General features: G+C 54.0%; 1 protein-coding gene across 4 annotated transcripts; it reads left to right on the forward strand.

Moving 5' to 3' along the window:
- Positions 1-326: 326 nt before the first annotated feature.
- On the forward strand, positions 327-57,537 carry PTPRU (protein tyrosine phosphatase receptor type U). 4 transcript variants are annotated; one of them, XM_063177532.1, is made up of 32 exons: positions 327-413; positions 16,129-16,257; positions 21,672-21,943; positions 22,014-22,095; positions 22,761-22,876; positions 23,068-23,242; positions 24,179-24,472; positions 25,028-25,336; positions 28,785-28,894; positions 29,223-29,424; positions 30,259-30,361; positions 30,470-30,743; positions 32,339-32,375; positions 32,903-33,041; positions 34,653-34,682; positions 35,592-35,749; positions 38,121-38,311; positions 39,536-39,608; positions 39,725-39,801; positions 40,517-40,534; positions 41,308-41,344; positions 41,642-41,739; positions 41,837-41,953; positions 42,523-42,677; positions 43,963-44,098; positions 44,190-44,339; positions 44,442-44,615; positions 47,087-47,227; positions 48,895-49,020; positions 51,320-51,477; positions 52,566-52,701; positions 54,865-57,537. In XM_063177532.1, exons 1-32 carry the CDS (start codon positions 341-343, stop codon positions 54,925-54,927), a joined length of 4,353 nt encoding a protein of 1,450 aa, XP_063033602.1. In that variant the 5' UTR covers positions 327-340; the 3' UTR covers positions 54,928-57,537. The 4 variants fall into 4 exon arrangements, with proteins under 4 accessions (XP_063033602.1, XP_063033603.1, XP_063033604.1 ...); XM_063177533.1 differs by lacking the exon at positions 40,517-40,534; XM_063177534.1 differs by lacking the exon at positions 34,653-34,682.
- Positions 57,538-140,315: the final 82,778 nt, after the last annotated feature.

Raw genomic sequence — 140,315 nt, forward strand, 5'->3', positions numbered from 1 at the left:
AGCTCTGCTCTCCCCCGGTACCAGAGAACCCCCCAGTGCCCCCGTAGCTCCCGCCGCTGCTCCCAAACTTCCCCCGCAGCGCCACCGCTCGAGTCCGCCAGGGGGCGCCGCCGCCCCGCCCGCCGTTGCCGTTCCCGGTACCGGCGCCCCCCCCCCTCCCGCGCCCCCCCGCGGGCGGCGGTGACGTCACGGCGGGCGCGAGCCGCCGCCGCTGGTATTTGAGGCGCGGGGCGGGCACGGGGGCCCCGCTGCGCCCCCGCCGCGCCGGAACCGCGGGCGCGCAGCGGCGGCGGCGGGCACGGCCCCGCCGCCCCCCCTCGGTCCCGGCACCGGCCGCACCATGCGGAGCGCCCGGGCGCTGCTGCTCGCCCTCGCCCTGCGGGTCTACGCGCTGGACACCGAGACGCCCGCCGGTAGGAACGGAGCGCTGCGTGTGCGCCGGGGAGAGGGGTCCTGCTCGCTCGGTGCGGTTCCGGGGCTCCACCGACCCCGGTGCGCGGAGGGTCCCGCCCGGCCCACCGCCACCTGTTCCCAGCGGAGGGTGTCCGAACCGCCTCGGGACCCCTGTCCTCCGTGAAACCACCAGAATCCCGCCTCCGTCCCCTCCGGGCACCGGTATGGGGGCTCCTCTCGCCTGCGCCCCCCCCCCCCCCCGCCGCCACCGGGGGAAGTTTTCCCTGCCGGGAGTGCGGCGGCCGGGGGGTCTCGGCAGCGCCCCCCAGCCCCGGGATGCTCCGCCGAGAGCAGCCCCACGGTTCCCGCTCGCTGCCGGTGCCGGGGCCGCCTCCAAACCCCCCCCCCCCCCCTCCCGCCGCACTCCGGCAGGGAAAACTTCCCCCGGTGGCGGCGGGGGGAGCACGGCGAGAGGAGCCCCCCGGCCGGTGCCCGGCGGGATCCCGGTGCTTTCACTGGCGGCTCCGGCGGGAAGCTGGGGACCCTCCGGTAGGAACAGGTGGCGGCTCCGATCGCAACCTCCCGGCTCTCGTTTTGCTGGGGGGGTATTGGGGCAGTTGTACGGAGATACGATCGATCGATTAATTTGATTAATTTACGTATTTTTAATGTTCCACTCCTCCCCCGATCTACCCGTGCTGAGCCCTGCGCCCCCCGGGACCCCCGGGTAGGGGCTCGGGGAGAGCTGGTGCGGCGTGCGGGACACGACGAGTGGCTGGCTCCCAGTCCCTTCGGGAGGCTGGCAATGGGGTTGGACGCTGCGGAGAATGGGAATTTGGGGCTCCCGAGGTGCTACCGGGGGCTGCCAGCGCTTTTTCGGGGAAACGGAGCCACGGGAGTTGGTGCCTCACTCCAAGGGTTCCCTGGTGCTATTGCTCCCAGCTCCTGGGTGATGCTGATCACATTAAATACACATTAAAGTGTATTTTTGCCTAGTTCTTTGGTTTTTTACCTTTAAATCCAAGCTGTTCACCTGCACACAGTCCCTGTGGTGGTGCATTGATTTTGTTTTTTTGGGTAGTGGCATTTCTCCAAAGATTATAAATAGTGACACCCATCAGCAGAAAACAAGCGGCGGCTGACCCGTACATGGGGGATCGAGGGACGGTGGGTGGGGGGATGCGAAGCCGTTCAGGCTCCCCCGGCTCCTGCAGGGTGGGGGAGATGGGGAGGGAACGGGTTTGTATTTTGGGGGGAGAGGCTGTGTGCTTCTGCTCTGAGCTTCGGGGCCGAGCAGGGGGCAAAAGGGAAACTGAGGCATGGAGCTGATGGGGGCTGGTGGAGTAAGGGGCCTCTGCCCGCCCTGGTTTCAGAGGGGGATTTGGGGTTTGCTGCTGCCCAGCCCTGGTGCGTGGTGCTGTGCTGGCTCTCGGGGCTGAGCTGCTGGAGGGGCAGAGGTGGGGAAGCACCGGGGGCTGGGGTGGCTTTGTGGGGAGGGTCCCCTCCCAAGCAAACCCTTTTCCCTCGATGGGGTCCCTTCCCTGCAGAACGGCATCGGCGAAGGGCAGGATCGAGCCTGCTCCTGGAGTAAATCAGGAGTGCGTTTTCTCCGTTTCCCTGGCAGATGCAGAGCAGGCTCAGCTCCGCAGTGGAGCTGAAAGGACTGGATCCAGCTGGAGGTGAGGGGTCTGCTGCCAGCCCCCCTGCTCCACTGCAGGCTGCTTTTACCTGGATCTGCTGTTTGATCCTGATGGTGTGGCTTGGCCGGCTGCGGGGAGGTTGCCCAGCTCATCCCTGGGGCTGCACAGTGGGCAAGGGCTAGGAGAAATATATTGGAGCCATTTGCACGTGCTCTGGGCCTCTGGGGAGGACACACTGCTTGTCTCGGTGGATATTTTCAGAAGATGGGGTTTTTTTAGCTGTGCCTTTGTGAAGAAGGGGCGTAGGTGGTCCCTTCTACAGGTGGGGGAAGTGAGGCACAGGGAGAAAGCAGGATGCCCTGGTTACAGCCCACCACGGCCTTAGGGTGTTCTTTGCTCCTTCCTGCAGCCCTCCAACTTCTTGTAGTTCATGAAGGTTTCACAGTGACTGAGCTGTCATTGCCGGCCCGTTGTGCTTGTCACGGAGGGGACTTGGGTGAGGTTGGGAGGCACTGGCTGACCCCCCAAACTGAGGGGTGCAGGGGATCGTATGGTGTCGGCAGGCTGGGATGGGGACCTGTGCTTGGCACCAGCCTTTGGCAGCCCCATCGCTCCTCCTTGGGCACTTTGTGGCAGGAGCCTTTCCCTGCTGGAAGCCCGTGGCCAGGAGCCGCCGGGGGCAGGAGGTTGTGCAGGCTCCGGTATTTCCCTCCCTCTTGCCTTCCCTGCCAGGAAAGGTGGATGTGGCACCTGGGGACGTGCTGCGGGCATGGCTGGACTCAGTGCTGTTTCCCAACCCAAATGATTCCATGGTGAGGTGCACCTCTGCTTCTGTGTGCTGCACCCAAGAGCTCAGCGGTGAGCTGCTCAGCTGCCCGGGGGTCCCAGCCCGCGCTCCGGGGCTGTTTTCGGCGGCGGGGACACGCGATGGGGACACAGCCGCGCTGCTGCGTGGCCCTCCTGCCGGAATTATGCGGAAGCTGTTTGCGCTCGGCTCCGACTTCGTTTGCAGCAATTAAGCAAATAAAATATTTGGGTTTGCAGCCTCCACTTGGGAGGTTGGGACTGCCAGGGAGCGCTGGACTGGCGTTGGTGGCGGCTCCGGAGGCTCTCAGGCTGCTGCGGGAGGTGGCAGCCGGCTGCGGTGACCGGCTGGGGCCGGGCGGGGGGACGGGGCCCCCAGCGTCCCTGTCCCTGTCCCCCGCGACAGCGCTGGCAGGAGGTGGCACGGGTGACGCTGACCCGGCGCGGCGGGGCCGGCAGGAGGTGGCGCGGGTGACCCCGGCGGGGCCGGCAGGAGGTGGCGCGGGTGACCCCGGCGGGGCCGGCTCGCTCGGGTCAATGGCAGCAGCCGCCGAGCAGACGCCGCTCCCGGGGCGGGGATTGGGGTCGGCGGCGGGGCAGCCCCCGCCCGTTAACGGTCACGGGCAGGGGATGCGCGGGGGGTGCAGGAGCAGAGATGGCCCCGGCTGCTGCTGGGGGACAGGGTCAGTGCTCAGGTGCCTGATGCTGCCCTTCCAGCGCTTTTCCCGGCGTTTGCTTCCCTCCGCTTGGCTGGCTGTGTGCTCTCCGATGCCAAGGCATTTTTGTTCTCCCCAGCCCGCCTTCACCAAGTGCATAAAATGTGCGAGAACCTTACATTTTCCTTGTCAGCTTGTTTCAGGCTTCGTGGGGTTTTTTTGTTTGGGTTTTTTTTTTTTTTTCCTCTTGCCTGTTCTGTCGTGCCGGGGAGGAAGCTCTTTCTCTTGTTTGCTCCTACGTGTGTTTTTAATGCCCTGAGAATGCCATGCCCTTTCCCAGAGCACCCAGACAGTGCAAACACCCTTGAGGCTTCTGTGTCGAGATGCTCTGGAAAATCCTGTTGACATGCCCGAGTGTGCCCAGGGCAGAGGTTTCTGGCTCCTGAGCCCTCGGCTCTCCAGTGTGTGCAGAGGGACACTGGAGTGTGGTGGATTTTTACCGTCCATGAGGCAGAAGCAGAATTTAGGGAGGCTCAGAGTGATGCTGATGCTCCTGGATGGACCTGTCCCTCTGGCTTTGGATCTGCAGCTCCATGGTACAGCCTGGCAATGTCTGGGTTTTTTCCTTCCCTATCGAGACTTGCAGTTGCATTTGTTTCATTTTTACCGTCTTCTTGTTCTAGAGCTCCTGTTTTCTGTTTTTCCTCTGGGTGCCTGGACCTGCCCTGGCCCCGGGAACAGGGATGCTGGTGAATCACCTCCTGGCCCGAAATGCGCATTTTCCCCTTTGTTATCCAAACTAAGACAAACCAGCCCTATTCCAGCCTCCTTGGGAGCTTTCCCAGAATAAAGTCTATTGGGATCAGGGCTCTGGGGGAGGAGGGACACCCCCTGGAAAACCAAGGCAGGTGTTTGTTGGTGGCTTTAACCCTGTCCTGGCTGTGACCAACTCCTTGCTGCCTGTTGATGTTGGTTTTTCCCTTGACTGCACCTGAGATGAACTTTTCCATTACTTCATCACCCAGTCCTTGCTCTGCAGAGAGGCTGGGAGCTCTGAGCACCCCAAAATGCCCCATAAGAATCTTCTCCTGGCTGCAGTCCCTCTGCAGGGGTTTGCTGCTTTGCTTTGGGCAATCATGTGAGGGTTAAGGGCAGGGAGCTGGAGGCAGAGGAAGGCGAATCCCTGCTGCATCTCTGGGAGCTGGGAGGTAGCACAGGCTCTAGAAAGAGAGAGCCTTATCACCATGGCCCTACCATCTGCCTGCTTAAACCTCCATAAATAAGCTTTTTAATAATCTATTATTAACATGCACTATAATTGTCTTATTAGACATGTCTGCAAACCTTTGGTTACTGAGTGATTAAATGTCAAGATTCCCAAACCTCTTCTCTCCCATAGCAGCTTGGGATTTGCTTTGCAGCATTCTTTTGATCCTGCTCTCTCATTCCAGCCTGGAGATCCCTCCTTGTACTTGGTGAAACTGAGACTTTCCCCTCTGGACAAGAAGGATTCCCAACAGTTAATCCCCTGAAGCTAATCGCTTCCTCGTTGGCAGCCTCAAAATAAATAGGTCCTGGAGATGGAGCTTTTCCTTTCCACTGCAGGTGGCTTGGAGGAGCTGCTGCTGCTTTTCCCCCCTGTGCTGGGGTGGCTGTGGGTGGGTGATGGTGGGGAGGGGGTGTCTGCCTGCCTGGAGTGCTCCTGGGGATCTGCTCCTGTTTGCGGGGTGGAGGGCGGCTCTGGGGAGTGCCTGTGGAGCTGGCAGCTGTCACCGGCGCTTTCCTGGGTGTTCCTGGTCTGTTGCTTTCCTGGCCCTGGGAGCGGCAGGCTCTGCGCCCTCTGCCTGGATCAAAAGCCAAAGTCCAGCTCTTCCAGCTGCTGCAAGGCAAAGGCAGAGGAGCCCTTGCCTGTGGAGCAGCCCTTTGCCCCTCCCTGCTGCCAGCACCGGGGGCTCAAATGTCACTTGCCCTTTGCAGCTGTTATTTTATGTCTTTTTTTTTTTTAAGATCAGAAGTGTTGTTCCTGCTTGCTGGATGGTTGCTGGCTGCAGCTCATTCTCAGCTGCTTGTGTGCTGTTCCAAGTCCTGCCGGGGTGTCGCAGCCCAGCTCTGCAGCTCCTGCCTGGGCACTGCTGGGGGAATGTGCTTACTACGTGTTTAAGGGGCCCAGGCTTTGCACCCCAATTCCTCCCACCTGGAGAGGGAATCCAAGTGTGGACTGTGGCGAGTCAGCCTGGGGCTGTTCCTGTTTCCTGTCCCTGGCTGCCTCTGCCAGACCCCAAATCGGGGTGCTGGTTCTGTGCTGGCTGCAGGAGCAGACAGCAGAACAGCCCCTGTGCCATGGGGTGCTGAGGGCTGCAGGGGCTGTTCTGGGGGTGCTGCTGGCTCCCACAGGAGCCTGGGCTGCAGTGGGAATGCCACGAATGCAATGCTCCTGCAGTTTGGGGCCCAGTGGAGTCTCCGTGAGTCACCTTGACTCCGTGTGGCAGATTCACAGCTGGAAGAAGCCTCTTGACTGGCTTTGGCCATAAATTTATTTCCTGACCTTCCTGCCTCCCAAAGTGCTGACGATGTTGTGGAACAGGAGGGGGGCAAGGGAGGGTGCTTGGCCCCCTTTTGGCACTGGCTGACCCCAGTGTCCTGCAGCAGGGGTGGTGGGGGACTCTGGGCAGCCCTGTTGCTGAAGGCAGGGCAGGGATGTGCCTCCCCTGTTACCTGGGGACCCCACTGCCCACCCAGGGTGGGCCCTGGCTGGGGCTGGGAGAGCCCCTGTCCCTGACAGGGATGCAGTGGAGCAGAGCATTGCACTGCAGCTGGGGAGTGGGAGTATGCTGCAGCTGGAGCAACTTCCTGAGTATTTTTGTCGTATACAATTTTTTTATGCCGTTTTTTTTTTTTAAATTGTGCTTGAAAAATACTGTCAAATCACCCATGACAGGGTGGCTGTGCTGGCACAGCCCCCCCAGCTCCCTGCAGCCATCCTGGACTGCCAGAGGGTCCATCCCTGCTGATTCCAGGGCTGTCCTGGTGCTGGGGAGCCCTAAATTGACCAATAACTGCTTTGGCTCCCTGGACTCCCCGTGTGGGTCCAACCTTTCCTGACATCGTTAAGTTAATCAGGATTGTGGCTGGGATGGAGAGGCAGGAGATGCTGTGAGGATGAGGGACGGGGACATCAGTGACCTGATGAGTCTTAACGAGGCCACTGTCCCCACGGCCCTGCTCAGGATACCAGCCCTGGTGAGCCCTGGGCATCGGAGCTGTGTGCTGCTTTGTGCTGGAGGCCTTCAGCCTGATTAGCCCAGCTGGCCAAGCCAAGGAGCAGGAGTGGCTCGGGCCCCTCAGCTGCGGGGCACACCAGCTGGGGCAGGCTCCCCAGAGCAGGACGTCACCAGTCTAGAAGAGGAGATGAATCACTCACCATGGCCCAGCTGCTCCCCCAGAGCGTGAGGCTTGACTTTGGGGTGCTGCCCGAGGGGTCTTGCTGCTGTGTCCTGACAGGAGGTGTGGGAATGGCTTTTCTCTTGAGGGGATGGAACATTGTGGCCACTTGCTTAGGGAGGCGAGAGCAGGGAGAGGGATGGGCTACAGCAAACTGCATTCCTTGGCTTGGATGGATTTGGAGGTGTCTATGGAGCTTCTGTGGTTTTGGGGTGCTCTGTAGGGCTCCTCAGGGTGCAGCCCCTCTCTGTCCTGTGCTGTGTGACCCTGGAATCTTGGGTTCCTCCAACAGCTGTGATGGGAACAGCAGCAATTTTCAGGGCTGGTCAGGAAGTCCAGGCAGATCCATGCAAGGATGTGTCTTCTCCAAAGTCCTTCCCTGCTGCTGGCAGCCCCACACTCCCTTGGGTGCCAAGTCCTCATTCCCTGCCAGCACATCCTGCCTGTTAGCAGAGGTATGCTGACACCCTGGGTAATTATATAATAAATGCTCTTTCCTTAATTACCTGGTGCTTCAATGTGGTTTGTTGAATTAGCACAGGTGGGTGATCCTGGGCACCCCTGGCACCTCAAAGTTCTCACTGGGACATCTGGTTCTGTGGTTATGGTGTCAATGGGGCATCTGCCTCTTCCCCCTGTGGAGGTGGGTGCTGGAGCTTTCCAGGGTATTTTTGGGGAAGGAGCAGCTTGGGAGGGACTTTGGAAGCCTCTCAATGCCAGGGCAGCCTCTGAGCTCTTCCTGTGGTGCAGGTTCAGCCACTGCCCTTCTGGGGCTCTTCCCAAGGACTCTCTTACTTCTGTTATTATTTCTTCTTATTTTTACTGTCTTTTCATCTGTCTGCTGAGTGATAATATCCCATTGATTTTCTGCAGCCAGCAACCAGCCTGCTTTCTCTGGATTATAACAATATTAAGCTAAAGCACTGCATCTCCTCATTGGGTTATTTTTCTTTATATCAGCTGAACTTTTTATTTAGTCTCTCACCCAGGCTCCTGTCGGGGGACCTGCCGGCTCTGAATGACATTTCTCTGTCTGAGAGGCTGTGTCCTGCCTTCCTTCCCATGGGATGGTGGCTGGTTGGGGATGGGAGGTGGGCTCTGTCTGGGGCAGGAGGTGGAAGTGCTGGGTATTGGGGTTTCATGGTTCTCCCATGGGGTTGCAGGGTGTTGTGTGCACTTCTGACACTGCAGGGACTCTTCAGTTATTCCTGCACACTTAGTACAATCCCAGAGTTTTTGCTGGAATGAGTTGAGGGCTCTCCAGGTCAGCATAGGTGGATGCCCAAGCCAGCACTGACGGGGATGGCTGAGCCAAATTCACGGCCTGAAGGGTGCCTGGCGTGGTCCAGTGTGTCCCCAGAGCTGTGACAGACCTGCTGGGCACACGGCTCCTTGAGATTGCTCCCACGAGGGCTCCTGCCCTTAACCTGTGTGCCACAGCAGAGGTTCAGCCGAGTCCTGGCGCTGCTGATGGCTGTGCCCATGTCACACGGTGTCAGCCAGCCCACCCTGCTGCTCCTGGCTCTGAACAGGGAAGGAGGAGGAGGATGGTGGCCTGGATTTTGCATGGCACTGAGCCTTATTCCTCCTGTCCCCACCTGTATCCCTCCTAGGGCTGGCTGGGATGCTGTGGCCCTGTCCCTGCTGGGGCCAAGGGCTCCCCGGCTCCGTTCTCTGCCCTGCAATGCCATCAGTGATCCTTGGAGCTGCCTCCAAGGCCCTCCTAGCCCTGGCACAGGCTCCGTCCCGGGAGCTCCTGCATCCATCACCGCAGAGATGCGGGACCTGCTGTGGGAGGGGGGCTGAGGGGTGCCCCCTTCTTATCCCCTGCAGAATGGGCTTGGTTTGGGAAACTTGCTCTTTCTCATGATTTCTGCAGCTGATGTTGGAGTCCCCCAGGGCTTTGGCATGGTACTGATGTGTCCCAGGGCAGCTGCTTTTCCTGCCATGGGAGCATCTCTGTGTCCTCACTGAAAGCAGTGTGTGCCCCTTGGGGCTCACGGGCCTGGTCTCTCTGGGCTCCTGGCATGAGGAGTGGATGGTCCTCAGCAGACACCTGGGGGACCTGATAGTAATAAAGGAGCGAGGGGGAGAAATGAGCATTATTTCCCTTGCCTTTTCTGGTTTATTTTAACTTGTTCCCATTTTTTCCCCCGAGGTGTCGCACAGCTCTGCAGCCCGTGAGCTGTAATTGCACCGGGTGTGATCGATAATGGCAGGATGGATGTTTCCAAAGGTTTCCTGCCTTGTTTTTTTTCCCATGGAGTCCACCAGGCAGCGCTGATGATGTTAATTAAGTGATGGTTCATTATTAAAGCACTTGTGCAGTGGGTTAGTGGCCTCCTGGCTGTTCAGCTTGAGGGTGTTTTTGTGCTGCAGGACCTCTCTTGAGCAGGGTTCGAGTGACAGAGTGATGCTGATCCTTCCTTGGGAACAGCACTCGCTGGATCCAGGTGCTGGGCACCAGCAGCCTTTGGATGGGATGTTAAATCCTCACATCCCCTCTGGACACGGAGGTGAAGCCTCCTGGGCTGTGTCCCCAGCATCCCCAGAGCAGCCAGGGAGACATTGCTGGTGCTGCCTGCAGCAGGGGGATGCAGCACCCCGGCCCCAGGAGTGCTGATCTCTGTGGAGCTGCAGTTGGCAGCTGGGTTTGCCCCAAGGAATGATTCTGGCAAGATTAGTTATTCCCCCTTTGCTTTTGAATGCATTTTCACCATGCAGTGATGTATGGCACACTTGGTCCTTGCTCAAGCACAAGCCATCCCTGTGGCATTGCAAAGCCTTTGGAGTTGTATTTTCCCAGTCGTTTACTTCAAAATGCCTGTAATGAATCCAGATTTGCTAATTCTCCCCATCCCTGGGGTTCCTTGGAGGCTGCTGGGACTGAGTACTCACTGTGGGAAGTTTGACAACTCCTTGGGGACCTGCAGGTAAAAGCCATAAAGAGTCTTTACCAGTCAAGAATTAAAAAAAAAAAAAAAAAGGAAAAAAAAGGAGATTTGTCTTCTGCAGTTGCTGGCAGATGGATATTGTTCTCTAGTCCTGCGTGTTCCAAACACTGAGGTTATCAGGCATAAGTGACTTATTATGCAAATCCTCCGTCTTAATATCTGGCTGCTCTCTCCCTGGAATTGCATTGGCCAAACCCCACACGTTCCTGGAGCTGCTAATGTTTACACATTAGCTTCTCTGGCTAATATACAAGGCTTCAAGTTGCAAATTGATGTTTCTTACAGCTGAGCAAATTATTTTTCTATTAAATACAATATTTAAAATGATTTGGAGAACTAAAACAAACTACTGGTGAGAATTCTAATGGAGCTGCTTTCCATATTCTTCCAATCAGCTTTTATCAGGGCTGAGAAATCAGTGATATTTCTCCTAAAAGTGTCTCTTGGCAGAAGTGGGGAGCAGAGGAGCAGGGACGGGGTTTGTCATCATCTCCGGGGTGTGATGCACAGAAATACTTTCAATGTTTGCCAGTGCCCCAGGCCCTCTGCATGTGCCAAGTGCAGCTACAGAGGGATTCAGCTCCCCTCTGCTTGGGCTGGAAGAGGTTTTCCCAGTGAAATCCTGGGATGTTTGGGCTTGGCCATGGGGCTGTTGGTGTTCCAGTGTGGCAGGGTTCCCCATCAGTATGAGATGTTGGGGTGCTGGCACACAGGACCTCTCCCTGTCTGGATTTTCCCACTGAGCTGGATTCCTCAGTGCCAAAGAGCCCCTGTAGCATCCCACCACGGGGAATCTGAGCCCCCTGCAGATGGAAATGATCCTGGATCCCTTACCCTCGCCTGGGAGCCTGTGGGGTGCTGTGTACAGGATCTCACTGGCTGAGAAGTGCATCTGATTTTAGATGAGGTGCAGAATGTGCTCCCTGTGCCCCGTGCGTGCCGGCACCCGGAGGGAAGCAGCTCCCGTGGGAGTGTGCCAAGGAAAGCACCCTAAATAGCAGCTGGGGCAGGGAGGTGGCAGGCTGGCTCTGCTCGGGGTGCTGGGGAGGAATGGCACCCTGGTGGGATCTGCGGGAGCTGTGGTTCTGTATCACACCCAGCCCCCTGGGCCTGCTGCCATCCCTGGGGTGATCCCTGGCTGCCAGTCTGCTGGGACTGCACCACATCCCCTCTGTGCCTCGGTTTCCCCATTTACAGCAGCTCATTGACCATTTATCCTGTGTGAAGAGCTTCATCCTTTGGTGCAGACAAAGAGCATCTTACTCCTGTGCATTTAAGAGGAGAGGTCTTGGGCATGATAATTTGGGGGTGTGCAACTGCAAAGCCTCTGCCTCCATCCCTTCTCCTGGGAGGCAATGAAAACTCTGGATTTGATGGCAGGAGAGCTCTGTTCATCCCCTGCCACATCTTGCTACGGTCAGATGATGGTTTCACTCTGCACGGTGTTTGCACTTGACTGCCAGGGCAGCATGTCATGTGTCCTGTGGGTACCTGAGTCCTCCCCATTTCCTGCTGAGAATTATTTGGGGTGGAGGACTGGAGCTGCTGGATAATGCCAGGGATAAAAAATTTATTTTGACTCTGAAATATGACCAGCGTTATCTCCCCTGGCTGGTGCCTGTGCCATGGGGTGCTGTGGCTTGTGCTCCCAAGATGCTGCACCCCAGAGCTGACTGTGGGGCTGATCCAGTCCTGGCTAAGCCAGGGTAGGAGCAAAATGAGCTTTTTCCCATCAGGACTGGGTGTCCTGGCTGCGCTGTATTTTACTTGCTAAAGTTTTGGTATGAGCCCGTTTTTCACAAAGCCTGTCCCCGTTTTGGGACATTATTGGGGTTTTGTTTCCATCAGACGATACCCCAGAGGGTCTTGGGTGGGGGAGAGCACAATCCTGCTCTTCTGGATGGTACCAGGCTGCGGTCCCAATCCCGGATGGTGCTGGGCTGTGATCCTGATCCTGGATGGTGCCGGGCTGTGATCCCAATCCCGGATGGTGCCGGGCTGTGATCCCATCCCTGGATGGTGCTGGGCTGTGATCCCAATCCTGCTGTTCCGGATGGTGCCGGGCTGTGATCCCAATCCCGCATTGTGCCAGGCTGTGATCCCAGTCCCGGATGGTGCCAGGCTGTGATCCCAATCCCGGATGGTGCCAGGCTGTGATCCCAGTCCTGGATGGTGCCAGGCTGTGATCCCAGTCCTGGATGGTGCCAGGCTGTGATCCCAATCCCGGATGGTGCCGGGCTGTGATCCCAGTCCTGGATGGTGCCAGGCTGTGATCCCAATCCCGGATGGTGCCGGGCTGTGATCCCAGTCCTGGATGGTGCCGGGCTGTGATCCCATCCCTGGATGGTGCTGGGCTGTGATCCCAGTCCCGGATGGTGCCGGGCTGTGATCCCAATCCCGCATTGTGCCAGGCTGTGATCCCAATCCCGGATGGTGCCAGGCTGTGATCCCAGTCCTGGATGGTGCCGGGCTGTGATCTCAGTCCTGGATGGTGCCGGGCTGTGATCTCAGTCCTGGATGGTGCCGGGCTGTGATCTCAGTCCTGGATGGGGCTGGGCTGCCCTTTGGCACAGGAGCCTTCTCAAGGCTGCTCAGTAGAAGGGAAGAGAAGACACGGATTGTGTCCCATGGTGCAGGAGGTTAAACAGGAAGGGTATAAGTGTGTAATTAACTTGGAAGCGAGAGCAGTGCACACTCTGTGGATGAAAGAGCGCGGGGTGGGCTGTAGGCAGGCGGCCACGTTCCTCGGTGGCCACGGAGAATTAATTAGATGCTGTCCTTTGTACTTGGCTGTTTGGTCTTTCTTTTCCTCCCTTTTCTTTGTGAATCACTAGTCCCTCCCCTCCCCAGATTTCCTCCTCTTCATCCCTGAAGAGGGGGATGCTGGGTGGCAGTGGTTCCCAAGGGATGCTGAGTGGCAGTGGTGTCCTTCTCCCTGGTGAATCCATTAAGCCACCTCCTTTTCTTTCTTTTTAAGAATTTTTAATCCATCTGGTGTTTAACCCTCACGTTGGTGCCCATGCCTCTGCTCTCTCAGTGTGCCCTGGTGCTGCAGTGGTACCCAAGGGGATGCTGAGTTTATTACCAGACTCCTTGACAAACCCCTCCAGCCACCTTTTTTTGCTTTCTTTCAAGCAATTTTGCTTCATATGGTGTTTAACCTCTACACTGTGCCTGTCCCTCTGCTCCCTTCCACCTGGGCATGTGGTGGATCCCTGGAGGTGGCAGCAGTACCTGGAGGAGGCTGAGCAGCACTGGTCCCCATCTCCATAGCAAATCTCTCAAACCACCTCTTATCTCATTTTTAAAAATAATTCTGGTCCATCTGGTGTTAAGCCCCCGTGTTGGTGCTCATCCCTCTCTGCCCTCTGCCCAGGAACGTGTGATGCTCTGGGGTGTTTAGTGGGGCACGTCTCATCCTTGGCACAGGCTGCCTCTTGTGCCTGGGGCAGGCCGTGTGTTGGGGGTGATGTAGGCAGCTCTGGGGTGTTCAGGCTGTGTCTGGGACACGTCCCACCCCCGGTGGCAGACCCCAGCTCCCTGCAGTATTTTTAGCTGCTGTTGCATTGGGATCGCACCTCCCGCCTCGCTGCCTTCACCTCGCGCCCAGAGCTGCTGTCACCTGGCCTGGGGCCAGCTCAGGGGGCTCCTTGCTTCCTTTTTAGGATGCATCCATACCTGGAGCAGCCTCACCCGGCTCCCACAGTCCTTGAACTGCTGCCCTTGGGATGGAATAACCCTCCCACTGCTGCCGGTGGATATTTTGGGTTGCAGTCTCCCTGCCCTCCTTGCAAACGTTGTGATGGAACATTAATTTTTTGCAGGTTGCTCTGGGTTTCCCCTCTCTGACTTTCCACAGCTGCTGGAGCACCTCCAGTCACCCCCTCTGGAGTTGGGCTGTTGGCATTTAATTGCTCAGGTGTTAATTTTTATGCCCTTAATCTTGTGATGAGGAGGGAGAGTCTGCTGGAGGTCGAGCTTCTCGCAGCCCTGTCCTTGGCTGGGGAGAGAGATGGTGCCAGAAGCATCCCCTAACTCATGGAAACCAAGGTTCTGTGAAGCCCCTTTGGCTTTTTTCCCTGTGTGTACAAATCATGGACAAATTAGTCAGGGAAATGGAGTGGCCAGTGGAACTGCCTTGGTTTTGTGCCGTGGATGGGAGGGAAGGCTCGTGCCGGGAAAAGCCTTGGCAGTAAACCTGTCTGAGGAGGGAGATGGATCAGCTTGGCCAGCACATATCTGCTCTGTAATTGCATTTTAAACTTCTGGAGCCTGGGCATCATCTCGTGGGTGGCTGAGGATGCAGGTGTGGGGTGATGGCGAGTGGCTGTGCTGGGGATGGCAGCAGGATTTGGGTGGGGGGCTGCAGGCCAGGAGGAGGAGTAGGGTACATATCTCATTATGTTTTCAGTGGCTGGGAATAGTTTATTGGGGGTGAAGGAATCACTTTTCCCTGGGAAATGGGGCTCTGCCAGACTGAAACATTGTTTGACTCTGCTCTGGTTTATCAGGCCAAAAAAAATCCCCCAAGAACAAATTTCTGCCTCCCAGAATATCCTGCTCAGCAGATCTTGGAAAGAAACACTTGGGCCTTTTTTTCGTTTAAATCACTTGGCACTTAGTCTCTGACAGTGTTTTATTTTGAAATTTATTTTATTTCCCTTCCTTCCTGGAAAATTTTGACAGATTTGTGCTTTTTCTCCTGTTAGAAAGTGCAGCCAAGTTCCAGACTCTAGAATCCAACACGTCTCGTGGCGAGAGCTGAGGAGCAGGGGCTGCGGTGCGGGGGCACATCCGCACGTGGGCTGGGCAGACGCTCCATTTCGGGAAGGGCTTTAAGAAAGCTGTGATGTCTCAGTGCCTCCAGACATATGAATAGGAGAGAATTTGCTTACAGGTTTTTAAAAAGAAGTTTCTTAAGGCTCTGAGAGGAAAAAACAGTTGGTGACGGAGCTGGAATGTGCCCTTGTGCTTTAAAAAAATGAGTGCAAAGGGGCGAAAAAAGCCACAAATGCCTTCTTATATATGAAAGAGTTGGGAATTGAAATTTCCTGAGCATCTTATGGGCTTTTTTCCCAGTGTTTGGACTCGTGTTTGACTAAATGTTGCATCCAAGCATCCCTGAGCACAGGGAGGCACAACCCGTGCCAGCAGCGAGGCCATTAACTGCCAGATCCCCAGGTGGCGGGGGGAATTACTGATGTAATTTGGGATAAAATAGGAAGAAAACAGCAGAAATAATCCCTTGGCCCGGGTCTGTTTTCCTGCCGGTGCATTGGGGGATGTTTGCTGTTGTTCATTCTGCTTGCTCAGGGCTCCCCGGGGCCCCTGGTGAGCCCGGCCCCGTTAATTAGCGCTGTGCCCCGGTCCCTTAATCGTGGCTTTAATGGGACAATGGGGAAGTGTGAGCCACAGCCCCCGGTGGCCCCACGGCAAAGCCGACCTGAGCTCCAGGGTTGGCTGGATGGGGCTGGACTGGAATGTGGGATCGCGGGAGGGGCTGGATGTGGGGCAGGGGGGCTCTCTCTGTGTCACCTCCCGTGGGAACAAGCGGCCTTGTGGCATTTGCTGCACTTCTCCGTGCTCAGCTGAGCGTGCTGTACACCCTCAGACCCCCAAGAGATAAATCTGTAATAAAATGTGACTGCCAAAAGGGCTCAGCAGTGCCAAGGAGGGGCTCAGGGCTGCATTCAGGCTTGGGGGTCCTGGCTCAGAACTGCCACACTCACTTCACGCCATGGAGAGACCCCCGGGGGCCCAAGCCACAGGTGGAGTGTTGGGGTCAAAGCACAAATTTTGTGTGGCCACCACAGCCAAATGATATTTCTTGGGGGAAACCCCTTGTGCTACCAAGCCCTGAGAAGCCCATCTGGGAGCTGCATCCTGCTCCTGCTGTGAGGGCCTCCCTGGCACCTGCTGGCTTGTGTCACTGGTGAAGCTGCACAGGAGCTGTGGGGGCCTGGTGGCGCCCAGGGGCAGAGCCCTGCTCACAGTGCCCTTGGGGAGTCCCCTCCTGGTGGGGCATGCCAGGGCCATCACCCCCTCCTGGTGGGGCATGCCAGGGCCATCACCCCGTCCTGGTGGGGCATGCCAGGGCCATCACCCCGTCCTGGTGGGGCATGCCAGGGCCATCACCCCCTCCTGGTGGGGCATGCCAGGGCCATCACCCCCTCCTGGTGGGCTTTTGGGGAGAGAGCAGCCGCTCTGGGGGCTCAGGGGCTGACGGGTCTGTCCCCACAGCTGGCTGCACCTTCGAGGAGGACAGTGAGCCCAACCAATGTGAGTACAGCCAGGGTGAGGACGATGACTTCGACTGGGAGCTCCTGCGCAGTTACCTGATGCCTCACCTGGTGCCTGAGCTGCCTCACGGTGAGTGCCAGAGTCCCCCTGGACCCTTTGTCCCTACCCTGCCTTTGTGTCCTGTTCCCCCAGGGCTGGACTGTGTGATTCCTCCTGGTTTAATTCCTGCAGTGTTATAGACTTGGCTTTGGCCTGCTTATGTGGGAAATGGGGGAAAAACCTGTTTCTGGTGTTTTCAAGTGTGGGGAGGGGCCTGTTAGGTGGAGGCATCTCCAAAGTCTTGGGAATAGTAAGGAAGAAAATTAAAATGGACTTTAAAAAAAATCTCATTGGTTTAGAACTGTTCTGTGTTACTTTCTGGGTCCATGTCCTCTCTGCTGGCCAGGCTGGGGGAGAAGACCTGGCCAGGCAGCTGTGAGGAGCTCCCCTCTCCAGGAGGATGGGGTGGGTGCATTTGGGGACTTTGCTTGCTCCCTGCTCTGGACTCTCTCCTGCTGTGACCCCCCTGAGTTGTCTTTGAGCCCATTTGCTCAGTGAGGTTCACTGGACTTGGGATGCTCCTTGTTTTTGGGACTGCTGGCTCCAGCCTGATCCTGAACAGCCAGTCCTGTGCTAGGGATGGGCAGAAAAACAGGAGAGCTTGTTTAGAGTTCAACAGTAAAAATCACCTTTTCTGTTTGTTAAAATGTTACCTACTTTATAGGAAACTCTCTACTGTTCCATTAACCTGCTTCCAGCTGTTTATCTTGGGCTTTGTTCATGCCAGGGGTTAATTTGGCTTTTCCCCCTCCACTAACTCTGCCATTACCTTTCCCCATCACCTTCTCCTTCCATCCTGTCCCTCCTGGCATGTGCTGGGCAAGGGCAGGGATCTGCTGGCACATCCCTGATCCTCCCTGGATGATTTTTCCAAGTAATTGCTTTAAACTGAGCTACCCTAATTGATGTGTGTCCAGGGGGTTTCCTGGGGAAAGCAGAGCTGGGGCTTGAGGTGGCTCATGATGGAGTGTCTGAAACTTGTAATTAGCTGAGTTATCTGCTCAGTATTCAGCTGTAATTTAAAATCTGCTGTGAACTGCCTGAGTTTAAAGCCTGGGGGCTTGCAGGGGGCTGGAGGGTTGGGTGGAATGGGGCTTCTCTCCCTGCTTGAGGAAAAAACTGTGGCTCGGCAGGAGATGGGGCCTTAAAGGAACACAAAGTGTTTAAGGAATAAACTCCAGGATTGATGGGGAAGTGGATGTGACATGTCGGGTTGGAGGGTGTGAGCATTGCAGTGTCACCCCAGGAAGAGGATTCCTGTCCCTGGAGCTCCCCTCAGACCAGGTAATGCTGTTTGCTCATGATCATGGGGCACCAGAGGGGTGCAGGGACCCCGTTTTTGGGTGGTTTTACCCTGTTTTGGGTGGGGAGCTGTGCATGAGGCTCTTGCAGCCCCATCACCCCTTGGTCCTTGCAGCAGCTCAGGGGATCAGAAGGATTTCACAGTGCCAGGGCCTCTCCAGGGAGCACTTTCCAAAGGAGTCTCGTGGTCTCAGATTAAAATGAGTTTTTATTGGAGATCAGCCAGTTTCAAGGAGTGTAGGATTTATTGGAGTAGGTGCTGGCTGCTGGCCACCTGCTGCTACCTTGCCATCCTACTCTCTTCTTGCTTTCTTGTTTGGTTTGGGGCTTTCCCCCCCCCCTTCTCTTGACTTGTCTCTCTTTCACCTAAATATGATGGATGGGTCTCTCCCATGTTGCAATCGTGATTTTTTTTTTTTTGTCTCTTTATTGTTCCCTTTTTGAAGGAGCAGCTGCAGGAAGCTGGGTAAGGCAGGTGTGAGCTTGTAATCTCAGACTGGCTTGAGGTTGGAAGGGACCTTAAAACTCATCCAGTTCCACCCCCTGCTATGGGCAGGGACACCTTCCCCTGTCCCAGGGTGCTCCAAGCTCCATCCAGCCTGGCCTTGGGCACTGCCAGGGCTCCAGGGGCAGCCACAGCTGCTCTGGGCACCCTGTGCCAGCCCCTGCCCACCCTGCCAGGGAACAATTCCATCCCAAGATCCCATCCAGCCCTGCCCTCTGGCACTGGCAGCCATTCCCTGGCTCCTGTCCCTCCATCCTTGTCCCCAGTCCCTCTGCAGCCCTCCTCTTTTGGTACTGAAAGAGGCTCTAAGGTCCCTCACTCAAAATATTAAACCAACATATTTGTGGGTGGGTTTTTTTCCTCAAATGTGCTTTTTCCTAGATTTTCCTTCCAAATTCACTGACATTAGGAAACCCCCTGTGCATTGGAGTTTCTCAGTGCATGGAACTGCTGTGTCCCTGCACAACCCGATCCCTGTGCTGGGGGGACTGAGTTGTTGTCCCAACCCTGAAGAGCTCTGATGTCTCCCCATCCAAGGAGCTGCTCCTTCAGCTCTCGGCTCCAGCACTGCTTCTCAATCAGCTCCTGCTGCAATCCATAAAACCCTTGAACAGCGAAGCCTGATGGTTTGCTCCCTTGGGGATTGCTGCAGTTTGTCCAGGGACCCTGTGGTGGTGGGAGGTCAGCCCTTGGTGCTGGGGCTGCTTTGGGAGATGCTCAGCACAGAATGGGGAGTGAGTGGTTCCCTGGTTCCCGTGCTGGCTGTGACACAGAGCAGGATCCGGCACACGTCAGCTTTGTGTTCCAGCGGGAATTCCTGGAGGCAGATGCTGCAGAGCTCAGACCTGCTCCCCTGGCACCTCTTGTCTGACAGTGCCGCCCTCTCCCTGTCATCCTGCCTGCCTTCCCTGCCTTCTAATAGCTCTTGGAAGTTGGTTTTTTTTAATTTATTTTTATTTCTCAGTGATTTTGTAGGAGGAAAATCTTATCGAGACAGGGAAGTGGGGGCAGTGAGTTCTTCCCTCTGCTTCTTTCAGGGCTGCTTGGGTTTTTCCTGGAGTGGCAGGCAGAACCCTTGGGATGGGCAGCGTGATGGGAAGAGCTGCCCCTTCCCATGGGCAATCAGGGCTTCAGCTGGCCCTGGCAATGCCAGGGACCATGGGGCAGCCATGGCTGCTCTGGGCACCTGTGCCAGCCCCTCCCCACCCTCACAGGGAGCAATCCCTTCCCAATATCCTGTCCAACCCTGCCCTCTGGCAGTTTGAAGTACCTTTGCTTCTCTTATGTTTATAAAAGAAACCCAACCTACACCCTGGGCTTCAGGCTAATGTCAGATATTTACAGCAGAGGAGGATAAAATTAGCACAAAAGCGAGTGGTTGGAACCTGCTTTTTCCAATGCTGCAACACCAGGAAGAAAATTAAAAGGGGAAAATAGTGTGTGTGGGAAGCCCTGCCTGATGAGGGATGCTCAGGTGCCTCACTGCTCCCAGGTGACCTTATGGGCATTCTCTGTCTTTTAAAATAACTCATCAGTGGTTTAATTTTAGTCTTGGCCTCTTTATTTTGGTCCTATAGATTTTTGTTTGTAAAGGGAGGGCAGAGGAAGGGTCTGTGTTTGTTAACAAGAGCCCATTCATTAATGAGGTGGCTTTTGGGAGATGTCCCCTGGCATGGGGTGGGTCAATGGTCTCTCTCCACTCTGCTGTTGCCTGGACCAAATGGGGCTGATCTCATTAGAGCAGAAGTAATTTTGCTGGGGGAAATGAGAAGAGAAAAAAGAGAAGCATGGGCATAGTGCCTTCCCCTCGGTGGGTGAAACGAGCTGTGCTGGACTCCGAGGAAATAAATTGTCATCGTTTTATTTCACCCTGAGTAGCCACCCCAAGGGGCTGGCAGGGCCAGGCAGCCACACAGGTCAATGGTGTGGGGAACATTTCCCTTTCAGGGATTTCTCTCCCTTGCCCCAGCTCCCGTCCCTAAAGGGTGCACTGGGAGATGCATCTGGTTCTGTGTCACCCCAGCTGGTGCTGTGTCCTCCTGGGTGCTTTGGGGTCCCCGCAGGTGCAGGTCCCAAACTCTGGGGCAGTAGATGGGCCTCCCCTGTGATCCCAAATGCTGCATGGGCATGGATGGGTGCCCCCTTGCAACCCCAAGTGTTGTAGGGGGATGGGTGGGTGCCCCCTGCAATTCCCCTTCACCTTCCTTTGGCTTCTCTTGGAGCTGCTCAGCGGGAGTTGAGGAGAGGAAAGCGCCTGAGCTTAGAATTAATTGGTAATAAAGCACTGACTGTCAGGAAACAATGGTAGGCTTGAATAAATGGTCCAGCTTTGTTACTTACAGCTTCTGCTGGTATTAAAATGGAGATTAATAATCCCCTTGCCTTTGGTGAGGGGGAGGATTTGGTGTGGCAGCTTCTCATCCATCCTGTATCTCATCCATCCTGTATGGGATGTCCCCATGGCTATGATGGACATCTCTGGGAGCTGCCACGAGAGGCTGGGACTGCTGCATCCCCCTCCTGCCTCCAGACTGCCTGGCTTGGAGCGTGCAGGGCAGGGAATGATGCTGCCTTAGGGATCCCCTTTGGGATTGTCATCCTGCCTGCCCTATAAGTAGGGCTTCAAGGCTGTGCTGGTTTTGCTGCTGGTGATGTTGGGTGGTGGGAGGTGGGATCCCAGCAGCTGCTGCTGGTGGTGGGGCAGCTCTGGGAGTGACATCCCAGGCACCCCCGAGAGCTGGGATGCTGCTGCTGCTCCTTAAGCCAAGGAGGATTTCCCTCTGCGAGTGCCTGCTGAGCAAGTTGAAGTGTGGTGACAGCTGTGTGGTAAATGGTGCAGGAGCTGGGAATGGAGGGGAACAGCTGGGGCCCGGCTGGGGGTGGGACTGATGCAGCCAAAGCTGGGAGAGTTCAGGGAGGGCAACATTGGAGCCTTTCCTGACCCCGGGGCCCTGGGCAGGCAGCAGCTCTGATCCTCCCCTCCTCATCCTGCAGTCAGGTCCCACTGCACTGTCCTGCTGCTGCCCAGAGGATGTCTGCTCCTGACTCCATCCCAGTCCCTCCTGTCCTGCACATCCTCACTGGCTGTCATGGACCAGTGCCCTGGGGCACATGGGCATCTTTGTGGTCCCATATCCTCCACCTTCTCTATTCCCTGCTGGCAAAGCTCAGGAGAGGTGGAACAGAGAGATTAGAGTCATAGAATCTCCTTAGTTGGGAGGGACCCACAGGGATCATCCAGTCCAACCCTGGCCCTGCTCCTGCCCAGACCTCCCAATGACCCCATCTTGGGCATTCCTACAGCACTGTCCAAATGCTCCTGGAGCTCTGGCAGCCTCGGGGCTGTGCCCATTCCCTGGGCAGCCTGGGCAGTGCCAGCACCCTCTGGGGTAAGGACCTTGCCCTGATCTCCAGTCTGAGCTGCCCTGGCCCAGCCCCAGGCGTGCCCTGGCTGCTGTCCCTGCCCCAGAGCAGAGATGGGAGCTGCCCCTCGGGAGGAGCTGCAGATCCCTGAGCTCTGCCCTGCTCCAGCTGCACACACCAAGAGCCCTCAGGCACCCCCTGTATGGCCCCTCCAGACTCTTCACCATCCTTACAGTTAACTCCACTCTCTCCCCCTTCTCCCCCACTGCTGCAGGCTCCTACCTGATGGTGAACTCCTCTCAGCACACCCCAGGCCAGAAAGCTCAGCTGCTCTTCCAGGCACTGAGTGAGAATGACACGCACTGCCTTCAGTTCAGCTACTTCATGTTCAGCCGGGACGGGCACAGCCCCGGCACGCTCAGCGCCTACGTCTGGGTCACTGGGGGCCTGCTGGGCAGCGCCGTGTGGAACGCCTCGGGCTCGCACGGCCGCCAGTGGCACCAGGCAGAGCTGGCAGTCAGCCTCTTCTGGCCCAGCGAGTACCAGGTGAGGCCCAGCAGCCCCCCGGCCCCGTTGCGGCCCCCCGGCCACGGCTGACCCCTGTTTGGTGCCGCAGGTGCTCTTCGAGGCCGTGGTTTCCAGCGAGCGCAGGGGCTACCTGGGCCTGGATGACGTTTTGCTCCTGAATTATCCATGCTGTGAGTGCTGTGGGATGGGACCTGAGGGGGGCTGGGCTGGGCAGCAGGGCTTGGAGCTGGTGTCCATTGGGATGGTCCTGGGGAGAGTGGAGGGCCTAATGCCAGGGGGCAGCCTGTGGCACCTGGGTGTCCTGATGCTACCTGGACTGGTAGACCTCCATCTCCTGGGCGCCTCTAAGGCCTCTTTTGCATCTTCATCCCTATCCCCACCAGCTGCAACATTGCTTTTAGTTTTTATAAAACTTCGGAAAAGCACAGATTGAACGCAAGGCTGGAGTGTCCCCATCAGGAGGGGCCACCCGGGCTGGTGGGGGTCCAAAATCCCAGACTGTCCCAACACATTGGCTCTTGGGGTCATATCCTATTTCTTCCAGGCTGGGCAGGAGACCTGCCCCCTCTATCATCCCATACCCTGCATCTGGCGCCAGCACTGCAGGGTGCTGGAGAGAAAGGCTCATCCCTCCCTGGGCTGGTTCTGTGGGGACGGGAACACATGCCTCACTTGGAGCCAGGCTCTGAGGGTGGGCATCGGGCCTGTCCAGAGCTCGGCTCAGCTGTGACATCCTGGGTGGGTTTTTGGGCGGGGAGGGATTTTTGTGGCAGTGCTGCTGTGGGTCTCCTTGGACCTCAGGTCCTTCCTCACCTCTTGCTTTGTCCCTCGGCAGCGAAAGCGCCTCATTTCTCCCGCCTGGGTGATGTGGAGGTGAACGCGGGACAGAACGCCACCTTCCAGTGCGTGGCCGCTGGCAAGGCTGCCGAGGCCGAGCGCTTCCTCATGCAGGTGAGGAATGGTGGTGGTGAAACGGCCCCAGCCAGCCCCACACACGGCTTTCCTGTGGGACAAAACCCCGCTGGACACGGCGGGAGAAGGGCCATCCCCTTGCTTTTGAGCAGACATCATGTGGGGACACCCTGGGTGGCTCTGGCAGTGCCACCGTGCCCCCTGTGACGCCGTGCGTGTCCCGTGGGCAGAGGCAGAGCGGCGAGGTGGTCCCTGCCGCCTCGGTGAAGCACATGAGCCACCGGCGCTTCCTGGCCACGTTCCAGCTGGAGGCCGTGTCCAAGGCGGAGCAGGACCTGTACCGCTGCGTCACCCAGTCCGTCCGCGGCGCCGGCGTCTCCAACTTCGCCGAGCTCATCGTCAAAGGTGGGTGAGCTGCCCTTGCCCCCTGTGCCGTGGAGAGCCGCTCCTGCTCCGCTGTGTGCAGAGGAAGGTGGGATGCCTGGAACACTGGGATTGCAGTTTCTCACTGTGGAAGAGTTGCTAAACACAGACTGTGCAGCATAAAACCAGAAACTCCTTTCCTGGTGGCCTTAGATAATTTATTTTTGATTGCAGTAGGTGGGAATTAATTAATTATGGTGAAACTGTGCGGCACCATGCTGGGCTGTGTGACTTATGAAGACAATTAAGGTTTGATCACATGAAACCCTATTGCAGCTCTTGAAGCCTTCTGATAGTGATAGAGGGCACAGGCACAGACTGAAGTTTGAAGACTGGATGGTGTTGTCCGGTACTTGGGTGACTCCCATGTCCTCTGGGTGGGGAATCTGAATTTGTTCTGTGCTCTGCAGCACGAATCACAGAATGGTTTGGGTTGGAAGAGACCTTAAAGCTCATCCAGTGCCACCCCCTGCCATGGGCAGGGACACCTTCCACTCAACCAGGTTGCTCAGAGCCTGGCCTTGGACGCTTCCAGGGATGGGGCAGCCGCAGCTTCTCTGGGCAACCAGTGCCAGGGCTTCCTCACCCTCACAGGGAAGAATCTTTCCTTAATATCTAATCTAAACTACTCTCTGTCAGTGTGAGGCCATTTTCCCTTGTCCTGTCACTACATGCTCTTATAAAAAGTCCCTCTCCATCTCTTTTGTAGCCCCTTTCCCATACTGGAAGGCCACAGTTAGGTCACCCCAAAAGTTCCCTTCTCCAATCTGAGTGTGGTGGGTTGGTGTGGGAAGAGACACTGGAAATGTATTGACTGCAGCCTGTAAACAATAAAATAAAACCATGGTACTTGTGGTTGTGCCAGCACTGGCCTGGCTCTGGGGATGCTCCAGCTGCCCCTTCTGTGCTCTCTTGCAGAGCCCCCCACCCCCATTGCCCCCCCCCAGCTGCTCCGGGCCGGCTCCACCTACCTCATCATCCAGCTCAACACCAACTCCATCATCGGGGACGGCCCCATCGTGCGCAAGGAGATCGAGTACCGCATGACCTCGGGGCCCTGGTCCGAGGTCCACGCTGTCAACATGCAGACCTACAAGCTCTGGCACCTGGACCCCGACACGGAGTACGAGATCAGCGTCCTGCTCACCCGGCCCGGCGAGGGGGGCACCGGCAAACCGGGGCCGCCCCTCATCAGCCGCACCAAGTGCGCAGGTGGGCCCCATGGCGTCCCTGGGACGGCTCTCCTGGCACCCCAGCCCTCCTCCTTCCTGTGCTGAGGAGAGGAGCTAGCCCAAGGCACCTGTGTGTGTCTGCGTGTGTTCTGTTGGCAGAGGTGCCCCCTCGTTAACTTCTCCCATTCAGTCCAATTAGAGCTGATTAAACTCCCTCCTACCGATGGCACTTGGTCCCTCTTGTCTCAAGAGCCTGACTTGGGTGTGATGGCACCACAAGGGCCCTTGTGGTGCGGGCACCTTTCTGGGCAGCTGGGGCTGCTTGTGTGTCTGGTACCCTGCTTCACCCCCACAGGGAAGGATGAGCCTGGGGAGGCTGCATGGTTAGTGGCTGAGAGATGTCCCCAGCGGTGTCCCCAGCCCTCTGCAGGGCAGCAGCATTCTATGCTGGGGTGGTCCCAGTTTTGCAGTCAGGGTTGCTCTCTGCACTCATCTCTTTTGTCCCTATGGACAAAAGGGTTTTCCCTGATAAGACACATAAATCCATGAGAAGTTTGCCTCCTCGCTCACCTCTCCCTGTCTCTGTTCCCCACAGAGCCCATGCGAGCCCCCAAAGGCCTGGCTTTCTCTGAAATCCAGTCCAGACAGCTGACGTTGCAGTGGGAGCCGCTGGGCTACAACCTGACCCGCTGCCACACGTACACCATGTCCCTGTGCTACCGCTACTTCGTGGGCAGCGGCCACAACCAGACCTTCCAGGAGTGTGTGAAGATGGAGCGCAACGCCAACCGCTACACCATCAAAAATCTGCTGCCCTACAAGAACATCCATGTCAAGCTCATCCTCTCCAACCCTGAGGGGCGCAAGGAGGGCAAGGAGGTGATATTCCAGACAGATGAGGATGGTGAGTCTGCTCGGGGAGATGCATCATCCCCAAAATTGGAACTCTGTAGCTGGTGAGCTGCTGGGGTTTTTCCTGTGGCATGGTGTGTGCATCCCTGGCTCCTGGCCTATGGCCATGATGGGAATATCTCCTGAGCCAAGGAGGAGGTGAAAAGGATCTTGCAGCCCCAGAGGTGTGCAACAGGAGGTGAGAGAAAGGGGCACTGATGGTGTCTGGGGAAGGGAGATGCCAGGGGCCTGGGAGGCTCAGGGATTGGATGAGGGTGTCACTGTGGACACACTGCCCTCATGCTTGGAGTGGAATTTTATCCCTGGCTGGTCCAATGGAGGGTGTGGGAGTTGGCTCATACCCAGCTTCTCTCAGCACAAGTTGTCCTCACTCACCCGTTCTTAGGAACCAAAGCCTGGCAGCCATAATAACAGCAATTAAAACAATTAATGCTTTGCACTCAGGTAACATCTTTTATCTCCTTGGTTTCTGATGGATTGGGCGCTGCTGCATTTCTGGGAAGGTGCTGTTCACCAGGGCAGGTGCAGCTTTTCTTGGCTTCCCTGGTGCTCTTCCCTGGTGAAGTTTGCTCTCAGGTGTGTTTGGGTTTGTGCACCGAGCTCTGCAGTGATCAGGCCCCAATTTCTGGCAGCAGCTTTGCTCCTGTTTCCCCCTGTTCTGGGTTCCCTGTCACCTGAGTGGGCAGACATCCTTGATGGATGCTCCAGCATTGCTCCAGGACTTCTTGGTTTTGGAATCTCTTGCTCTGATGAGCCCTTCCCTGAGGATCTGCTCAAGCTGAGGCTGCTGGAGAGGTCTCCCATGTCTGGCTTCACCTGCCCCTCACCCTGTCTGCAGCTTGCCATCAGCAGTGCCTGAGTCACTCTGGGCTCTGGAGATCCAAGGGATATGGCAGGAGCTACAGGACAGAGCTGGCTCTGTGTGTCCAGTGCCACCCATCAGTGACCGGCCACATCCAGAGCTGGCCTCTCCCACTGCTGAGTGTGGCTGGAGCATCCCTGGCTCTCACGGAAGAGACATCTGTTAAGCAAGAATGGAATTAATCTCCAAAGCACTTTTTAACATAAAAGAATCATCAATTAAAGGGAAGGAACTGGTAATTGCAAATGACTGAGCTGCCTCCAGAGCCCTGGAAGACCCCTGAGGAGAAGCCTGCCATGGAATTCCCCTGCACAGGACTTGCCATTACCTGTGCAAAGCTCACTCCTGTCTCCCAGGCTGGAAATCAAAACCTGAAGAGCTGGAGAGGAGCTGAAAGCACCTCCAGGTCCTTTTTCGTCCTCAAGGCCTAAATCCAGCACCTTCCTCTGTACACTTTCCACATCCCCAGCCCTCAGCCTGCCCCAGCAGGGGCACCCTGCTCTGCCCTGCCTGAGCTTTATTTTCCAGCTATAATTGCTCCAGTTGTTCTCACTGGGCTGTGACTGCTCCAGCTGTTTGCTTATGGAATATTAATACAGGAGCTCCAGATGTCTTTTTGCTATACTATAATCACTCCAGCTGCTTTTTCCTGTGCCTCAATTAACTGGGGCTGCTGGCTTCCCCCTTGGATTGAACTTGAGGCTGTGTATACATTCAGTCTGATGGCGATGGATCTGTGGATATTCTCCTATGGACATGTGGCAAATACTCCTCATGTGTCTGGCCCAGCCTGCCTGGGAAGGTGATGAGGGTTTGAGCTCCTAGAACTGCAGGATGAACAGCTGCCCCTGCAAGTAAACCAAGGTGCTGAAAGCTTATTAATGATAGGATTCAGAATCCTATCCTTAAAAAATGATAGGTTTAACTGTGGTTTATTCTGGCACAAGGCCAGTTTTGGCAGCAGCATCCCCTGGGGCTGCTGTTGGTAGGCTGCAAAGATGCAGGCTCCCCATCCTGAGTGGTAAACCCTGGTTTGGGGCTGGAAAATCCAAGTAACTGGGCCAGACCATGTTGTTTACAGCATCCTTCTTGGACCCCAGGCAGAGCTGTGCTGGGCTGTGGGCAGGACACTGAGGGAGGTGTGCTGTGTCCATAGATTGTCCAGCTGGTGTTTCAGGGCCCGCCATGGATCCAGGTGACCCACAGCTGGAGACTTCATTCTGTGTGTGCATGAAATGATGAAACTCAATCCCAGGGACCTGTGGAAATGTCTCTGCAATGTGATGGTGCTGCAGGGAGCCACTTCTCCTGGAGGAAGCAGGCAGGGTGCATGTGATGCAAGCCAGGATAAATATATATAATTCCTTAAATAAATATATGTGTGCAAATATGGATAGCAGAGGGGTATGTGCACACCTGGGAGCTGTTGTCTGCATCCTCTGCCTTTCTCAACCTGGGATGGAAGCATGATACCTCTACTTGAATATGTAAATATGTGTGTGTGTGTATATATACATACATATATACGTATGTGTACATATATATATGTAAATATGTAGGTATTATAATATTAAGATAATATATAAATCATTATAGAGACAATAACAATGATACAACATATAATAATAAAAAATAAGATGTAATTGTCTATATATAATAATAGAAAATAACATATAATTATATATAGTGTAGGTTCTGTATATTAAAACCCAATCTCTGTAGGTACACACTTTACTGCCCTACAGGTTTCCGTAATTCTTCCCGAATTTAATAAGTGCCTGAGTACATGTGTAGGACACAGTGCCTCTGATTAAATTAACTTGTAAATCAGGTGGAAACGGTGCGTTTGCACGGTGGGAAGCTCGGGAGGTGATCCCTCTCTCCCAGTCCCGTAATTACACCCGAACAAAAGCTGTGAAAAAAGCCAATCAGAGAGAAGAGCTGCTGTCCCCTGCAAGGTTTGGGAGTGGGGGATGCTGCCGGTGCCTTCCCAAGCTGTTGCCTTTCCTTGCTGACCGCCTCGGGTGGAGAAATTCATCCTGAAGCAGCGGATATTGATCCCGGCACCACTGATTGCCGTCAGTGATTACAGTTATTATTGTGGTGGTGTTAATTAGAGGGGAGGCTGGGCCACGTCAGGCTCGTCTGCATGTGAGGATGCTGCTGCTTGCTGGCGGTGTCTCCACAGGATGCTAATGGCTCCAGGGGGGAATTGGGTTTGTGGGGAAAAAGGGAATTTATTTCTTTTTCTCATGCTGGAAAGCTTAGGCACCCTGTGCTGCTGCTGGTGCCTGGGCTGAGGTGCTGAAATCTGTGTGGTTTGTGCTGGTGTGGGAACCTCTCTCTCCCATGCCAAAGTATCACCAGTGGGTCCAGGTGCATCAATGCCTTGGGTGTCTCCCTGGGGAGCCACCAATCCTGTCAGGTGGCACATGCTGCAGGTGGGTGACATGGCACAGGGAGTGTGGTGGCTCGGTCACAGGGCACAACTGCCACAGCCACCCAGAGGGGTTTCCTGGAGGATTTCTTCTTACAGACTGGTTTCCAGCTGCATCCAAGCACATCTTTCCTTCCCCAGTGCCTGGCGGCATTGCCTCCGAGTCCCTCACCTTCACCCCGCTGGAGGACATGATATTCCTGAAGTGGGAGGAGCCAGTGGAGCCCAATGGCCTCATCACGCAGTACGAGGTACATCCTGGCTGTTGTGGCACCTGGGGTACATGGGGACACGGGAGGGTCCTGTTGAGGGGTGTGTTGGAGGGGTCTGGGACAACCTCTGCTGTCGGCCATGAGGATTAGAGGCAGCTGCTGCTGCTCCTGAGCCCTTTGGCTTTTCCAGTGAACCTCAGCTTTTGTTTCATCTCAAAAAGTCCCTGGCTGCCTTCAGGCTGCCCCATGACCACCTCCTCCTCTGAATTCATTATTTTCATCCCTTCTCCACCTGAATCTGGGTAATGTGCCCTGTCATTGTTTTAATCCCATCTCCCATGGGTGATGTTGTGCTCTGTCTCTGCAGATCAGCTACCAGAGCATCGAGTCCTCAGACCCCGCGGTGAACGTGCCGGGCCCGCGGCGCACGGTGTCCAAGCTGCGCAACGAGACCTACCACGTGTTCTCCAACCTGCACCCCGGCACCACCTACCTGTTCTCGGTGCGCGCCCGCACCGGCAAGGGCTTTGGCCAGACGGCGCTCACCGAGATCACCACCAACATCTCCGGTGGGTTCCCTCTCCTTCCTGCTGCTGGGGCTTCTCCTCCACTCAGGTGTCCTACGGTGCTGTGCAGCCCCTGGCTCGCTCCTGTGCTGTTGGTGACTGGCAGTGTTTTGGTGGCTGGATGCTGCCATAGAAAGATGCCCTTGGTGGTGGCAGCTGTGCTGTGAGCCCATGGGCAGTCCCCAAACTGGTGGGTACCTGTCTGGGGAGCCTGGCCAGCCCAGTGCTGGTGGCTGGTGCTGTCTGAGCTCTCAGTGTATGAGCGAGGGATTAATTGGGCTTTGTTAATAAGCTCTGCAGTACTCAGGGCTCTTTGCTCATGTCCATGGCGTCACATTAACTGCAGCAGATGGGCTGAACTGAGTGTGAATGAGGGCCCTGGGACAAAGCAACTCAAGCTGGGTCCCAGTGGCTGGCAGTGATGGTTTGGGGACCACAAGGTTATGCCAGGTATGAGGGGTGTCCCCCACCTTGCTCTGGGGGTGCTGCTGGGCTGGCTCAGGTGTGCTTCTGCCATGGGGAGGGGGGGGAAGCTCACACTGTGCCAGTGATTCTGAGTGGCGCTGTTCTTGGGCACATCTCAAGACTGGAGCATTTGGGTCCTGCTGAGGTTGGATCCCATTCTTGGTTTCTTCCCCTCTGCTAGGCTGGTGTTGGTAACCTCCCTTGTGCACACCCAGGGGTCATCTCTCAACTCTTGTTCAAGACATGCAGAGGTTTTTTACTTTAGTTGCAATAATTCATACGACACCACTGGGTGATGCCTTGCCCTGGGCAAAACTGCTCATGCCTCAGTTTCCCCCTAAGCCCCAGGACTCACCCCAGCTCCTGTTGCAGCTCCCACCTTCGACTATGGGGACATGCCATCGCCACTGAGCGAGTCAGAGAGCACCATCACGGTGCTGCTGCGGCCGGCACAGGGCAGAGGGGCTCCCATCAGGTAGGTTGGGGCTGCAGGAGGGTGAGACCCCAAAATGGGGTGATCCAGCAGGGTCCAAGGATGGGCAGGATTGTTCTTCCCAGAACTAACCTGTGCCTGCCCTCACAGCACCTATCAGGTCATTGTGGAGGAGGAGCGGCCCAGGAAGCTGAAGCGGGAGCTGGGGGGGCAGGAATGCTTCCCGGTGCCGCTCACCTTTGACGATGCCGTGTCCCGCGGCTCCGTGCACTATTTCGGGGCAGAGCTGCCCGCCAGCAGCCTCACTGAGGCCAAGCCCTTCACCGTGGGGGACAACCAGACCTACAGTGGCTACTGGAACCCGCCCCTGGAGCCCAAGAAGGCCTATCTCATCTACTTCCAGGCCATGAGCAACCTCAAAGGGGTGAGTAGCCCTGGCACCCTGCTCCAGCCAGGGGCTGGACCAGGTAAGGGCAGGCTGGGGTCTGAGGGTTGGTAAAAATTAGATTGCCCTCCCCTGGATCACCTCTGGGTTTACCACTGATGCCCTGCCAGGGCAATTGGTGCTCCAGGCCACCCTTATGGCATGTTGAGATGATGGGTGGGTGTCCTGCTCCAGCACCCCTGGTGGTGCCTGTCCCCATCCCCATGCCAATGCTGGGGGTGGAGTACTCTGATTTCCCCCACCCACTGCAGTACCAGCCAGGACACCAACAAGCACCAGTGCAGGGGAGCCCCTATTCCTGGGGCTGCTCCTGGTTTGGAGGAGGACTTTGGGCAGCCAGAGCTGTGTGTCACTGCTGGGACCCAGCGCTGGCAGGACGGCCAGTCCCAGCTCCAGAGAGCTCCTGGAGCTTCCGGGCTGCCCTTCCCTGCTGCTGCTGCCAGTTCCCTCTGTGGAGCTGCACCCCTGCACCCCCCGGGCTGATTCCTCCACGTCACCGGCTGGACCCCCGAGACCCTGTGGGGGCCCTTCTCGGCATCACCTGCTCCAGCAGCTCCTGTCAGACCCGCGGGAGCATCCTCATCCTGCACATCTCTGTCCTTTTGGAAAGCGGTTACTGAGTCCTTCTCTTTGCTCCGGGATCGTTCACACCTCACTGCTTCGTTGTAATTGGAGCTGAGAGGGACAGGGAGGGTTCTGGCTCTGGCTCCCTCGGCACTGCTGGATGATTGCTGGTGGCTGATGCTGTGTTACATCTTTCCTGCTGGGAGGTGCTGGATTTATCCCAGTGGCCATCAGATGTTGGAAAAACGCTGGATTGTAGCTGGGGTTTTCCATGGGTTTTGTGCCAGATGAAGCAAGAAGCAGGAGAAGGAAGAGCTGGAGATCCCAGGGAGAGCAGTGCTGTAGCTGGCCCTGCCCTGGGCATGCGGCATGGGCAGGTCTTGGGCTGAAAGTGGATGGAGCACATTGGTGCCTGATTTCTTGAGAGACTGGAGGATGCTTGGAGAAGACAGTACTGCCAACGTGGTGCTTTTTATTTTGCAACAGAAGTTGGATGCATGGAAAAATGGAATATTTTAGCTGAACCCATCCCTAAATTGCAAATGCTAAAACTATTGGAGACTTAAGCTGGAACCTCATGGCAACCTAGGCAGCAGATGCAGAGCTGGAGTTTGAAACTTTGACTGATGGAAGACAAGCCCATGAAGCTCTGGATGACAACCTGGGCGTGTTTCAGCTGTAGCTGGTGGCACATTGGTGACTTGTGGCTTGGCTGCGTCTGCTGGGCTCTGCACGCTCTTGAGCTTCACCATCCCCTCTGTGCCAGGAGCTGTGGCTCCAGCTAAACCTGGGAATGCTGGGGACAGATCATTCAGCAGCATCTCTTGGGCTGTGGGTTCCCAGGAGCTCTTTGGGTGCTGCAGCACAAATCACCCATGGACTCCCTCAATTTGGGAGCCAAGGCACCAATGGACCAGCCCTGTGCCCACCTGGCCTCGCTTGGGTGAGAGTGGGGAGCGGAGCTGCTGGGAAGCTCATCCAGCACTGACTCCCCCTTTTTACCTCCATAGGAAACTCGGCTGAACTGTGTCCGGATCGCTCGCAAAGGTGAGCCCTCCCTTTGCCCTGACCCCCCGAGGCTGCGGCTCCGGCAGTCGGGGCTCTGCTGTGGGCTGGGACCAGCACTGGCGGTGGTTGGGCTGCATGTGATGGGTTATTCCAGCTCCACCCCACACCCTTCTGTTTCTCACTCTCTTTGGCATCTGAGGTTTTTCCCTTGGTTGAATTTTCCTTTGTAATGCTGTTACCATGGTGGAGGTGGGGCTGGAATGGTGGTGCTGGATGCTGAATCCAGGGATGGATGATCTTAGGTGGGATGTGATGAAAGGTGCACAAAGGGAGTGTCCCACCCCACTGGAACTGAGAGAGGGACTTGTCCATGGTCATAGTGTGGCACTGCAGAGCCCTGTAGCATCTTGGTTGAATAACTTGTGTTCATGGAGAAACAAGCATCCCATGGGACAAATCTCAGAGTTTTCATGCCTGATGTTGTCAATCCCCCTGGAGTGGAATATGGTGGGTGCTCACATCACCTCATCCACCCACCCCGCCTGCCTGTCCCTGTCCCCTGGCAGCTGCCTGCAAAGAGAGCAAGCGTCCCCTGGAGGTGTCCCAGCACTCGGAGGAGATGGGCCTGATCCTGGGGATCTGTGCTGGAGGACTCATCATCCTGATTATCCTGCTGGGAGCCATCATCGTTGCCATAAGGAAAGGGTAAGGAGACCTGAGCTGGCAGCTGGTGCTTTATTTGTCCCTCCCTCCCTCCCTACTCAGCTCTTCTCCACCACCCCAGCACTAACTGGAGTTACTGGTGAGGATTCAGCTGCGCTGGGCAGCCTCCAGACACTCCCTTGAGCTGAGTCTCCATGTGCATCTCACTGGGCACAGAGCAGCAAAGTCCTGGGGATGTCCCTACTCCCTCTGCAGCTTTGTTCCATTGTCCCTCTCCCCCATATTTTTTGGTTTTTTGCTTCTCTTCCTGCTGGTTCTTGGCTTTGTGCTGTTCTGGTGATCCTGCACGGATGGAAATGCTTCTGGCCCGTCCCGAGCCCTGCCCCAGTGCTGAAGCCCAGCTGTCCCCATCCCACCAGCTCTTCCCTGCCAACAGCAGCCATGGGAAGTTGCTGAGATGAGATGTTGCCTCTGGGCTTCCCTGCTGCCTTGGCCAGGCCAGCAGGAGCACGTCCAGCATGGATGTGGCCGTTGTGGGGGGCTGGCACAGGGGAGCTCATGGGGTGGAGGGAGGAGGGCGAGGGCTTTTGGGGACACGCATCCCCGGGAGCGCTGGGCATGCGGCCGCTGCTGTGTAAGTGGCTGCAACGCCCTGGAAAAGTGGAAAAGTGGCTGCTTCTGTGCAGGGCTTGAGGCAGCACCGGGCTGGGGGGGCTCTCAGAGCTGGGATAAAGGACAGCAATTAAACACGGGGCTTGGGAGGATGGAGCAAAGTACGTGAACAGCCAGAGGGAGAGAAAAACAGCAGGGCAGAGCCTCGGCCCCTTAAATCTGCAAAGCTCTTTATGGCTGCGTGTACGGCTGGAAGGATCCTTGTGGATTTACGTTGCTGGAAGAGCAGGGCTCTGGTATCCCTGCACGCTTTGAGGTGCGGGGCTGGCTCACAGCTTCGTTGGCTCCTTCCCTGATGGAGCAGATGCCAGCAGCGCTGATGTGTTTTGGGGAGTGATGCTGTGGGTGGGAAGCTGTGAGTGTGGCTGCTGCATTCCCCTTGCCAGTGCTGCCAGGCAGGATGAGGAGGAGCAGCTCTGCTTCAGCATCCCAGGATGAGCCTGTTGAAGGATAAACTAGAGCCACAAATTAGATCTGGTGCTGAGAAGCCTGAATTTGGGGCTATTGGGAAGCTGGGATGAGCTCATAAATCTCCACAGTGCATTGCTGTTGGAGAAACACTGATGTGGTGGAGTGGAAATGCAGCCTTGGAATATGTTTGTCTCTAGTAAATGGTGCACTGGGAATGTGACATCCCAAGGCCATCTCCCCCCTCTGGGCCCCTAACCAACAGCCTGGGGGAAATCCCTACATTTGGGACATCTGACACAAACTTCTTAAAAATTATGGCTGAGCCCCTTGGCCAAGGGTGCTGTGGACACCCACCACAAGCATGGTCCCACTGAGAGCTGGTGCTTGTGCTCTCCTGCCAGGATGCCAGCTCCTGCCTGGCGTAAATAACCTGTGGGTGCCACAGGGGAGCCTGATTCCTTTATGGTGCATTGAATTTTCTGGCAGCTGACTTGCCCTGTGACCTCCCTTCCCAATAGTGGAGAAAAGCTGCTTATGCAATTTCTGCTGTTCTCTTTGCACGCTTGCCAGGAGGAACTACTATTCTTACTCCTATTACCCGTAAGTAATTGTCATTCTCCTGCTTTACCCTCCTCCCGGCCGCCCCCCTCACCCTGCTGCTCCAACAACTCCTTATCTCTGCCAAGTGCATTTTAAGGGTCTCTTTGGATCAGGGAAAATAATGCTGCCGAGCTTGTTAGAGACAGAAGGCAGTGTAAAGGGGAAGGGTCAGCAACTCTGAGTTGAATTCTGGATTTTAGCAGTGCCTTGCAGTGTTCCAGCCCCATCACAATGCTGACATGGGCTCAGATCTCCTGTTCATCCTTCTGGCTTAATCGCTGCTCTGGCTTTGGAGCCTGATGCTGCCTCTCAAAAACGTTCATTCAGCTTTCTTTAAATTACTTGAATTTGGGATGGGAGGTTCTGTCCCAGTGAGAACTCCTGGGATTTCCCAGCATTTTCATTAGGTGCCTAAAGAGACCCTGCATGGGGGAAAAAGCCTCTGCAGTGAGTGCTGAGCACAGGTTTACTCAGGGGGGATCCAGCCCATCCCTTGGGATGGATTTGGCCCCTGACATGGTTTTAAAATCACAGAATGATTTGGCTTGGAAGGGGCTTAAAGCTCATCTCATTCCAACCCTTGCCACTAGACCAGGGAGTCATGTCTGAGGAACTGGGGCTGGGGCATATCTATGTGATGGCTGGAGAGAGCATTTGTCTGCACAAGGAGCACACCTGGCTGTCCAAGGGCAGGGGACAGGAGGGGACATTGAGGTTGAGCAGCTGCAGCTGCTGCAGCCAGCGAGGGATGCTGCATGTGTGCCTGTGACTGGCTTGGGACAGCAGAGAAAGCGCGATGACCACGCTGCTGCAAATAATCCATCCTGCTCCTGGAATAATCCGAGCTTTGAGGGGACCTTCGAGCGCCTGATGGTGACTCCTGCTCACTTCTGCTCCTCCCCACCGCAGGAAACCTGTGAATATGACCAAGGCCACCATAAACTACCGGCACGAGAAGACACACATGATGAGTGCCATCGACAGGAGCTTCACCGACCAGAGCACGCTGCAGGAGGATGAGCGCCTGGGGCTGTCCTTCATGGACACCCACGGCTACGGGAACAGAGGTGAGCCTGGGAGCCTGGCATGCCCTGCTCTGCTTCCACAACTCTGGAACAGAGGTGAGCCTGGGAGCCTGGCATGCCCTGTTCTGCTTCCACAACTCTGGAACAGAGGTGGGCCTGGGAGCCTGGCATGCCCCGTTCTGCTTCCACAACTCTGGAACAGAGGGGAGCCTGGGAGCCTGGCATGCCCTGTTCTCCCTGCACAACTCTGGGAACAGAGGTGAGGCTGGGAGCCTGGCATGCCCTGTTCTCCTTTACAACTCTGGAACAGAGGTGAGGTTGGTAACTGGCATCCCCCTGCTCCCATCCCACGACTGTGGCAAGCAAGGTAGGGATGGGGACCCTGGCATCCCCCTGCTTCCTTCCAGCCACAAAGGTGCCCAATAACCCCAAAATATCATAGAAACAGCCTGCCAGAGCTCAAGGAGTGTTTGGACCACGCTCTGAGGCACAGGGGGGTGAGGTTGTTGGAGTGTCTGTGCAGGGCCAGGAGTTGGACTCAGGGGTCTCTGTGGGTCCCTTTCAACTCAGGATATTCTGTGATTCTCTTGAAGGCTTGGTGTTACATCTGGTTTAGACTGTGTGTGGCTTGGCAGGTTCTTCCTTGCCCTGTGTAAATCTCCAAGAGCATGGATTTCATCTGTGTTGGAACTTCTGCCCCCATCCAGGCTGTGCTGAAGGGGAAGCTCTTGTGGGGAGCTGGATCTCTGTTTTCTCATGGAGATCTGTGCTTGTGGCTGGGCTCGTTGAGGCCATTTGTGGTTTCAGGATCTGGCTGCAGCCCCCTGGAACTGGGTGAATCCCACCTCCTCGTTTATGCTGAGGGTGGAAGCTTTCCCCCAGCCTTCCCCCACAGCCTGGGCACTGAAGGGTTAAAGAGCCCCCGCTCTCCTATCAGAGGGAGACTGATAACTTCACACCCACCAGAGGATGTGTCTCCATGCTGATTTAGTTGTAAAATAACTCTCTGGCTGCCCCAGTTTCAGCCATATGCTAATAACATCTGTTACAGTAGCTGCAAGATGCCGCCTGCACGCGGGACTGATGCCTTCCTGCCATTGTCTCGTGGATCATTAAAGCCCAGAGGGCAAACTTTCCTCCTCTTTACACATCGAGCTAGGTTGGGTGTGTTTTTCCTTTGGTCGCTGTCCTTGAAACTCTCAAAGGCTGGTGGGGCTGAGCTGGGGAGCTCAGGCTGCCTGCCATGGCTGGGAGAGTCTCCATTGCCTGTGAACATCCTTAATTAACAAAGGGAAATTAATGGCTTGGTGGCTGTACCCCCCACCCACTTCAGTTTCTGTGCATTTAAAAGAAAGTCACTGATCCTCATGGAAACCCCAGTGGTTCCTCAGCGTGTGGCTGTGGCAGCACCTTGCAAATGCCAGCAATTAATTAATTCCTCTTTAACCCCAGCAGCTGATGAGCCCATTGGTCAGGTCATGGGGTGTGGAGGCACTCTCCTGGGTTCTCCTGTTGGTTCCCACTGCCGGAGGGCAGGGTTAGATGGGATATTGGGAAGGAATTTTTCCCTCTGAGGCTGGGCAGGCCCTGGCACAGGGTGCCCAGAGCAGCTGTGGCTGCCCCTGGATCCCTGGCAGTGCCCAAGGCTGTGTTGGACAGGGCTTGGAGCACCCTGGGACAGTGGAAGGTGTCCCTGCCCACAGCAGGGGTGGCACTGGATGGGCTTTAAGGTCCCTTCCAACCCAAACCATTCCATGAATCCCTGCCTGCCCTTCTCTGGGAGTAGCTCAGAGCATCAGGTTTTGTGCAAACCCAAATTTTGGGATCTGGTGTGGGAACTTGCCCTGACAAACACAGGTGATGTCTTAGTCTGGCTCTGCTGGTAATGACACAGCAAAGGCATAAACCAGGTAAATACTGCACAGGCTCTCCATCAAAGCAGCAAGCTCCATTTGTGGCAGCATGAGGAATCCAGTGCTGGTCTCTAGCAGTGAGGGAAATTAACTGTTAAGCTGTGCTGGAGACTTTGGCATGGTGATTTTTCAACTTAGAATCTTGTGTGAATATTTGGGCATGGAGCTCTTGCTTGTCTGCATGGGAGCTCATTGTTCCAGCTGAGGGGAAATGAGGTTATTATCCCCTTATGGCCTTGCCCACTGATTTCTGATTGACCTGCTGAGGTCCTACAAGGCTGTGCTGGGCATTTTTGGCTTTGTGGTGTAGGAGGAGCTGTAGAGAGCACCAGGGGGTGGGAGTGGCATTGCGGGCCGGGCCCTGGTGGTCCCTTGAGAGGGCCTGCAGCAGCCGCACCTCCCAGTGCGTCTCCCGCAGCCTCTGTGGCCGTGAGGCGGCGATGGGGATGCAGCCCGGGGTTTTGCTGCCCTGCTAGCCCCCGGCTGTCCCTCCTGTGCAGGTGAGCAGCGCAGCAGCGTGGTGAACGAGTCCAGCAGCCTGCTGGGGGGCTCCCCGCGGCGGCAGTGCGGCCGCAAGGGCTCCCCGTACCACACGGGGCAGCTGCACCCGGCCGTGCGCGTGGCCGACCTCCTGCAGCACATCAACCAGATGAAAACGGCCGAGGGCTACGGCTTCAAGCAGGAGTATGAGGTGGGGACAGCTTGTGGCAGCCTCTCAGGGGAGCGGGGGGTGGGATGGACGGGGGGACACGGGTGGGATCAGGGGGAGCAGGGGGTGGGATGGACGGGGGGACACGGGTGGGATCCGTGTGCAAGGAGATGATGGTCTGGGCCTGGAGCTCTGGATGGGAGCTGGAGCTCACAGCTCTGGGTTGGCATTGTCAGCATGGGGGCTGTCCCTGAGGCAGGATTGAATGGCTGGTGCTGGCAGCTCTGGGTTATTTCTCAGCTTGAGCAGGTCCCTGAGATGAGCCAAACCAGCCCTGTCTGCAGTGCACCATCCCAGCTCTCCTGCATGGGCCAGGGCTGCTCCTTCCTTTCCTTTCCCTGGGCATCACTGTGTCACCTTCTGCTCTCCAGCACACTTGACCTGTGATAAGCATGGCCATAGTCTAAGAACAAGCAAATCCTCTACAATCTGGCAGCTCCAAGACCATGAAGAAAGACACTGGGGAGAAGATGCTGTGGAGGGTGATGTCAGGGGGAGATATTTCTTTCCCAAGAGTTGTTGGTGGCATCATGTCTATCCCAGCTGGCCAGGTCAGAGCACTTGTAACAGAGCAGGTTATTTCACAAGTCTCTGCCTCAGCACAGCCAGCGGGGTCATTTCCTGACTCCTCAGTGTCCCACAGGTCTGGAGATTGAAATTTCCCAGTGAAATTACTGTTTAATGCTCAGCTGTTACAGGAGCAGGAGCTCTCCCCCCCCTTTCACGCATTGGACAAACCAGGGCTTGCGATAATCATTAGTGCTCCTTGAAAAGCTGCTGTATGTTCTTGGAACTAGTCATTTGAAAGCACTCAGATATTATGGGAGGGGAGAAAACATGTAATTTCCTTCCACTTTCCACCTCTTACGCCAATCTATGAATGTCACTGTTATTACACACAAACCTGTTCTGTGCTGGGGAGAGAAAGGAACTGGGGAGGTTTAGGAATAAAAAAAACTACAACCAACCCTAGGAAAAAAAAAACAAGCCAGGCAGTCTGTAATTTGCTGGAAAATGGGCTGTTTTGTGGATGTAACAGGAGTGTGTAGCTGGCAGAGTGTGCTGTGGAGGTGGAGACGAGGCTGCCTGAACCAGGTGTTGGGGTGGAGGGACCACCCTGTCTGTCCTGCTCCCCAGGGAGCTTTTGGGGCTGGGGGAACCCCAGAGTCCTGCCCTGAGCTTGAGATGTCCATCCTTTCCTTACAGAGTTTCTTTGAAGGCTGGGATGCTTCAAAGAAGAAAGACAAGACCAAAGGGAGACAGGATCATGTGTCCACATGTGAGTGCCCTTAGCAAAGGCTTAGACACCCCAAACAGCTTCAGAATCTCATATTCTGCAGATTCCTGGGCCTGGTGGGCGAGCAGGCACTGATGGTTCCTGTCCCCTTTCCCCAGATGACCGTCACCGCGTGAAGCTGCACCCGCTGCTGGGGGACCCCAACTCTGACTACATCAACGCCAACTACATCGACGTAAGTGGGGACAGGGCCTGTGCCCCTGGGGCTCTGGGCTGCAAATGAGCTTCCTGTGGCCTCTCAGGGTTTGTCCAGCAGCATTTGAAGGACTTTGGACAGCCCAGCATGGGCAGTTCAGTACATCATGAAGGACCTGCCTGATTTATTTGTGTTCATCAGCTGTTTCTGCTTGTTGCATCTCTCTCTGCTCTGCTCTGTCCCTCCTTCTCATTCCCTCTCTTCATTTCTATCCTCTTCCCCCTCACCAGCTTATGTGGCCGTGGATCTCCCTCTCCCTGGGTGGGGGATGCAGAGGTTGAGAGGAACAAGGGACCATCAGGGGCTCACACTGGAGTACCCCTCGATCCTGCTGGTGTGTGTGAATCTGGGTAGAGCCCAGCCCTAGAGTCCTCTGGGAGCAGTGTCCCCGAGAGCGATGTCCCCTGCCACCTCCAGTGATGCTGAGACCAGAGCAGCTGCAGGAAGGCTCCAGCATCTCCTGGAAGCAGCAGCAAATTCCACTTTTCCCTCCTGCCCAGAGGGTGTCCGTCAGTGTGGCCTGATCCCAGTGCCCAAGCAGTGTCCCTCAGCCTGTCCCTGTTCCCTGTGTCCTTTCTGCCCTCTCTCTCCATGGCCTGCTCCAGGGCAGGTGCTCTAACCCCTCTCTGCTCTGTGCCTCACTAATATCTCTGATCTTTTTCTCTCAAACCTGTGTCCCAATGGGATCGTTAAGATTCGGATTAACCGAGAAGTAAGTAGATTCTTCCCTCTCTCCTCCCTTCTCTGCTCCCATCTCCTGCCAGGCCTCACCCTGGGCAGTGTGGTCTAAATACCATCAGGGAGAGGCAGGCTGGGAAAATGTGTCCATAAACCTGGGAATGTCCAGGGAATGGGAAAGCAAGGTCTGTGTGGCACTGGGGCATGGAAAGCAGGGCCTGTGTGCTCTGAGAAAGGGTTGAATTTGACCAACAGAAGTCCCCTGTGAAAAGACCCACAGGGGATGGAGAAGCCACTGTCACCTCCATGCGTGTGGTGTGGTTTAACTCTGCTGGACCTGTGGCCAGGGTGTGGGATATTGTGTTCACAGTCCCTCTGGCAGTGGCCTGGCTGGAATGTGCTCTTTGGCATGTTCTTGTTAAGGGCTGAGCAGCTGGGATCAAGGAAGGGAGTGGGGCTGTCTCAGCACCAAGTGGCTGCTGTGCAATAGGGGGATCACTAATGGAGGTCTCCTGGCTGCAGGAGCTGGAGTGGAGCTCATGGATCCCTCAAGGTGCTGATAAAGGATTTTGCAGACCAGGGGTGTGGGTTGGGCATTACATGAACCTCTTGTGGGATGCAGGAGATGCACCATCCCAGGACAGGGTGTACTGAGTGTGGGATGGCTGCTGAACCTCCTCCTCCTTCTGTGGTGGACTTGCAGGACCTAGCCCAGTGGCTGTGAGGAATTTCTACCAGTTGGGTGGCTGGGAAGTGTCTAAGGGTCTGTGCCCCAGCTTGGGAATGATGTCTCTGCTTCCCTTGCAGGGCTACCACAGGTCCAACCACTTCATAGCCACACAAGGTGAGTCATGCCCTGCCCTCTCAGCCAGTGGTTCCTCACCTCCTGTGTACCAGCCAGGTTTTATTCCTGGTGGAATTAAACCTTACAGGAGCAGGAAAGGAAGGGAGGGGGCCAATGTGAACCTGCTCCCACCCCTCATGCCTCCCCTTGGCACTGCACAGCCCTGGGGAAAAGGGATCTGAGGTGCTGTGGAGCTGTTTGTGCCTCAGAGGCAGGAGAGAGGATTGGGCCACTACCAGGGCTGGGTTCTGCTGGTGGTGCCCATCCATCCGTGGGGGCTTTTACTGTGTCCCCCAGGGCCCAAGCAGGAGATGGTGTACGACTTCTGGCGCATGGTGTGGCAGGAGCACTGCTCCAGCATCGTGATGATCACCAAGCTGGTGGAGGTGGGCCGGGTAAGTGTCCCTGCTCCCATGCCATGCCATGCCATCCCATCCCTGCTGGAAGCCACCTCTGCAGAGCCTAGCCCCCCATCCCGTGCTCTCCTTGCAGGTGAAATGCTCCAAGTACTGGCCAGATGACTCTGAGATGTACGGGGACATCAAGATCACGCTGGTGGAGTCCGAGACGCTGGCGGAGTACTCTGTGCGCACCTTCGCCCTGGAGAGGGTACGGCCCTGCCCTGCCTGCCCTCCTCGGGGACAGACCCCTCGGGCACCTCTCACACTCCATAGCTTGGCATTTACCAGTATCCTGTTTATTTAACCCAATATGGGGTCAGCAGTCGCTCCTTCCTTTGCCTTTTCCCTGGCTCTGCACCCTGTGCCGGGTGAGCAGCTCAGTCCCACCTTCGTTTGGACAGTGAGTGAGTGTTTAATTTTCGTGTGAGTGTGGTGGGGGTGAAGGATGTGTTCCTCTCCTCTGGGCTGGAGGTGATGTAGCCATCAGTCTGCAGCATGGTAACTGGAGATGGAACCGGTGCAATTTACCCATTAATCTACAGCAATGTCAAATTACTGTCTGGTTATAGGGCAGGGACACCTGAGGCTGCTGCCACCTCCTCCTTTTTCTCCTTGGTGGTTTTTAACCCTCTTGGAGCCAAGAGGAGAGAGCTGTGGGGCTGCCCAAGCGTGTGACTGCTGTGTGGTCCATCTGCCTGGATCCTGAGCTGGTAACTCATGGATTCCTGAGGAAATCAAGTGTTTGAGTGACCTTGCCCTCTCACCCTTCCCTTGCAGCGGGGTTACTCGGCCCGGCACGAGGTGAAGCAGTTCCACTTCATGTCGTGGCCCGAGCATGGTGTCCCCTACCACGCCACAGGGCTGCTGGCCTTCATCCGCAGGGTGAAGGCGTCCACGCCGCCCGACGCCGGTCCCGTCGTCATCCACTGCAGGTGGGGACAGGCACGGGTGGCAGGGGGGTGGAGGGGACCTTAAAGCTCATTCCCCCACCACGGACTGGGACACCTCCCACTAGTCCGGATTCCTCCAAGCCCTGTCCAGCCTGGCCTTGATGTCCCTCTGCGATGGCATCTGTGAAATGTCACCACTGGGCTGGTGGCAGCAGGGGCTGGTGCACGGGGACAAGCAGGGAGCAGCGCTGTTTTGGGGCTCCTCCAGCCTGTTACTGGTGACAGCTCTGTCCCAGTGGGCAAAGGTGGAACGGCAATGGGCAGCTTGACCACTGCTGATGGTCAGGATGTGGGGGTCTGGCTGAAGGGAGAGGCAGGGGGCAGCAGGACAGCCCTGTTCCCAGGGTTACCCACAGGGCTGTCCCTGCAGGGCTCAGCCACTGGGATGCCAGAGCTGGGAGGACACGAGTGACACATCTGAGCAGCTTTGGTGGCTCTCTGTGCCCTGAGCAGGCATTCCCACATGATGGGCTAATGGCTTTTCCTCCTCTGGGCAAACCAGGAGGAGCTGATGAGTGGGAGGGATTTTTTTATTTTTTATTTGATTTCTCCCTGTCAACTGCCTCATCAGCGTTCATTCACCAGCCGGTGTGATTAGTGCCCGTAGCCTGTAATCACTGATAATCATGACGAGTGATTCATCAGCCCCAGAAATTAGTATTTCACTGGAAAAGACTCTGTAGGAAAGGGACAGGGGGGTGGCTCTGTTCCTGGCACATCACTGGAGGGCTGTGTCAGGGCACAGTAGGTCTTTGACTGTGACTCCAGCCATGCCAGGGCCTGGGACATCACCACTGCTCTGGGTACCCTGCTGGCCTTAGCCTTACCCTGAAGGTCTCACCTGGTGCATCCAGAGCTGCTCATGCCAGGGGAGCGTCCCTGCTTCTCCCAGGGCTCAGAGCTGAGCCCTCCTTGGTGCTTTTGGGCTGTGATCCCAGGGGACTGTTGGCACTTAGACGGTTTAGTTGTTGGTTTTGTTGCAAAACCCATGTGTTCTGCAGCCTTAAATGAAAAATGAGCTTTAGACATGGGTGCCCACCTGACCTTCACACACTCTTGGGGCTGCAGCAGGGGTGTTTGGGCAGGTTAAAGGCTAAACCAGGCTCTGGAGGTGTGTGAGGTCCTGGCTGCCCTGCGGGGTTGCCGGGTACAGGATCTGTGTGTTGAGCCCTCTCCCACAGAGGCCTTGCTCGGTGCCCAGCCCTTTCAGGCTGTGTGTGGATGCCAGCACAGACTGGGAACGTGTTGTTTCTCCCTCCATCCCCAGTGCTGGCACGGGGAGGACTGGCTGTTACATCGTGCTGGATGTGATGTTGGACATGGCTGAGTGCGAGGGCGTCGTGGACATCTACAACTGCGTGAAGACCCTCTGCTCACGGAGGATCAACATGATCCAGACAGAGGTGAGCGGCCTTGGGGACAGCTGGGGACACCTGGGGCCGCTGTCACCAGCCAGCTTGGGAGGCTCAGCCCTGTCCCCTCTTCTCCCCAAAGGAGCAGTACATCTTCATCCATGATGCCATCCTGGAGGCCTGTCTGTGTGGGGAGACCAGCATCCCTGCCAGCGAGTTCAAGCCCACCTACAAGGAGATGGTGAGGATAGAGCCGCAGAGCAATTCCTCGCAGCTGCGAGAGGAGTTCCAGGTGAGCTCCCAAAACCTCTGCAACTGCCCCCTGTCCTCACCCTCCCGGTGCCCAGCCCTGCTGGCACGAGGCAGGGCTTTGAGGGGACCCGTGTGCCCGCAGACCCTGAACTCGGTGACGCCGCACCTGGACGTGGAGGAGTGCAGCATCGCGCTGCTGCCCCGCAACCGCGAGCGCAACCGCAGCATGGACGTGCTGCCGCCCGACCGATGCCTTCCCTTCCTCATCTCCGTGGATGGAGACAGCAACAACTACATCAACGCGGCCTTAACTGACGTGAGTGCTCCCTGGGGAGGGAAGGGGCTGCTTCCTGTGGGCTCAGGCAGCTTTTCATGGCAGAACTTGGTTCGGTTTGGATTTATGGCCTCATTTTGCGTGTGGGCGGGAAGGGTCATGGCAGCTGCGTGCAGGGAGGGAAGGGCTGGGATGGTGCAATGGGGTCCTGCACCCCTTCTTTTGCGTAGCAGCACCCTGCAAGAGCTTTTCTCCTGCTCTCGTGAGCCAGGCATAGAGGGACATCAGGATTTTGCAGTGACACTGGAGCAGGGGAGGAAGAGGAACCTTTTGGGGGAGTTGGTGGCATTAAGCCCCCCATGTGCTGCCAGCCCCCCCGTGATCCTCTTGCCCCTCCTGATGCAACTGAGGGGGCTCTGAACTGCTCCCAGAGCCAGCGTGCATCCCCCTGGTGCAGTCAGAAAGGACCCCGTGGTGACAAAGCAATCTCCTAGTGGCTGATGATCACAGAGCAGAGGATGCTGCAGGCTCCAAGCCCTCACTGAGGGATGGGGTCATTCATCAGCAGCCCCACTTCCCTTTCCTTGAAATGCTTTGCATGGGCAGCACAGAGCCCCCCACACCTCAAACATCTTCCCCAGACCCTCCTGGTCACAGCTGAGCACTGGCACCAAGCTGAGCATTATGTTTTCCATGCTGTGGGTGATTTATCCTGCTGGATCTCTGTGCAGATCCCATCTCCTTGATTCCTGCTCCCACAGCAAAAGCAGTTTGTAAAGCAGAGTGAGCTGCTGGTGGTGGGGAGTGGCTCTCCTAGTGCTGCAGTGGGATGGGAGTTTTGTTTCCAGCTTGCTTGCTGTTTGCATTTCCATTTTATCTTTATGCATCACTGAGCCTCCCTTAATCTCTACTAAAGGGTCAGTGAATGAAATATTTTTTTATAGACAGACAAAGCCCTTTGGATGAAATTCTTGCTGAAGAGATAAAACCTATTTCCCTCTTTGGGTAAAAAAAAAAAAAGTCTAATTTTCTTTAAGTGCCAAAGTGGTTTGCTCAGTCAGTCTGTCCATCTGTCAGATCAGCCTGGCCTGTGCCACCCGTCAGTGGTGCGGGTGCCAGTGGAGCCGTGCCCTGCTCCACACCGTGCTGTCACTTACACCTGTGCCAAGAGGAGGATGCCAAGGCAAGCCTGGGCAACACATGGTGAAATCTCTTTCCCCTTGCTGCTCTCATGCCCCTCCTTGAAGGTGGAAAGCTCTTGCTGAGTGCTGGGTCTCGCTGCTGCCCATGGACAGGGCCATAGGAATGGTTCAATAAGGTCATTTCTGTGAGCTCAATCAGGAGGTCCCACAGCAGGCAGAGCACCCCCATGAGCACAGAGCTGAGCTGATTCTGGGTCTGAAGAGGCTTGAGCCAAACTGTGTTAATTTAGGTGTGCCTGATGCAGTGTTGAGCTCAGCTGTCCCTTGGCAAACCAGCAGCAGGATGACCAAGGGGATGTATCTTGTTCAAAGCACAAACCTGAGATACAGTAATTTCCTTCCCTCCCACTTCCTTCTTGCAATCTCTAGTATTGTTGCAGGGAGCCCCCGATGCAGGAATAACGTGCATTGACTTTATGATTTCAGAAGGCTGAACAAATACTTTATTAGGCTATATTATACTGTACTACTACTATACTACAGTACTAAAAGAAAAACCTGTGACCCTTTCAGACAGTCATAACACAGCTTTGACCTAATTCAATCTAAATCACCATCAATTCAATCAATCTAAACCACCTGTTACTAGTGTCCAATTAAGAAATCCCTCTTCAGTAAACAATCTCTGTAACACCTTCCACATGTGCCAAACAACAGGTGCAACAAATAGAAATAAGAATTGTTTTTCTCTTTCTTTGAGCTTTCTTACTGCCTTCCCCAGGATTCTTTCTGGGAAAGTTTTCCTGCTGCTCTGTGTGAAGAGAGCTGTGGCCACACTCTGGGATCTTTTTTGGGGGCGGTTTTCTTCCTCCCCACAAAAAAAAAAAAAAAAAAAAAAAAAAAAAAAAAAAAAAAAAAAGAGCCCAGGTCAGTGGTTGTCTCTGTTGTCTCTGCTGCTCTCAGTGCCTGGTGGTGAGGTGCTGTGAGTGGGGGTGATGCTGTGGGTGATACTTCCAGTCAGGGCCAGGTGCACAGCTGGAGTCTGGGGTCTTCTGGGAGCCACGGCTACTGCTTGTTCTTTGCTCAAAGGTGGCATCTTTCCCCTAGTTATTTATGCAAAATACTCTTTCCTGTGAAAGCAAAATGTGTGTGTTTTCATCCTGACCAAGGGCAAGGATCACTTGGATGTCCGCATCATCAGGACATGGAGGAACTGAGGCTGTGCCAGGGAGACCAGCTCTGCTCAGGCATGGAGAAGAGGGTTTTGGTCCCACTCATCTGTTGCACTGATTCTTTGGGGTGTGACAGCAGTGGCTCCAGTGCCACCACCGTGACACTGTCCTTACTGGTGCTTGTCTCTCCTCTCCACAGAGCTACACCAAGAGCGCTGCCTTCATTGTCACCCTGCACCCGCTGCAGAACACCACCACCGACTTCTGGCGGCTGGTGTACGACTATGGCTGCACCTCCATCGTCATGCTCAACCAGCTCAACCAGTCCAACTCTGCCTGGGTGAGTGCTGCTGCCCTGGCACTGCACCACGGGTGGCTTTGTCCTGCTCCGTCCCCATTGCCCTGACAGTGCTGCAGCCCCTTGCCTTGCTCCCTCAGAAATTCCTCCTTTGCAAGGGGACACGGGTCTGTATGCAGCACTCAGGATTTGTCCCCTGTAAGCACAGGGCTGGCCAGTTGGAGCCAAAGAGGTGTTGAGAAGTAGCTCAGCCTGGGTGCATGGTGTTGGTGTTGCACTGCTATAGCGTTGGCATAGTGTTGGCATTGGTGTAGGGTTGGCTTTGAGTTGGTGTTGCATTGATGGTGACGTTGCATTGGTGTTGAGAGTTGGCATTGGCTTGGAGTTGGCGTTGGCATTAAATTGGCATTGGCGTTCCATTGGTGTTGAAGTTGCATTGGTGTTGCATTGCTGGTGACGTTCCATTGGTGTTGATGTTGCATTGGTGATGATATTGCCTTGGTGTTGCATTGGTGTTGATGGTGCATTGGTAATGGTGTTGCATTGCTCTGGTGTTGGTGTTGATGTTGCCTTGGCTTTGAGTTGGGGTTGGTGTTCCATTGGTGTTGCCATTGCTCCAACAGGTCCATGTTCCCCAAGCTGGAGGCAGTTCTGCAGGTGGGGTCTCACCTGAGCAGGGCAGAGGGACAGAATCCCTCTGCTATTTTTCCTCATTACTCAGCCCTGCCTCTCTCTCGCTGTCTGTTCTTCAGGGGTGTCTGGGTTACAATATTTAGCTGGATCATAAATGTTTACTGGTATTAGACCAACAGGTAATAAATCAACCTTTCCAGCAGGCAGCTCTGAAAGGTGACTTTGAGGGTACAGCCCTCACTTGAACTACGCCTTGCCAAGGGAAGTTTTAATATCCAAATTATAGTTCTGAGTCTGGAAGGCTCAGAGATCTCAGAGATTTATAGCCCCTATTAATAACCAATTATTCCTGAGACACGTTTGCCGTGCAGTTGGGCCCAGGCCATGACTGACCTGCATTGCTAAATGCCCTGTGAAAGTGTGGTGACAAACATCGTATATTTTGTGTCGGTGCTGGTTTCCCAGCTGTCACACTGTGAAAACAATCTCACCCATGCTCCAGGGACTGAGCCATCCATCAGTGCCATGATGGACACAGGGAGGGGAGTTGCTCCCCAGAGATGCAGGCTGGGATTGCTTTGGCTTAGTGGGATGTCCTGGCCATGGGATGAGGAGCACTGACATCCCACGTTGCTGTCACTGCTGGTGGCAGAGTGGCTCCTAAAACCAGCAGGGCTGGAGAGCCAGCTGGGAGCAGCCCAGCCCTGCTCTGTTGTTGTGCAGGCTCAGCTCTGTGCTGGAACTGGGGCACAGCCCATCCTGCATCCTCCTGGAACAGCAGTGTCCATTCCAGGCTGTGTCAGCTGTTGTGCAGTATGAGGGGGCTCTGAGGGGGCTGGGTGCTGGGGGTGGACCTGACCTTTCATCTCTGACCCCTCAATAAGCTGGGAGATCCTCCAGCCATTGATGTTCTGAGTGAGAAATGGCATTGTGGTCCAGCACTCCACCCTGGGGCCACCCCGTGCCAGCAGCCCCCAGGGTCCAGCACCAGCCCTGCCTTCACTGGTGTCTCTTGCTGCCCCTGCCTGTGTCCCAGCCCACATTTCAGTCCTGATGAGCTGTGCTTCTCTCCACAGCCCTGCCTGCAGTACTGGCCCGAGCCAGGGCTGCAGCACTACGGCCCCATGGAGGTGGAATACATCTCAGGGGTGGCGGATGAGGACATCGTGTCCCGGCTCTTCCGAGTGCAGAACATCACACGGGTGAGCTGCTTTATAAGAGTTACAGAATCCCAGGATGCTTTGGGTTGGAAGGGAACTTGAACACCATGTTGTTCCTACCATGGGCAGAGACACCTTCCCCTATCCTAGGTTGCTCCAAGCCCCATCCATCCTGGCCCTGGACACTTCCAGGGATCCAGAGGCAGCCACAGCTTCTCTGGGCAACCTGTGCCAGGGCTTGGCAACTCTTTTGGTGGAGAAATTTTCCCCTAATACCCCATCTAAACTTCCCATGATGCAGCTTGAGGCTGTCTTCTCTTTTTTAATCCCTTGTTACCTCGGAGAAGAGGCTGACCCCACCGGGCTTCAACATTTCAGGGAGTTGTTGAGAGCAGTAGGATCTTTCCTGACTGCTGGGGTCTCCAGCCTAACTCTCCTCCTGCAGAGAGGAACTTGTAAAATTGCCATTGCTCCATCCAACCTTTCTGAAGTTCGCAGGTCCTTGAAAGGTGTTAGAAAACTGCTGGAAGACCTTTCTCCTCCTGCCTGAAGCTCCATCTCTGCCCTGCCACACACACAGCACAGGATGGGCACTCCCCACGTGGGCACGGCACCTCCCCTGGTATCAGCAGAGCCCTTTCCCTGCAGGATGAGAAGATCCATGCAGATTTTTACCCTTTGTCAGTGTTGCATGGCTGGTTAAGCTTGTCTTGAAAGAAGAGAAATGCAGGGCAGCAGGGAAAGGATGCAGAGCTGTACACAGAAAGAAGCAGCTGATTTACCTGTAAATGCCAGCTGGGAGGAGATGGCATCCCTGATGTCTTTAAACTCCTAATGGTTGCCAAGAGGCTGAGGCCAGTGCCCCAGTGAAGGTCACTTGGCAGATGGGAATTAGGGAGCTTGGAAAGGAATGTGTGGCTTGGCTGACAGCCCAGCTGGGAAGGTGCTTGGGCAGGGTGGCTGGGGCCAGAGGAGATAAATCCTGATTATCTGAACTCTTAACACAAAGAGGGTTTTGGTTCACAAGAGAGCATCTGGCATTTCCTGGGTGTCAGCACAAAATCCTACACCAAATATGCTCAGCTCTCAGGTGGTAGGATATACTCTGGGCTAAATTAAAATGCAGTGTGATGGAAATCTCTGGATCGACGAGGAGATTCCTCCAGGGAGCAGATTGCTGGAGCAGGGCTGGGAAATGCATGGAGCCACTTTGTGCCAAGCCTTGCTGGAATGGAGATGGGCACTGGGGGTGTCACAAGTGCTCCAGAGCTTTCACCTCACTTAAAGCAGATCCCAAAACTTTCCTTCCCAGGCTGTCAAAGGAGTTTTCTTCTGTTTTAACTCCATTTATTTGTTTCCTCTTCCTCCTCTGCTTTCCTGGCTTCCAGCTGGAAGCAAAAACTGGAGCCTAGGGTGGTGAGGCTATCACAGGCACATCACCAGCTCACATCAGAGCTCCCTGAAAGGTTCAGGAAAGCTCCCAGAAAGGTTCAGAAAAGCCCCTTTTGGAAATGTGCAGGTTAGAGTGGGCACCAAATGCCCACCAACTCCCCCACGGGAGCACCTGGTCCTGCTGGTGGAGAAGGTCTGGTGCTTATCCCACTCAGCAGCCACCTGAAACTGCGTGGATGGAGCCTCCAGAGCTGAGTGTCCCCCATCTGTGCCTGACCCCCCATCTGTGCCTGACCCCCCCTTTCTCTCCACGTGCTCCCCACACATGAGCTGTGAGCCCCAGGTTGTGTTTGGGGGGCTGACCGTGGTCTCATCCCGTCCTGTACGTGGGATGCTCTGAGTGCTCCTGAGCAGGAGTCCCACATCTGTCCAGTCAGAGCCTGCTGAGCTCTGTGCATGTAATCCTCCTCCTGGATCCAGCTAACCAGATTAGCTTCCCAAACTAACCAGATTACCAGGTATTAAGCTCCCGCCTCCGTGGCAGCCTCTCAGCAGCCCCCTGGTTTACAGCGAGCACAACAGAACTATGTGCCATGGATCTTGGGCATGCAAAGGAGAAGGTGTGATGGAGAAGCCTCGAGGAGGCTCAGGGGCCTGGGAGCAGGTTTTGGGAGATAAGAGAGAGCCCAAGATACTGTCAGGTCAAATAAACCATGACAGTGGAGTTCTCCTGGGTCGTATGGGCTGGTGGAATGAGTGTGAGCTGGCGGTCAGGGCTGAACAATCCACGTTAAAGCAGCAGGAAAGGGTTTTCCTCTCTGCCTCTACTGTCCATGTGTGGCAAACCCCTCTTTCCCCCCATCAAATATCTCCTGCCCTCTGTCAGATCTCCAGTGGAGGCAAATGAGGGCAGCCCATGGGTTGCAGCTGATGAGTTTTACTTTTCCAGTTGCAGGAGGGGCACCTGATGGTCCGGCATTTCCAGTACCTGCGCTGGTCAGCCTATCGAGACACCCCGGACTCCAAGAAGTCCTTCCTGCACCTCCTGGCCCAGGTGGAGAGGTGGCAGAAGGAAAGTGGTGATGGCAGGACTGTGGTGCACTGCTTGTGAGTGTCAGCTGGGGAGGGGCAGGCTCTGCCCAGGGAGAGATGCCTCCAGATTCCATGTCCACAGCACTGTCTGGAGATCCTTACAAAGCCCTCACTGGGGTGACTTTGTCCCCAGATGGGGCTGCCTCTGCCACAACGTGTGTTTTGGGTCACCTCCTCCATGAGATGGATGCTCAGCAGGGGTGACACCAACCTGCCCTTTGTGCTGGTCCCCCACCCTTGGCAGAGGTCCCAGCCCTGTCCCCACATCCTCTGTGTGTAACAGAGCACCGAAGGGACGTGGCAGGAGCTGTGCCACTCCCACCACTTGCTGCTCGTTGTGAGGGGGACAGAGAACCATAGAGTGATTTCCTGGGAAGGGACCATAAAGCTCATCTTGTTCCAGTGGGAGGGACACCTCAGGTTGCTCCAAGCCCTGTCCACCCTTGTCCTCCCAGTGGGATTGGCTCATGAGCACCATGTGTGTTCCCCTCAGATGGGACCCAGCACCTTCACAGATGGGAAAAGACAGCAGTGAAGCCTTTAATCAAAAACTAATTACAGCCTTGTCCATCTTCGTTAGCTGAAGGATAATTTGAGAACATGCTTTATAAAGCTCTGGCATAGTGTTCTCTCTTCCTCTCCCATGTTCCCATTGCTGTCAGGCTGCAGGTGTGGTGGTGTGGGAGCAGGGGTTCAGCTCAGGATCTGGGGAGGTTCCCAGTGCCCTGTGTGGATGGTGGGTCAGTTCCTCCAAGCAGCAGCAGCACCGTGTCACCAGCCCAGGGTCACCCTGCGCAGGGCAGGAGGGACATGGCAGCTTCCCCAAGGTCACGAGGAGCTGATCCATGGCAGGGCTGGGACCTGAGCCCAAATGTCCAAGATCCAGCCTTGGTAATCCAAAAGGGTGTTTTCATGCTCTTGTGAGGGTTGGAGGGCAGGATCATTGTCCTGCCACCCCATGGGGCAGGTTCAAGTACAGCCCCTGCTCTGGGACATCCCCTGGGATGCAGGGTCGGATAGAGAAAGGGAGACTTGGAAGGGAGCAGGAAGGTGCTCTGATGCCACCTGATTGTCACCCCTGACACGTGTGTTTGTCCCACCAGGAACGGAGGTGGCCGGAGTGGCACCTTCTGTGCCTCCACCATGATCCTGGAGATGATCAAGTGTCACAACATGGCAGATGTTTTCTTTGCTGCCAAGACCCTCCGCAACTACAAACCAAATATGGTGGAGACCTTGGTAAGCACCACATCCTCCCTGTCCACCCTGGCTTCTGGTCTTGGCATGGAGGAGAGATGCTGGGGATGCTCACCTCCCCAAATGCTGCCTTTTCCACCCCAAATCCTGATCAGCATCATGGGCATCCCCACGGCAGCACTGTGCTGGGGTGGGCTGGGAAGTGAGGCAGCTCCTCAAAGCAGCCTTGGGCTCGTCTTCATCCTGCTGTGCCAGCACAGCCTTGGAGTCAGTGCTGGGATTGTTGGAAATCCTCCCCAGGAGCTGTAAGGCAGGGTCACATTAACCCACGGGATGTAACTGTGGTGCTTTGGAAGGTTTGTGGCATTGGGAGCAGCGCTGGTGTGGAGTGAGAGAAATTCCTGTCAGAAATATGAAAGGGAATGAGCAGCGCTTGGAGTGAAATAAATGGATGCACAAGCTGCTGGGAGCAGGAATGGAGTGATGTGTCCTGGGAGGAGGCTGGAGCTGGCAGCAGGTCAGGGCAAAAAGCCCCTGCCCTAATTCAGGCCCTGATGATGGAACAGGGGAGGGAGCGGCACTTTTCTGTCCCCGTGGTGGAGGGATCCAGGTGCCTCATGATGTTTTAAAAGCAAGTCAGCTGGAAATGTTTACCCTGTTTAGATTATAAAATCCCTAAGTTGCAAAATGAAATGGTTTTGAGGAGGGGATGTGATTTGCATTAGGAATTAAAAGCAGAGGAGAAGGAGAGGGAGGGGAGAGGGGAGCAGGGGGACGGATGCAGATAATGGAAAGATGATGTGACAAGCATGAAGCCACCAGACCCATTGGGCTAAATTGCAAGGGTATTAAGAAAAGGTAACATTTCCCATCAGGACACAAGCCTCCTCCCGCCTCAAATGAACCTGAACTGGCTATTCTGGGAATCTCAATCTCCCAGAGTCACCGGGAGGCTGGATCCATGCCTGGTGTAAGGAGCTGAGCCCAGCAGCGAGCACTTCCTGCTGCCTGCACCCCTTCCCCCTGTGTTTGCCCGGGGGTTATTTTTATATGATGATAAATGGAAACAATCCCTTTCCTTAATCCAAAAAGCATTATGTGCTTTTAATCTGGGCTGCCGCAGCCTCCTTGCTTTGAAGTCCCTCTCCCCCTCTGCCTGCTCCCACCTGGGATCCCGTGGGGGATAACAGGATTTTTGTGCCACTGCTCAGGCTGCAATCCCCATCCTGCGGCCAGGATCTGGGGAGAGAAGCTCTGCCCTCTCCCTCCCTGCTCTCACACCCACCTGATGTCCCAGTGCCTGTAGCAGCACCAAAATCCTGATTTGTTTGGGATTTGCTCTCCTGGGATGGGCACTGCCACGGTCAGAGCTCTCCTGAGGATTTTGTGCTGTCAGTTGTCCGAGGGTGGGAGAGCATGGGAACAGGTCCACAGGGATGGATGAGCCACAAGCCCCAGTTCAGGGATTTTTGTTTCAAAACCAGGAGTCAGCCACTCTGGGCTTTCCCTTTGTGCAGCTGACGGGGAGTGAAGCGTGGGAGGATGCTGACACCATCCTTGGATGTCTCACGAAAGATGGGAGAAGGAGCCTGGTCCTGCTGGGCAAGAGAATTTATGATAAAGGAATGTCCTGGCAGCCAGGACAGGCTATCTCCATCCGCTCCAACCATGGATATTTGCCTGGGTGCTCTCCCCTTTTCCGGCCTCTGCTGAACTCAGAAACAAAAACTCCTTGATTTCCTACCTAAGGTTTTGTTGTGGACACCTCTGACCCCAGACTCCATTGTTCCCACGTCTCTTCCATCATTTGACTGACACATGTCAGTCACTGAGGTGATTAAGTTGCTGAGCCCCCAGTGCTGGTTGTACCTGGGATGGTGAATAAAGGTATTTTCACAATAAAGGGGATGTTGCAGTTCTGGTTCCTCCCTTGGGGCAGGTGATGGTGCTGTGTGTCCCCAAAATGCTGTGTTTCAGTGTGTGTGGAGCTGTTGGATCTGGGGCACCATGCCCCTGCCCCAGTGTGGGTGTTGTTTGCCAGGAGTGGAGTTTTCCTGGCTGTGGCTTCAGCAGAACTGTCAGGGGGCCCTGGGAGGCTGGCAGGTGTTTCCTGAGGGCTGGTGACATGTGTTTCTCCTTTCTCCTCACAACTTTGGGAAACAGCTCCCTCCGGATCCTAACACCCTCTCTCCTCTCTCTGAACAGGAGCAGTACCACTTCTGCTACGACATAGCACTGGAATACCTGGAGTCCCTGGAGAGCAGATAGCACCTGGCCACGAGAGGGGCACCAGGGCTCGTGCAGGGCCGTGCCAGACGCGCTTCCCAGCTGGGCACTGTGTCCCTGCTCAGGGAGACAGCCAAGGACCCTCCAGGAAACAAAAGGACATGGAGATGTGGTGGCCACTCTCCATCTTCATCCTCCGCTCTCCATCTTCCCTCCCTGCCCTGGGTGGATCCCCCAGCTCAGCCGGTTCCTTGGAGTCGCAGCCTGGCCTTGGTGCTGCTGGCTCTCTGCAGCTGCTGGAGAGGAGGCCAGGGAGGGGAGGAAGGGGAGGCCACGAGGAGCTGAGGCTGTTTCCCATCACAGAAGGATGGACACTGGGAGATGTTGCTCTTTTGTGTGTGGTACTGGAGCTGCTCCTCGAGGAGCCCCGAGGCTGCTGGGGGTTTTCCCTCGGTGGGGCTCACTCTGAGCCGGAGCAAAGCCCCCCCAGGAGCTCTGAGTTTCTGCCCCTAGGCCCCATGAGTTTGATCCTCTGTTAGTTCTGTGAGTTCTGACCCTTTGTGTATCCAGCCCTGGACAGACAGGGATGAGGATGGGGGCACTGGCCATGCAATGTCCCTCTGCAGGGACTGACCTGGACCCTCCTGGTGCTTTTGCAAAGTGTTGGAGGGGATGGTTCCCCAGCATCTCCACACCTTCCTCTCCATCTGTAGCAGTGAATTCTTCCTGTGATGTCTCACTGACCCATGGGTCTGTTTTTAACCCTGCCTTTGTGCATCACTGCATTTGAAGCAAAATCCTCAAAATTCGGGTCCATCCCAAATACTTCCTGGGTGCCACCCCTGGGCAGTAGCTGGGCCTGGTGGGGCAGCAGGATTGATTTTGGGCTGAGCTGTGCCAAAGCCATGGCTGTGTGTTGGGGCTGCACAGGGGAAGGTCCCCACACTCCTGTGCCACCGGGGCTGGTGGCTGAAGGTACCTGGGGTGTTTTAGCTCCATCCTGCTGCAGGCGGGTGTGAAATGGCACTTTTTCCATCTGATGTTGTGGTAATTCCAGAGATTCTGCTCTCAGCCTGGTTGTAATAAAATAAATGGCCTTGGGAAGGTGCATCCCAAGGGATCCAGGTGTGGGAACTGAGGGGAGGCTGGTTCTGTCCTGAGGGCCAGGCTGAGCCCTTCACCATCACTTCTGGGGAGAATGGAGCAGAGCAGGTGAGAAACTCCTCCAGGTGCTGGAGTTTTCATGTGGGCAGCCCTGTCCTTCATCCATCTGCCCCCTTCACCCCCATCTGTGTTCCCTCCTCCAGCCATGCTTGCCCAGGGCAGGGGCAGCTTCCCTGCCCTGCCTGCCTGGGGCTGCCCAGCCTTGCCCAGGCAATCAGGAAGGCTGCACAGCTCAAATGGCTGGAGGAGCAAACCCAGGAGTTGTCCCAAGGGTTGAAGAGAGCAGGAAGAGCCATCCCTGCCCTCTCTGCCCTTGGACAATGTGCCACTGCTGTGGTGATGGGGATTTCAGCACCACCCGGACCCTTGGTTCTGCCACCTCCTCCCTGAGGAATTCACAGTCTGACAATAACTTATGCCAAGGGCTATATGACATCATTCCTTCCTTCTTGCTATCCCTGCTGTCTCATCTGCAGTGTGCCCATTCTGTCTTGTCACCAAAAGGTCTTTTTTACCCCCAAATGGTCCAGTAAAACCAGTACCTGACTACACCAGTACTCACACTGGGATAAATCTTTTCCCAGTCCCCATCTCTCCATAGACCTGCCTGTGCTGTCCTAGGGAAGGTGCTGCATGCTGGGTGCAGAAATTGATTGGTTTTGTATGAAAATGGCTGAGCTGAGCCTCCAAAATCCCTGGGAACAGGATGGGATGCTCTGGGGGCTGTCCAGCAATGCTGCTGCCTAGGCTACATCCTGCCTGTGGTCCAGAGGCAGGGAGCATCCCACAGGGCTCTGCAGGTAAAGTATTGCCAGAAAGAGGAAAAGGAGGAGGGGTGAAACCCCACTTAGTCCTACAGAGACTGGAGGAGTTGTATATATATTTTAAAATCAAGAGTTTTCCCTTTTTATTTTATTTTGATACCTCCTTGCTTGGTGTCTCTGGGTTTTTAGGGCATCTCTGGTGAAGGGCAGATTTTGAAATCCAAGTGCTATAAAACCCAGCCCATCTCCAACTCCTACTGACATGCTCCTCTGACATGAGGCAAGGACATCTTGTACATAGAAATCTATATATAGAAATCTATATATAAAAATATAAATACTGTTCTTAAGATGGATAATGTTTATTGGTATTACAGATTGGAGTGGTGCTTTTTTTTAAATAAAAACAAAACAAAAAAAAAAAGGAAAAAATTAAAACCCAAGAAAAACACCAAATTGGAACAATTTTGTCTATATGCAGTCAAAGTGATCCTAAAAGCTGGCAGCATCCCAGACCTGGTGCCAAAGGGACTTGGGACCATGAGGCAGCTCCACCATGGACGAGGATGGAGCATTGGGACCGAGGGAGGGACGTGTCTGATGTGGATTGTACGACACACATCCAGCTGTTGTTAATGGTTTTTTTATTATTTTGTTATTATATTATTTTTGGCTTTCTTTCCTTTTAAGAAAATTAATTGCATAAATAAATGTTCCAAATTTGTGATGGCCTCTGGAGTTCTTTCCTGGCTCTGAGCTGGGAGCTGTGATGTGGGGAGCCCTGAGGTGCAGAAAAAGCCTCTGCCTCAGCTCTATCTTTTAAAGGGCATTTTTGGGAATAGATTTGCAGGGCCAGGTTCCTGCAAAGCCCCCATGGATCAGAGGAGATGGGGTTGCCTTGTGCTTCCAGAGCTGTGCTTGGTGCCCTCCTGGAGGTCACAGCCACCCTGGCTGCCCACAGCTCCTGCTGGAAGAGGTGCTGTGGAGCAAAAAGAGCACCAGAGCATTTCCCAGCTGGAAAATGAAATCTTGTTGTAAGAAGAGCCTTCAGGAAAAGTTCCTGCATTGTCTTCAGTGATTTATTTATTACGAAGCAGCCTTCAGTTAAATGTGTTGTGATATGAAACACTTCCAGTAACACTTGAGTCTTAATTTAATGGAGACCAAGGAAAAAAACCTAATTGACTTGTCAGGATTGTTTTGCATCTTTAATTAAGGCTCGTGAAGGAAGCAGTAATTACACTTTACTGATAAATAATAAAAATGGGGATCATGCAAATCAAAAGCAAGCCCTGCCCTTGGGAAGGGCTCTGGGTGTGTGGGTGCAGCCCTGGCAGGGTGTCCCTGGGGCTCAGCTCTGTGTGCCCAGGGCTGTCCTGGAGGGCAGGGTGGGCTCAGGCTGGTCTGAAAAGAGAGACAGAGCTGCTCCCAGCAGGATCCGAGAATTGTGGCTGGTGAAGGTAAAAATGGGAGCAGTTCTGTGGGGACAAGGGTGGTGGCCACTGAGTTTGGTAATTCCAGGTTCTCTGTGGCCCCAGGAGCTCAGGGGTGTGGGTGGCATCAGTGTCCTTCCTTACTTCGTTCCTGCGTCTTTTGGAAGAGGCATGGACAGCCCAGAGAGCCAACAGGGCCCCAGAGCCAGGACAGGAGCAGAAGTTCAGGTGCTCATCCTGTGGAGATGTCCTTCTGTCCCACCCTGGATTCATCAGTGTCCTGTTGGTTGGTGAGTGACCTGTTGGGGGTAGCTCGGGATGGGATGGCATGGGATGGGATAGGGTGGGACCCCTGTCCCTGTTTTGCAGAGCCAGGAGAGCTTGGCATGGGCATGGCTTGAGGCACTCAGGTCCTGCTGCTGCTCTGCCAGGCCTGGATGGATCAGAGGCACTTAAAAGGAGCACTTTGCATGTCAATAACCCATCCAAATACGTGTCCAGTGTCCAACTCTTGGCAATTGCTTGCCAGCTCAATGCCTCCTTTGTGCTGTTATCTGCAGCACACATGCCTGGTAGAGCTGGTAATAATTTCCCTAAGCTAATGTCATGGTATTGTTGGAGGTGACCTGGGTATTCTCATTCCATCCACAGGCTCTTTCCCTAATCCTGGCTGACAGACAGCGCTGGAAGTGTTGGGCAGTTCAGCTCCAGCCCAGGGGTGTCAGCAGTTGGCACAGAGGTGGCAGGTGGGGTCCGCTGTGCCAGCCCTCTCCACCTGCCCCGAGGGGCTGCTGTTCCCAGAGGATGCTCAGCTTTGTCCTGACTGCCCCCACCGTGGCCATCCTGCCCCTGGAGAGCCCCAAAACCTCTGCAGGACAGGGGGAATGCTGTCAGGAGGGTGCCCAGAGCTCACCCAGCCCGGTGCAGAGGGCCAGGCCCGGGGCTGTCAGGGAATGGTGGACAAGGACTCCTCTTCCTCTCTTCCTACAGGAGAAGCCAGACCCTTCCCAGGGTGGGGGTCCCATATGGAGCCCCCATCCCTGTCCCTCCAAGCAGCTCATGGCACTTCAGCCCTCTAAAGGTTGGGCTTGTTCCTTTTGATGTGGCATGTTGGAAGCTGCCTCGAGCCAAGGGGCAGGCCAGAGGCAGGGCTGAGGGAGGCTGTGTGAACCCTCCTGACTGACCTGGCAGATGAATTCATTAAAATGAAGCCAAATTCAACATGCCCATTTATCACCTGGGATGTCCCTGCAAGGCCAAGAGCTGCTGTGGCTCAGGCTGGGCTCATCCTCACCTCATCCTCATCCTCTGACCCTGAACTGCAGAGCCCTGTGGGGCTGCCCACGCCTGCCTGGATGGAACGGGACAAACCCAGAGCAGCTGGCCCTGGGGGTTGGAATGGGACAAACCCAGCCCAGCTGGCCCTGGGTGTTGGAACGGGACAAACCCAGCCCAGCTGGGGCTGGAACAGGACAAACCCAGCCCAGCTGGCCCTGGGGGTTGGAATGGGACAAACCCAGCCCAGCTGGGGCTGGAACAGGACAAACCCAGCCCACTGCTGGCCCTGGGGCTGGAATGGGACAAACCCTGCCACGGGCCCATCCCTCCTTGCTGGGTTTGTTTTTGGGGCCAGGCGTGGGCAGGGCTGGTGGGCGGGATGATCCTGTTCCCATGGGCAGCCCAGGGCTCCTCATCCTCAGCGGGCACAGGGAGCAGAGGCTGCAGAGCCCCAGGCAGGGATGTGCCCACATCCCCAAGCCATGATCCCATGGCACAGAGAATTCCCACCTCTCCAATGCTCCAAGTCCTGTAGGAGAATTTGTTTAAGCAGCTTTAACTGGGCTGTAATCTCTATGCTGCTCATGTCACCTCTAAATGTTCCATCCAAAGACTCAATGGGAAGAATTTGTATTTTGAAATAAATATTTCCTCACGGTGTGCAAAATATCTAATCATGTATTTATCCTTAAGTACTTCCAAAAGTCAACATAATTATTCCAGTCCCATTAAGTTTAATTTGCAGTAAATTATGCATTTAGCTTTAAGTTGAGGTTGTTGGTTAGAGTCAAGATAAAGCTCTTGCTATTTATAAAGCAGTATTTCAGCACGGATACAAAACACAAATGCTTGGACAAGAAAATCCTGCTCTGGAAGTTTGGGGAGAATTTCAAATAGGGAGGTTAACAAAAATATCTGTAGAGTGTCTAATCACAGATGTGTGAGCACACTCAGTCAACTAAAATGAACTCCAGAACAGCTCCTGGAGGGCTGGGCTGCCAAAACAATTTTCCTCTAGCTAAAAACTTTGATTTTTTTTTTTCCAGGACATGGTTTGGAAAAACAAATTAATCATCTAACTTTCCTCTGTGTGTCATGTCTTCGAGGTTCACAGGACAGGGAAGGTGTTCCTGCTGGAAGAGTGGAACAGCTTTAACCTGTGATTTTCCTGTGGTTGTAGGTGTCTCTGCAGATTAACAGCAGCAGGGAATTATCTCCCCCTTCCTGAGCAGCCTTGTGGTCCACAGGGGATCTCTGATGGACACGATGGGAGCTCAGTCAGCCCTTCCACATTAATGGCTCTGCACCCAGGTCTCCATGTGCCAGACCCTCTGCATTTCAGGGCCAATGGCCAAGTTATAATTTTTTTACGCTCCCAGGAGGTGAAGAAAGTGATGGGAGGACTTCCAACCCCAGAGAAACTGTGTTGGTGGAGCCAGTGGACTGAGCAATGCCCCTTGGAGTTTCTTGGCCTCTCTGACCCACTGGTGGGCTGGAGGATGGTCCTGCAGGTAAGGCAAGAGTGGATTTGCCAGCAGCTCCTTGTGCACGTTCTGGAGATCTCTCAGTGCTGCACCTCTCCCTTCCCAAACCCAGCCTGACTTTCCCTGAGCTGCAGTGCTTGGGCTGCTCCCCTGCATGTGGCATCCTGGGGAAAGGCTGAGGGCAGCCTCTGTGCTGGGCAGAGCATCTGCCAGCACTCCCTGCCACCCTGGGGATGATGATGCTGCATCTCCCTTCCCAAAGGGATGGTGTTTCAAACAGCACAAAAAGGGAATACGGGGCAGCTCATCTCCCCCTGCTCCACGGGACACCCGATGAGGTTTCAAGGGGAATTGGCTGACTCTGCATCTCCAGGATTTCTGTTTTTACAAAATCAAATTCATTAGAAATGTCTGGCTGGGAGCTAGGTCCCATAGCCTGATTTTTTCCTCAGGATTTACACCAAGGAGTGTCCAGGTCATGGCAGGGAGGCTGGATGGCTGTGGGAAGGGCTCGGATGGGGAAGTTGTCCCTGAGGATGTGCTGGTGGCTCTGCAGACCCCTGGGAATTCACTGGTTCTGGCAGTGGAGGCTGTTGGGGTGGGATTCAGAAAATTTTTGCTCCTAGGAAGGATTAGAAAGTGTGAGAGCTTTTTCTATGTAGGCCTGGACTGACATCCTGATGTACATACACCCCAACTTCCCTGGATCTCCCTTCCACCTCCCCTGCAGCTCACTCTGTGGAGGTGGAAGAGCACCAGGGGGTCAGCAGGAGCCTCCTCTGAAACAGGTACTTAAGCACTGAAATGTAGAAACTTTTCCAGAATCATTTCACAGCAAATTTCACACCTTGATTTGGTTTGGGTTTGGTTTGTACTTTTTTCCTTTTTTTTAATTTTATTTTAACTTTTTTTTAAAGGAGGACATATTTTAGCCTGTCAGAATTTTCTCCTGACTTGCCGCTAGAGACCAAACCCTCCTGGGCATCTCTCCAAGCACCCCTCCTGAGCCAGCCCCTGGTCCTGTCCCTACAGCTGTCATGGGATCTCCAGCCAAGCTCCAGAGATGCTGCCTGAGCCCAGTAATCCATGTGCTGCCCTGCCAGAGCAAACGGGGACCCTGGGAATGTGCTTGTGCAGGAGAGCAGGGCCATGGCCCCTTCCAGGGACGTGCTTTAGCGGTGGGTTTGGCAGTGCCAGGTTCATGGCTGGACTTGATGATCTTGGAATCCTAAATCATGGAGTGGTTTGGGTTGGAAGGACCTCAAAGCCCATTCAGTGCCACTCCTGCCATGGCAGGGACACTGTCCCAGGCTGCTCCCAGCCCCAGTATGTTGTTATTATATTTCTAGAGTGCCATACCTTCTGGGTGGTTTTCTCACAAGCAGCTCTTCACAGCACTGTTGTTCCTGCTGCTTCACCAGGGCTCCTCCAAGGCTCTCCCTGACCAGCCAACCCACCCCCTTTTATCCCAGTTATCTTCATTAGCCACAGCTGCCACCCAATTATACGATATATAGATTTTACTGAGACTCATAGGCCACTTATACAATACATAGGTTTTACTATGGCTCAAAGGCCACCTATACAATACATATAAGATTCAATGGCCACCTATACCCATGTCCAGCCTAGCCTTGGGCACTGCCAGGGATCCAGGGTGGGATGGATCCCACAGCTGCTCTGGGCACCCTGTTCCCCCTTTACTTACAGGACTTTTCCAGCCTGAATATCTCTGTGGTTCCATGGCTGTGATTCCCAGCTCCCCAGAGCTGTTTGCAGGCACAGCCCCTGCCCCTGCCCCACGGTGCTGCAGGGAACCAGGGCCAGGAGGAGGCTGGGGAAGCCAAGAGGAACTGCTGCATCCATGGCCATGAAACATCCAGGAGTTCCACAGCGAGGGGCTGCAGGGCATCTCCAGACCGGGGCAATGCCAAGGTATGAACTTCCCATCAAATCATGACCCCCATTTTGCTTTCTCTTTCCTGGGAGCTCTCAGAGGCCATTAAAGGAAGCAGGAGATGTTTGCAAGGTTAAGAGACTCGGTGTCTCAAATCACCAGAAGGTCTGCAGTAATTTACAGCTGCAGGCAGCCAGTGCTCTTCTTGGGGGGAAGGGAAATGCAATTTAAGAGAACACAAATAAATAAGAAGCCGCAGCAGCCAACACTCTCTGATTTAATCCCAGCCCACGAGAAAGATTTATTCTGTTATCTGACAGTTTGATCACTCCAGGAATCCCATAGGTCAACCCATATCTACTGTTATTATCTCTGGGCTGTTTCCACCAAGATGCACAGGGAAGATTTGTTAAAGAAATGAACCGAGAAGGGCATTGATAGGAGGGTAATGGATGGACCCCCAGGGACCCCTGTCCTGGAGGGAACTCCAGATGCTGCTCCATGGCCTGGGTGGGCTGGGGATGGACAGGAGCCCCTGGGCTCCCTCAGAACTGCAGAGCTGGAGATCCCAGCTGGTCATCCTGGGTTAGAACTGCAGAGCTGGAGATCCCAGCTGAGCATCCTGGGTTAGAGCTGGAGATCCCAGCTGGTCATCCTGGGTTAGAACTGCAGAGATGGAGATCCCAGTTGGTCATCCTGGGTTAGAACTGCAGAGCTGGAGATCCCAGTTGGTCATCCTGGGTTAGAGCTGGAGATCCCAGCTGAGCATCCTGAGTTAGAACTGCAGAGCTGAAGATCCCAGCTGGTCATCCTGGGTTAGAGCTGGAGATCCCAGCTGGTCATCCTGGGTTAGAACTGCAGAGATGGAGATCCCAGCTGGTCATCCTGGGTTAGAGCTGGAGATCCCAGCTGGTCATCCTGGGTTAGAACTGCAGAGCTGGAGATCCCAGCTGGTCATCCTGGGGTCAGGACTGCAGAGCTGAAGATCCCAGTTGTTCATCTCAGAGGCTGCTGTGTGGAGTTGCTCTGGGAGGAACTGGAGGACCTTTCCATTGGGAAAAGCCTTGTGAGATACCAGTGTTAAGGGGCTGGAATTCCTGGGGCCATGCACGCGCTGCTGGGAGGGTTTGCTGCTCTCGATGCCTCTTGCCTTGATGCCAGAAAAGGCTCAGTGGGAAGAATCCCTTTAAAACCCCAGGGAAGAAAATGTGCAGGCTGGAAGCCTGGGGTGCACCTGCCCCCTGACTCCCACCCTGTGGCTCTCCCTTTCACCCTTCCCAAAGCTCCTGTCCCCTCTCTTCCACCTCTCTGGGAGGAGCCACCACAAACACCCTCTGTGGCACTTCTTTGCCCGTCTGGATTATTTCTGCAGATTAACCCTTTCTCAGCCCTTCCCCACTGCTTCCCTCACTAATAATTCTCCAGTGCAGCGTGTGCCTTTTGCTGTCTGGGCTGCCTGGGAATGGCACCAGGAGCCGCGGGAAGCTCTCCCACGCAGCCAGGCACGTAGCCACAGAGACATATGCAGGGGGAAGTGCAGCCTGTTCCAGCAAACAGCCCGAGTGCAGGGACACAAACACACACAAATAAACAGGTTCACACCCCCAGTGCGCCTCAAACGCATCCACACAGGCAGATGCTTTAGCGGGGCTGGCTGGAGCCACTCAGAGTCACAAAAACGCAGGAGGAAGGACAGAATTCCCCCTTCCCTGCTCCCACAGCAAGAGAAAATGCAAGGCTGGGACACAAATACCTTGAACTGCCTGCATTGGCTGCCCTGGTGCCAGACCATTTGGCAAAGGTCCCTCTTGGTTTGAGTTTCTCTGCTGAAATCAAATCTTGCCAAGCTCCAGAAGCTGCGGTTGTTTGCAAACCTGTCCTTGCCCAATTTCATGCCTTTCACAGGTTTTTTCACTTGGAGAAAGGCTGGCCTGAGGCTGCACAATGGTGGGCAGGAAACTGCTGGCCCGGGAGAGCGTGTGGGATGGGTAGATGGAAGCCTAATTAGTGGCGTTGCTTTAATTGAGCACAGGAAGGGGTTGGAGATTGCATTTTCTGTGGGAAAATGTTGTTTTCCTTTTGATCCAAGGTTTCTCCAGCATTAACTAAATACTGCTGATAGCCTGGCTGGGCTCTGTGCCCCATGCCAAGAGGGGAAGGTGTTTGACTTGGCTCCAAAAGGAGAGATTTTGCAAGGAAAAGTGAGCCAGGGTCTTTCCCCTGGGATGATACCCAGGGTGGGAGCAGAGGGGCTTGGACACTGCCCGCTGGGAGCTGGGGTATGCTTCAGCTGTGGGTGCTCTGGGACCCCAAAATGTCAAGTTTCATAGGTAAAAGAGAAAAAATTCTGAATGTGCCTGCGAAGGAAGGAGCAAAGCTCAGAAAAGATCAGGCCGGTGCTTTTAATTTTTATGTTTTCATTCTGTAATTCTAAATGTTTCCCCCTGAGGAGCTCACAGAGCTCTGTGTTGACATTGGCTCTGTGGGCAAGAGGGAGGTTTGTGTCAGACCTCAAAGCATTTTTTAATCAAAATAAAAAGTAGCATCAAAAGGGGAATAACAGAACCCTGTGAGTGTTGAAACCTGATGTTTCCTGGTCCTTCCCCCACCTCCCAAACCCAAACAGGTTTAGCAGAGCTTGGAGAGCATTGCCAAGGGAGCTCTGTGGGCTGACCCCAGGGCCTGTGCACAGATCCCTCCTGAGCCCTGTTGTGGTGTGCTGTAATGTCCCATTTTGGCCTTCCAGGTCATTCCCCCAGGTGTGCCCATGCCTCTCTCCCTTCCCCCTTGCCCCCATGCTGAGTGAGTCCTGTCAATCAGACTTAACATTCCAGCAAGGCGTCGTGTGGTTGGTCAAGTTCAAAGGATGCCCCTATGCCCAGGGGTCATTGGCCTGTCTGGGTGTCATCTTCCCCTGAGACCCTGCCCCTCTCACCTGGTTGGTGGCTCACCTGTACCTCCCCTCCCCCTGTCCCTGAGCTTAAAAGGTGATCAGACCATGCGGCCGGGATTCTGTTGGAGCAGTTGCTCACGTTCAGACCTCTGTAACCATGGAATAAACCTCTGGACATTAAACCCTCCAGCAGAATCCTCTCCTTTTTCTCTTCACCATCGCCTGAAGCCATTCCTCCTGAGGTAAACAGGGTTCCTAACAAGCCTGGACTTGTTCAGTGCCCAGCTGCAATCTCCAGCAAGCCAAGGTATCTCTGGGGTGATACACCGCAGTTGCTGCCTTTGGCCCAGCAGCGAGGGTCAGACTGGCCCAGGCACAATCTAACTGGGAATATTGGGAGCCTTTTTCCAATAAGCCCAGCATGTCCCACCCAGTGCCAGGGCTGCTGCAGCCCCCAGCCCAGGGGGCCCTGACCCAGCCGGGGCTGCAGAAACCTGGGAGGAGGGGAGGCTTGGATGGCACTGCTGCCTCCATGGTTGGACATTAAAGACTTTTCCAGCCAAAATCCTTCTGTGCTCTTCCCTCTGGGTGGGACAAGCCGTGCTGGCTGTGCCTCATCTCCTGCTGTTTGCACCCAGGGGAGCAGCCCCTGCCAGGCTCTGCTGCTCCTGCTCTGGCTCTGGCTCTGGCTGTGCCTCTGGCTCTGGCTGTGCCCGTGGCTGTGGCTGTGGCTCTGGCTGTGGCTGAGCTCAGGGGCCCTGGCCAGGAGCTGGCAGTGTCACTGGGGTGTCACAATCAGCCAGCACTGACCTGCAGCCCTTTCTCCTTGCAGGTGATGCCACGGCAGAGCCTGTGCCAGGGCAGGCAGGGGTGCTGCTCAGGGCCACCCTGCAGGGCAGGGAATGCAGCTGTGCCCCAGGCCAGGCCAGGCAGGGCTCAGGGGGCTCCAAGGGCTCTGCTCAGGGCAGCAGCAGGGACGCTCTGCTTGGGGCTGAGCTGAGTTTCTCCATTTAATTTCCCCTCCTGACGTTTCCATCCTCACCTCTCAGGCTCTCTGTGGGGCACCTTGCTGCCTGTGAGCTGCACTTCACGCAGTCCTGAGCTCAGCAGAAGGAAAAGGACTGACTCCCCAAAGTTCTGAGTGAACCCTGGCAGAGGGTTCAGCTTTTCCAGATCCTGGAGCTGGCTGGGCTCCCCTGGGGCATGGCCCTGCTCACTGCTCCCAGCATCCCTGGATGTGCCAAGGGATGCCACCCCCTGGCACAAAACCTGGGGGCCCCAAACCCTGGTTAGGTGTTCCCAGACCCTCAGGATAAAGGGCAGGTGTCAGCTCAGGAGCAAAATTTGCCTGGAGCGTGGGGCTGTGCTTTGGCTCTGTCCTTGGGGCTGTGTCACCTGGGGAGGGGACAGTGTGGGGCTGTGCCAGCAGCAGGGAAACAGCCCAGGTGCTCACCCAGAGCCAGGACTTGGTGCCCAACACTTTAAGAGAGTCCAAGGAATTAAAATTTTTCCAAAAATTGTGCTCAAGGCTCAGGCTGTTCCCGTGTGGGAGCGTTCTGCTGATGCCAAGGAGCAGCTTGGCAGGGATGGACCTGTGTGCCCTGCCCGGGGTGGGCAGCATCAGCTCCCCCCAGGTCAGCCTCTGTCCTGCTGCACTTGGGGCTGCTCTGGCCAGGAAATGTCTCCAGTTCCACTTCCAAACTGTCCTGGGGCTTTTGCAGAGGTGGCTGTGCCAGGAGGATGGCCTGGACAGTGGAAAATCCAATCCCTCAGACTTCCTTGGCCCTTCCATTTCTCCTGTGCCAACAATGCCCACATCACACGCCCAGCAGGGCTGGGGCAGGGTTAGAACAGGGCTGGAGCAGGGCTGGGGTAGGGTTGGAGCAGGGTTGGGGCAGGGTTAGAACAAGGCTGGGGCAGGATTAGAGCAGGATTGGGGCAGGGTTAGAGCAGGATTGGGGCAGGGTTAGAATAGCGTTGGAGCAGGGCTGGGGCAGGATTGGGGCAGGGTTAGAACAGGGCTGGGGCAGGGTTAGAACAGGGCTGGGGCAGGATTGGGGCAGGGTTAGAACAGGGCTGGGGCAGGGTTAGAACAGCGTTGGAGCAGGGCTCTGTGTGCTGGCATCGGAACCGAGGCACAGGGGGGACGACAGAAGGGCTTAATGAGGGTTTGAAAGAAACATCTTGTAAACTTTGGAGCAAAGGAGCTGCAGTTTGATTTGAACATGTTTGCTTGGCAGGGGCTGCCCGGACCCCTGCTGCCGCTGCTGCTTTCACTGGTGCTAATTAGGCAGATTTCCATCCTGCCAGTCACAGGCGAGGCCCAGCAGGGCCAGCATCCCCTGCCAGCGCCTGAGGGGTCCCTGTGTCCCCTGCCAGCCCTGGCTGGAGGTGTCTCACAGCCTGGGGACAGCTCCGGTGGCAGCTGGGCGCCCGGGATGGTGACACAGGGGCCCTGGCTGGGTGCCTGCCGGGGCAAAGCACTGGGGGTGCTGATGGACGATGCTGCCAAAGCCCTGGGACCATCCCCAGGCAGCCAGAGACCCTGCCTTGCCCAGAGCACCCTGAGGCTTTGATGGCCCAGGACAGGAGCACTCAGAGACCTCTGCAAGTTTGGGACTAATCCCACTCACACAAGACGTAACAATGGTCACAAGGATCTTCAGGGTGAGAGAGAGATGAGAATGTTGACTTCATGTTCAGAAGGCTTGATTTATTATTTTATGATGTATATATTACATTATAACTATACTGAAAAGAAATAGAAAGGAAAAGTTCTCAGAAGCTAGCTAAGCTAAGAATAGAATAGAATGAATAACAAAGATCTGTGTCCCGGCAGAGAGCGAGAGCAGCTCTGCCGTGAGTGGTCAGTAAATCCAAACATCCACAGGAGACCAATCACGGATCCACCTGTTGCATTCCACAGCAGCAGATAACCATTGTTTACATTTGCTGCTGAGGCCACAGCTTCTCAGAAGGGGGAAAAATCCTAAAGAAAGGATTTTTTGCAAAAGATGTGTGTGACACACGGGACTGATCCCACAGGCACTTTCCCTTCCACTGCCACCATCTGCCTCTTCTAAAGCTTGGTAGATATTTCCTCTCCCCTTCCCTCCTCCTCCTTTTAGGCAAACCCCTGCAATAACTCAAACATCTGCAATAACACCTCCCCTCACCTCACACTTTCCATTTTCTTTTGCCCTGGCCCAGCTCCACTGCCAGGGTGGCTGTTTGGGGACAGTGGAGGGAAGTGGCACTGCCACACCTGTCCCAAAGCTGTTGTGGCCCTTTTGCAGGCTGTTCCCTGGTGTCCCAGCAGTGCACAGGTGGGGTGGCCAGGGTAATCCATCCATTGCTTTAATGTTTGTGGGGAGACAGGTCCCTCTTAATCCATGAGGGTGTCATTAAAAGGAAAAATGTTTGGTTCCGGGGCCTCACTGGCCTTTCTGAACTACATAAAATGTAATCAGCAGCTCCCTTGGGGTTTTAACCCTTTTTTGATGCACAGCTCTGTATCCACAGAAGTGGCAGCAGACCTAGAGGGAAGGGCCTGATAAAGAAATCAGGCAGGAATAGCCCAAAAGTGGTGTCTGAGTGCCTTTGGTGGATGTGCTGCTGCTGTGATGGAGCAGGTGAGGGCCTCACAAGATACTTTGGGATCTGCAGGCAAAATGTCGGTATTGAAGCCAACATTGCTCATGTCCAAAGCCTGGAGATGGCATGGCCTCCTCACTTTGGGCTCTCTCTGGGACACCCAGGTTCTCCAAGCTGGAGACAGCCCAGCCCACAGTGGCACATGGGGTTTGGAGAGGCTCCATCCAAGCAGCCCCCGCAGCCCCTGCCAGAGCCCTGTGGGCACACGGGCACAGGCTGGGGACACTCTGCTCCCACCCAGCCCTGCATCCCTGGGACTGTCACCACTGCCTCCCTTTGGCACCCTGGCATCAGCAGCAGGGCTGGCTCAGGGCTTTGTTCCCATGGGCATGGCAAACTCCAGAAACAAGGTGTGAGCCCAGGGATGCTGCATTTCCAGCCTGCCTGGTGCTCCTGCAGGCACAGCGCTCTGCTGTGGGGCTTTTCTTGTCTCCTGAGATGATGAGCTCTGCAGAACTCCTCTGAGGGGTGCAAAGGGAGCACTCAGCCACGGGAACCTGCTGCAGGAACCAAGTCCTGACAGTGAGTGAGGGTCTGGCTGGCTGAAGCACCCCCTTTACATCCATACAGGCAGAGCAGTCCCCCAAGGAGCTTGGTGCAGGTTGTGCACCTCTAGTGTGAGTTAAACTGGAATTAGAGAGCTGCAATCTGGCTCTGCTGGAGTAAGGTCTGGAGTCCAGGTTTGACAGCAAGGCCACAGCCAGACGCAGAACCTGCAGTAAGAGCCACAACCTCACAGAATCTTTTAGGCTGGAAAATCTCTCTGAGATCGAGTCCAACAGTTCCAAACTCATCACTGACCTGGCCTCAAGTGCCACATCCACATGGCTTTTAAATCCCTCCCAAGTTCATTAATGCACAAGTTCTTCCCAAAGCAAAGATCTTCCCCAGGCAGACTTTTAGGAGTGCTGGGGGTAGGACAGTCAGGATGGACAGAGAGCAGAGATCTCTGCAGCCAGGGCTGGAACTTGTGGTTTATTGCAAAGGGCCTGGGTGCAGGGCCCTGCTGGGAGCTGCCAGCCACAGCTCAGAGCAGGCTGAGAGAAGAGAGGGGGAGAGAGGGTGAGAGGGCGAGAGAGTAAAAGGAGGATAAGAGAGTAAGAGAGTGAGGTTCCCGTTACAATACCATAAATCTTCTTCTCTGTTGAATATTCTCATTCTCACTAACCAATCCAGTCCAAGATACAAATCCTACAGCATTTCCATACAGCCTATAAGAATCATTACATTCCCACACTGGGTTACATTTTAAACCCTAAAAACTCCTCTTTGGCCCCTTCTGCCAAGCTGGCAGGGTCTGCTCTGAGCCTTGGGCCTGTCTGCAAGCAGAGGGGATTGTTTGATCCAAAGGGGATCACCTTCAGCTGGCCATGCCATTGTTTTCCAGTTGTTCAGTAACTGAGGGATCTCAAAGCTTGCTTTCATTTCAATCTCGCTTATAGTTTCCATACTCTCAAAATCTTTTGCCAAGCAATCATATTTATAAGGTTTCCTGTTTCATCTTCCCCGTGCAGACTCTTTTGGCAGCCTGGCCGTGTCTGTGGCAGCTCAGGGGATGCTCATGAGTGAAGTGTGTCGTTGTCAGCAGTGACGATGACTCGGACAGTGGAGCTTATAGGGATGAAACCACGGTGGTCGACTTCTAGCAGGTGAAAGTGTCCTAAGGGTAAATCTGTAGTGGGGATTATGTAGAAGTCCAATGTCAGGTCTTTGAGATCAGTGTATTGGTAGGGTCAGTACCATTGGTGACCGATGGCTTTTAGGGTCAGATCAGGTTCGTTGATGTTGTCTGTCATGTAGAGGATTTGTAAGGACAGTAGGGCGAGCATGACCAGCACTGTGGCTCGGAGGATCGTTGAGATGAGGTCGATTTCTTGTGCATCAGCTGTACTTGATGACAGTTTTTCTGTAAGTATCTGGATTAATAGGTAGAGGACTCGGCTGCAGATTGCCAGTGCAACCATTAGGGTGGGGTCATGGAATCCTATCAGTTCTTCTATGATAGGCAAGGAAGCATCTTGGAAGTTTAGTTGTGAGTGGCTGGCCATGTTTAGGTAGAGATGTGCTGGGTTTTCACCTGCAATTTAGCCCAGGCTGGCCCTGTCCCACGCAGGGACAGGGTGGGACACTCTGGCCTGGCTCTGCTCTGCTCCCGGGGCGCTGGCAGCGCTTGGAGCTCCACCTATTGCTGCTCATCGGCTGTGGGGGGACTCGGGTAAAACGGGCATTTATGGAACTCCTCACACGTGTGAGCAGGAACTCGGAGTAAATCGGGAGTCACTTGCTTTTCCCAGTAATGCAGGGAAGATGAACGCTGTGGAGAGTGACTGCTGGCTTTTGGGCACAGCTTTTGCTGCTCGGGCTGAACTCCCATTTGCAGCCAGGGTTTTCCCAGTCCCAGCAGCAGCTTCATTCCCGTCCCGGGTGCTGTGCCCCCTCAGCTGTCACAGGGCCCATCCCGTCACGTTCGGGACAGTCGGGCCGGGAGCTGCTCCCTGGGCTCGGCTCTCCCCCAGCTCCTGCAGAAACCCCCTTGGCAGCGGGAAGGATGCACCAAAGGCCTGAGCCTGCCGGGCCTCCAGGGCTGCTCCTGCGTGCTCTGGGGAGCCCCGAGCCCGGCACAGCCTCATCCCCTTCCCCGAGAGCCGCAGGGCAGCTCCTCTGCATCCCCGAGCGCCTCGCTCCCCACCGAGAGCGCTTAATTACCTTTAATTACCCCTGACTTGGCTTTAAGCGCTCCCCAATAACACATCCTGATTAGGGAAGGAGGAACACATCCTGCCAGCGCTGCAACACCCTGAACTTTCCTTCCCCGGGTTCAGTTTTCAGGCGGAATTCGGTGGCTCTGTGTCTGTGCTGGCAGCCCGTGGTCACTGGGAGCATCTCCCCAGGGCAGGCACAGCCTCCAGAGGCTGGAGAGGAGATGGAGATGCATTATCCAGCGTTCTGCAGCCGGCTGGGACAGCTGTCCTGGTACTGTCTCTCCTGAGCTCCATCCTGCCCAGACCCCTTCTAGACCCTTCTGCCCTCTCTGTCACCCCTGTGGTTTTTCTCTTTTTTCTCCATACATTGATATAACGGGGTGAAATTAAACTGCCTCAGGAAGGAAAAAAATTCTAATGGCAAAATCTGTTTGACCATGGAATAATCTTCCAGGGGAAATGTGGGAGCTTTATTACTTCAGTCATTTACAGCTGGGCTGGGCAGAAACACTGGGAAAGAAAATAAAGGGGGAAATGCTGTAGATGCAAGAGTGCCTGTGTTTGAGGGCTTTTGGACTGGGAGATGTCTGACCCTGTGTATCCTGAGATGCCGGGGCACGCTCAGAGGTGGGAAATGTACTGTTAACGAGGGGTTGCTCTGTGATAAGGAGGTGAGATTTCTCATAGCCCCAGGTATCACAGTGTTTAAAGGAATCCCAGCTGCCTGCCCCTGCCAGCTCACCTGTGGGTTGCCCAGCTCGGTATCCAGCCTTTATTGTTATGGAAAATCGACACTTAGGAATTGAAGGCTGATTTTAGCTGCTGACTTTTATTGCTGATATAAAATACGATCTCTCCTCTCCTCGGGCTGTGCAAACACAGCTCCTGCAGGGCCCCTGAGGGGCGCTGGGCTGGGCTGGGCTGGGCTGGGCTGGCAGGGCTGGGTTTAGCCGGGCTGGGCTGGGCTGTGTTTAGCAGGGCTGGGCTGGGTTTAGCAGGGCTGGGCTGGGCTGGGCTGGGTTTAGCAGGGCTGGGCTGGCAGGGCTGGCAGGGCTGGGTTTAGCAGGGCTGGGCTGGGCTGGGCTGGGTTTAGCAGGGCTGGGCTGGGCTGGGCTGGGCTGGGTTGGGTTTAGCAGGGCTGGGCTGGGCTGGGCTGGGCTGGGTTTAGCAGGGCTGGGCTGGGCTGGGCTGGGCTGGGCTGGGCTGGGCTGGCAGGGCTGGGTTTAGCAGGGCAGGGCTGGGTTTAGCAGGGCTGGGCTGGGCTGGGTTTAGCAGGGCTGGGTTTAGCAGGGCAGGGCTGGGCTGGGTTGGGTTTAGCAGGGCTGGGCTGGGCTGGGTTGGGTTTAGCAGGGCTGGGCTGGGCTGGGTTGGGTTTAGCAGGGCTGGGCTGGGCCGGGCTGGGTTTAGCAGGGCTGCACCCCTTGTGCCGTTGTTAGGGGAGATCAGAGATGAGTTCCTGCTCCCAGAACTATCCAGTGCTGGCCGCCTCCATCCCGCAGGAATCATTCCCTCCTGCTCCTTCCCCTCCCTGCGGGCTCAGGGGCGGCTCAGGGGCTGCTCCCTCCCCAAATGCTTTGGGATTGTCCGAGGTGGACATGCACAGGCAGGCACGGGCAAGCAAACCCTCGCAGCCCCTCTGCAGAGCCTTTCCCTTGGTTTTGTTGGCTCAAGGCAGCACAGGAGGGATTCAGACCACCTGAGGAATCTCCTGCTGCACCCCATGGAAATATGATTATATGTCAAATGCTATTGGCTGGGAAGTCTTTCCCAGGAGCTTCGGTGTGATGGCCAAAGGAGGACAAACATCTCCTTCAGCCTCTCCTTTTGATTGTTTTGGGTGATTCTGTACAGGGCAGCCCCATTTCCCTCCAGATCCTCTGTGCAGAGGGCAGGGACTGGGTCTGACTCCTCTCTGCTCCTCCCAGAGCAGCTGGAAAGGCAATTGCTGCTCTTGAGTGGAGGAAACCAGAGAAAATAATATGAAATATTCCTGTGCCACAAATGTTTTATTTTGAGGAGCAGCAATAACCTGGCAGCCCCAAATGAAGTATTGAATTTTAAGAGAGATGCAAACACATACAAATGAAAAATGTCTCTGATCATAAAGAAAGCATTTGCTAAAATTAAAATGGAATGCATTACTGTCCAGGCTGGAGACAGAAATGTCAGCAGAACTGTGGAAGGGGAGGCTGACTCCTTAAGTGACCAGATGCAGCTATTGTTTTCTATCCACTAATGCCAGTGACAGTATTAGAGAGAAACAAAAAATTATCAAATTGTCTGACAACAGTTTAGAAGTGAATTAAGTCCAGTCCTTGCAGAGGTCTCCTTAACTTCCACCCCCGCAGGAATGAGACTGGAACACACTCCCATCCACAGGAACAGGGGTGGGCAAAGAGGAATTAATTTTACTGAGCAGAAATAATGTAGAGAATGCCACAATATTAATTGAAAGGACAAGTGAGATTGGTCTGGCCCTTGCAGCAATCAATAGGGCCCATTATCCAGTTGAACTGGCATTCAATGGGAATGGCTCGGGATTGCATTGGATCCATCTGTGTTTCACAGCACCATGCACAGCCAGGGCTGTATTGACATCAGGGCACTGCGTCTGCAGGGACTTTGTGGCAGGTTTGTGCTTAGGGAAGTGTCTCCTGCTGCTCCTGGGCTGGATGGAGGGATTGGTCCCAGTGTGGACCGAGGGGCTGGTCCCAGTTAGGATGGAGAGATTGGTCCCAGTGTGGACGGAGGGGTTGGTCCCAGTTAGGATGGAGGGATTGGTCCCAGTGTGGATGGAGGGGTTGGTCCCAGTTAGGATGGAGGGGTTGGTCCCAGTGTGGATGCAGGAGCTGGTCCCAGTGTGGACGGAGGGGCTGGTCCCAGTGTGGACGGAGGGGCTGGTCCCAGTGTGGATGGAGGGGTTGGTCCCAGTGTGGATGGAGGGGTTGGTCCCAGTTAGGATGGAGGGGTTGGTCCCAGTGTGGACGGAGGGGCTGGTCCCAGTGTGGATGCAGGAGCTGGTCCCAGTGTGGACGGAGGGGTTGGTCCCAGTGTGGATGCAGGAGCTGGTCCCAGTGTGGACGGAGGGGTTGGTCCCAGTGTGGATGGAGGAGCAAAGGAACAGCTGGAGGAAGCAGCAAAGCTTGCAGCACCTCCTTACCACAGGCAGGATGAACACCTCAGGAAGGGCTTTCCCAGCTCAGGAAGGGCTTTCCCAGCTTTCCAGGAGCTGGGTGTGGAATAAAGCCCTGGCTGGGCCTCCCCACTGCACTTTCCATCGGTCACGAGGGAGTTAATTCCCATTTACCTCCAAGCAGGAAAGAGCAGAGAGGTAAAAAAATCGTAGTGATTTCAGTTGATTAAACCAATGCCTACTGAGTCTGCTGCTTTTGGATCCATTTATTTATTTATTTATTTATTTAACATTTTTGTAAATGAGTCTTCCAGGGTCTTCGAGTGCTTCCCACGGGGAGTGACAATCACAATCCACTGCCTTGCCTCTCCCCACGCTGCCTCTCCACAGGACCTCAAGAAATCTTAACATCCCATCAAAAGCTAATTACATTCTGACACAGCAACTGGGGGCCTCAAGAGCTGGGGGGGGAGAGAGCAGCTGACATAATGGCTTTTAAATTGCATGGAGCATGCAGAATATTTGGTACTATGAAGTGCCAATGGTTCACAGCAGCAGAGGGAGAAAGGAAAAGGGTAATGGGAAAGGAGTTGGAATGGGATTTGTACTGGAAATGGGGTTAGAATGGGATTTGTACCAGATATCTACTCCAGGCCATGGGTCCAAGACCTGATCCTGCACTTTGTTGTTGCTTTCAAACACTGCAGTTCTTCTTTTGAAGGAAAAGAAGTTCCCAACCTTCCCCTTCCTGGGTCTCATTCCCTCCCTGGCATCAAGGCACCTGTGCAGCAAAGGGGTGGCTGTCTCCTGGCCTTTCTGGAAGCCCCTGAGGTCCCAGTGAACAGAGACAATCCTGTCCCATCTGCAGCCCCAGCAGAGAGGGCAGAGCTGAGGGCAGAGGGGAGAGGAGAAGTCTGGGAGCAACTGGGCAAAGGATCCAGCCAGGGCTGGTCACTGCAAAGCTGAAAATGGGAAAGGGCGGGAAGAGATTTCCTGGGAAGTGCCTGTGTGTGGTCATCCCCTCCGTGTGCCCTGCCAGGGCATCTGCTGCTGGCTGCTCCCTGCAGGACACTGCTGAGGGGAGGCGGGAACAGCCTGGAGCTGGAGCTGGTGGAAACGCTCACCTGGAGAAGAGAATGATCCCGGCAGACTGTAGACCCCTTCCAGTGTCTAAAGTGCTCCAAGAAGTGGAGAGGGATTTTGGAAAAGGGCCTGGAGGGACAGGACAAGGGGGAACGGGCTGTGGGGCAATGGGGCTGCAGTGCCCCCCATCCTGAAGAAGCTGCTCTTTCCCGAATTCCACTGACCAGCTGCCTCCACACCAATGTAATTCTTTCTTAAGATTATTGGCTCTGCTCAGGAACATGGCAGGAGCGTTGTGGCTGACCAGGCAGCAAATTAACTGGAATTTCATTATCCAATAATTGATATGATGCCTACGTATTTTAGCGAGACACTTTCTTTAGTAGAAGATGCCCTCTGTCCACTGACTATTTACACTGCTGGGCTCCCAGGGGCCTCATGTGATGTTCCCCTTTTTAGTGACCTTCATAGGAGAGAGAAGAGTGATCTTCGTTTCCCTCGATTTTTGTCATGAATTTTTTTCCCTTCTGCTTTTCAGTGATTTATTCCTCTGGATTTAAAGCAGTACAAGCTTAAAATTCCTTGTGTATATCGGTGTAAATCAGGATTCAGTCCCCAGGTGTGGCCAAAAGCTGCTGGGCAGCCCCAGGGAGTGGCCAGGGTGGCTCTGTCCCTTGGGTTTGGTGGTCCCAGGGCTGCAGGGCAGAGCATGGTGACAGTGTGTCAGCTCACAAGGGTGACAATTCCAGCCAGGAATGTCACACTCTTCAGCTCCTCGGGCAGAGGCCTTTGCAGGTGCTGTCCCATGTCCTCAGGCACGGTGGCACTGCCCCTTTGCCCCCTGTCCCTCGTTCCCTCATGGCACCAGAGCAGTGCAGGGCTCACCTGCCCTGTCCTGTGTGGAAGGTGGCACGTGGCAGGTTCTGGTGAGGACAGAGGTGCTCTGGAGTGACCTGGGTGTTGTCCCTGGGTCTCTGGAGCTCTCAGCCAGCCCGCTGGCCCCTTTGGCAGTTCTCTGTCCTCCTGTGGGGACAAAGACAGTGACAGAGCAACCTGCTGGCTCCTCAGGATGCTGGAGACTGAGCCTCTTTGAGGTTTTTCTTAGCTGAGGAAAACAAAGGCTCATTAAATCCATCTCGGAGCTCCGGTGACGCGGGGAGGTGACATCAGTGATGTGACTCACAGAACCCAGCGGGAGCAGCGCCCAGGAGGGCAGGTTGGTGCTTTGTGCTGCTGGGACGGGGCAGCAGGGAGGGGGCATCTGAAGCCTGTGTGGGTGTCCGGGGCTGGGGGCTGTGCCAGGCTGTGCCACTTCCCCTCGGTGCCCTGCTCCCACCCAGGTATCCCAGGAAAAAGCCCTGCTCCTGCAGGAGCTGCTGGGGGACCCCTGGCACTTCCACCCCAGGGCTGGGGGCCCATCTTGACACTGTGGTGTTGGCACTGTCACCTCAGCAAGCTTGGGTCCATCTCCAGGTGCCCAAACTTCCCAGCTGTGGTGCTACCTCTCGTCCTGAGCACGGCAGGGACAGCTCTGGGTGCTGGCAGTGGCTCCTTCCCTCCCACAGTGAAATGGCCATTCTGGGCTGGAGAGTCCTCCTGGCCAGGAAAGGCTGTGCATTTACAGCCCTCCTGGCATGGACCAACCCTCAGGCCCCATGGACAGTGTGACCCAAGCTCTCGGTACCCCCTGTGCTGTCTGACCCACAGTGGGTCATTTGTAGAGCTAAATTTCTGCTGCTTTCCCATCACAGAGGCACCAATTTTGCCCGAGCTTGCTTGGGAATGAATCAGCTGTCACTAATGGAGGGCAAAGCCTCTGTGGGGTGACAGCCAGGGACGAGCTGTACCCCCTCTCATGCTCCTCCTTGGCAGAGCAGGATGAGTTGAGCATCTCCATTACCCAGTGCTCGAGAGCTCAGTGAAAGCCTCTCCTGGGGAGATGAGGATGCTCCAGAGCACCACATCAGCTGTGCCAGCTGGCACAGGGCACACTGAGGGCTGGCTGGGAGTAGTCCTGGCTCTCCCTCCTTGCCGAGCCTCCTCTTGTGCCAGAAGGGCCCTCCAGAGCCCAGGAGGACCATGCCCTCGAGGGATGATTCATCCCAGCCCCGTTGCACAACAGGATTCATCTCCTGCTCGGAGCCCTCACTTCCTTTTAATTAGAGCTGAGAGGAGCGAGGGTGTTCTGAGGGGAGGAGGAAGAGCCAGGTTTGACTCATGGTCTCTGTCTCAGAGGATGATGTGGGGGAGTCAGGGCTGGGGAGGTTTTTGTCCAGGTCCTGTCTGATCTCGTTTGCTGTTTTAGCCTCTTTGAAGGACACAATGTCCTCCAGAGCCCAAATCAAAGGATGCTGCAGTGAGGGGTTGTGTTTCCTGGGCACTGACTGTGCCAGCCCTGCTGCCCTGGGCTCGGGGCAATGCCCACACTGAGCCTCTCTGCCCTGTCCCCAGGGGTGCCCAGTGCTGCTCCCTGCCTGGTGTTTGCTCAGCAAATAAAATAGAAATTATGGCTCAGCCCACTCCTACTTTTCCAGTAGAGTGAACTGCACCCAGTAAAGGGGGAATGGGGATGTGGGGTCAGAAATAATTTGGGTCTGTATTCACTGGTCTCACAAGCTCAGTCACTGGTTCTGCTCTGTGTCAGTCTGCTCTGCTGCACCACTCACTGCTTTTAATTGCCATCAACAAAGGACAGGGTTCAACCTGAAACACTTCCACCTACAGTTCCCTTGGGCAGCTGGAGAACCCTTTGATTTCCCTGATGGACATCTGCCTGCCCTGGCTCCCAGTCTGGGGCCACACTGTCAAATCCTTTCTGTCCCCACCATTCCCCAGCACACAGTGGGAGCGACTGGGCAGAATGGTTTGGGTTGGAAGGGACAAATAAAGGTTATTTAGCCCAACCCCCTGCAGTGAGAAGGGTCATCTTGAACTAGAGCAGCTCGTTGATGGTCCGTGGTACAGCCAGGGACTTGAACTTGAGTTTGGATTTCACCCGACACGAGGCCAGGAGGATGATGGGCAGGAAAAGCTGCTTGGTAACAGAGATGAGACATTCTGGAGCACAGGGCTGCACATCCTAACGAGAGTGAGACTGAGGCTGCGAGCCCCTGGACATGTCCTGATCTCTGCAGAACCTTGGGATGATCCCTTTGTGTGCTGTGTGTGGGCTCTGCCCCTGCAGCAGCGCAGCTGGAGCCGGCCCAGCGCTGACTCCATGCACACAGCTGTGGGATGGATGGACCCTGAGGCGTGAGGAGCTCTGGGATGGATGGACCCTGAGGCGAGGCGTGAGGAGCTCTGGGATGGATGGATCCTGAGGGGTGAGGAGCTCTGGGATGGATGGATCCTGAGGGGTGAGGAGCTCTGGGATGGATGGACCCTGAGGTGTGAGGAGCTCTGGGATGGATGGACCCTGAGGTGTGAGGAGCTCCCACACGGGAGGGAATGGGCTCCTCATTTGCCAGGAGCATTCCTGCTCCTGCCGGTCCTGTGGCACAGGCTGGAGGGGCGGGAGCACCAAAGGAGGATTTAAAGGGGTGAAGAGGAAACGTCTGAGGATTTCAGCTTGTCCTAGGGTGAGGTTATGATGCTGTATCCCCATTCCTGTGTTCTGTTCATGCTGGATATCATGTTCTGTGCCTTCCAGACTGGCTCTGAAGAGTGAATGTTTTGTTTTGGTTTTGCTCTCAGCCGCTCCCCCACGGCTGGCGGGACACACAGAGAGGGCAGTACATGGTGCTGCTTTGGCTTTTTGCTTTGCTTTTCCCTTTGCTCTTGCTCCCGCTTTGCTCCTGCTTTGCTCTTGCTTTTTGCTCCTGCTCATTAGTTAGTTTAGCTCAGCAGTCCAAATTTTCCCTGGACTGTTTCTCCTTTCCCTTTTTTGGACCCACTCGAACCTGCTCCGGGCTGGGGCCTGGGAACACCGAGAGTTTGCACCTTGGGCCTAGTGGGGCCTACTCTGGGCAGCAGCTGCCCCAGCACAGGAGGGACTGAGAACAGAGCGACCACCCCCAGAGAGACTTTCTGAATTTGTCATCTTTGTCAGAGCGGTGACAGAGTGGTGTCACCTGGTATTGTTCATTCTGTGTGCTGGGGGTGCTGTGCCTGTTAAATAAACAGGTTCTTTCCACTTCTCTCCAAGGAATCCTTCCCAACCCGGTTGTGGGGAGGGGCCATGTGGGTTTGCTTTCTGGAGGGGCCCTTTTGGAGGTTTTCTCCCAAATTTGTCCTAAACCAGGACACAGCTGCACAGGAAGCTCCTTCCCACTCTGTTGGGCACTTTTCTGAGGCTCCATGGAAGCAGCTCTGCATTTGTGTTCCCGCGTTGGGAGATCCTTCTTGCTGTGGTGGGAGAAGTTTTGACAAGAGGGTTTTGGCAGCAAGGGAAGATCCTGATTTTTGCAGATTTTTGCAGAAATCAAGTTTATGAAATGTTGTATCTCATTGGGAAATTAATCTGTAAACAGGTGGTGACAGGAATTCACCTAGATCCAGATGCAGGGTGTGATGTGGGGAAGGCAGATGCTAAACCAAAGAAATGACCAAAGGAGTCAGCATCCTCACAGAGGCAGGACTGGAAACAGGAATATGACATTTGCATTTTGGCAATCAAAGGAGAATCAGATCTCCAGATTTTTAAGGGTTTTGTGGTCACAACAGTCTGGTTGGCCTGCTCCACACAGGCTGATTTCCACTAGAAGGTGAAGAGGAGAACTGGAAGCAATTCCAAGCAATTCCCTCCCTCCAGCTTACACATTGCAAATTACTGGCAATCAGCAGAGAAAAGTTTTGCAGCAGAATTGATGATATTGTGAGGCTTCAAACTGGAACCCTACCGGTGATTTGGAGAGAGCTGGAAATTGCTTATGATCTCATGGTGTCAGGTGTCTCATTTATAATAAATAAACACAGGGAATGCACCCCAGACAATTCCTGTCAGATACTGGGAGTCATCAGCCAAAGAGCTCCCTCGGAATTTGGTATTTCAGGTCAGCTGGGTTTAACTTATTGGAAACTGCAGGCAGATAAATATCAAGGACTTTCTGAGTCAGGGCTGTGGTATTCTGGAGACATTCAGTTGTTCATGCGGGGTTTGGGTCAGTGTGTAAATGAATAAATGAAGTGCAGAACCAAGCAAAAGCCACCTGCAAAATTTCCCATGAAATTAAAAAGCAAACCCTGGGTTGTTTTCTTTTCACTTCCCATGAATATCAAAGGCAGGGCTGCACTGGTGAGCCTGGTGGTGCATTCAGAGAGTTCCTGGGAAGGGCAAGGCTCATTTGCAGCAGATGAAATGGAGAAATCCCACTTTGTCCCTTGGTCCCGCAGGGCTGCAGATGAGACATGGTGGCAGAAGTGCTGCTGGGGGTGCCAGTGTGACACCCAGCAATTTCCCACTGCATCCCAGCAATTCCAGCCTCTGGTCATTTGTAAATATAATCTTCATGGTGGAAAACCTGATTTGCAGATCTCTGCTCATGGAATGAGAGGGCAAACAGGGGCATCCAGCCTCTCTGTGCCTGCTCTGGTCGGGGTGGCTTGTCACGGTGGTCACAAGGGTTGCAGGATGAAGAGAGAGACGAGAATGTTGACCTCATGTTCAGAAGGCTTGATTTATTATTTTATGATACATATTACATTATGACTATACTAAAAAGAAATAGAAAGAAAGTTCTCAGAAGGCTAGCTAAGCTAAGAATAGAAAAGGCATGAATAACAAAGGAGCTCTCTCTGATTCTGTCCCAGAGAGAGCTCGGTCCTTGATTGGCCATTAATTGTACACATCCAACATGGGCCAATCACAGGTGCACCTGTTGCATTCCACAGCAGCAGATAACCATTGTTTACATTCTTTTTCTGGGGCCTCAGCTTCCCAGAAGGGAAAATCCTAAAGAAAGGATTTTTCTGAAAAGATGTCGGTGACAGTGGCTCAAACCTGGAGCCCAAAGCCGGTGCTGGGGGCTCAGGGCCTCTGAAGCCAGCTCCTGCTGGCTCCAGCTCCACTGACGTCAGCGACATCCTCGGCAGAGAATCTGCTCCCCAGAATTATTCCAAGCAATTGTTTAGTGAATAATTCTGAATAATGAAAATGCAGAGGGGAGGAATGGGGAAGTTGTTTGCTGTCGATTCACAAAAGAGGAGAAATGGAGGAATTTATCATGTCAATGATTTGCCTATGAATTATTCATTCGCTTCACACAACAAAATAAAAATCCCTTTCCCCCCAAGCCCCCACCCCCCAAGCTGAGGCTGCTGGCTTTGTTTAATGTGTTTTTGATGTGCTGTCGCTGGCTGCCCCACCAGCCGCGTGTGGCACCGCAGATGGCACGCGTGACACGGTCCCGCTGGTGAGGGGACATGTCCCTGTCCCCAGGGCCCAGAGGGGCACAAAGCAGCCGTGCTGAGCCAGGAAAGCTGCCAGAGAAGCCACAAACCCCTGGAGAGGCCGCTGTGTCTAACCTGCTGCTGCTGTCCCAGGAACGGCAGGAGACTGTGGCAGGAGGGACACCAGAGCTGTGCGTCACTCTCCCGTGTCACTGCTCTGTGTCACTGTCCTCTGTCACTGCTCTGTGTCACTGTCCCATGTCACTGTCCCGTATCACTGTCCCATGTCACTGTTCTGTGTCACTGTCCTGTGCCACTGTCCTGTGCCACTGTCCTGTGTCACTGTCCCATGTCACTGTTCTGTGTCACTGTCCCATGTCACTGTCCCGTATCACTGTCCCATGTCACTGTCCCGTGCCACTGTCCTGTGCCACTGTCCCATGTCACTGTTCTGTGCCACTGTCCCGTGCCATTGTCCCGTGTCACTGTCCCATGTCACTGTCCCATGTCACTGTCCCGTGCCACTGTCCTGTGTCACTGTCCCATGTCACTGTTCTGTGTCACTGTCCTGTGCCACTGTCCTGTGCCACTGTCCTGTGTCACTGTCCCGTGTCACTGTTCTGTGTCACTGTCCTGTGCCACTGTCCCGTGTCACTGTCCCATGTCACTGTCCCGTGTCACTGTCCCACGTTGCTGTCCCATGTCACTGTCCCGTGTCACCGTCCTGTGTCACTGTCCTCTGTCACTGCTCTGTGTCACTGTCCCGTATCACTGTCCTGTGTCACTGTCCTCTGTCACTGCTCTGTGTCACTGCTCTGTGTCACTGTCCTGTAACACTGTCCCTTGTCATTGTCCTGTGTCACTGTCCCATGTCACTGTTCTGTGCCACTGTCCCGTGCCACTGTCCCGTGTCACTGTCCCGTGTCACTGTCCTGTGCCACTGTCCCGTGTCACTGTCCTGTGTCACTGTCCCGTGTCGCTGTCCTGTGCCACTGTCCCGTGTCACTGTCCCGTGTCACTGTCCCGTGTCACTGTCCCGTGTCACTGTCCCATGTCACTGTCCTGTGTCACTGTCCTGTGCCACTGTCCCGTGTCACTGTCCCGTGTCACTGTCCTGTGTCACTGTCCCCGTGCTCCTCAGCACCCAGGTGGCAGCAGGGGGGATGCTGTTGGACAAGGGGTGTTGAGGGAAGAAGCAGAACAAACGCTGCCGTGGGTGGCAGGAGGTGCAGGAGGGTGGGATGGGAAGGACCAAGTCTGGCTTTGGCTGCTTGGCTCCGTGCTGTGCTCGTTCAAACAGGGCATCTCCATCCGAGTCTGGGACAGGCCAGTTGGTCCTCTGCCCTCTTGGAGAGGAGTGCCAGCCCCAGCCCTGATCCACAGCAGTGCTCAGCTGGCCCTTGACCTTGTCCCTCTGGTCCTCTTTGGAGCTGGGTGAGCTGAGAGCCTGCAGCTGCCCAGACTGGGCTGGGGCAGTGAACTGGAACAGGATAAATGGTCACGAGGGGTATGAATCTATTTTTATACATCACTACTTAAACTTCCATTCATTCAGCTAAAGGTGCTATTTAATACCCCATCTAAGTTAGCAGTGTAAGAAATGTCCACATGAGGGCTTTCAGGGTGTTCACTAAATTGGTTTGAAGCCTCAAGTAGGAAGTGGTGCAATTTAGAGGAAAAGGCAAGGTCTTCCTCTCATTTTCATAAAGCAGTAGTGCTAAAATGGAGCGAATCTCTTCTGAGTTTGGGAATAGTTGGACAGAGCTGAGCCCCTCTGCTCTGGAGCCAGGCTGGGAGAGCTGGGGATGCTGCCCTGGAGAGGAGGAGGCTCCAGGCAGAGCTCAGAGCCCTTGCAGGGCCTGAAGGGGCTCCAGGAGAGCTGCAGAGGGACTGGGGACAAGGATGGAGGGACAGGAGCCAGGGAATGGCTGCCAGTGCCAGAGGGCAGGGCTGGATGGGATCTTGGCAATTGGGAATTGTTCCCTGGCAGGGTGGGCAGGGGCTGGGCTGGAATTGCCAGAGCAGCTGTGGCTGCCCCTGGAGCCCTGGCAGTGCCCAAGGCCAGGCTGGGCATTGGGGCTGGCAGCACCTGGCACAGTGGCAGGTGTCCCTGGGCTGCAATCAGCTGCCATTGAAGATCCCTTCCCACCCAAACCACTCTGGCATTCACATTCCTGAACCAAGGATGGAAACCAGCACCAAAACCCATTGCAGCAAATGGAGAAAGGAAAGGAAAGAATGATTTCCTGGCTGGTTCCAGGTGCCCCCAGTGCCATTTGCCACAGGGGGTTTGTAGCCTGGCAAGGCCTGGTTAGAGAGGTTTGGGCTGTGCCAGGGTGCCCAGAGCAGCTGTGGCTGCCCCTGGAGCCCTGGCAGTGCCCAAGGCCAGGCTGGACATTGGGACAGTGGGAGGTGTCCCTGACAGGGCAGGGATGATTGAGATGGGCTTTCAGGTCCTTCCAATCCAAACCATTCTATGATTCCAGGATTTGGGGGAATTGTGTATCATGGATTGCATTCCCTGGGGAATCCTCTGTCCTAGGGCTGCACACAGGATTCAGTGGGGAGAGGGGAGGATCAGGGATGAGAGTCTGAAGGAAGAGCTGATTTTTCTGGAGTCTCCAGTCTCTTCCACCCCTTTCCACAGCAGTCTGTGCATTCTTTTTATTGGCCCCATTAAAGGCAGTTGTCTGTGCAGGGATTGATTTCGGAGGAGCACGGAGTTAATTCATTCCCCAAATGAAAGGCTCTGTGTACATAAAGCAGCCAGTGTCTCTCCATGCCTCTGGGTAGGTGCGCCTGAGTCTCTCAGCCCATTTCCTCTCGGCTCTGCAGCCCTCACCGGGGCCATCCTTCTCCTGCATGGAGATTCAAGGATAAAACGACAGATGTCTTTCATTAAACATCTCCGGAACGAGCTGTTCAGCAGGCAATATGTATGCAGACACTATCAATATTTCATAAAGCCGTAATAGATGTTATCATAGATCCTCCATCCCATATTTATTGCACCATAATCACCGATCCATTGCACCAGGGCTCTCCATCCACCTCCCGTGCCTGTCCCCACTCAGACACGCTCCCAGGTACATGGGGCTGCAGTGAAGTGCAAACCTGGTGCCACAATAAATCTGAAGGAGTTTGAAGTTGTTTGTTACTTCAGGCACTTTCAGGCCCGACGATAATGAAACAAATCTGTTTGCAGAAGGCGTTTTTATGGAAGGGTTTCAAAGTGAGCTGGCTCAGTGTAAATCTTGGGGTTGAGGCCATTAGGAAGCATTTAAGCTGCAGAGGCAGCAGGGCTGTGTCTCCAAGTCTGGGGGTGTTGCAAAGTTAAAGCCTAAAATTAGCAACGTGGGAAATATGAATCCTTTTGGGAGTCTGCTGCTGGGAAGGAGAGACCCGAGTGCAGCTGGAGATGGACCCTTCCCTCCCTGTCCCCACCAGCATCTGAATGAGGTTCCTGAGCAACCTCTGCTGCCAGGGGAGCTCTGCAGGGAAAGAATTGGGCCTGGAAGGTTTATAGCTGGGATTTTCAAAGGAGCCTAGTGGATGGAATTTTGCAGTTATGTCGCTCAGGGGTCGGAGCCCTTGGTGTGCCAATCCTTTGTGCCCTCCCAGCCCAGCAGGCTCAGGCTCATCAGTCACCTCTACACTGGTTCTTACGTCGGCCAAACTTCTCAAAAGCATTTGGCTTCATGTCATAGGACAATCATAATGGATAAAGTGAGGCCATCCAAAATCAACACGGTGCACATCAAATAAATGGGGTTTGTAATTGGTTTCCAAATGGAGTCTTAAAAGGAGATTCCAGGCAAAGAGCTTTTTTTCTCCTGGAGACCTGAAATGGCTGGTCTTGACCCCATCCCATTTAATGGCCCCAGGAAGGAGCCAGGGGGAGAAAAGAGAAGAAGCTGTAAAATCTTCATGGATAAATGTTGGAGTGACACAAAGGCTGGGGAGGAAAAGGGGCTCTCTCAGAGCCCTGTTAATGACACTGAGCCTTGGGTCGAGTAAACACAGTATTTGATACGGCCAAATGTCAGATAATTCATCTCCCTGAGCTGAGGCCACTGAAAGGTCAGGCAGGGGGGGCACTGCTGGTCCTGGGATGAGAGGAGGCACCTCCAGAGCAGGAGTTATTCACTGGACCTTAGATAACCCTGGAAGTGGGATGGATTTCTTCTGGGAAATGCCTGTTTCTGTTTCTCTCTAGCGACACAGCTTGGATGAGCAGCTCACACAACTCCCACATGGCTAAATCTGGGGAAGGATGTCCTGCTGTGGAGCCAGAGAATGCAAAGGATCATTGCAGGACTGGGAAACTGATGGTCCAGGAAAGCCCTGGGGACAGAAGGTCCCTGATGAGCAACTTGTGATCCACCAGCCAGTTCTGCACAGGAAGGCCGGAATAAACCTGAGCTTGGCTCAGGAGCCCTGGTTCCAAAAGGGCACGGAAACCTTGGGGGAGATTCAAAGAAGAGCTAGAAAAACATTAATGAATAGGAAATGACACCTTTAGGAGGGAAAATCAAGGAGTGTGATGGTTTAATTCAGCAAAGCAAGAGCAGTATCTGGCTGATGGCCTCATTACACCTGCAGGGAGGAGGAACATCCTTTCCCAAATCTTCCCATGCAGCAGGGAGAGGCTGCAGGAGCAGCAGTGCCTGGGGGGCTCTGCCAGCACAGCCCAGCCTGGGAGCAGGGTGGTGTTTTTAACAGCAGAGGGGTTTTTGTCCAGTTGTATTTCTGGATCTCTCATCACTGCGTGTTTTTGAAGCAATTAACTCAAACCCAGCCTTTTGCAGGGGTTTATGATGCATCATTCTTTGTTTCTCACAGGGGTTTAAGCAGGGTCATGAACTGTGGAAAATGGCTGAGAAACACCTACTTTACAGAAACTTTATCATCTCTTCAGGCCCTTGCGGCCCTGACGGGAAGCAAACCATAAGGAATGTGCACATGGGTGTGCAGGAGGAGGGATGAGCCTGTAGGATGTGTGAAAAATATTACCCTTAATGCTCGCAGCAGTCTTGAAATTTGGAGTCTGAGGCAGAGATGAGCTTCTCTTTCAAAGTGAGGTGTCCATGAAGACACTGGGTGCAGTGGGGTTGCACTGGGTTGTGGGGAGCTGGGAGAGGCTGGAAGGGCTGGGGAAGGGGAGGTCTGGGCTGGGGTCTGGGTGGGGCAGAGCCCAGGCAAGGGTAACTGAGGAACTCCTCATGCCTCACTCCACTACATCCCTTTAAAACAACAGCCTGGAGACAGGCATCACCTCGGTAAACAAATGGGATTTTAGCTTTGATTCCCCATAAATCACCAGAGCTGTTCCCACTGTGGAGAGCAGAGCGTAATGAGCTAGTTCATGGGGCATGCAAGGAACATTTTTATTTTACCCTTTTGAGCCCTGTGAGCCCCCAGGTTTGACTTTGAATTTCTGTGAAACAGAAAACATTTGCTGATGTAGAGGGGTCTGAAATAAGCAGGCAAGCTTGGGGGCTGCTGACATTGAATAAATCCCAATGTCCTGGTATTTGCTTAAACTTGAATCTGAATATTTGTGTATATTTTTTACAGCAATTACTTGCCTCAGGGAGCAATTTGCAGAGCTGAAACAATCCAAGACTTTTTTTTCTTTTCCTGCCTGGTATTCCCACCCTGAAGGAAGTGCAAAGCCTTGAGAAGACTGGATCCTGCAATATTTTTGCCGTTGCAAATAGTTCCCAGATGCACAGAGCACAAGCTATGAAAAATGTACAGAGCAAGCCCTGAGTGTGCCCCAGCTCCTGAAATGCCCACCAGGGAGCTGAGAGTGGACCATTCATCCCAGGGATAAACCCTCCATGGAGCCCAGCTGGGAGCACAGTGCCTGAGGCATTCTGGCAGAGCCCCCATTTTCCCAAACATCGCCCGCTCAAGGGGGAAGGAGCACCTTGGCTCCTGCGAGCTGAATTTCAGATTTCTGAGGAAACCTGGCTTCCTGACAACTTGGCTTCGAGTGCTTATTATATGTAACACATAACCTCTTTAATATTACACATGGTATGTTTAACTGCTTAATTTACTCCGGGAAGTATTGCCAAGTGCAGCTATTCTGTTGACATATCATTTGCATGATAAACTGGTGTATTTTAAGCCACAAATAGGATGTGTCTGTGAACTATCTGTCTGCACTTTTACAAGCTACAGCACTACAGAAGCTCCTTGAATCAGAGAATGGAGCCCCACATTGTGCCTGGGGAGAGAATGAATGATTCTTTCTGCCAGAAGAGAGCAGAGACTCCTGGCTGGTCTCCATCAGGGAGCCAGATCGGGTAGGTCTGGCTAAATCCTTGGGTAGACATTTGCTTTGGACAAAAAATGGCTTTTATCCCTCTTCAGAGCCTAATTCTAGTTTGGCTAAGATTGGAAACGGTGTTTCTTCTGCTTAAACAAAGCTGTTCCCCCGCTGTTTGCCCAAGCCCCAGGGAATCTCCCTGCAAGGACCTGTGGCCAGTGGCTCTGACCTGGGCAGACCTGCAGGAGCATTGCACAGGTCCAGCCAGCCTCTCCTGGAGCCCAAATCATGGAATCAGGATGGGCTGTGAAAGGGACCTCAGAGCTGTTGTCCCACCCCTGCCATGGCAGGGACACCTCCCACTGTGCCAGGTGCTCCAGCCTGGCCTTGGGCACTGCCAGGGCTCCAGGGGCAGCCACAGCTGCTCTGGGCACCCTGGCACAGCCCAAACCTCTCTAACCAGGCCTTGCCAGGCTACAAACCCCCTGTGGCAAATGGCACTGGGGGCACCTGGAACCAGCCAGGAAATCATTCTTTCCTTTCCTTTCTCCATTTGCTGCAATGGGTTTTGGTGCTGGTTTCCATCCTTGGTTCAGGAATGTGAATGCCAGAGTGGTTTGGGTGGGAAGGGATCTTCAATGGCAGCTGATTGCAGCCCAGGGACACCTGCCACTGTGCCAGGTGCTGCCAGCCCCAATGTCCAGCCTGGCCTTGGGCACTGCCAGGGCTCCAGGGGCAGCCACAGCTGCCCTGGGCAGCCTGTGCCACGTTCCCATCTGTCCCTCGGCCTCCCCAGACTCTTTCCTCCTCTCCATCCATCTGTGGGTCTATCTGAGAGCTGGCAGAGCCTGCCCTGGTGTTCCTCAGCTGCTCCCTCAGTGCCCCATGGGCAGTGCCACCTCCGTGTGTGTCACACCAGCCTGGCGGTCACACAGTGCCCCAAGGGGCTCCAAGGCCTTTGGACACTCCAGGCTGACATCTCAAAGTCTAATTTGACATGTTTCCAGCAGGGGAAGCATTTATTACATTAGACAAGTTGATGCAGCTCCCAGGTTGGGAATTGCACTTATTTGCCATAATAATGGTGCAAAGCCCTCTTCTTTTTATTGTGTTATCTCCCTTTAATCACGCAGAGATGCTCCCCAGTCATTTTAATCAAAGGCTCAAGCATCACTTATCTGAAGACTAATGGCTCAACTCCATGAGAGGAGAAACTTTGAAGAGCTACAGTTGAGCTGGGAGGAGCAAAAAAAAGAGGAGAATTTATTTGAAAGTTTTTCCCCCTTTTAAACATATGTGGTTATTTCCCCTTATTTTAGGTGGAGATTTTTGTGTGTCTGGGAGCAAGGGTAAACCAAATATTGCTGCTTTTCCTGAATATGGAGCACTTAGGAATGTGGCTCAGGAAATGAGACACACTTTCACATGAAGGATTTTCCCATTGGTAAAAAGATTGTGTGGTCAAAACTTCTTATCTATAGAGAAAAGTGCCAAATTTCCTGAATCTTTTTCCTTGTCTGATGAGAAGATTTGACAGATATTTATCTTGGAATAAGCACTTTTACCTTCAAATGCAGTTTCTAATGAGAAAAGATATTTTTGGCTGAAACCAGAAAGTGTTGTGAAAGCCCTCAAAACTTGTAAAATTCCCTCAAAGAGTGTAGAAAAGGAATTCAGGTGAGGTTTGTAAATGGAAGGCTTCTGGGGAGGATTTCTCTATTTTCACAGAAATAGCTGATTGTCTGAGTTGGAATTAGGCTGCATTGCCTTGGATTTCTTCATGGGCAAATCCTCTGGAGCTCCTGGATCAGAGAGCATCTCTTTCCAGCTGGCACGAAGGCTCTGCTGGGAATTTGCTCTGGTGCAGCTCTCTGGAGGTCAAGATTGTCCAAAGGGGATGCCCAGTTTGCCATGAATGTTTCCAGCCGCCAGGACCTGGCAGGGCTCCAGCAGCCCGGCCACTTTGGGGTGCCTTGGCTGCAGGAAACCAAAGGGACTCCTCCAAAATTGCAAGTGCTCCTTGAGTGCCTTCCTGGGCAGAGCAGAGCTTCCTGCTGGCAGCAAACACATCATCCCTGCCCTCCAGCAGGGAAATCAGTGCATGGCATCAGGGAACTGAGGATCAAAACTCTGGAAGGGAACTGGAGATTCCCAAGGCTCTGTAGAAGCCAAAGTGGAGATCCCAAGGCTTTGGGAGGTTGGTTTGGCTGCCACATTGTCTGTCCCTGCAGGGCCTGAGAGCCCAGATCTGCCCATGGGGATTTTCTGGAAGTCATTTCCTGCAGCTCTGCCCAACCACGGCAGAACTCCCATCCAGGGGCACTTGGGGCTCTGTGGGAAGCCGGAATGAGCATTAATCCTTTGCCAGGCTGCTCCTGAGAGCCATGGTTTTCAGACCTGCTCTGCTGGGAGACCTCCTGAGCAAGAGCTGGATGGAAATCCTGCTCAGGACACAGTGCTCAAGGCCAAAGCTCCTGAGATGTCACTGCTGCAGCTTTGGTGCTTCTTCCAGAGGTTCCTTCCTGTGGGTTCCTTTCTTGGGTGAACAGGGACTGCTGTTCCTTTCACCCTGGAGCTCTTGCTTTGGGCACAGGGGAGAAGAAATAAGAGAGAAGCTGAAAAAGATCCAGTTTTGTGGTGTTTTTAGCCATTTCCAGCAGGCACTGGGCTCGTTTGTGTGTCATCATCTTGTGCCACTGCTGGGCCTACTGGAGCAGAGCCTGGGCCTCCCTGCAGGTACACTGACAGATGCTGCCCTTTGTTCAGCAGTGACATGGATGGGTGACATTATGGGATGTGTCCCAGGCGTTACATTCACCCCTGTGAGGCTGTGCTTGTGCCAGGGCCTCACAGCAGGGCACCCAGGGCCCAGGGCATGGGGAGTCCATTCAAAGGCACACCCGAGCCAGGGTTACCTTAAGAAGCGCTTTCAATAAGTCTGTAACTGCTCTGGGAGTGCCTGTGTGCCTTTGCAGTGGGGTCTGTCCCTATTTCACTGTGGGTTTGCAGTGAGGCCTGTCCCTATTTCACTGTGGGTTTGCAATGGGGTCTGTCCCTATTTCACTGTGGGTTTGCAGTGGTGCCTGTCCCTATTTCACTGTGGGTTTGCAGTGGGGCCTGTCCCTATTTCACTGTGGGTTTGCAGTGGTGCCTGTCCCTATTTCACTGTGGGTTTGCAATGGTGCCTGTCCCTATTTCCCTGTGGGTTTGCAGTGGTGCCTGTCCCTATTTCACTGTGGGTTTGCAGTGGGGCCTGTCCCTATTTCACTGTGGGTTTGCAGTGGGGTCTGTCCCTATTTCACTGTGGGTTTGCAATGGTGCCTGTCCCTATTTTACTGTGGGTTTGCAGATCCCCCTCTCTGTGCACGCTGCAGTGCGAAGCTCTTTCTTCACATCTTGGTGCTCCCAACTTCAGCCTGGGGGTTCCCATCTCCTCTCAGGAGTGTCTGCAGTTCAGGAGGTGATTTAGGGCTGCTGGCAAGTCAGAACCAGTGGGAGCTGCCGGGATGGAGATGGGGCTGGCTGATTTGCCATCCTGATAAGCAGGAGCCAAGCGCACCCAGCAAGGCCAGATGGCTGCGGCGTTATCTGTCACCGTGGATCTCAGAGCAGATGGATGCTACATAAACATCTCACAACCGTGGTTATTATTGATGCAACTACTATTAATACTATTTGTAAGTGTTCTGTGAACCCAAACACAGAGCTGGAGTAAGGAACACAAAGCAGAGTTAGTGTGATTGCTGGGCTGCTAATTAAGGGTAGCTATCAGTAACACTATCTGCCATTACAGCTAATGATGCAATGGCAACACATCTTCATTTCCAAGGGAGAGGGTTGGGGTGATGAGTCAGAGCCCAGGGAAAGCTGAGGGAGCTGGAAAAGATGCCCAGCTTCAGAAAAAATTGTCTCAGGAGACTAAAAACCAGAGACATTAATGAATTATGGGTCTTGGGAGAAGCACTTTGGGCCTCTAGCTGTTTTGGGGCATCTCAGCTCTGTGTTGGACTCAGGCTTTGCAGCTTTCTGGGCTCTGAATTCAAGGTGGTTGGAGCATCTGGGCCAGGGCATTTTGAACTGCATGGTTTGTGCCTTAGAGCCAAAGGAAAAGCTTAAATTGTGGGATCTCAGACCTGCTACTTCCCTGCTCTCTCATTGCAACTCTGCTCCTGACCTGCTGTGTGTCTTTCCAGAAATCTGTGCCTCCATCTGTCTTGTCTATTTTTACTGTGGGGTTTTTTGGGCAGGGAGTTGGCTACATGTCTGTGCAGCTCAGAGCACAAGAAGGGGCTGGGGCTGGTGGTCAGGACCTCTGGATCCTGGGACAACGCTGGTCAGGAGTGACTGAAAATGCTGGGCAGGAGTGACTGGAGATGGTCAGGAGTGTTTGGAAATGCTGGTCAGGAGTGACTGGAGATGCTGGTCAGGAGTGACTGGGGATGCTGGTCAGGAGTGCCTGCGGATGCTGGTCAGGAGTCACTGGAGATGCTGGTCAGGAGTCACTGGGGATGCTGGTTGGAGCTCAGGGTGCTCCAGGGGCAGGATTTTGTGTCCTGACCTGAGACTGGCTCGTGTTCAAGCCTTTCCACAGCCTCCCTTTGAGCTGGTGCAGCATGAATGATTTGTTTGGGTTTTTTCCACAGTAAGGATTACGGAGAGAGCTGGAGGTGTATAAATGTGTTTGACTTTCCTGTGTTTGTGTCAGAGTGAGTGAAACCCACCCAGAATCCGGCTCTGAGAGAAGGGCCCATTTCCCCCTCTGGGTGTAAAAGGAATACTCTCAGTTTGGAAGCCCCTAAATCTTCCCAGTATTCAGTTCCCTACCCTGGAAGGTTGTGCAGCCCTGGGAGAGCTGGAGGGAGAAGCTATTGTCCCTGAGGTATTCAGAGGCAGCCTGAACAAGGTCCTGGGATAACAGTGAAGTCTTCTCAGGAGGGCCAGAGACCTCCAGAAGTCCTTTAAACCTCAAATTCTCTGCCATTTGTAAAAAAGACCCTTTATGTACGTTACCTGAATCTTAGATAATTTACATATCTAAAAAATTAGGCCTAGACCTTTCTGCTCCAAAAAATTCTCTTTGAAAAACCTGGGCTGGCCTAGGAATGGCTTTAGAAAATATTTCCCATCTGTCTCTGTCGAACACAATGAGGGAGTCAGTGGTTCCTGCCTGATACAACAACACGGAAAGATTCATGGTATGTGTTTTCCCCCCCAAAGAATTTCTTGGCTTCCCAGTGCTTTGTTAATGTGCATTGATTATGTTTACTGCGCCGTTAGAAAGTCATTTAGGGATTTATTGGGCTAGCTTTAAATACTGAAAGTGAGTCATTACCCTGACCCACTTGTGCCTGAGCCTAAAGCGAGTAAAGGAGGGTGAGACTTTGCTCCAGTGGTGAAAACCCTCCCAGGAAACTCAGTTTTGAGGACAACAAATGAAAAAGGGCCTGTAAAGGCACATCACTGGGAGTGGAATGCCTGAAATCCCTCTCCCATCCCCCTCAATCAGAGATAATAACAGGGTAGCAACAGGAATTCCGACTGGATGGTGTGAGAGCTGCAGAACAAATCCAGCCACGCAGGCAAAGCCTGGCTCTCCCTGCCAGCCAGGGAGCGAGGGATTGCTCACTGAGGGTTTCCACTGGAGATCAATGGGACTTGGCTCCCTGCCTCCTGCCAGAAATCTGAACGTCTCTCCTCAGATCCAGACGATTATGGGTGAGACATGTTGGCAGTTTCCCTTCAAACAGAAGGGAGATGATGGAGTTTTTCTTAGAATTTAGGATTTGGCTCAACAGGAATCACGGGACGGGCCATTAGCCAAGGAAAACGTGAACCCGTTCTGGAAGGACCATTCACGTTTTCATGGGTTTTTAAAACTGCATTGCTTCAAGGCCATGCCGATAATAGCAACAACAATGATGGCAAGACCCTGAGATGTGCACGGCCAGTTTGGTTCCTCCCAGCTCACAGTCCAAGCTGGGATATTTGACTCCTCCTCTGACAGCTCCTAGTGGTTCAGGGATGGCCTGTGGTTGTGCTCTGAGCACAAGTCAACCTTAACATTTCCATTTGCTTTTACATTCAGAATTGATGGTTTTGGAGCAGGTGGAGTCCCCATTTTTCACTGGTGGATCTCTCCACCATGATGTGGCTGGCGCTGTGTGTTCTGTGCCCACCTGTCAGAGTTGGGGCAGTTCTCACCTGTTCTTGGGGAAGCTTTCTTGATCTCTCCCACAGCCAATCCTCCCTCCAGGAGATCTCTGCTGTCCATGGCCACTGAGTGTCCCTGCAGGGCTGATCCAATTCCAGCATCCCATGGGCAGATGCTGCGCCCAGGGCAGGAGCCAAGCATTCCTGCCTGGATGCAATCTGAGCCTGGCACAGCACAGCAGCCTTTGCCCCCTGCACTGCCAGAGGAGCAGCTTTCTGCTGCCCTGCATGGCCAGAGGGAGCCCAGGCCCATCTGCAGCAGCCCTGGAGCTGCAGAGGAAAACTCCCCCCTTGTGCAGGATCCCTGCTGCAGCAGAGCCACAGCTGGCACTGCAGGAGGGCTGAGCCCCCATGGGATGGGGCTGTGCCACCAGCCTGAGCCACAGCGTGCCAGGGCCTGCTCTCACACTGGCAGCATTGTTTTGTATTACTGCATTTTTAAATATTAAAAAAAATCTCTAATAAAAAACTGTTATTCCTGCTCCCATATCTTTGCCTGAGAGCCCCTTAATTCAAATTTAAATAATTTCAAAATTACAATAATTCAGAGGGAGAGGGTTTACATTTTCCATTTCAAGGGAGGCTCTGCCTTCCTTAACAGACACCTGACTTTTCAAACCAAGACAATGTGGCATGAAATCCTGCAAACCTGGACAGGCTGAGCTGAGCTCAGTAAGTCCAGCACTGTCAGGGATTGCTTGGATGGTGCCTCAATCCCTAAGCCAGCACAGGTTTGGTGGCAGCTCTGCTGTAATCAGGCCAGCTGAGGGTCTGCTCTGAATTATAGCACTTGGCTACAGCCCCCTTTTTCCACCAGTGAGCTTGGAAGTGCTCCTGCTTTGCCATCCAAAATGCACTTTTTTGCCAGGAGAAAACGCTCCACAAAGGATTCAGTGAAGTCCTGCAGCCCCCTCGCTCTGGGCTGCAGGGATTGCCCTTAGTGCCTCACCCACAGACACCTGGGCTGCCTCCAGGAACGAGGTGTACCAAAGCAGACTTGCAGGAAAAGCACAAGGCAAGTCTAACGGAGCTTTTCCAATTAAAAACAAAACAAAAAAGCAGAAAAAGAAAAAAATAATCTAAACATCAGTAAAGAAACTTATGCCAAGCCAGCAGTGTGAGAGGAAGGCCTGAACTTTAAGAGTTCTGGACCCCTCAGGTCTCTTTACCCTGAGGTCCTGCAGGAGCAGCACCCCTGGCCCCAGCTCAGGGTGGTTTTGGGCACCATTGGAGCAGATCTGACCTGAAATAAATAGAGCAGGTGATCTTTCTCCTTTTTAACACCTTTATTAAAAATCAGCTCGGGTAGGGAGAACAGATGGGTGGTGCACACGCTGCCGGTGCTCCCAGGAGTGGCATGGAGGAGGAGGAAGAGTGCAGCTGTGTCCACTGGTGTGCAGGCAGAGCTGGGGCTTCTGTCCTCACCAGAACACCAGGAGATTCCCCGGTTTTTCAATTTGACATTCGAGGTCCTCTGTCCAGCCAACATCTTTTTGGTTAAGTGTACACTGGAGTCTGTTCCTCACCTCCACACATCACTTAGATCTCTTAATTCCATAGTGGCTCATTGTTTTAGGGGCTTTTCCTGCTAGATTTGGTGAGGGGTTTCCTCACTTGCCTGCCAACCCTGATGCCACCTCCTCCTCACAGTCCTGGGTGCCATCCTCCAGGAAGCAGCAGAGTGATACTTGACAAAGGGGGATTTCTAACTATCAACAACAGGTAATTAAAGAAAAACTATTAACAACAGGTGATTACAACATGAAATTATTAACAACAAATAGTTAAAACTCCAACTTATCAGCATTTGGTTTAACCTGTTAACTCTACAACTTTTTAAAAAAAAATGGACGACTTTTCTACTCATAACATGAAACCCACCACTGGGAAGGCAGCAGCCACTCCCGTCACCTTGGAAGAATCCAAGGAGAAAAAGGGAGTTCCTTGCTCAGGAGGGATGAGCTCAGGATGGCTGTGAGGAAAAGGGGCTTGTTGATGATAAATCAGCTTTCAGCCTTTCACAGGGGCCTACAGGGCAGGCTGATCCTTCCTGAGGCAAAGGCTGGGGCTGTGCACAGATGTTTCCACTCTCCTTCCATCCCATCTGAGCCAACAACCCCTCCTGGAGGGACAGAGGGAGGGGCAGCACAGGGTTCACCAGGGTGTGCTGAGCTCAGGGAGGCTCTGGGCCAGGCTCTGCTCAGCTGCTGGAGTTCAACATGGCCCCATCAGTGTCAGGGGCACAGCCTGGAGCAGGCAGCCCTGGGCATTGCAGCTCCCCAGGTGTTGTATTCATATCATTGTTATCTGATTTCTAGAGTCCCATACCTTCTGAGTGGTTTTCTCACACACAGCTCTTCACAGCAGTGTTGTTCCTGCTTCTTCATCAGGGCTCCTCCAAGGCTCTCCCTGACCAGCCAGCCCACCCTCTTTTATCCCAGTTATCTTCATTAGCCACAGCTGCCACCCAATTAAGGACATCACAGCTGCAGCCCATTTAGAACAACTAGGATCGGGGCAAGGCCACTTATACAATACATATATTTTACTAGGACTACTACTATATTTCCCCCTTTTCTTTTACTTACAGATATTCAAATACAATATAGACATTCAAGTACAATACATATATTTCCCCATGACTCAAAGGCCATTTACAACACACACAGCTCCGTGTTCAAAGGCCATATTCTCACAGCTCCTGGCTGTCACAGCTCCTTAACTCAAAGGCCATGTTCATCTACAGCTCTTGGCTGTCCCATCTTCTATTACGTCGGGGTCACCACTGGTTGTATTCATATCGTTGTTATCTGATTTCTAGAGTCCCATACCTTCTGAGTGGTTTTCTCACACACAGCTCTTCACAGCACTGTTGTTCCTGCTTCTTCATCAGGGCTCCTCCAAGGCTCTCCCTGACTGGCCAACCCACCCCCTTTTATCCCAGTTATCTTCACTAGCCACAGCTGCCACCCAATTAAGGACATCACAGCTGCAGCCCATTTAGAACAACTAGGATCGGGGCAAGGCCACTTATACAATACATAGATTTTACTAGGACTCCTACTATACCCAGGCTCTGCTTGGGCACCAGCAGTGAGCTCCGCATGTCTGCAGCTGGGGATTCTGCACCCGCTCGGGTGCACTCCGCTCAGGACTCAATTTTGGAGTGGTGACACCTTAAAACAGATGCTGCCATCTGGGGATGACCATGGGATGCATTGGATTTGACCAAGATTTTTCCAGGCAAACATCCTTGCTCTAGCTCTACCGGGTTTCTGTAAAACTGGAGATTTTTGAAAAATATCTCCTGCAAGTGTTTGAAGTGTACATTTCTTTAGGGAAGTAAAAACAAAATTCTACCCTCCAGGCTGATGTTAAACTGTTTTGTCTGAGTTGCCTCAAGTGGAGATTTTGGGGTAAAAATTGTCACCTGAAAGGTTTCTGACAGAAAAATCAGAACAGATTTAGTCAAAGTATTTTGCAAATCCGTGTTGAATTGTGACAATGAACAAAGGAACCTCTGCACAACACCTGGCGTTCTGCCTTTCAACAGCTTTAAATTGAAATGAGTCTTAATTCAAAGAACTTCTTTTTTTAGGCACTTAATTCCCTTTCACTCAAAACACACGCTTGTATTAAAGGAAAAGATTTTCTGCCTAAAGAATATATTTTATTCCTGTCAAAATGCTTTTTTTCCTGATTATTTGTATTTTCTGCAGCCAAATGAGAATCCAGGTGTTTGTGTGCCCCAAGGGAGATGCTCAGAACCACGATGTTCTCAAGAAAGCCTGGATCATTTTCCCTCTGTGGCTCCTGGGGTGCCACCCCTAGCCTTGGTGTCTGTCCCCCAGCAGTGTGGGCAGAGGCAGGTTGGTGCTGTGCCAAAGGAGTTGTTTTGACACATCCAAATGGAAATTGCACGGGATTCTGGTTCTCGCGTTATTTTTTCCCCTGTGTGTTTTGAATTTTTCATCCTTGTTTGGGATGAGCAGATGCCAAACCAGCAGTTTGGGGTTTTTCCTGCTCCTGTCTCTCTGAGGCACTGTGAGGATGCTCTGCCCTGCTCCCTGTGCCCCCACACTCGGGGCAGTGACACCATTGCTGCTCCCGGGAGGGCTTTTCCACACAGCCTGCAGATCTCCTGCTCTTCCCTCATTTGTGGAAGGCAGATGCTCTGAGGCTTCTCCAGCCCAGGGCTGGCAGCTCAGCCTGCCAGGGCTGGCCCACTGGCACCTGCTCCCAGCTCAGCTGCCACACCTGGAAATGGGGGCAGGCACTGCCCGAGCAAACCCCCTGCAAGGCCAGCAGGGGAAGGGGATGAAGCACTCGACAGGTCTTCCTCATTGGCTGGAACTGGTCCGTCCCCATGGCAGGGGGGCACAAAAAGAGGCTGAGAAATTGGGGGTTGTACAGCCTGGAGAAGAGAAGGTTGTGTGGAGACCTCAGAGCCCCCTCCAGCATCTGAAGGGGCTCCAGGGAAGCTGGAGAGGGACTGTTCATGAGGAACTGGAGTGACAGGACAGGGGAGGATGGGTTCAGACTGACAGGGGAAGTTTAGGTTAGAAGTTCTTCCCTGGCAGGGTGGGCAGGCCCTGGCACAGGTGCCCAGAGCAGCTGTGGCTGCCCCTGGGTCCCTGGCAATGCACAAGGTTGGATACTGGGACTTGGAGCAGCCTGGCACAGTGGGAGGTGTCCCTGCCATGGCAGGGGTGTTACTGGGTGGGATTTAAGGTCCCTTCCACCCAAACCACTCCTGGATTCTGTGAAGCCCCCAGCTCGCTGCAAAGGACAGCCAACTCATTTCTTCCAAAAAACTTTCCACACGTTTACCTCTGGCCCCAGTCAAACCCAGACGCTTGGAAAGGCCACACTGCAGCATCTCATTCCCCAGATTCATTTCTGTTCCAGCTGGGAGCAGGTAGCCGTGGGCAGGAAGCTGCCTGACCTGGATTTCCACTCTCCCTTGACTGGGGGGTTTTGCTCTGCTGATGCCTAATTGCATCCAGGCCAGCGTTACTGGAGGAGCCGGGCTCCAATCTCAGCTTCTAAATAAAGCTGTTTGCGTGGTGTGGGGGAAGAGGAACGAGCGGCCCCTGCCCCATTAACGCCGCTTTGGGAGCTAATGAGTCCGAGAGGAATCCTGCACTCCAGAGCCGACCTGCTTGGAACAGTGGTTTATCGAGCTGCATTTTTCCCTCCTCTTTTTAAAGTTACTAAATATTTTATGAACATCTGTAGGGCAAAACATTCGCTTCCCACTCCACAGCAGCCCTCGATAACTCACTCACTGCTTTTACTGCGCATTAAATTCTTTATGGGTGTAATTGTGAAGCCTTCAGAGGCGCTGCCGGGGCACCCTTTGTCAGTGTCCCCTCCGGGTGACAGCCAGCGCTGGCACCAGCGGCTCGCTGCTGTGCCTCTCGCCGTGTGTCGCAGGTGGCGATGGTGGGGACCCGGTTCGGTGCAATCGCAGCCGAATCCCCGCTCTGCGGCACGGGCAGGGCCGGTCCTGCCCCGCTGCGGAGCCGGCAGGGATGTGGTTGGTGTTGTCTGCCGGGTGTGAGCTGTGCGCTCGGGAAGGGTTTCCTCGGGAGGGGCAGCGTTAGCGGCAGTGATGGATGGATGCGCACAGCGATGGATGGATGCGCACAGCCACGGCTCCTGGCACATCTGCGGCTGCCAGAGCCGGGGAGAGCCGGGCTGGGCTGCCTGGGGTGCGTCTGCCGCCTCCTGAACCAGCCCAAAACTGGCAGTGATGTAGGAGGGAGGGAGGCAGGGATTTCTGGCTGTGACCCCCGTGTCTGTGGGGCCGCTCTGCACTCCACAGGGAGCCCTGGGTTCCCTGCTTCACCTTTGAGGTGTTCATAATCCACTGCTCTGGGATTCGAGGGGAGGGAATGGATGTGTGATGGGGAAATGGACCAGGACAAATGGAAATGCCAACATCTGCCTTTAATTCTGCATGATAACTTGTTTGATTGCTCATGTCTCTCTGATTTCCCTTTCCAGCTTCAGGCATACACGGCAGGCAGGAGCAGCCAGGGAAAGAGGAGCTCTGAGGGAATGCTGAGAGAACACAGCAGAATGCAGAATGGTTTCAAAAATATATAAACAGAGGTATTGACACTGGAAATGTCATCCTAGGAGCTGCTGCACTTCTGTCCAATACTGAGAGTGACATGGACCAAACCCCACGTCCCACTTCTTCCACAGAGACCCTGCTTGGAAAGGGGAGCCACAAAAGGACCTGAACCTGCAGGGAAGGGTCCAGCCCCAACCTGTGAGCTTTGCCTTCTTGTGGCTGCTGTACCCTGAGTTTGGCACTGGGAATTTGGTGAGGAAGAGTGTGTGAGCAGAGCTGGGAAAGCCAATTTACTGAGAGGGACCCCGGCTGCTGCTTGTATCTGGCAAAACCTCCCGCAGCACCTCAGGGGAGACACAAGCTTGAAATCTTAATTAAAAAGCAGAAAGCAGGGTTTCATGCAAGGCTGATATTGTGACTCTCTTCCCTTTATGGACAATTCTTATGCAAGCTCCTACTGTGTCTGTGGAATTGCTAATTTAAAGGAAGTTACAGATCTGTGCAGTGCAGGGCCTGTGTCAGCAGTGTATAACATCAGGAGACCGAGGTGTGTGCTGATCCCTTTCGTTGTTAGGAACTTTCTTTTTATTTCTTGCAATCCTTCCTTTCTTGTCATCCACTCCAGAAAACACCAGAAGGAACATTGCCACCACCTGGGGTGCATGGAGAGAGCACCAATAAACCAAAGTGTCACTGTTCAGCACTAAAACTCTGTTCATGGCCAAACGGTTCCAAGGTCTGGATCAGCAGGGAACATCACCCATGGGCTTCAGTCCTCAATTTCCCTCTGGAAATTTTCAGGGGAACAGCCCAGTGTTCTTACATGAGCATCTCCGACCATGGAGGTTGAAAACAGGATTGGAGAGACTTGTGGTTTGTGTTTTACTTCATCCAGGCCTGATGGAAATTTTGGAAAGCCAGACTGACATTATCTAATCAGAGCCAGTCCATAACCAGCCAGATGGGACAGAGCTGTGCCACCTCCAGCTGAAAATGAACCAAGGACATCAGCCTCTGGAGAGGGTTGGCTTTCTCTTCATGCCTGATTAGGGAAGCACAAGCTCCTCTCCTGAGGCACAACTTTGAAAGATGTAATTTAATTCCTTTTGCTTCTCCATCTTTTTAAGAAAATAATTTATTCTGTCCTGTTAGATCAGGAACCTGATAGTAATGGGAAAAGTTATGAGGTCTGAAAGTACAAACCTTTGGGATGGTCCTAATAGGAGCACTTTTACTCAGATTTAGGGAGATTTTAGGGAGAGGCTGTACCTTATGGAGATGGATGACTCCAGGGGGATCCATCTGGGGGTCCCTTGGGCACCCGGACCCTGCCCCAGACCAGATTTTGGCCAGGCATGACTTGCACTTCCTGGCAAAGATTTAAGAAAGATTAGAGTCCAGACTGGTGCCAGCAACAGATGAAATGCAAGATAACTTTATCTGTGCCCTTCTGGAGGAAGGAGGTTCAGACAATGCCTGATCCAATTGTGAAACTCATGGCAGGGCCAGGGGACACCAAACACAGAGATGGGTTTGGAAAGTCATTAGAGAAATGTGGCCAGGAAAGGGCTATCAAGGGCTTTTAAACGCAAGTTACTCCCAGCTCCATCTGGCTCAGGAAGGCCCTGATCTGCAAATGCCCAGAACTGGGAATGGTTTATGGCCTGTCCTGTTCCGTGCCAGCCCTTCAGGAGATTGGCTTTGATGGACTTTTGATCTTTCTTATACCCTTATCACAAATGGCTGCTGAGAAATGATAAGAGTTTGATCAAAATGGGAGCTGGGAGGAAGTTCAGGTTGGATCTGACTTTGTTGCTAGCTCCTTGCAGGAAGGCAAGTTTTGGACACAATTTGGGTCTTTCCCCTTGTCCAAGAGAGATTAAAACTCCATCCCTGTGACCCAGCTGGGAGGACCCAGCCCAGGAGTTTGCAGAGAGTGCAGCTCAGGGCATGGAGGAGAAACCTCTTCCCTTCAGCTCGTGGGGACAGGGCTGGGGGATTTTCTGTGGGAGCTGCTGCTCACAGGGGTCTGGGAGAGCTGGAGCATCTCAGGCTGCCCAGAGAGTGAGAGGACAGGCGTGGGCTGGTGCTGGTGCTCAGCACAGCTGCTCCCAGGCAGAGCAGGCCAGCGAGGAGCTGCTGATGGATGAGTCCATCATCTCACTGAGGCGAGGTTTGTGTCTGCCTTAGGGCTCCGGCTGTAAATGAGCCCCTAATGGATTCTGCTCCTAAAACTTCCCTGTAATACAGAAATAGCTGCATCCCCAGACACGGGAAAGGGGGGCCGAGATGGATGCACAGAGAGAAGGGATGCTGGAGCCCTGCAGTGGTTAACAGGGAGAGAAAACCCCTCCTGAAGCCGGCGGGGTGATGCTGAGACTGGTGAGAGACTGGGAAATGGGAGATGTAGCCAGCCCCTCCCTCAGCCCCAAACTCTGCTTTGCTGCTGTAATAAACAGCAGGTATCAATGCCTCCCAGAGGTATCAATGCCTCCCAGACCTCGCCCCAAAGGACCACCACACTTGGGATCAGCAATGCACCTTCCCCTGCCCCTATTCCCTGCCCCTGCCACCCTCCTCGTGTTCCCACATCCCTGGAGCTCCCCAGTTTGGCTCAGATATGGAATGGGAGCAGGTGGTGGCTGTGGCACATGGGAGACCCCATCCTGTACCAGCCAGGACTGTGCTCCTGGTGCTCCCTCCTGCACATCCACCTCCACATCCCTCCCTGTTCTCCCTGCTGGGTTAAACACAGGCAGACACAGCTCCACTGCTTCTCCAGCTCAGCATGGGAGGACTGGAAATGCTGAACAGCTCTGCACCATTCCTGTGTCTGCAAACAAACAAACGAACAAAGGCATGGCATCTGTTCCATGGGGATGTCAGCACCTCAAAGTTGTCCTTGCTTCTGGAGCTCTGGGATGGACAGAGCTGATCCTGACTATGCAAAGGACCAGGTTTGGAGACACTACCACCAGGCTTAGACGAGCCTGCAGCAGAAGGTAGGAGGTGCTGGGAGGCACCTGGGATACTGGAAGGTGGACTTGGATGGTCCTCAAAGGTCTCTTCCAACTCAAATAATGTTTTCATGTTATGATTCTCCCTTATCCTGGTAATGCAGAGGAGCAAAAACCCCAAGTCTGTTCAAGTCAAGCAGGAGAGAAATCCAGGAGCTGATTGCAAACCTGGTCTGGGCAAGAGGAAGGGACCCTGCGATGCAGCAGCTCTGGAGTTGCTCCCCAGACCTGCTCCCTTTTCTGTGTTGAAATTTGCCTTTCAAATGCCAACCCCTGCAGGTGCAGCAGCTGCCCCTTGGCTGCTCTGCTAGGCCAGGCTCAGCCCTGGCACTCGCCCCGGCCACACCACCCTCCCTCGAGCCAAAACTAGAGTTCAACAGGGAAAAAACAGGGAAAAACCTCCTCTGCCTCTCACTGCAGATCACAGGGATGATCTTGGGTCTCGTACAAAGGCTGGCAGGCATTACCTTGCAAGCAATCTTTTTAATCTGCCAGATGATTCCCTTCCCCTTGCCCTCCATCATTTTTACGGCCCCGCAGAGCGCGCAGGGCCCGGCGTGTCCCGGCGGGAGGTGGGAACCCAACCCACGAGCGCCTGATTCATCACCGCTAATTCCGTTTGCCATTTGCCATAATAACAATAATCAAAATGAATTAATTCGGTATTAGTGGAGAAGGAACATTGGAACTGCATGGGAATGGTGCTGCAATCAAATCAGATACGTGTCAATTCAAAGGAAGATCTCTTTATCTCTTTAATAGCTTTTTTACCTGCCTGGGACTGCGGTTTATTCTCAAGGACGGGCTCTCATATTAATATAACTTACAGCTGTTCTAAAATGTTTTCTATCTTTCACAGCTTGTTCTAAATATTTTAGCAAACATAAAGTGGGCTTCTTCCTTTCATCCTCCCTTGAGATGAGGCAGAAGATGATAAAAACCCTAGTTTTCCCCACAGCAAATGTACCTTTTTATAGCTTATTGGGAATCAGGCAAAATGGATCAATTAGGTGATCGTGTAGAGCAGTTTCTTGTTTATGGGGTGATAACTCCAGGCAGAGAGGAACAAACTCTCTGGGTGTATGGCCAGGGTGTTTATTTAGAAGATGTATTTATACAAGGCTAATAGGAAACACCATCAATTTATTATTTGCACAGGATAAAGGTCAGCCTAATCAAGGACTTATTGAAAATGGTACTTGGGCCAGATTTAGGGTCTTGTCCAAAACTGGTCCTTCCACTTGAGGCTTTACCTGCTGCACAGTGACCTGTGGAGGTCCCCTCTGGGCTGGGGGAAGGAGGGAGGTGGGACAGGATTGCAGGGATTGTCACCTCCCCTGAGATGGGACCTGGAGCCTGGGCCATGATGGGGGACAGGGATGAGGATGCTGTGTCTGTCCTGGGCACACGGCTGCCTTGGGTGCCTTCAAGCTCTGGTGGCTTTTCCCTGATGCTCCAGGGTGTTTGAGACCAAGCCAGCTGCTGGCATTGCCCTGTCTACTCTCAGTTAGGGGGCCCTGTCTCAGGAGGACACTGTCCTGGTGACCCTGTTCTGGTGACGCTGTCCTGGTGACGCTGTCTTGGTGACTCTGTCCTGGTGACCCTGTTCTGGTGACGCTGTCCTGGTGACACTGTCCTGGTGACCCTGTCCTGGTAATGATGTACTGGTGACACTGTCCTGGTGACCCTGTCCTGGTAACGCTGTCTTGGTGACTGTGTCCTGGTGACGCTGTCCTGGTGACGCTGTCCTGGTAATGACGTCCTGGTGACACCAAGCGCCCAGCAGAGATTCCCCATCACTCAGAGGTGTGAAGTGCTCCTGGAGTGAAAGGCTTTACTTCCACCCTGGAGCTTTGCAGGGAGGAGACACCAGGTGGGAAGAAGGGCTCTGACCATGTGAAGATGCCAGAGAACGCAGCACCCCCACGGACAGCTGGGACAGAGCCCCTCTCTGGGGTGACAAACCTCCTCTGTGGCAGGTGACAAACCCACCTGTGCTCCTAGTTTGCCTCATGCTCTGCAGGAGCTCCTCTAGAGGCTGGCATTAGGTCCCCATGAACTGGCCTGGAGCGTCTCCCCTGTTCCTGAGGCTCCCCATTCCCAGACAGTGACGCAGCTGCTGAAACTCATCCCGTGCAGCCCCGAGCCATTCCTTGCTCTCGTCTCTATTTTCTCCCCGTCATCCGGAGTCGCACATCACGGGTGAAATATGAAAGAAACAAATTAGAATTACCTCGCTGGTGTGACAGCGAGGAGAGCTGCGAGCTGGGGAAGCTGAATGGAATGATAAATCCCATCGCTTAAACCGTGTAATGAATTTTCCTGGAGATTTGTCTCAGAGTAAAGAGAAGGAGAGGAGGGGAAAAATATGAAATTCTCCTCGGATTTTGCAGAAGGGTTGCAGGCAGCTCTGACTGAAAAGTGTAAATCTGAAGAGTTCGTGCCTGCAGTGCATCCAAATAAGTTCCCCTTCCTTAATAGTCCTGGGTGCAATTTTCAGTGAAATGTCAAATCTTCTTTTCCTCCACTGGCATTCGGTCTAATAACATTATGTTGTCCAAGAAGCTTGGAGAACTAATGTGTTTTAGGAGTAATTCTGCAGCTAAATATAGGAAAGAGGATTTTTTGCATTACAAGAAAATATTTTTGTGCTATGAGGGACTTTTGTGGGGGTTGGAACATCTTTTGCCACTGATTTGTTGGGTGACCTTGGATAAATCATTGTCCTCTCTGTGCCTGTCTCTCCTTCCCTCTCTGAACTTCTCATGGATTTAGGTTTCAAGGTTTTTGGGGTAGGGACCAATTTTATTGGATTTTGAGGATTTCCGAAAGAGTCCCTAGGAGTGAGATGCACGTGTGAGCACAGCTTCAGCCAGGGAAGGAAAGATGCCTTGTCACAGAGCCTTTCCTTAGAGGGTGTGCAGGAGAACAGGCTAGAAACATGAAAAAGTCAGAGTTTTCCTCAAAAGCAGAGGTCAGGTACCCACAGACCATGCCTGAAGCTACCTCCCAGTGAGCTCCAAAGAAACACGGATTCAGTGAATGGAAATCCCAAATGCTGACACCGCTTCTCTGAAATATGCATCCCAAGGCAGGAGTGAAGCTCTCTGGAGATGTGTTCTGGGGCTGTAATCAGGGCACTCCAGTGCATTTCTAGCAAGGCTGTTCCTGGAGCAGGAGGCTGGGAAACCAACCGAGACCTTGCCAACCCTGGGGAGCTCCTGGCAGGATGAAGATCTCAGTTCACAACATGTAACTCAATAAAAATGGGGTCTCTGTGACATCCAGGCTGTTTCATCATTGCCAGCAGCTCCCACCTTCCTTTTCTCACTGGAATATTGAACTTGGTTTTTTTAAATCCTTATTTTTTTCAAGAGAAGCCCAAAGGAAAAACCCTGCAAGTTGCCTCCTGTGGAAACGGAGCACAGAACAAGAACAAGCTACAAATACATGCCAGGAAAAATCCATAAAAAGTAATATTCCCTGAGGTAAAAGGAGATTATTCTCTGTGTTCAGACTATGCTGTCTCACCTCACTGCTGTTTTCATTCAGAACAGGGTGTTGGCTGTTCTGGCCATACCCAGCCTGAGGGGGTGTGCAGAGACACAGCAGATTTTAAAAGAATTCTGAGGATTCTCTGGAAAAAGCACATTTTATTATTACCAAAAAAGGAGAGAGATTATTCTTACAAATTAGCCCCTCAGATGACCGGTGCAGCATCACCTGGCCAGGTGTCACCAAAGACAGGAAAGGGTTTCATGTGATTTCTGATTGCAACCTCCCCTCCTGCTCTCTCTGCATGAGGGATCTCCTCTTTGATTCTCAGACTGCTCCAGGGCAGGCTCAGGGTGGGCACAGCAGGAATTTCTCCATGGAAAGGATGGACAGGCCTTGGCAGGGACTGCCCAGGGAGGTTTGGAGTGCCCATCCCTGGAGGTGTCCAAGGAACAACTGGAAGTGGCACTCAGAGCTCTGGGCTGGGGACAAGGTGGGCGTCAGCCATAGGTTGGTGTTGGAAGGCTTTTCCAACCTCAATAATTTTGGGATTCTGTGATTCCATCTCCCACCAGATGCCATCTCCTTCTTTGCCCCTGCTCCCAGCCAACACTCCAAGTCCATCCATCCATCCATCCATCCCTCCATCCATCATCCATCCATCCATCCATCCATCTATCCATCCATCCTTCCATCCATCCATCCATCCATCCATCCATCCATCCATCCATCCATCCATCCATCCATCCATCCATCCATCCATCCATCCCTCCATCCATCCATCCATCCATCCATCCATCCATCCATCCATCCATCCATCCATCCATCCATCCTTCCATCCTTCCATCCATCCATCTATCCATCCATCCATCCATCCATCCATCCTTCCATCCTTCCATCCATCCATCCATCCATCCATCCATCCATCCATCCATCCATCCATCCATCCATCCATCCATCCATCCATCCTTCCATCCATCCATCCATCCATCCATCCATCCATGCATGCATGCATGCATGCATGCATGCATCCATCCATCCATCCATCCATCCATCCATCCATCCATCCATCCATCCATCATCCATCCCTCCATCCATCCATCCCCCATCCATCCATCCATGCATCCATCCATCCATCATCCATCCATCCCTCCATCCATCCATCCATCCATCCATCCATCCATCCATCCATCCATCCATCCATCCATCCATCATCCATCCATCCATCCATCCCTGGACAATTTTGGATTTCCTGCATGAGGACATTGGTCATGCTGATTTGGCTGCACAGCCCTGGCTGAGCCCCCTGCGGTTCCAGGGAACATTGCTGGGATCAGCAGCCCTGGCACAGCGAGGCACGGGGCCCTGCCAGCTGGGAAATGAACCTTGCCACTTGCAGCAAGCAGGAGGTAATGAAGGAGGTAATGAAGAGATATGGGAGTTTTAAGCAATTCATTTTCCCCCCTCACCCCCCTTCCTACCATCTCTTTTTCTTTTTCCTTCACCCCTTTCCTTCAAGGCCGAAGGTGAGGCCATGTGCCCATTCCCTGGGAGCCTGGTCAGTGCCCCAGAGTCCTCTGGGGCAGGACTTGTCCCTGTCCCCCAGCCCGTCCTCCCCCGGCACAGCTCCAGCCGCTCCCTCAGGCCCCATAAGCTGGAGGCTGATGTTGGGTTCATCACACTGGGGAATTTTCTAGAACCTTCTCACAGAAGTCACCACTGGAGCATCCCCCACCCAAACCCTGCCACCCCCCAGTGCAGCTCTCATCCACCCTCGTGTGATCCTGAGCATCTTCCCTCGGGAAAACGGAACCCACTGGTTTTGCATGGATTGAGCCATGGAACATGAGGGGAATTTGTTTGGGTCCAGCTGGAATTTGCTCTCCCAGGAAAGAGGCAGCGTGGCACGAATGATTGCAGTGCAAGTTCCACTTTCCTTTATTTGGGCTTCAGATTGTGGAACTGAAATTAAATTTAAACTCTTTGCAGAAAGGTAATTTTTCCTAATCACTCACACTGCTGCACAGATCTCTACAACTTGATTACGTTCTAATTAGATTAATTGGGTGGAGAATAATTTCTTTTTTCAAGAAGATCAACTACAAACCACAAGCAATTCTATAGATTCTGTGTGTGGGGGGAGGAACCCACAACAAAATAACCCCAACACTCACTCAGAGCTTTAAAACCAAAGCAGAGAATGCCCAGTAATTAAATTGTTAAAGAATTTATAAGGATATCTGGATAAGCTCAGGCGTTGTTTTTCATTCCTTTCCCTCTCTTTCATAATTTTCCCTTGTGCTGTCCCTCTTTTTCTATGGGCCATGAAATGAGATGTGGAATTCCAATTCCTTCATTGATTTCTGAGATAAAAATTTAAGAAACTCAAGTAACAAAAGGTTGCACTCCCACGTTCTGCATGTGAAATGGATTGCCTTTGTTACAGGGCAGCAAATATTGAACTGGGTAATGCTGTGAGGTCTTTGGCCTGAATACTAATGGTCATTATTTACCAGAAATGAACACGAGCCAGGGAGGTTCAGCACCTCCTGATTGGCTTTGGCATCCCAACAAAGGCACGGAAAGAGGGACAGGGGACATGAAAAGTGGATGCAGAGCTCAATTCCTGAGCCTGGCCCAGCTTTATGAGCCAAGCTGCTGTGAATTAATGCTGAGCAGTTTTCTGCTGGCAGCATCTGGTGACAGCGCACGTGGCTGTTCAAGCAGGCTGGAATGTGCTCGGAGGACGCTGCATTCCTGATGTCCTCGCTGCATTCTGTCCTCTGCCCTCTCCTTGGGCAGCGCTGCCCTTTGCTGGGCTACAGAAGGGGGGCTGTGAGTCCCTGCGAGCCCTGCGAGCAGCTCCGCGTTCCACGCGGGTGGAAGGTGCTGAGCTGGGCACCCACGGGGGCACCGGGGCCGTGGCAGCTGCAGGCTCAGCCTGGAAGCTCCTCACGGAGCTCTCAGTGCCACGATGAGGCGTCAGGGCCCGTTAACTTCTGGGAAGGACATGGAGGCTCCTCGATTGCTCTCTGTTGTCTCTTAAAAACCCAGTGGTGATTAAAGCAGAACAGGAAACTCGGCCACTTGACCTTCAGAGTGCCCAGGGAGGGTGGTTGTAAGGGCACAAACGGGCCAGATTTGTTCTGGAGACTCTCAGGTCAACGCTGCTCTTTTCCAAATTGTCACAGGATCATTGAGGTTGGAAAAGCCCTCCAAGGTCATCGAGTCCCAGCTGATCCCACCTTGTCCCCAGCCCAGGGCACTGAGTGCCACAACCAGTTGTTCCTTGGACACCTGCAGGGATGGGCACTGCAGAGCTCCCTGGGCAGCCCCTGGCAAGGCCTGAGCCCCCTTTGCATGGGGAAATTCCTGCTGTGCCCACCCTGAGCTGCCCTGGCCCAGCCTGAGGCCGTTCCCTCTGCTCCTGTCCCTGTTCCCTGGGGCACAGCCCGACCCCCCCGGCTGTGCCCTCCTGGCAGGAGCTGTGCAGAGCCACAAGGGCCCCTGAGCCTCCTTTGCTCCAGGCTGAGCCCCTGCCCAGCTCCCTCAGCCTCTCCTGGGGCTCCAGACCCTTCCCCAGCTCCGTTCCCTCCCCTGGACATGCTCCAGCCCCTCCAGGTCTCAAGATCCTATGCCCAGGACTGTCCCACACAGATCCTGAGCAAATGCACCTTCCGACATTCAGTGAACAGAATTGTGCCAGCCTGGAGCTGTGTGGGAGGTTGTCACTGCCAAATGACCCCGGGCCCTCTTCCTTGTCCCTCCAGCCCTTTGTTTCCCCATGGGATGGGTGGCAGATTTATGTCTCAGTGGCTGCCGTGGTGTTTTGCTCCTTTGTGCTGAATGCAAAGACTGGCCAGAGTCTGAAATATGAAAAGTATTTGGATGGGGCAGATAGGCCACCTGCAGATGTCAGCCCCAGGAATGATGACAGAGCCTGGCAGAGCCACAGCAAGTGCTGATATTAATAACAAGAGATCTATTAAGGGGATTAGACACACGTTTGAACACTTACAACTTTATCTCTTGCTGCTTGTGGCAGGGACTATTTATTTCCCCAACTCAAATGTCTGAAGGGTGATTTGTAGATTGGAGAAGGTGGAGAGAAAGTTTGCACACTTGAGTTCCCAAACCTCTGAGCTTTGGCTGGGGGTGAGGGATGGGGACTTGGCCCTCCTGGGCATCTCCATGGACTGAGATGTATCTCCTTCAGTTTTGTCCACACTCTGGAGCCATCCTGGAGAGCTTGAACTGGCTCCTGTCCAGCTCCTGGATGAGAAGGTTCTCTGGGAGCACCCCAGCCATGTCCAGAGCATGGGATAGGGCTGGGGCACTGCAGAGCACCCTCCCAACCTCTGCTGACATTGGTGCTAATGCAGACACAGCCCAAGACACACATCCTGCCTGTATTTCCAAAGGGGAGCTATGGGTGGGGGACCCTCCCTTTCTGGGGAGAAGGTTTTGAGGCAAGGCAGAGGGGTTGCTGCACATCTTGTGTCTGGTTTATCCTCTGGGAAAGCCACACCTGCAGGGGGGAGGCCTGTGGACAGCTGGAGTGCAGGGATGTGCAGGTTCCTCTATCTGTGAGATTAGAACGGCAAATCTGAGCTCTCAGAGGTCTGAGTGCTGGACTTCACAGCCTCACCTCATTTGGATGTGATTCTGTGTGTGTGGTTTGTGAGGTTAAATGAAGAATAAAGCAGAAGATGGAAACCCCATGCCCAGGACCACCCAGCAGGGCTAGAACACACTCCTGGAGCTGCAGGTCTCTAATGTTTAACTGGATTCCTCCCCAGATGTGAGCCAGGGGGAATGGCAAAGCTCTTCTGAGCTGCTGTGGGGAAACCATGTTCCAATTCTAAATGTCTCTTTGATACAGGTAAATTCTGGGATGTTCACAGGCTCTTGAATCTCCTGGTTCACAGCACAGCCTAAGCAGGTCCTTTTATGTTCCCTGACACTCGTTAGAAAGTTTTAAGAGATTGAAGAGAATGGAAAAATCAGATTTAGTCTTTTTTTTTTACAATATGCCCCTAAAAGGAGCCTCATAAAATATGAATTCCACTGAATGTACTTGTTTCTAAATTCAGAACATGTGTCCAAGTGAATTTGTAGCTCAGGAAATGAAGGACAAACTGCCTGGGACAGGAGATGAGCAGACAGGCAGCTGCCCTTTCCCTGCCCTGTCATGCCTGCCGGCCCCTCCTGCCTGCCAGGGCATTTCCCAAAATATTTTGCACCCAAGGCACCCTCCTTGCTGTGCAGGGCTCCTGCATCGTCCAGCCGGGTGCTCCCACCCTCATCCCCTCACCTTTCATTTGCAGGGTTGGTGTTAGATGTGGATCTGGGAACAGGGGGACGCCTCAGTCCCTGCCTGGGTCTGCCCTGGGTTCTGCTCCCTGTGATCCCTCCACCTCCAGGGACTGACCTCACTTACACTGCAGGAGGGAAAATTTTCCTGCCCTGCCAAATATTTTAGGTTCAGCAAAGCTCCCCTGCCAACCACGATGGGCTGGGAAGAGGAGCTCTCAAAAACCATTTGCAACATAAAAGCTTGGCAGAATAAATTGCTTTTGATCTGTGCAAATAATTCCCTCGGCAATTTTGGGGAGGTTTTTGTATCCGTTTCTACTGTGTTAACTTTCTGTTTGTAATAATTAATTTCACGATAATCAGCTCGACATTGTGAAATGCAGAATCATTTCAAACCAGAAATGTCTTTTATTTTGCAAATATCAAGGCTGAAACACGAACAAAGACAAAAATGTGCCAGAGGCAGCCAGAAAGGAGGGGGTTGGATGCAGCCTCCTCTGCAGAAGTTCAGTTTCACCAAATAGACATTTTCTAAAGCCCCAGTCTTGTGCTGAGGACTTCAGTGGCCTCCAAGTCAATATTTTTTCCTTTAATTTTCTTGGTTTTTAAGGTGTGATAAAGTCTGGCTGCAACCTTTTCAGGGCAGCAGCCCTCAGTGAGCTCCTTTCTCTCTGGAGTGGGAGCAGGGATCCAGGGAGGGAAGAGCAATGGGAACGTTCCCAGCCATGTGTTCTGAGCCATCCTGAGTTACCCAACACGGCCTGGAGAGGGGAGGGAGCGGGGCTTAAATCAGCCCCACCTCCAGGTGTCAGACCCAAATCTCGAGCCCTTCCTCCCCTGTGGGGGTTGCTGTTCCCCCCAGCAATGGAAAAGCTGGAGCCATCCCAATGGATGTGATGCCAGGGGAGCTATGGGGCTTTTATGGGATTTTTTGGGCTGGGTCTCTCATGCATCCCCTGCTGAACCCTGCCTAACTGTTGGAATGCTGCTCATGCCTTCCTGGGGATGATGAAGCTGACATTTAATTGGGGACAGCACCTGGTATTTGCTCCTTCTCAGGCTCTGCTCCTCTCCATTAAAACCATAACGAACCCAAGGAGTGATGCAAGTAATTTTATGGTGCTGAGAAGGGTCAAACACATTTGCTCTTTGATGAGAGGAGCTGTAAAATCCTTAACTGGGAGCTGGATGGATCAGGCTTTCTGAGCATAAACAGGCAGAGGAAAAATGTGGAGATGGTCTGATGGGTCAGTCTGGGAGAAGAGAGATGGATGCATTAAATAAAGATCCACTCAGCCATTTATCCATCTCCTCTCAGTCTTCATCCGGGAGGAAAGCTCCCTCCCCGCCGTGGGCAGTGCAGCAGAGCTCAGGAGGCAGGATGGATGGGTGCAGGAGCAGATGGATGGCTGGGCAGCTTTCCCCCAATCCATCTCCATCTGTCCTTACACCTCAATCTTTATCTCATCTGGTGATGCACACACATGAGGAGCTAGAGGCCTCAGCGGGGAGATAGACAGGGACTGAGTTTAGGGTGGAGTGGAGAGACCGAGAGGTTTTGTTCAGCCCCAAAAGCTGAGTGTGGACAGTGACAATGACAGGACATTGTTTTTGCAGCCCTGCCCTGCTCCCTGCGAGGCCACAGCTCTGCCCAGGCCATGCCGAGGGCTCCTGATAACCTTGGCTGTGCTTCCCTACCCATCCAGGCTCTGCCTTCAGAGGTGAAACATTTCAGAGCAGTGAAAAAAACCCTACAATTAGAAGTATCTTTTGGCTTTTTTTGTCTTTCCAGCTGCTCATGTCCCCTTTCCTGGGGCCTGAATGCAGCATCATTCAACAGAAAGTTATTGTGAAAGTCACTGTGAAACCCAAAGCTTTGGCTTTTTCTGTGCAAATAACACCAGATTTTAGAGCCTCTGGAATTGCCACAGGAATCAAGCTGGACAGATGGAATCTGCGCACCCCACTCCTCCCAGGGGCACACAGGGCGCTGCTGTGCCCTGAGATGTCTGCAGGTGATAAGGAGCTGACTGCAAGGGGGAGAGTTCCTCTGCAAGGACCTCAACTCTGCCTGGTTTGTGGGACGTGGGCAGCCCTGCTCCAAAGACCCAGGAGCTTTGGAACAGTACGTTCAGCAATGTTTTAGGAGGAAGGATTGAGTAATGGAATCATTCGGGTTGGAAAGGCTCTCTGAGATCATCGAGTCCAACCATCACCCAGCACTGCCAAGGTCACCTACACCCAGCTTTCAAACCCCTAATGGGATGGGGACTCCAGCACTGCCCTGGGCAGCTGAGCCAGTGCCTGACGATCCTTTCCATGGAGAAATTTTCCTTCAAATCCCCCCTGAGCTGCCCTGGCCCAGCCTGAGGCCGTTCCCTCTGCTCCTGTCCCTGTTCCCTGGGGCACAGCCCGACCCCCCCGGCTGTGCCCTCCTGGCAGGAGCTGTGCAGAGCCACAAGGGCCCCCTGAGCCTCCTTTGCTCCAGGCTGAGCCCCTGCCCAGCTCCCTCAGCCCCTCCTGGGGCTCCAGCCCTTCCCCAGCCCCGTTCCCTTCCCTGGACTCACTCTGGCCCCTCCGTGTCCGGAGGGACCCCACATGAGTGCACGGTGCCAATGCAGGGCCATTTGGGCCCTGAGTGCCCTCCGGGTATCTCCAGCAGGCCCCTGCCGGGCACAGCTCCCCAGCTCGCGTCTCTCCTCTTGCAGAGCCCTTCCCAAGCCCTGCAGTTACCAAAATCCTGGCGCGTCCCTGTCAGAGCCGCCGTTCCACCCCGAGCCTGCGGTTCCAGGAAGGGCCTGTGCTCCTGCCCGTCAGTGGGGAGCTGTGAGGTGAGCCCAACCCTGAGCCCAGCCCCGAGCCCAGCCCCGAGCCGAGCCGAGCCCGGCCCAGCCAAGCCCAGCCCTGAGCCGAGCCCAGCCCCGAGCCCAGCCCCGAGCCCAGCCCCGAGCCCAGCCCAGCCCTGAGCCGAGCCCAGCCCAGCCGAGCCCAGCCCTGAGCCGAGCACGGCCCCGAGCCCAGCCCAGCCCTGAGCCGAGCCCAGCCCAGCCGAGCCCAGCCCCGAGCCGAGCCCAGCCCCGAGCCCAGCCCAGCCCCGAGCCGAGCCCAGCCCAGCCCAGCCCCGAGCCCAGCCGAGCCCAGCCCCGAGCCCAGCCGAGCCCAGCCCAGCCGAGCCCAGCCCTGAGCCGAGCCCGGCCCCGAGCCCAATCCAGCCCAGCCCCGAGCCCGGCCCCGAGCCCAGCCCAGCCCAGCCCCGAGCCCGGCCCCGAGCCCAGCCCCGAGCCCAGCCCAGCCCAGCCCCGAGCCCAGCCCCGAGCCCAGCCCCGAGCCCAGCCGAGCCCAGCCCAGCCCCGAGCCCAGCCCAGCCCAGCCCAGCCCCGAGCCCAGCCCCGAGCCCAGCCCAGCCCAGCCCCGAGCCCAGCCCAGCCCAGCCCAGCCCCGAGCCCAGCCCCGAGACCAGCCCTGAGCCTTGAGCCCTGAGCCCAGCCCAGCCCCGAGCCGAGCCCAGCCCCGAGCCCAGCCCAGCCCAGCCCCGAGCCGAGCCCAGCCCCGAGCCGAGCCCAGCCCCGAGCCCAGCCCAGCCCAGCCCCGAGACCAGCCCAGCCCAGCCCCGAGACCAGCCCAGCCCGGCCCCGAGCCCGGCCCCGAGCCCAGCCCAGCCCAGCCCCGAGCCCAGCCCCGAGCCCAGCCCCGAGCCCAGCCCCGAGCCCAGCCCCGAGCCCAGCCCCGAGCCCAGCCCCGAGCCCAGCCCCGAGCCCAGCCCTGTCCGTGTGCCAGGATCGATGGGGATGGTGAGTGCCCCGTCAATAACAACGATCCCATAATGAATAGCGGCTGTGCTGCAGGCTGCGCTCCCGGCCCGGCCATTACAAGGTCCTGACCCGAGCGGTTGGATACCAGGAAATCATTGATTTAATGACCCTTGGCTGGAGTTCTGAGACAGAGCAGAGACCCAGAGGAGGAGGCCGGTGGAGCAGGGGTGAACTATCAAACCTTGTGTTTGTCCAGATTTATCTTTTAGCCTCTTCCCTACCACACTGCAGCGCCAAGCCTGCCAGTCCCTAGGAATTAGGGAACCTTTGGGGCCCCTTCCTCATCCCCATGGAATTTGTCCCAGGATGGGACCCTCCCTGACAGTCACCAGCGTGGGCAGGCTGTGGGGTCCTGGGGTGTCATCCTGCAGCTCCCACTGATTTTCCCAGCTGTAGGAAATCCCTGGGTGTCTCTCCCCATCCAAAGGCGCTGCCCCCCGATATCCACCGGCTGTAGCTGCTTTGCTGAGCCTCGGGCACAGCCCCTCAGCCAGAGCCCCTCTCTGCTGGGACACAGCCCCGTGAGCAGCTCAGCACGGATGGAAATCTGCGGGGAGCTGAGCGGCGGAGGATTTGAACGCATCCCTCTGCAAGGGCTCGGGAAGGGGAGGCTCAGAGGCTGTCGATATTGCCCTGCTGTGATAAAAGCTTAAGGAGCTGCCCACTGTGAGGAACACGCTGCCGCTGATTCCAGAGTGCAGCGATCCATTGCAGCCCATGACTCGTCCCGCTGGGAGGGATCGCAGCCCCGGGGAGGCAATCTCCTGGCACCATCAAACACCCGGGAATTGTTCCCAGGTACAGAATCTGCCGCTTCGTAGTGACTGCTTTGCTCTTGGGCAGCTCTTTGTGTGTTACCCTCAAAGGGAATTGAACTAAAAAGGGTTTGCAATCTCCTTCCCTGGTTTCCAGCAGGGAAACTGAGGCAGGGACAGCCTCACTCTTTGCTGTGCCCCTCATTGACCACTGGCACGCACTCCTGGTGAGATCCTGCACACAATTTGTAAATTGGAAACTTCCTGCAGGTGTTTTGTTCGTTTTCTGAAGGCAGTTGAGCTCTAAAGAAACTCCACGCTGTGAATACAGGGTGTGGATCTCTGCTTTCTCCCACCTCTGTAATTTTTGAATGTTTTAGTTATTTTTCAGAGAATTTGACAGAGGAATTGAGGTTCACGATGCTTCTGTCAGCAGGAGCTGAGCAGAGGAAAAAGTCCCCAGGGATGACCTGAGAGAAGCCCCATCAGATGTGGAAGCAGTGGCAGAGGACAGGGGAGGAAAACGAGATTTAATGGCAGGAAAAGCCTCAACCAGAACTCCCAGTCCCCCATGAGACCCAAAGCTGCAGCAAACAGCCAATTTGGGTCTGATACTCACGTTAATATTATTTTTTTCCTTCTGATATTTCTGAATTCCTGTGGTTGTGTGTGTGAAGGGGAGACTCCTCTGCACTGGGCAAAAGCCATGCAGGGAGGCTGGAAAAGGGGGTCAAGGCACCAGCCAAAACACCCAAATTTACATGAGGACAGCTGAGATGAGACAGGGGCCCCTTCCCTCCCCACTGCCAGCCTGGAACTGTGCCCCTGAGCCTGGCCTGACATGATCTCACGTGGAATTGCATCAGTTTTCTCTGCAAAACAAGGATTTGATGTAACCATTCGAGTATATATCAGCTTAGATGTTCTGGAGCTGCATATGAAAGCTCCAGAAAGTTATTTATTTCAGCCCATTTAAAGTGTTTTTGCTGATGTATTCTGCAGAGTGGGTTTAGTGTGTGAGCTCTTTAGTAAAATCATTTCTGTATTAATGAGACCTAACCCAAAACCATTAAACGTGGCTTTAAAGGAATACCTCAGCGAATGGCTCATATTGAGATGGATGGGAGCAGACAGAGAGTGTTTGTAAACTTACACATCCTCAAATCAAACTGGAACTCATTAAATACAGCAAAATTATTCACTGAATAATTCACTCGGCTTGAATATGAAAGATTTGGACAACCTTGGGTTGTTTGATTGAAAAACAGCTTATTTTTTATGCTCCTGTGTATGTGACAAAGTAAAAATATGAGCTGAAGGTGGGGAGCTCTGTCACCTTGGTGTCGAGGGCCTTCCTTAGAGGAAGCTTCATTAAAGCTGAATTCTGACAAATTCAGCCTGGAGGGAGGGTGGGCTTTGCTGGGGACAGTCAGCCTGGCTGACTCTGAGGATTTTTAAGTATTTCTCATATTTCATGCCCTGGTGGGATGCAGCAGCTCAGGGGGCTCAGAGGGTCTGAGCTCGGGGTGTTGGCTGAGGGTCCTGTGTCAGCTCCATGTCCATGGGAGGCTGTTCTGTGTCAGGCCAGGCTTTGAGACGCTGGTGGCAATGGGAACCAAGCATTCCAGGGTTTTCCTTGTCCCCTAACTCCTGCCTGTCCCCGGGGGTCTCCAGCTGTGCCAGGAGCTGCCCCAGCCCCATGTGGGGCCCCGCTCCCAGCACAGCTTTGTGCAAACTGGGCTCTGCTGCGCCTTTTCCTGCCTGCAAAGGCAGAGAGCAGCTCTGGGGCAGCTGAGGTTTGTAAGGGAATCCAGGCTCGTGGCTGGACTCACAGCTCCAGCAGCCTCTGGGCCAGGAGAGCTGCTCCTGCTGGTTCTCCTTCCCCAGGCAGGACGTGGGGAAAAGCCATGATCCCACTGTGTGTCCATCCAGAGATGGGACTGGGCTGAGCTCCTCGGCCATCCCTGTGGCTCAGGCTGCGATCCTGCAGGCTGCACACTGAGGCAACTCCGGCAGGAGCTCCAGCAATGCCCCTTCCCTCCGTGTCCCCTCCTGCTCTAACCCCATCCCGCCACCGCCACGGCGACTCCACAATCGGCTCAGGAACCTCCCAGCAGAAGAGAAAGCTTTAAACAAAATACAATTTTACAGTTCATTTCAGGTAATCACAGAGTCTATGTTCCGAAATGATCCTCTCGGCACTGCCCATGGAGAGCAGCAATGGCTGATTGGCATTCCATTACTAAACAGCTAAGCCATTCATAATGCAAAAAACCAGACTTGATGGAAAGATTTGATTCAGTTTTCAAGCTAGACTAATTCAAAACCCAGGGCTGTATAAATCAGAGCAAATGTTCTTTATAAAAAAAATATAGCCAGAGCCCATGTGCAGTATCAGATCTATGATTTATGTCTGTATCCCATTAAACTGAAGGACAAGCGAGGGGAGCAGGGCTGTCCCTGCACCCTGGGGTCCTGCCTGCCCCATAATAAACTCCTTTAGTGACTGAGGAAATGGCTCTGATGTCCCAGGGACATCTGGGGACATTGGGCTTTCCCTTGGGGAGGGGGTGCAGCTGAACTGTGCCCTTCTGTTGCTGCCAGCAGAGACAGGGACAGGGGGACAGGGACACAGTGACACAGGGGCAGAGGGACAGGGGAAGAGACAGGGACAGGGGAACAGTGACACAAGGACAGGGGCAGGGACAGGGGAACAAGGACAGAGGGACAGAGGATGGGGCAGGGCAGATCTGGCAGCACCATGACCAGGGGAATGAGCTCGCAGCAGGGCTCCTTCCAGGGCAGACTCTCCCAGCCAGGGACAGCCCCGTGCCCCAAGGATGTCCCCACTGCTCCCCCAGACCCTGGGGTGCCTCTGGGGGCTGTCATGGCATCGTTCTGTGTGCTCTTCATAGAACCACGGGATGCCTTGGGCTGGGAGGGACCTCGTCCCACTCCTGCCGTGGCAGGGACACCTCCCACTGTCCCAGGGTGCTCCAAGCCCAGTGCCCAACCTGGCCTTGGACTCTTCCAGGCGTGGGGCAGCTGCAGCTGCTCTGGGAGCAATCTCTCCTCAGTACAGGCATTAACTGTCTCCAACTCTGCTGAAACCTGTGGGTTTTCCTTCCTCACCACCTCAGGTCCTGAGGAGTGTCCTGCTTGCAGAAATGTCATGGTTTAACCCCAGCCACACCCAGCCCTCATGGCCTCTCACTCACTACCCACAGCAGGAGAGTAACATCTGGATGGCTCGTGGGTTGAGATAAATTCCATTTAATAGGGAAAGCAAAAGCTGCACCCACGAGCCAAGCAAACCAAGGGATCAGCTCCCTGCTTCCCATGGGCAGGTGGGTGTTCAGGACCTCCAGGAGAGCAGGCCCCCATCCCATGGAACGGTGGCTTGACCTCCATCCCCCAGAGCAGGAGCAGAGGTGCCCTCAGACCCAGCTGAGGTCTGTTGGAGAGGGAGGATGTGACCCAGGAACACTCACCCTCAAGCTGCCGGACAGAAAATTCCCTAAATTGATTTCCTTCCCCCAGACTTACCTGTCTGCTGGCAGCTCCAGCATTGTGTGAGAGCCCAGCCCCTCGTGCAGCCCTGGCACAGCGAGTGGTGCTCAGGCTGCCCCGAGTCCCCGAGCCTGGGCCTTGTCCCTGCTCCCCAGGACAGAACCATCCCCAGGGCTCACTGCCTGGGCCTGCTGCTGTTTATTCCTCTGCAGTTCCTGGAGCTGCTGCAGCCGGGGCTGGGAACATCTGTTGGCAATCCAGAGCTCACAGGGAAAAGGATGCCATCGTTCAGGAGCCGACAGTGACATTTTAAAAGCTGTGTCTGAAATCCCCAAACAATTAAGAGGCATCTTTTTTACATTCCCTCCCTATCTGAGGCATTGCACAGGCAAGGCACCAGCTGAGAAGTACATGTAGATCTTGACAGGAAAAGCTGCGATTAATGAATAATGGAGCACCAGCAATATATAACTTTCAGGCAGAGCCATCGTAATTCAATCCAAACAGTAATATCAGGGTCTTTTCTTGGAGGAGTCTAAGCAGCAGTTAAATATTAAATAAAAAAGATGACATTTTATTTTATTTTCCTTTGGCAATTCTGCATCTCCTGATTCAAAGAAGCAGAAGGCAGAAAGTGCCACCACAGAGGGGGAAGGAAAGTTTAAATGTAAATTCACCTGCCCCCAGCCCGGGCTATAAAAGTGTTTAATGAGGGAAAGGGAGGGCAGGGCTGCAGCACTGGGCTGCACTCTCTGGACTGATTTACCACCTGCACTTGTGCCCTTCATCTTTTCATCATCACTCAGATCGCTGGGACTCTTCAAGGAAATAGCTCCAAACTTTTGTCCCTGGTTTTGTGTGCCTGGGAAGATGTGTTCTTAAAAAACCCAATAATTCACCATGTGCACAGGAGCCTTGCTCAGTCATCCTGAGCAGAAGATTTGATCCCATTAAGGCAACGGGTTCTGCTTGCTCTCCATGTGGCCTTTTTGCCCTTTCCTCTCACATCTCCGGAGCTCCGTCCCCTGCCGTGCCCCTGGGGCACCCCCAGCATTTCAGCTCTGCTTCAAATCTCCCCTCGCACCCCTGGGCTGGGGCGACCCCGGCCCCTTCTCCCACCCCACGTTCTCCCCATTAGAGCAGAAACCTCTCTCGTGGCCTCTTTGCACCTCATTAAATCCTCATTTCTTTCCAAATCTCACATCAGCCCTTCCCTCTCTCCTCTTCTGGTGCTAGGGCTGCACGATTCCATGAACCAGTAACGCCTCCATGGAGCAGCCCCAGCTGCTGGAGAGTTCCTCTGGCACCTGGTGCACACCAGGGACCGCTCCGGGCTGCCCGGGTCAGCCCTCGGGGTGAAACCCTCCGCACCCAGCAGCCCTCTGCCATCAGGAGTTACCAAACAACGGGGGGATTCCTCTGCCATCAGGGGTTACCAAATAACGGGGGGACTCCTCTGCCAGTGACCTCAACTCTCCTCTGTGACCTACAAAAATGGTGCTCCCAGCAAGGGGCTATGGGGGAAGAGAGGGCAGACAGGGAGGACGGGGATTTGGGGTGAGCAGTGGGTACCTGTAGGGCTCTTTGAGGATTTGGGGTGAGCAGTGGGTACCTGTAGGGCTGTGTGAGGATTTGGGGTGCTCACACTCAGCCACTCTCCCTAAATCTCATCCAGTAAATGTTTGCCAATGTGTGGCGTTAACTCTTGGTTGCTTTTCCACCTGGAGGACAAAACCTTTACTCCTTGTCCTGGCTCTGCTGTTCCAAGAGGAGAGGAGGCAGACTGAGAGCATTCCTGGTGTGGAGAACAAAGCCCCAGTTCACACAAATCTGCCCTGCTGCAGGCTGAGCCTGGCTCCCCAGTGCTCAAGGGAGGGAGCAGTGACCCATGAGTTCCTCGAGGGGTTTGTGCTCCACACCCCTCACTGGGCTCAGGGCTCTCCCTGGAGCCAGGAGGGCTCCAGGCCTGGCAGAAACACGGCTTTGGTCCCAGTGGAACTGGAAGGAGGGGAGAGAGAAGTGCCTGAGCTGTGCTGCAGGTGAGGGCTGGGTGGGGAGCACAGGGTCCTGTGGCTCACTAATACAGTGTTCCTGCAGAGCGGACAGTGTGGCAGCAGGAGCAGCTCCAGCCCTGCAATAACAGAGCTGACCCCTCAGATAAGGCACAGAAACACCCACGGGGAGGGGCAGATCCTATGCTCAGCCTGACTGTCGGGTGTATCCCTGAGACTGGCAGCAAAAAGCCCCCCATGGAGGGGTCCCAAACAGAGGTGTCCCCGTGGAAGGTCCTGGGGACACAAGAGCCCAGCCAAGAGAGGGCTCCGTGCTAGGGCAAAGCCTTGTCCCCATGGCCAGCAGTGAGACAGAGCCAGCACAAACCAAACAGAGCCAACTGCAGAGCAGGGTTCCACAGACTTGCCCCAAGATCTGTATAGTAGGAGTCCTAGTAAAATCTATGTATTGTATTAAGTGGCCTTGCCCCAATCCTAGTTGTTCTAAATGGGCTGCAGCTGTGATGTCCTTAATTGGGTGGCAGCTGTGGCTAGTGAAGATAACTGGGATAAAGGGGGGTGGGCTGGCTGGTCAGGGAGAGCCTTGGAGGAGCCCTGATGAAGCAGCAGGAGCAACACTGCTGTGAAGAGCTGCTTGTGAGAAAACCACCCAGAAGGTATGGGACTCTAGAAATATGATAACAACAATATGAATGCAACCATTGGTGACCCCGACATGATAGAAGATAGGACAGCTGAGAGCTATGGCAGCCTGAGAGCTGGGACTCTAGAAATATAATAACAACAAATCTGCCCTGGAAGCAGCTCTGGTTCCTTCCTCATTGCTCTGCCAACCACCTGTGGAAGGTTTGTTTGCTTTCTGACCCCCCCTTCACAAAAGAACAATATTTTACCATCCCTTCTTTTCTTTTTTTCTTAATTTTCTTTAATTATACTTATTTAAAGTCTGTAGTATTTTTGGAGGGCTGAGGAGGATTACAAGCACCTTCTAAGACCTTTAATTCTGTTCAGATAAGAGAGCTGCACTAAATCATCTCCAAAAAGAGAGCAGAAGTTAAGTTAAGATAAGACTCTGTGCTTTCAAAAGTATCCCAGTGACTCCATTATAGATAGAACTGGTAGAAAGCAAGCAAGATGGAGCAAAACAGATCTTTCTGGGAATTTAATTTTTGTCTCACTGGAATTAGAAGGAACTCTCTTAACAAACAGCCTTTTATTCCCCAAGGAAAGGATTTTATTCCCTAGTAAGAAGTGATGGGATGAGAGAAAACATCCCCAGGAAGCACCAAGGCAGTTTAGACTGGATGTTTGGGGACATTTCCCCAGTGGAAGGAGTTGTCAAGCGCTGACACAGCTGCCAAGGGCAGTGGTGCAGTCACCATCCCTGGAGGGGTTTACAAGGCTTGTGGCACTTGGGGACATGGGGCAGTGGAAGTTTAGAACTTGTACTGAGGAGAAGCTGTGCCCACAGAAGCTGTGGCTGCTCCTGGAAGTGTCCCAGACCGGGCTGGATGAGGCTTGGAGCAGCCTGGGGCAGTGGAAGGTGTCCCTGTGTTGGAACAAGATGGTCTCTAAGGTCCCTTCCCAAACCATTTTAAGATTCTGACCTGAGAGGGAACTGTGATCAGGAGGTTTCCTTACCAAGGATGGAATTTGTTAAGTTTTTGGCAGAATGATTTTTATCTTTTTTTTTCCCCCCATGAATTCTGCCTGCTTCCTGCTGCAAATTTCAATATTTCATCAGGAAAACAAAAGCTTCTTGGCTCTCAGTCGATGTTTTATGTGTTTTGAGCAGGATGTTGTGACACACTGTTGATGTGTTTCCAAGGGAAATGGGAGCTCCTCTTGCCCGAGCTCTCGGTGCTGTCGCTGCTCCTTCCTTCCCCAGCTCTGCCTGCCGAGCCTGACGCGTGTCCCACCCCGAACCCCATTTCCTCAGGGCAATAAAGGAAATTACTGCAGCCCACGGCTACTTCAAACTCTCTCCAGGAGGCAAAAATCCCGCACAGGATGAGCAGACAGCACACGCTGCTCTCACATCCCGAGGGAAAACAGGGGAGGCAGGGAGGGAGAGAGAGAGAGGGAGGGAAAGGGAGGCAGGGATGGAGGGAAGGGGAGGCAGGGCCGCTCCCTCGGCGCCCGTGATGCTCTGGGATGCTCCTGGGGAAGGCAGATATCCCGGACCTCGGGGCCCTGAGCCGAAGGCAGCGGGTGTCTCACCAAAACAACATCGCTCATCCGTGCAGCGTTCCCAGGGAATCGGGTGTTAATGGGGTGTCACATTTGTCTTGCTGACAGCTGGCATCGCCGATAAGAATTAATCAGCTGTAAATAAATAAATAAGTGAAAGTGATAAAACCTCTCCAATATCTACTAACAAGGCTATTTGTGATTATTTATTTATTTTTTTTAGTGTTGCTCTTATCTTACACAGAGGAAGGGGGGAAAAGCAGCGAGGCAGATAAAAGCGTTGGGTAAATCCAGCATGGCTGGGTAGTACCATTGGAGCCGAGTGCTCCGTGCTGGGGAGCAGACTCCTGCTCCTTGCTCCTGCCTGATAGCGGGCTCAGGCAGCTTTAGCACCTTTGGGCTTCCAGGCAAATGTTTTCAAGTGCAAGCAGGGTCTTGCAAAGCCTTGCACATTCACATGCACACCCACCATGCAGCGGTGATGGCTTTGTGCAGGATTTGTGCTGGAATGAGGCTGGGCTGAAAGGAGAGGATCTCCCAGGAGCAGTTGTTAGCAAACTGCAAGATAATCAATAATCTTGATGGAGGTGCAATGGGTTCCTGGAGTCTGGAGTTTATGATTTTGCCATGAGTAGAAATAATTGATTGCCCATTTGCTGGGGAGGGTATTGAAAATTCTGTGGGTATTTGTCCTTCCAGGGAAACACCTTTGCATATAGACCTAGCCTGGAGCACACCAGGGCCTGTCCTTCCTGCCCTGGGATGACCAAGGCACAGCTGGTGCTTTGAGGACTTTACCAGAGGGGCTCTGTGCCCTGCCTGCTTTGGGGACCCCCTGCTCCCATCCCAGGATGATCCAGCTCTGCTCTGACCCCTTTCCTCCCATGATTTCCCAAAGCAAAACCACGACTCTAAACACTCAGTGCAGCCACTGTATCTTCACAGAAATATCAATGGGATCTTGTCTGTTAAAATCCCATCTATTTGAGTGTATAATTTTGCCAGAGTCAGAATCTATTAGTGAAATCTCAGCCCTGGTGACAAGATAACAGAATCCTCAAATTAAATAGGGTTTCCACAATTACAGCGTCTCCCTTTCTTTCCCAGCATTAACACCATAAATGCTGCTGTCAGGCAAGATAAAATCTGAATTCTATCCTGACAAGGCAAATGTTATCAAAGATCAGTTAATTACACACTGGATTTCAGAGGAGGCAAATAAACCCCCTGTGGGTTCGTGTGAAAACTGCTGTCTTCCCAGCAGCTCCTCCCTGGGCCACCAGGCACGATTCTGTCATCCCTCCCTCCCTCCCTCTCCTGCACGCTGAGGAAATGCAATCCACACTTTCTGCTGCTGTCAGACCTTGCCCCAGCCCAGGGCAGGATGGTGACAAGGGAGAGGTGCTGGAGGTTTGAAGTGTTTGCTGCAGGAAGGGACTTGTAAAAACCTGCTGGGTTTGTGAGGAGGCTCTATGGCTCTGTAAAGAGCTCTTTCAACCCAGCCCATTCTGCGTTTCTCTGATTTATTTCATTAAAACAATTGTTTCCCTGCAGGAATTGTCAGAATGGACACACATCTCTTATCCAGTAGCTGCTTCCCTCCAGCTGGGAGTTTTTTCTTCCTGTTCTTTGTATTTGCAAATAAGGTATTTAAGCCTTATTTTGAGTGGCAGCCTGTGTTGGAGGGGGATGTTTTCCAGCTGCTGTGAGTTCACATGGAGCTGTATTCCATCCATCTCCAGCAGCATTGCAGGTGGATGGGACATTCCCACTGCTCATCCCAAGATCCCGATGGAAGCATGAGAAGGCTGCTATTAAGAGCTGCCAGCCACAGGTGTTGCACAGCCCACAGCAAGAAACAGGCCAAATTCAGAAAATTATATGGAAAATCAGAGCTTGTGGATATCTCTTATTGCTGCATTTAAAATTCTCTTCAGCCCTGCAGGGTGACTGCTCAACTGCTGAATTTTTGCTAAACACAGACACCACAAGTGCAGGACACGGCCCAAACCCCCTGGTGCTGCTTTGGTGACTCTGCCCTGTGCCCCAGCCCTGCCTGTCTCTCCCAGCTGGGTTTTCCCACTTTGCTGCTTCCTGCCCTGCATTCCCAGCGTTCCTGGGGCTGGCAGCTCCATCCCAGCCCAGCACAGTGAGGGCTGTGTGCAAGGAGCTGTCACAGAGTGGCTGGCACTGAGCAGGATAAATGCTCCTCCTCTTTTGTTAGGTGCCTCATTGAGGAGAGCTGGTGATGCTCCACCAGGCTGGAATGATGGACTCCTGTCCTGGTTTAGGGCAAATTTGGGAGAAAACCTCCAAAGGGGCCCCTCCAGAAAGCAAACCCACAGAGCCCCTCCCCACAACCGGGTTGGGAAGGATTCCTTGGAGAGAAGTGGAAAGAACCTGTTTATTGAACAGGCACAGCACCCCCAGCACACAGAATGAACAATACCAGGTGACACCACTCTGTCACCGCTCTGACAAAGATGACAAATTCAGAAAGTCTCTCTGGGGGTGGTCGCTCTGTTCTCAGTCCCTCCTGTGCTGGGGCAGCTGCTGCCCAGAGTAGGCCCCACTAGGCCCAAGGTGCAAACTCTCGGTGTTCCCAGGCCCCAGGCTGGAGCAGGTTCGAGTGGGTCCAGAAAAGGGAAAGGAGAAACAGCCCAGGGAAAATTTGGACTGCTGAGCTAAACTAACTAATGAGCAGGAGCAAAAAGCAAGAGCAAAGCAGGAGCAAAGCGGGAGCAAGAGCAAAGCGAAAAGCAAAAGCAGCACCATGCACTGCCCTCTCTGTGTGTCCCGCCAGCCGTGGGGGAGCGGCTGAGAGCAAAACCAAAACAAAACATTCGCTCTTCAGAGCCAGTCTGGAAGGCACAGAACATGATATCCAGCATGAACAGAACACAGGAATGGGGATACAGCATCATAACCCCACCCTAGGACAACTCCCCTTCCCACGCTGTCCCATGGGGAGCGGGGTCAGGCAGTGCTCTGCTCCCACCACACTCCTGTGATCCTCTCCACCCCCACTAATCCCCTGAAATTCTGCACTTTGCTCAGGGCAAGGCTCCTCATGGCCTTCACCCTGCCTGGGCTCAGGGCTGGGCACTCCACACCTGGGTGGGCTTCCTGGAGGCCAGGGCAAGTTGGGAAAGCCCCACCAGCATGGCAACAACTCGGCTGCATGGTGGGACTGGGAGAACCTGGTGGGACTGGCAGAAGCACAAAATTTGGGCTTCTTGATATGTTCCATCCTCCCCCTTCTATCGCCCCCTCCACCTCTCTTCTTCACCATCCTTTTCCATTTTTCCCCAGACCAGTCTTTCCTGAGGACACTTTGAAATTTGGAGTGCCAGGATTTGTGTCAAATGCTGTGTGACAAAGGAGCTCTACCCAGCACCCAGGTGTGATTAATGTTACCAACAGTCTGAGCTCATTGTCACAGCTTTTATTTAATCCAGGAGGAAAAGAGCAAGAAAAGAGAAGGGAAAAAAAGGACATGGATAATTTATGGCTCCAGGGTGCAGAGAGGGGCCTGGTTGTGATTTTCTAGGAGCAGTCTGAGCTTTCCTCTTGAGGAATCAGTGCTCCTGTGCTTAAGCTTAGCCCAAGAAGGTCAGAGAATCATGGAATGATTTGGGTTGAAGGGCCCTTAAATCCCATCTCATTCCCTGCCATGGGCAGGGAACTTCCTCTAGACCAGGTTACTCTGGGCCCTGGTCCTGCATCTCTGTGCTAGAATTAAATACAAGGAAGCCCAGCCCAAATCAAGGTAAAAATTAAGATTCTCATTTAAACAGGAGCCAACTGCCTGAAAGTGAAAGATGGTGGAACCCTCACTGCTCACTCCCTTGGTTTCATGGCTGGTGACAAGCACTGCCCTTCCTGCTGGGACATGGGGGCTCCATCCAGCACAGCGGTGCCCAGTGGGATATGTGGGCTCCATCCAGCACAGTGGGATATGGGGGCTCCATCCAGCACAGTGGGATATGAGGGCTCCATCCAGCACAGTGGGATATGAGGGCTCCATCCAGCACAGTGGGATATGAGGGCTCCATCCAGCACAGTGGGATATGTGGGCTCCATCCAGCACAGTGGGATATGTGGGCTCCATCCAGCACAGTGGGATATGGGGGCTCCATCCAGCACAGCAGTGACACTGGGACACAGGAGCTCCATCCAGCACAGCGGTGCCACTGGGATATGAGGGCTCCATCCAGCACAGTGGGATATGGGGGCTCCATCCAGCACAGTGGGATATGAGGGCTCCATCCAGCACAGTGGGATATGGGGGCTCCATCCAGCGCAGCAGTGACACTGGGAATGGCCCCATTGCCTCCTGGTTGCTCTTTCCCATCCCACACCGCAAGCCTCCCTCCCTTACTGAGCAGGGAAAAGGGCAGAACAAACTGCAATGTGTAAAATGCTCCTTCCTTGCATGTCCCACCTGGCTGGTCTCCCAGTGGGCTCCTTGGGGTGTCCATCACTGCCATTCACCAAGGGCACCATTACTCGTTTTGTCACTTCCTTACTGAACAGGAAAATGCCGAATTTCCCCTGCCCTTAGTAGAATGGGGAGCCACTGCTTTCATGGTTAACAAGCCCCAGGTGATGCCATACTGGTCTGACTGGTGTGAGAGCTCCAGGGACGTAGTGAAACCCTCACTCCTGCTTTGGGATGATGTATTTCACACAAGGGCACAGACACGGCCATGAAATAAAGCAGCGCTTAATTGCAAAGAAAAATGCAGGGATGGGAATGTAGCAAAAAATTCAGGATTTATTTGCTTGTGGGAAGCAGCAGAGGTGGGGCATTGGCAGTAATTGACTTGGAGTAGGCTGCAGATCCATTCCCTGCCTGGAATTTACACCAAGCCCTCTAAGTACATCCTCCACCAGGGCTTCCATCATGTCAGACTTGTCAAACGTGGGTAATGCAGATGAAACACTTTAAAAGAATCTCATTTTCAGGACAAGCTGATCACTCTTTCCTTGAAAATAAAGCCCTTGTAAAAGATCTTAATTTAAGCAGTCAAAGATTAAGCTGCCCAGAGTGATTGCCTGCTTTTGCTGCAGAATTTCCTGGCATTTAGCACGAGGCTGTTCATGGTGTGTCACGAGCTCTGAGCCCCATCCTGCTGATAACAGCAACTGGGGGGCAAAAGGAGACCAGGGGGAGGCTGTGAAGCCTAAAGGGACTCTGGCAGAAAAACAGAGGCAGGCACCAGTTTTGCCCTTGTCCAGTCCCTCTGCAGCTCTCCTGGAGCCCCTTTGGGCCCTGCAAGGGCTCTGAGCTCTGCCTGGAGCCTTCTCCTCTCCAGGGCAGCACCCCCAGCTCTCCCAGCCTGGCTCCAGAGCGGCTCCAGCCCTGCAGCAGCTCTGGGGATTGATCTTCACCTTTGTCCCTGGTGACAGAGTCCCTGGAGGACCTTGGTGCAGCCTGTCCCTGGTGACAGAGTCCCTGGAGGACCTTGGTGCAGCCTGTCATACCCTCACCTGCTCCCTGAGCTCTTGGGATCCCAGGACTGAAGGGAAATTGGAGATTTTGTCTCCTGAACTGTGGCTTAGGAGAAATCTGAGCAACAGCTGAGTCAGTGCTGGCCCATCTGGAGGGGGAGCTTTTTGTTCAGAAGGGCACAGTGTCACAGCACACTGAGAGCTGGAGTAAAAGGGGGAAACAGGGATAAAAGGAGCAGTCAGAGGAAGAAATCAAGTGAACAAAGCTCATTTCCTTGAGGTATTTGAGCTTCTGATCAACTCTAGTATCTTCAAGCAGCAGAAAGTCTTATTTATATATTATTTATCTTTGGCTTAAAAAGAATCATTCTCTCAAGTGACAGCTTCTGCCTGGATTTTTGTGCCATCTTCTTTTCTTTTCCCTATGTTTGTTTTTCTTTTTTTTTTTTTTTTTTTTCTTTCTTCTTTTTCTTTTGGGGAATCTTAACAGAGCTGCTCTGCCTCTGTTTGCTTTTGTAGCCACAACTTCAAGGCCTGACCTTGGTGTAACTCCTGTCCATGGCCTCGGGCTCTGCCTTGGCCCTGCTTCCCCTCCTGCCCCAGCTCTGATCTTCTGGAGCTTCACATCTGCACGTCCAGGGCTGCTTTGTGCTGCAGGCTGGGGAGGGCTGTCCCTGGAGGAGAACTGCTTCTCATTGATGTGGAAAGCAGAAAACAAAGCAGGCGCTTGCACTCTTTATCTTGGGGGAACAGTTTTGTTCTCCCCATCCCCTCCCTGCAGATATGGAAGCATGCCAGCCCAGGGAAGCCCTGGCAGCAGGGTGAGGGGAAGGCAGTGCTGAGAGCAGCAGGCACGGTTGTTTCCAGCACAGGGGCTTGGGCCCTGCTTTGCCATGGGGGCTTTTGCTGCTCCCTGGCAGCCCCTCAGCGCCTGCAGCGCCCTGGCTGTGCTGCTCTGCAGCCAGGAAACCTCAACTGGGAACTTGTCACAGGGCTTGCAAGGGTTTTTCAGGGTGAAGAGAGAGACGAGAATGTTGATCTCATGTTCAGAAGGCTTGATTTATTATTTTATGATGTATATATTACATTATAACTATACTAAAAAGAAATAGAGAGAAAGTTCTCAGAATGCTAGCTAACCTAAGAATAGAAAATGAATGAATAACAAAGATCTGTGTCCCGGCAAAGAGTGAGACCCAGCTCTGCCCTGAGTGGTCAGTAAACCCAAACATTCACCCAAGACCAATCACGGATCCACCTGTTGCATCCCACAGCAGCAGATAACCATTGTTTACATTTTGTTGCTGAGGCCACAGCTTCTCAGAAGGGGGAAAAATCCTAAAGAAAGGATTTTTATGAAAATATGTCTGTGACAGGAACTGGGGGAAAATCCCAATTCCTCAGGTTCAGAGAGGCTGCAGAAATGGCATATCAGGGCTGGGATTGAACAAGAGACACATCAAAGGGCAGTGGGTGCAGAAAACTTTAAAATGTTCCTTTTGGGGTCCCAGGAGTGCTCTGTGCCTGTCCCCACCCCTGTGCCATGGCACCATCCCACATCCTGCAGGGCACAGCCCCTGCACATCTGCGCACAGCTGCAGGCAGCGGGGCTCCCCCTCAGCAGAGCTCTGGCCAAGTGGAAAATGGGCATTTGTAGGTACAAGGCCTTTGATTTTCCACTGGGAAAAGAGCACAGGCAGCCAGAGCTGGGAGCATAAATCAGAGCTCACTGACACGGATCCAAGAACCCTTCCAGATCAATATTTAAGAGAGTGAGGTAGGAAAGGCAACCACAGTCCCTCTCTATCCATCAGCTCTGCACAGGGCTGCTTATCTCATCTATCTCCTATCCCCCATCTCCTCCCAGGCTCTTCTCTCCCCATATCTGCAGCACCATCAAGCCCTCTCGTAATTCCTCTGTGTTCCACCCTCACTTCTCTCACTTCTACAAGGGAAGAATCCCAATACTGAGACCTCTTCTCACTCTTTCTCATAGGCAGGAGGATTGGGGAGTGAAATTAGGATTAGAGCTGCTGACACTGAGCTTTACCCCAGCCAGGCAGGTCCCTGCTGCTGCTGGGGATTGTTGTGATCCACTGGGAAAGACTTCACGCCCTGGCAGTGCCAGGTAAGAACCTGCTGCTGTTTTCCTCTTTGCCCTGCTGGAGTCAGGAGCATTTGGATGCTGTTGAGAGGCTCAGCACATGGTGAATGTCAGGGTCAGTACTTGGTGAATGTCAGGCTCTTGAAGGCTCCTGGCACAGCCCCCTTGGTTGTCACAGCTGTCCCCCCATGCTGTGGGGTTGTCACTGTGGTGGCACCACAGCAGAGGACAAAGGTCTGTGAGGAAACCCAGAGCCAGGAGCTCCTGCCCTGAGGCAGCTCCCACCCCACACAGCTGGGCCAGGGCTTGGCAGCTGGAATGCCCTCAGTGCTCTGCAGCCCTTGTCTCCCAGGGAGCTGAGATGTTCCTGATTTCCTGATTTCCTGATTTCCTGATTTCCATGGCATCTCTGCCCTCTGTGGGTCCTGTCCTCGTGGGGCTGGGGACAGGGACGTGCCGTTGTCTCTGCTGCAGGTGGGAAATGCCTCTCTACAGCTCACATCCCCTCCTCCAGCTGCAGGATACACAGGGCAGTGTTTATTTATCAAAATGCAGTAGTCTATGGAGGGATGGGCATGAAATTCATCCTGTGTCAGTGTGCCATAGGAGTGAGAGCCCTGTGCTTGGAGAGGAAGCAGAGCTGAGGTGTGGATCATCCCTGAAGCCCTCAGGAGCCACATCCTGGCAATGTCTGTGTGCCCATGGAGGGCTGTCCTGCCCCCACACCCCCTGAGGCTGGGTAAGATGAATGACTCTGACACCACGGGAATGAGACCTGGGCTATTCCCAGGATTCTGGGGGCAGCTTGGGAAGGAGCAGGGTCTGAGCCCTGCTGGCTCCTCACAGATCCTCACCACTGGCTGCCCTTCCTGCTCCCAGCAGCTGCCCAGAGGGATGAACTGCCCTCTGGAAATACCTTCTCATGCCATGGGCTTAACTCTAAAGCCTGACTTTAAGGTGGGAACTCTGCTTTAATTAGGCAGGAAGTCCAACTGATACCTTCACTTCTGTCTCTCCATACTGGTGCTTGCAGCAGCATCTTCTTCCCAGAGCTTTTGGGAATTATTTCAAGGCAGCAGAGTGGAGGGCAGGCACAGAGTGTGTGGGGAGGTGTGAGCTGAGTATTGATACAGAACTTTGGTGTCACTCAGACAAGTTTGTGCAGGCAGCAAAGTTCACATTTATGTGCAAATGAGGAGACAGTCACACTGAACTGGAGGGAGAGGATGCTAATGAATGTTCTGCCAGGCTTTAAGGAGAAGATATTGCCCAATGCTGTGGAAAATTAAAATTTGTTTCTAATATGTATGGTAAATTTAATGCTAAAGACCAAAGATAAATGGGAAGGGAGTTTAATCTGAGCTGACCCCATTTTTGCTGGAATGTCATTTGCTGTGGTTTCTGCTTCCTTTCCGAAAGCAGGAGACACTCTAATTAGTTCTTGCATTCTGCACATCCATTATTGCTCCCAAACATTGAGAGGAGAACGTGAGGGACGCTGGGGAAGGAGCAAGGGAACCCTCCTGGACCCACAGAGCTCCCAGGACACACAAACAGAGGGATTGGGGCTGCAGAGCCATTCCTGATGGGCAGCAGGAGCAGTTTGGGCTCTGAGGGCTCTGTGCAGGTATGGGGGCTCTGCTGTGTATGGGGTGGCCATGGCATGGCTGGGATTAAATTCACCTTGGGATGGAAAGAGCTGCCTGGCTAAAGAGGATCTGGAGTGTGCAGGGCTCTGCTGGTCTGAGGCTCCTTGAGATGGATCCAACTTCCAGCTCTTTCAGAATTTAACACGCTGCCCACACTGCACACACAAATCCAAGCATCCTCCTTGCATTAAGCTGTGAATTCACACAAACTGATCCAGCTATCGAAAAGCTGATTTGAAAAAATCCCTTGCCAGGAAAAAGATGAAACCAGAGGACCCCTTCTAGCCTTCATTCTCAGAGGGAAACATTCTGAAATAACATGATTTATGGAAATTCCCTAGGAATAGATCAGAGTTGGAGCTTTATCTTCCTTAAGCAGTTCCCTGTGAGGTGCAGGGAAGCTTTTCCTTCAGGGTGGTTTTCAGCCATGGCCCAGGTTCCCCCCAAGGCACTGAACAGCAGAGCTCAGGAGGTGCAGAGGTGGTAGAAGCTGAGCTCAGAGAGCATCCCTGGCACGGAGGGAGCTCCCCAGGGCCGTGTCCAGCCTGGCCTGGCTGTGCTGACCCTCCCTGGCAGCCCCAGAGCTCAGGAATGAGCCTGCCTGCCGCTGCTGGGGCTCAGCAAACCCAGCACAGCTGACCAAAGTTTGCAGCTCGGATGAGAGGCACTGGAACTCCTCTCAGGGACGTTCAGGTCCCTCCCTGCCCTGCTGCAGGAATTTAATTGGCTTGTGGCTGTGACAGGTTATAATCAACCTGTCCAATTTTAATTTCATCCTCGGCTATGTGGCAGATCTGTGTCTATTTTTTTAAATTGTCTGCTTTCTTTGAATGGTGAAAATGCCCTGCTAAAAGAAAATACTCCCACAGCTGTTTTCTCCAGGCAACTGGAAAAACTCCTCCTGCAACCAATGTGTTTCAATGGCAGTGACCAAAAGTGAGATGCTAAGGGAGAGGGGCTCCTCCTAAAGGGTTAATTACTCTGTGTTGGACTGTCTAAGAGGAAATGGCATCAAACAGCCAAACCCAGTTACCTGTGTGGAGAGCTTCAAATGGGAAATGTGATTTGGCCCCTGGTGGAGAATTCACAGTTGCAGGAGCTGGGGAAGGGTCCCTTGTGCCTGGCAGGAAGGACTTGTCCTGAGAGATCACCCACACAACGCCCTGCAGGGAAAGAACTGACTGCAGCCAAGAGGAGATGGGCTGCAGGGACCTCACTGGGGTCACTGGGCAAAGCCAGTCTCGTGTCTGGAGCTGGGTGTGTGGAGTGGAGTCACCACCCCCTCGTGAGCCCCCCTTGCTGCCCCTGACTGCCCCAGGGCAGCCTGCACACCCCAGGGTGAGAGGGCTTATTTTGGTGAAAAGCAATTTTAGGAACAATTATAATTCCTGGCTTCTGTATGAACTATTGGGAAGAGGGACACTCAGACTGTACCTGTGGCCATCGAGTGTATTTTCAAGGGGTTGCATGAGTGTAGGTGTAGCTGCCACGGGGCTCCTCTCTCCCTGCAAAGAGAGGCCAGCTGGATCTGGAGCTTTGGTGGGAATTGTCTTTGGTGGGAATTGTCTTTGTTTGGCCAGGAGCCCGTGCCCTGTGAGGAGGGAGGGCAGCAGGAGGGCTGGCTTTGCTCCGTGCCAGCCCTCGGACAGCCCTGGGGGTGCCAGCTCTGGGGTGAGGCACTGCAGGGGAATCTCTGGAGCTGTCTGTCACCATTACAGCTCTTGGCTTCCCAAACCCAACCCGACAGGAATGTTTTGTGAGGACATGATCCGAGAGGACACCTTCCCCAGCCACGGCCAGGCTTGGCCAGCCCTGCCCATCCTGGCACAGGGAACTGGGATCCATGCCAGGGGGAATTCAGAATCCAGCGTTTGCCCCGTGCTGGGTGGGAGCTGCAGTGGCTGTGGGAGGTGTGTGGGGTGGGCAGGGATGGCTGGGTGTGCTGTGTCAGGGCACCACTTCAAACCAGCTCAACCCTACGGAGTTCTGTGCGGTGTAATTACCTCTTCTGGGCACAGGGGATATTTTTAGCCTGCTTGCCTAAGGAAATTAAGCTTATATGATGATGGAATGAATGCGTGAGTGTTCCTGCATGTTTATTCTGACCTTAATAATTTTTGAAGCCATTGGCAGTTTCAAGCAGATTTGATGGGGGAGGAAAGCAGTCTCACATACAATTAAGGTTTTATCCACACTGTGAAAACACTGGTCAGGTTGAAGAGAGAAAGCCCCTAAATGCTCCCAATCAGCATTTCTTGTCTGAACAACAGGCCAGAGCGTGGGCTTCTACCTCACCAGTTATCAAAGACTCCACACCAGGGGAGAGAATTTAGCAAAACCCATTGGAACGGCAGGAAAGGATTTGATCGGAGCTCGCAATCAAGCATGAAATGCAGATCTTGGGGAAACAGAGCTTTGTTACTCCGTGTGCTGATGGGACTGCATATTAACTGCTGATTAGTTGTATCAGCACAAAGGCAAGAATGGATTTAGTTGGAGGTACAAAGCCGTTGCTGGTAGCACAGCTTGTTCCTCTTCCCCACATAAGTGCATTTGTGTCAGTCAGGTTATTTGCTGCACTTGGGGAGTTAATGCCGCTCTCACTTTGGGGCATCAACAGGGCTTCAAAGCCCGCAGTATTTCACATGGAGATTTCGGTGCCGGGGTAAACCCAACCAGCTGTCAGATCTGGTTCTCTGCTGTACTTAAAGTGACACGGATTAGGGCAGGGGAAGGGAGTTCTTATGGCAAATCCTCTGTGCTGCTGCTCCTCAGAGGCTGCCATGGAGCTGTGCTGGGGGCTCAGCTTTGGGGGGTCCAGAGAGACCCCTCCTCAATCCAGCCCTGAACCCCAGTGTGGCCCAGTGTCCATGGCCACTGTCCTTCCTGCCCCCCTCAGCTTTTCAGGGTGGGAAAAACACATCCCTCTCCCCCATTGTGGAATGAGCAGCAGGCACTCACATACCCCCAGCTCCTGAGCTTCTCCCCCTGGGAGATAACCAAGATGATTACATGTTCCTCAAACATGCACGGGAGCCTTCTTAAAATGAACATCGTCTCCATTTCATTTAGCATAACTCACACTGGGGCTTAATACAGTTTGGCTAATCCACTGGAAATTTCGGCTTTTGCTTAATTCAGATGAATTTTGCAGAGAGTCCCTGCATGGACAAATCTCCTGAGGTGCCTGACAGCAGCCAAGCCTCGCCACGTGTGGCCACAGGGACAAACTGGAATTGTGGAATTGGAATTGGCCGAGATGTGTTTTGTTTACTCTCTTTCCTGCTCTCAGCTGAATGATGGGCAAAGATCTTCCAGCTGCACCAACCCCATCCAGCTGCACCAACCCCTTCCAGCTCCACCAATCCATTCCAGCTGCACCAACCCCATCCAGCTGCACCAGCCCCTTCCAGCTGCACCAACCCCATCCAGCTGCACCAATCCATTCCAGCCGCACCGAACCATTCCAGCTGCACCAACCCCTTCCAGCTCCACCAATCCATTCCAGCTGCACCAACCCCATCCAGCTGCACCAAACCATTCCAGCTGCACCAACCCCTTCCAGCTCCACCAATCCATTCCAGCTGCACCAACCCCATCCAGCTGCACCAACCCCATCCAGCTGCACCAACCCCTTCCAGCTCCACCAATCCATTCCAGCTCCACCAACCCCTTCCAGCTGCACCAACCCCTTCCAGCTCCACCAATCCATTCCAGCTGCACCAACCCCTTCCAGCTCTACCAATCCATTCCAGCTGCACCAACCCCTTCCAGCTCCACCAAACCATTCCAGCTGCACCAACCCCTTCCAGCTCCACCAAACCATTCCAGCTGCACCAACCCCTTCCAGGTGCTCCTCCCCTCACACACACCCCAGTGAAAGCTCTGGGCATGGCTGGGGACAGTGGGGTCACACAGCTGAGCCCAGAGCAGTTGGGGTGGGAGATGCTCCTGCATCTCTGCCTGATCACCTGGCAAAGCCACCAGAGCTCCAAGGTGACAAAGCTGCCATGAAATCCAGTGTCAGAAGGGATTTCATGGGAATGTTTCTGATCCCAGGCTGGAAACCATGGCATCTCCAAAGAAACAAGCCCCACTGCAGGGCAGTGCTGTTCTCCTGAGCTTCACCCCATTCCTGCCTCCAGGGTGATTTGTTTGCAGAGTGACTTTCTTTAATGAAGTCACTGGGAGCCCTGTGGGTCTGTGTCAGCTCTGCTCTGCATACCCTGGCAAAGAAACCCCATGGAAACATCCCTTGTCCTGCTCCTGGCAATGAAACCCCATGGAAACATCCCTTGTCCTGCTCCTGGCAATGAAACCCCATGGAAACATCCCTTGTCCTGCTCCTGCCAGCTCGGGGCGGCTGCAATTGCACTGATGGGACCCAGCACAGGCATCATCAAAGCCTTCCCAGACTGTTCTCAAGGCTGTTTGCCATAAACTGGCTGGGTGAGAACCACAGGGAATGCTGAGGAACAATGTTGAGGATCCTTGTTGGACACTGGGGCTTGGAGCACTCTGGGCAGTGGGAGGTGTCCCTGCCCATGGCAGGGGTGGAACGGGATGGGCTTTAACGTCCCTCCCAACTCAACCATCCAATAATTCCGTGATGATTTAGGCTGGGAAAACTCCTCTCTCTGCAGGGGCTGACTCCTGTTGAATCAGAGCATCCAGGAGTTCTCTGTGTCCCAAACTAGCCTGGCTCTCCAGCTGCCCAGAATCCCTGGACACAGCAGCTCCCCTCTGGAGCTCCAGCTGCCATTTGAGGATGCCCAAAGCACCACCCAGGGTCAGAGTGTCCTGAGTGTCCCCACTGCAGGGTCAGGGTGTCCTGAGTGTCCCCAGTGCAGGGTCAGGGTGTCCTGAATGGCCCCAGTGCAGGCTCAGGGTGCTCCTGAGTGTCCCCACTGCAGGGTCAGGGTGTCCTGAATGGCCCCAGTGCAGGCTCAGGGTGTCCCTGAGTGTCCCCACTGCAGGGTCAGGGTGTCCTGAGTGTCCCCACTGCAGGGTCAGGGTGCTCCTGAATGGCCCCAGTGCAGGGTCAGGGTGCTCCTGAATGGCCCCACTGCAGGGTCAGGGTGTCCCTAAGTGTCCCCACTGCAGGGTCAGGGTGTCCTGAGTGTGCCCAGTGCAGGGTCAGGGTGTCCTGAATGGCCCCAGTGCAGGGTCAGGGTGTCCCTGAGTGTCCCCACTGCAGGGTCAGGGTGTCCTGAGTGTCCCCAGTGCAGGGTCAGGGTGTCCCTAAGTGTCCCCACTGCAGGGTCAGGGTGTCCTGAATGGCCCCAGTGCAGGGTCAGGGTGTCCCTAAGTGTCCCCACTGCAGGGTCAGGGTGTCCTGAATGGCCCCAATGCAGGGTCAGGGTGTCCTGAATGGCCCCAGTGCAGGGTCAGGGTGTCCCTAAGTGTCCCCACTGCAGGGTCAGGGTGTTCCTGAATGGCCCCAGTGCAGGCTCAGGGTGCTCCTGAGTGTCCCCAGTGCACGGTCAGGGTGCTCCTGAGTGTCCCCAGTGCAGGGTCAGGGTGTCCCTGAGTGTCCCCACTGCAGGGTCAGGGTGTCCTGAATGGCCCCACTGCAGGCTCAGGGTGTCCTGAATGGCCCCAGTGCAGGGTCAGGGTGTCCTGAATGGCCCCACTGCAGGGTCAGGGTGTCCTGAATGGCCCCACTGCAGGCTCAGGGTGTTCCTGAATGGCCCCAGTGCAGGCTCAGGGTGTCCAGAATGGCCCCAGTGCCCCCC

The sequence above is a fragment of the Melospiza melodia genome, chromosome 27, assembly GCF_035770615.1.
Source record: "Melospiza melodia melodia isolate bMelMel2 chromosome 27, bMelMel2.pri, whole genome shotgun sequence".
Lineage (NCBI taxonomy): Eukaryota > Metazoa > Chordata > Aves > Passeriformes > Passerellidae > Melospiza > Melospiza melodia.

What these genes read in the sequence shown, in the direction of transcription:
- PTPRU (XM_063177532.1), top strand. Translation starts at nt 341, where the DNA reads ATGCGGAGCGCCCGGGCGCTGCTGCTCGCCCTCGCCCTGCGGGTCTAC. An exon ending in GGTGCCTGAGCTGCCTCACG is followed by an intron (nt 16,258 to 21,671) that starts GTGAGTGCCAGA and finishes CCACTGCTGCAG; the next exon opens with GCTCCTACCTGATGGTGAAC. An exon ending in CCACGGCTACGGGAACAGAG is followed by an intron (nt 35,750 to 38,120) that starts GTGAGCCTGGGA and finishes CCTCCTGTGCAG; the next exon opens with GTGAGCAGCGCAGCAGCGTG.